This window comes from Pongo pygmaeus, chromosome 10 (genome assembly GCF_028885625.2).
Source record: "Pongo pygmaeus isolate AG05252 chromosome 10, NHGRI_mPonPyg2-v2.0_pri, whole genome shotgun sequence".
In the NCBI taxonomy this organism is placed as follows: Eukaryota; Metazoa; Chordata; class Mammalia; order Primates; family Hominidae; genus Pongo; species Pongo pygmaeus.
The window spans coordinates 47,568,789-47,673,967 of NC_072383.2; the positions used below are offsets into that span (position 1 = coordinate 47,568,789).

General features: G+C 48.4%; 4 protein-coding genes and 1 long non-coding RNA gene across 11 annotated transcripts; 3 read left to right on the plus strand and 2 right to left on the minus strand.

Moving 5' to 3' along the window:
• Positions 1-9,049: 9,049 nt before the first annotated feature.
• On the plus strand, positions 9,050-17,301 carry AQP2 (aquaporin 2). The gene is made up of 4 exons (XM_054445553.2): positions 9,050-9,521; positions 12,578-12,742; positions 13,051-13,131; positions 13,823-17,301. The coding sequence occupies exons 1-4, from the start codon at positions 9,162-9,164 to the stop codon at positions 14,030-14,032; spliced, it is 816 nt and encodes a 271-aa protein (XP_054301528.1). The 5' UTR covers positions 9,050-9,161; the 3' UTR covers positions 14,033-17,301.
• A 568-nt stretch (positions 17,302-17,869) lies between these two features.
• LOC129010910 (uncharacterized) lies at positions 17,870-21,320 on the minus strand. Its single transcript, XR_008493089.1, has 2 exons — positions 21,063-21,320; positions 17,870-18,062 (listed from the first exon to the last, which is right to left on the minus strand). It is a non-coding gene; the product is annotated as an uncharacterized LOC129010910 (long non-coding RNA).
• AQP5 (aquaporin 5) lies at positions 20,045-24,081 on the plus strand. The gene is made up of 4 exons (XM_054445554.2): positions 20,045-20,777; positions 21,888-22,052; positions 22,487-22,570; positions 23,390-24,081. Exons 1-4 carry the CDS (start codon positions 20,415-20,417, stop codon positions 23,573-23,575), a joined length of 798 nt encoding a protein of 265 aa, XP_054301529.1. The 5' UTR covers positions 20,045-20,414; the 3' UTR covers positions 23,576-24,081.
• A 7,250-nt stretch (positions 24,082-31,331) lies between these two features.
• Positions 31,332-35,550, plus strand: AQP6 (aquaporin 6). The gene is made up of 4 exons (XM_054445556.1): positions 31,332-31,960; positions 32,715-32,873; positions 33,137-33,217; positions 33,861-35,550. Exons 1-4 carry the CDS (start codon positions 31,559-31,561, stop codon positions 34,071-34,073), a joined length of 855 nt encoding a protein of 284 aa, XP_054301531.1. The 5' UTR covers positions 31,332-31,558; the 3' UTR covers positions 34,074-35,550.
• An 11,982-nt stretch (positions 35,551-47,532) lies between these two features.
• RACGAP1 (Rac GTPase activating protein 1) lies at positions 47,533-82,995 on the minus strand. 7 transcript variants are annotated; one of them, XM_054445557.2, is made up of 18 exons: positions 82,836-82,951; positions 75,964-76,037; positions 74,099-74,183; positions 64,762-64,964; positions 63,581-63,717; positions 62,566-62,635; positions 60,577-60,630; positions 59,515-59,595; positions 57,943-58,060; positions 57,468-57,598; positions 55,374-55,538; positions 52,775-52,870; positions 52,492-52,690; positions 50,894-50,999; positions 50,587-50,719; positions 50,338-50,473; positions 49,050-49,158; positions 47,533-48,713 (listed from the first exon to the last, which is right to left on the minus strand). In XM_054445557.2, exons 2-18 carry the CDS (start codon positions 75,997-75,999, stop codon positions 48,638-48,640), a joined length of 1,935 nt encoding a protein of 644 aa, XP_054301532.1. In that variant the 5' UTR covers positions 76,000-76,037; positions 82,836-82,951; the 3' UTR covers positions 47,533-48,637. The 7 variants fall into 7 exon arrangements, with proteins under 7 accessions (XP_054301532.1, XP_054301534.1, XP_054301536.1 ...); XM_054445559.2 differs by lacking the exon at positions 82,836-82,951 and adding an exon at positions 82,811-82,829 and having other exon boundaries at positions 74,099-74,187; XM_054445561.2 differs by lacking the exon at positions 75,964-76,037 and having other exon boundaries at positions 74,099-74,187; positions 82,836-82,995.
• Between the last annotated feature and the right edge of the window lie 22,184 nt (positions 82,996-105,179).

The following is a 105,179-nucleotide window of genomic DNA, read 5'->3' on the forward strand; positions in this document are numbered from 1 at the left end:
TGGTGCTCAGCACATGGCTGGTGCTCAATAAATATTTGTTGCATGAATAAATAAATACAATGAACTGCCTCAAGTGTGCTAAAATCTCAAGAAAACAGACATCCATCAAGTAGAACCAGAGGAGAATGGGCCGACTTTGTAGCCAGAGGTGCATGGTTAGACATGGTAAAGGACTTCCCAGAGCTATGGGGCCCTCAGCCCTTGGCGAAGCCTCAACTTCTATTCTTTTAACACCCACCATGCGCAGGTAATTTTACATATGTTTATACGGAAGCTCCCAGCCAGGCAGCCTAGACGGTGGAACCTGAATCCACCCCCAGGCTGCTGGTCATGCAGGTCTTGCTCCCGCCGTGGGGACAGTGGTCCCTCCATCCCAAGGCCAACGCTCAGCCCTAAGAAGGCCTGGGGTGAGGTCAGCCCCAGGGTACCCAAGGGGCCCTCAGAAGAGCCGTGGAAAATACATGGTGCGGCCAGAGGAGGAAGGAAGGATGGCAGCAGAGCGTGCAAATTGGAAGCTGATATTGAATTGCAGCAAAATGAGCAGAGGATTAAATGCCCCACCTGGACCCACCCCAGAGAATACCAAGGCTTGGGCCGGCCCTTGTGAGAAGCTGGCAGGCCCAGTCCCAGGTGGAAGCCTGGCCCCTGGCCTGATGAGCAGGGGCGATGAGACAGGGTGGGTGATCCCAGGCAGGAAGACACCACTGATTTGGCTGAGGCCCTCCTTCCTGAGCCCTCCACCCTCAGCCTGGGCATCCCACACTCATAGAACTCCTCCTGGTTCTGGGGAAGGAGCAGGATCAGAGCCAAGCTGAGACCCTATCCCAAGTTCCTGCCTTCAGAGAGTGCAGGGGAGACGGGGATAGGAACACATCCAAATGCCCAGGAATCTGAGGGGGTTGGGGGAAGGGGAAGCTGCCTTGACTGTGTAAGTCAGAGAAGGCTTCCTGGAGGAGGGCGAAGGGCGTGGGGCTGGGTTGAGATACAGGAGGATCTGGGTTTGAATTATAGTTTGGCTGCTTCCTAGCTGTTTGATCTTGGACAAAACTTTCGTTCATTCTACATTTTTTGGAGTGTCTACTCCATGCCAATCATGTGTGAAATGTTGGGATAACAAAGGCAAATTCAATCTGGCTCTCGTCCTCGGAGCTTAAGCAAATCATCCGGGGTGGCATGACCCATGCTACGATGGAGATGGAATATGGTGCTGCAGGGCGGGGCCACAGGACATGGTGGGCAGCTTAACCCCCTTGAGCCTCCCTATCCCTAATTCACGTGGTGGGGTTTGTAACCACTTCTCACTTCGTTGAGAGAAAAGGGTGAGCCTGACTCAGAGCTGTGGCAAAGGAAGGGCAGGGCAGGCTTTAAGGACAGGCACAGGGCTGTCAGAGGCTGAGGCTAGGGAGGGGCAGGAGGGGGTGTGAGGCAGGGCGGGAGAGAGCGGGGCCCTGGGCAGGTGCTGAGCCAGGTCCTGCCGGTCACCCAGTCGCTTGAGTCCATGAATGCTGGAGGCAGGCACTGGAGAGCCAGGGTGGTTCAGCCGCAGCTCCTCTGAGCAGGGAGTCAAACAGGTTTGGGTGACCCTTGTGAGCAAGGTCCCAGGGCATCGCTAATTTCCACCCCCTTCTCTGGTAATGACTCTGGTGCGGCCTGGCCCTGGCAGTCACAGCTCCTCTCTCTCCCTATAGGGCTGAAACAGACACCAGCTTTCCAGCACCAGCTGGTAAGAGCTTCTCCACTGCCCCCCAGCCCTGACAGGAGGAGTCCCACAGTGTGCATGGAAGCCCAGGGAGCTGGGGGGCTACAGAGGCACCATTGGCTCTGGGGCCTGCAGCCCAGACTGCCCTCTCCAGATGTAATGGGGCAGGAAGCCAGGGACTGGGAGGAATTCAGAGGTCAGAGGAGGAGCAGTATCGGGAGATATGCCCTCCTGCAACTCCTCCTCCCAGCTGCTCTCCCTGCCTGCTAGTACCCACAATGGCTCCCAGCTGCCTCCTATAAGGAAGCTTTATTAGCCTGCAGCCTGTACTCTTCCACACAGCAGAGCTGACAGGATCCCATCAGTCAGCTGATCCAACCCTTCCCCTGGTGCACAAACCCTTGCCAAGCTTTTCTGGCATTTTGCTCAGCCTGCTTGGACCCTCCAAGCAGGTAGGAACTCACTATTTCACAAAGCAGTGTTATTAGAAAGGTTTCCCTGACCCTAGCCCCCCACATCTAATCTTTGTCAAGTGTGGGCAGACTTGTTCCTGGCCCCCTCTCATTCCACCAATGCACACATACACATGCTCCCTCTCTCCATCCAAGCTCCAAGAATCAACCTCTCCCCTGAACCAGGTCCCTGAGGACCACCACGTGGCTGCAACACAGCGGGTGTGGGGCAGGGCGCAAGTGGGCTTAGGGGGGTATAAGGGCTGGCAGTTTGCTCATTGATTCACTCAACAAACATGTACTGAGCACCTCTAAAGGGCCAGGGCCTGTGCTAGGCACTGCGGTGCCATGGTGAGCAAATCCAGAAACGGACCCTGCCCTCTAGGAGTTCACAGTCCAGAAGAGAAGCCTGATGCTGAACAGAGAATCACATCCGTGAGCAACACAAAAGGCAAGGCAAACCCTGGGCAGATGCTCCCGGGACTGTGTGTTATGGGCCTACAGGAAGCTTTTCCCAATGAAAAAGCAATTTTTCAGCCAGAACCTCCACCAGTGTCTTTCAAACTGTGAGTGGCAACCCATTCGTGGGTCATAAAATCAATTTAGTAGTTGTGACCTGACTTACTTGTTAATGAAATAGAGAGGAATTTACAACATCACACTTAGGAAATACTGTTTTGTGAAATGTTAGTTTCAGTTATCTATCTATCTATCTATCTATCTATCTATCTATCTATCTATCTATCTGTCTGTCTGAGAGATCATGTTTATTAGTTAGGATATTAAATGTATTTCTTACTGCAGGTCTCAATCAAAAAGCTCTGAAAGCCACTGGCCTAGAGTTTGAGGAAGAGTTAGCCATGAGAAATGGTGGTGACACAGGTTCCAGAAGAAGAAACAATAGGTATCAGGCTCAGAGATGAAAGGGCTAGAAGGAGCACACGCCAAGTTCAAGGTCTGGCCTTTCTCGAGGGCAATGGGGAGCCATGGGAGGTTAGCAAGACCCCATCTTCTTCATCCCTGGGCCTCACCCCATGGGCAGGAGGGAAATGGCAGGAAGTTGTCTTTGTGTCTCCCCAGGAGCCTGGACCTGTGGCCTTCCCTGCCCCGACCTGGGCCTCAACCGTCATGACCACCTGGCCTTTGAGGTAGGGTTTGGAGGAGGAAGTCAGCCTATTATCAGGAGAAGGCTTGAATTTCTATATTCATAGCTTGTTTCTGTCACTTACTAGCCTTGTGATCATGGGCAACTTGTCTAATCTCTGTCCCTCAGTTTCCTCCTTTGTAAAACAGGTCTCATAGAACTCATCCCCAAAAGTCCTTGTGAAGATTTAGTTTGTAACCCAGATGTCTGCAGACCTCCAGTAAAAGAATATGTTTTTAGTATTAGTATGTATGTCCCAAATATTGCTTGGAATATGCTTATACTAACAAAATCATTTGTTTTTTATCTGAAATTCAAATTTACCTGGATGTCCTGTATTTTATCTGGAAACCCTACACAGAAATCAAATGGCCCACGCTGTGTCTCAGAGCTGCAAGGATCCAACGCCCTCCATCCTTCAGAAGCTGTCTGAGGCCCGGGACACGACTCCCACCCTCCTCTCCTGCCAGCCGCGGCCGGGGGCTGCTCTCTTCACTCCGTCCCGCTTCGCCCCGACTGTGGATCTACCCGCTCCCTTCTCCCTCAGTCCCCAAAGCACCAGACTCACAGGCCTGCTGTGTGACCCACTTTACCGACCTTTCGGGGAGAGTAGAGGGCATTTGTGACTCAGCTCGAGCAGGAAACACATCTCACGTCAACTGTCAGACAGCGCTGCTCCGAATCCCATCACAGTGCTCCAGCAGGGGGCGTCCTCACCGGCCGCGGCCACAGCCACGGCTCTACCCGGCCCAGCTCCCAGACACCCTCCTTCCACCTCCTCTTTTCCACCGTCCCCGCCTCCTCTTTCAAGCCAGCAACAAACAACACCCTAATCCGTGTCTTTATTATTCGAAGACCTTAAGCACTCTTTCCCACCTCGTTCCCATCTTGATTATTTCAGGGAGTGAATTAGGGATTCACCTTTACAATCAAAAAAGTTCTCTCAAAGCCAGGCTACTGGAGTTCTAATTCTGCCTTCCCACTTTTACTAGCTGTGAAATCTCGGGAAAGTTACTTAACCTCTCTCTGCCTCGTTTTCCTCATCTTTAAAAAACAGGATGATAATATTTAGCTCCTAAGATGGTTGTGAGGATTTAAGTGAGCTGATATATCCAAGAATGTCCAGAATAGTGCGTGGCAGAATGGGCATTGCATATGGGTTTAATCTTGTAACTGCCATGTTTCACCAGTTCTAAGGTGTATCTTGTTTCTCATCATAAGAGCTCTTCCGCTCGTGTGGCAGCTGGGAGTGGCCGTCATTGCCTGCGCATACCTTAAACTTGGTCAGGTGAGTTCTGTGCCTTCAGCTTAATTGCTGTTTAAAATGTCTTCAAAAAGGTTACACTGTGGTTTAGCATTTAAACACAGTTATTGTGTATGCAGAAAAGCGGGGAAACAGAAGAGTGTAGCAAGAATTTGATATTAGTGAAGCAGTTATCATTGAAGAATGACCACAATTTGATATTTTCTTGCAAAACAGCAGCCAAGTGTTTTATGAGACCTAAGAAAGGAAGAGCCCCATAAGTAAATGGAACTGTTGTGTTGTTTTATTACCGAGAAAAGGGCAAAATGATTGCTAGTCACACGTGAAGCAAGAAAACACCGGCAATAAAGCTTGCAGAATGAGTAGCTGAGGCTTGAAAATAAATGGTGGAAACAATAGTGGACAATCTTTTAAAGAATGGCACATTGCCAACGCTCCTGATGGCACAGAAGGTGATACCATGCAGAAAATCAAGGCTCTGAGTCAAAGAGGGTTTCAGGAAAATTGGACTCTAAATGTGAAGAAATCTGGGGACTATTTTAGCCAATTTGTTTTGCCTATAATTTCCTTTTATGCTTGCAAAAGAGCAATTTTGACTTTAAAGACTGATATCTAAATAAATCTAAAATATCTTTCTTGTGTGTGTGTCTGTGATACAGTGTCTCGCCCTTTCACCCAGGCTGGAGTGCGCTAGTGCAATCTCAGCTCACTGCAACTTCTGCCTCCCAGTCTCAAGCAATCATCCCACATCAGCCGGGACTACAGGTGCACACTACCATGCCTAGCTAATTTTTTGTGAGTATTTTTTGTAAAGATAGGGTTTCACCATGTTGCCAGACTGGTCTCAAACTCCTGGGCTCAAGTGATCCGCCCACCTTGGCCTCTCAAAGTGCTGGGATTACAAGCATAAACCACCAAGCCCAGCCTATAAAATACGCATAACATAAAATTTACCATCTTAACCTTTTTTTTTTTTTTTTGAGATGGATTTTCACTCTTGTTGCCCAGGCTGGAGGGCAGTGGCACGATCTCGGCTCACTGCAACCTCCACATGGATTTTCACTCTTGTTGCCCAGGCTGGAAGACAGTGGCACGATCTTGGCTCACTGCAAACTCACCTCCTGGGTTCAAGCGATTCTTCTGCCTCAGCCTCCTGAGTAGCCGGGATTACAGGCATGCGCCACCACACCCGGCTAATTTTGTATTTTTAGTAGAGATGTGGTTTCTCCATGTTGGTCAGGCTGGTCTCAAACTTCCGACCTCAGGTGATCAGCCCACCTCAGCCTCCCAAAGTGCTGGGATTACAGGCATAGCCACCGTGCCTGGCCCTCATCTTAACCATTTTTAAGTGCACAGTTCAGTGGCATTAAGCACATTCACATTGCTGTGAATTCATCAGCAATTTTTGTCATGTTCTAATTAATAGTGCATGATAGATGCATAGACTTCCTAAGACACAGCGTAGTGGCCATTGTAGAAAAAAATGCAGCCATCCCTGCAGGTGAGCAGAGCTGCCAGCCAGAAGCACAGCCAAGCCCCGCCAGCTTTGATGAGAACACCTTCTTCCTCCCTGGCATGAAGGGAAAGTCAAATGCAAACACAGGCACGAGCCGGGTCATCGTTGGCCCCTTCCCCTCCTCCCAGACTAGGGGCCAGATCAAAATGTGAGTCCTGACTACTACTGTAAGCTGTGCGGCAGGTCACACTCTCTCTGGAATTCATGTTCTTATCATGGAAACTGAAATCCACAGGCAAGATGATTTCTAAGATCCCATTAGCTTCTAAATGTATGATTGTGTAACTGAACAACCACACAACACACACACCACAAACATATGCAAATTCGGGTTGGGGCTTTGTGGGCTCCAAGGAGAAGCTGTCACACCTATCCTGGTGTATTGGGAAGCAAGAGATTTTTACCCGACTGGGTTAGGAGTGGTTCTTCCCAGAATCAAGGGTCAGTAGGCCACTCTGTCAAGATCGTGAATACCTTGACCAAAGAAGGAGAGACCAGAAAGGGTGTGTGGCCCATCCGAGAGCACACAGCAACTAAATGGTTGGGTGTGGATTTAGAAGCCACTGTCACAGCTTCAGTTCACATGAGGCCCAAGGAGAAGGTTTTCCAGGAACCCCTGAGACTCAGTCCTGAACTTGGCCAGTTGGGGTGGACAGTATATCCGAAGGTCAGGAGAAGTGATACATGAAGCCACAAAAGAAAGGAGTAGGCCAGGCGCGGTGGCTCACGTCTGTAATCCCAGCACTTTGGGAGGTCGAGGCAGGTGGATCACAAGGTCAGGAGTTCGAGACCAGCCTGGCCAATATGGTGAAACCCCATCTCTACTAAAAAAAATACAAAAATTAGCTGGGCATGACATGTGCCTGTAATCCCAGCTACTCAGGAAGCTGAGGCGAGAGAATTGCTTGAACCTGGGAGGTGGAAGTTGCAGTGAGCCGAGCCACTGCACTCCAGCAGTGGAGAAGGCACGTTCCCTGGGTGGGGGCAGAGGCACACCCAAGCCAGACCCCTCTGAGTCCTTGTCTCTTCCTATGTGCAGAGTCTGGAAGTGGGTCCCAGATGCGCTTTGTATGACAGGGGTTGGGGTCCCCCTCTCTGTCGATCTTCTCCCAGAGGACCCAGAATGCCTGAAGTTGGGAGGGATGGCTGAGGGAAGAGTGCCAGGGTGTCAGGTGTCTATGTGTCAGGCCAGGTGTTAGGCGCTGGAAATACACGGAGAACAAACCCCACAGGAATCCCTGCTCTTTTGGAGCATCACTTCTGTATGGGTAATTTTTATTCTTTCTTCCTCCCCTTCCTCTTCCCCTTTCTCTTCCTCCTCCTTCATAATAGCAGGAGTCACAAGTCCCCATATATATGTATATGATACATTCTCAGTTGCAAAATACTTTCCCGTTCATTATCTTACTGCATTCTCAAAACAACTTTATGGGGTAAGCATCCACATTCCCATTGTCCAGACAAGGAAACTGAGGCGCAGAATGTGGCTCGGTAGTATGGGGTGTGGCAGAAAGCTCCAGAAAAGGCTCCAGTCCCGGCTCAGCCACTAACCTGCTGGAGCACCCTAGATAAGTCACTCCCCTCCCTGGACCTATACTCACCCCTCCTGCCCACCCCACATCCCCATGATACAACACAAAGCGCTGCACTCCAGTCTCCAGTCTCTCCCAGATTTCTGTTCCTGGGACTGTGACTTGCCCAGGGACCTGCTGGACAGGAGCTAGGGCAGGGTGCGGAAGCCCGTCCTTCTGCCTCCACTCTGAGCCTGACCCTGCTGTGAATCCCCAGGAGAGGGAGCGAGGCTGGAGAGATTAGGGAAGGGCCAGTGAGTGGCGCTGGGGAAACTTCTAGACTTGAACGCCTCCAGGACCCCAATGGCCACAGCAGCATTGATAGCAGGAGGCAGCCCCGCCCAGATGCTGAGCTGAGTGGGCACCAAGGCCAGAGAGCTGCTTATCAGGCATCACAGCCGCCCCGAGCCTGCACAGCTCACTGCCCCACAGAAATGTCTTTCTCCTGTGGCCAGAGCGGCCCTGAGCTCCTCGGGGTTTCTAGGACCTGTCACAGCTTCTGGGACCCCAACACGTGAGTGTGCAAAGACCTGTTCTCCTCAAAGTGTAAATAATACTGTAAGTAAGGGCTGATATTCATTGACCACCTACTGTGGATGAGGCGCTGCTCTGAGCACTTGACATACATTGTTTCATTCAATCCAAACCCCAATCCACTAGGTCAGTTTTATTCTCCCCATTTTACAGAGACAGACAAGAAAGGTTAAGTCACATAGATGGAACAGGCTGATGCCAGAATGGACACCCTCAGCTTCCTCAGCCGCCCCCAGGTTGACTCCATCACCAAGGGCCAGGGTCCCAGTGCCCCCAGGCTCTAGGAGCTGCTATTTAGCTGGGGCTCCCAGGAGAAGGTGAAGCTTAATGATTTATGGGTGATTAGCTGCAAGAATGCAAGCACAGAAGACACAAACCTTTATGCCTTGGAAATTTGTCACAAGCCAACCAGTTGTTTTCCATCCCTGTGAAGCAGGAATAATTGGAGGTCTGACAGAAGAACTTCCCAGTTACCAGAAAGGGCAGCATTCATGTACTCTCTTAGTTTTGTGTGAGGTGTTGCCCCTGCCTTGGTCAACAGTTTGAGTCAGAGAGAGGGGCGCTGGGCACAATCCCCACCAGAGGTTCCCCTTCACAAGACCCTGTGGGGGCTGGGAGATGCCCTGGGGCAGCAGCCCTGGGGTAACCAAGGGAATAAACACGGAAAACCAGGGACGTCAGTCCTTATCTGGAGCTCATTAAATGGGGAACGTTAGTCAGCTGTGAAGGCCAAGATAGGGTGATAGGCATGTGGGTGGGATGGGGCATGGGGGCAGAGGCCGCCATGGAGGAGAAGAGGTATTGGCCTCAACGACTCCACCTCCCTGCCACGTGCCCAGACCCGGGATGGAAGGACCCTATAAATGCCCACAACCCAGCCTCCCCTGAGGCCTTGAGAAAGAGAGCGATAGAGAGCGAGAGAGAGTGCCCAGAGCCTCCTGGCCCTGAGACGGCTGGGCCAGCCACGCAGGGCTCTGCAGCATGTGGGAGCTCCGCTCCATAGCCTTCTCCAGGGCTGTGTTCGCAGAGTTCCTGGCCACACTCCTCTTCGTCTTCTTTGGCCTCGGCTCGGCCCTCAACTGGCCACAGGCCCTGCCCTCTGTGCTACAGATTGCCATGGCGTTTGGCTTGGGTATTGGCACCCTGGTACAGGCTCTGGGCCACATAAGCGGGGCCCACATCAACCCCGCCGTGACTGTGGCCTGCCTGGTGGGCTGCCACGTCTCCTTTCTCCGAGCCACCTTCTACGTGGCTGCCCAGCTGCTGGGGGCTGTGGCCGGAGCCGCTCTGCTCCATGAGATCACGCCAGCAGACATCCGCGGGGACCTGGCTGTCAATGCTGTGAGTAGCCACAACTTTGCCATCCACAAGGGGCAGGTCCTGGGGAATCCCTTGTAAGGGATGAGATGGGAGGGATGGGCTCTGGGTGAGGTGGGGAGAGAGATGGAGACAGAGGCAGAGAGAGAGAGAGAGAGAGAGAGAGAGAGAGAGAGAGAGAGAGAGAGGGGCTGGAGCCAGGAACACAGCCACCACAGGAGGGTCAGGATGAAAGGAGCAATGATACCAGAGCAAAGGCAGGATGCAGACAGACTGCTGGCTTCTTCCACCCTGACCGTCGTGCAGGAAGAGCCTCATCCAGGTTTCTGTTGGACTCAACGCCTACATTACAGTGAGGACAGGGCTATACCCCAGCAGGGGTTGGTGTCCCAAGCAGACATGCTTTCCAAGCTGCGGGGAGCCTTGGAGTGATCATCACAGGGTTCTCAAGAGAGAAGAGGGGCCCAGCATTTCTTCTGCTTTGAGGGTTTGCAGGCCCCATGGCAGGTGCTCCTTACAGGCCAGGCACGGATACACCACAGCTCTGCAAGCAGCAATGGGCATACTCACTTCTCCAAACCCTGAGGAGGTCCCCGGAGCCCATAAGTTGGCTGCTGATTACATGATACAGGCGCTAACTGGGCCCCGTGGGCCCTTTGGGAGCTGAGGGTGGTGCCACAGTCCCTTTCCCCATGTCCCACTCACTTCCCCTCTCAGGTCTGTGTGGGCCCTGTGAATCCAAGGGACATGAGTGTGGAGGAATGATCTGTGCCCCCAACAGATCAACTCTCACTCTGTACCCCCATCCTAAGCCAGGACAGCAAGTGCTTCTTTTGTGCCTCGGTCTCCAGTAGTTCCTGGCCTTTTCCATCCCTGGGCCACTGGACAAGAGTCCCGATGTCTTTGACGAGTACTGCACAATCTCTGTGGCCACCCCCTTCTCTGCACAAGTGGCCCTTCCTCATTTGTGGGACAGAGGTATCCCAATTAGGGAACTTCTCTGTTTTGTTTTGTTTTTGAGATGGAGTCTCACTCTGTTGCGCAGGTTGGAGTGCAATGGTACAATCTCAGCTTACTGCAACCTCCACCTCAAGCCATTCTCTTGCCTCAGCCTCCCGAGTAGCTGGGATTACATGCCTGTATTCCCACTTATTCCCTTACTACTGTATTCCCACAGTAGAATTTTTAGTATTCTACTAAAAATTTTTGTATTTTTAGTAGAGACCGGACTCACCATGTTGGTAAGGCTGGTTTCGAACTCCTAACCTCAAGTGATCCACCCGCCTCAGCCTCCCAAAGTGCTGGAATTACAGGCATGAGCCACCACACCCAGCCTCTGTTCTTTAAAGAGGAAAATATGACAAGGCTGGGGGCCAGGGGCCAAGGAAAGGCTAGGTGGGCAAGCAGAGGAGTGGGCTCATTTCCTCTGAGAACAAAATTAGTTCAGTTTGCAGCAAGAAGAGGTCCAGTTAGACTGAAAAAGGAACTTCCTGAGAGCATGACCAGGAAGTCCTTCTCTAATAGCAGGGCACTGGGAGCGAGAGGCCATGGGAAACATGCAGTCCTCCTCCTCCATCATTTCACAACTGACTGGGGCCCTCAGAAGAGAAAGGTCTGGGAGGGCTCCTCCATGCCACTTCTCAGCATTTACCACCTTGAGGACCTGGGGAGAACCCTGCCTGGATGGAATGGGGCAGTGGTGGGACCAACTTGCCCTGAGGCTAAGGAGAGCCAGATGACCCTCAAGACAATCCCACACGTCCTTTGAGGACACTGAGAGCCAGCCTGGCCACCAGGAAGTTAATCATTGACATGCACCTGCCCTGTGCCAGGCCAGCTATCATCTCATCATTGGTACAACGCTATAAGGGAAATTTTGTGGTTCCCCCTACTGTGAGTGGCAAATTCCGGCTCAACAGTCAATTGATCCAAGTCACAGAACCAATAAGTCATTTCCAGTCCTCCCACAGTCCTCCAGAATCCATTTTCTTATGCCATTTCACAGAAGGAGAAACTGAGGCCAAATTAAATAGTCCCGTGGCAAGTCAGAGGCCTCCAAAGTGTCTGCTTCCAAAGCTCTTTTCACTGTCCTCTAGAGACTCTGCATTGGACAACAACAGGAGGGATTGAGGTTAGACCCTAGAGAGACCCAAGGGTTCTGACCTGATGTCTTGGACCCAGGGGTGGGGGTTCAGGGCCTGGAGAAAGAGCGTGGGAGCTGAGAGCTGTCACTGTTCCACCCAGTGCAGTGCCCAGCCCCAGAAGGCAGGGTGTAGGGTACAGGGTGACAAAACTCAAGGAGAAATCCAGTGCTGGGTGCGGCCCAGTTATGAAATCACCTCTTTACTCAGTCCCAAGTTCTCTCCTTACCCAAGGCAGGGTCTGCTGAGACCATGGGCAGCCTACATGGGTGTGGAGGCATTGTCCAACACAGCTCCAGGGCCCTCACCCCCACCTCCATAGGATGTGCAGGGAGCAAACCAACAGGGCAAACCTGAGGCCTGAAAGGCAGTGGGGAATAGACAAGGGTTAGGGAAAGAGGTAGATGCTGGACTCATAGCGGAAAGGGGCACACTAGGACCGTCCCCCAGACCCAAGTCCCTCTACCCTGTCCCTGGGAGCCATTTGACCTCAGGAAGAAAGACCACAGGCCTCTCATTGCACCAGGGTCTGATGGTCTAGAGAGAGAGGCAGGTGTTCCTGCTAACTGGCCCAAAGCTTCCTGAGGCAGTTGAAACCTCTTCCCTTCTTGTTCTTCGGAAAACAGAAATTCCGGATCTCAGCATTCTTTTCCTCTCATACTGCAGGCTCCCAACCTCAGGCCCCAATCTAATGGGCTACAGAGTCAGTTTTGCTACCTCTGGTGGGGGGACCATGGGCATCCTGGGGGATCATGGGCTGCCTTTGGGCCAGGGCCCAGGAAGAAGGGATCAGTCATTCCAGCTAAGGTGTCTGGCAAGCCCAGGTGTTCTGGTTCCCAGCCCAGAGGCCCCCTGGTGCCTCCACTGCAGGTGGACAGGAAGATGGAGCCAGAGAGGAGAGTGTGCTCAGTATTCCCCTACCTGCCTCTTTGTCCCCAGCTCAGCAACAGCACGACGGCTGGCCAGGCGGTAACTGTGGAGCTCTTCCTGACACTGCAGCTGGTGCTCTGCATCTTTGCCTCCACCGATGAGCGCCGCGGAGAGAACCCGAGCACCCCTGCTCTCTCCATAGGCTTCTCTGTGGCCCTGGGCCACCTCCTTGGGGTAGGTCATGGCCATGGGTTCCAGCCTCCCTGGAGGAACAGACACACAGACCACTCCAGAGACAGACACAGAGACCCCAAGAGGGACACATACACAGAACTCTCAAGAGGAACAGACACCCCAGAGGTTTGACTCCCAGATACCCCAGAGGGACAGATATCACTCCAGCCCATCTGTAAATAAAACATGAAGTTAATTGTCCATCACGTGGGTTCCCTTTAGGCCGAGGTCAAGCACTGCAGCGCGGGACAAGGACTTCCTGCCCTGTCCTCACCTCCCTTCTCTGTGATGCCCTCCTCCCACTGCAGATCCATTACACCGGCTGCTCTATGAATCCTGCCCGCTCCCTGGCTCCAGCTGTCGTCACCGGCAAATTTGATGACCACTGGGTAATGGCTGAAACCCTCTGCCCTCCCCTTCCCTAGAAACCCATTTTAGAGGGAGAACAAGAGCTGGAATAGCATGGGATGGGGGCTCAGCAGCGGTACCCCAAACCCTCCACACTCCTCCTGGTCCTGGGGAGCCTTGGGTTCCACCCCTCAGATCTGATGCCAAAGACTCAGTTTCCACATCTGTGAATGAGGATGACAACAGCTTACCTCACTGGCTTCTTGGGGACAGTAAGTGAGGTTACCGGTGTAACCCAGATAATGCAGTGTCTGGCACTTAAAACTCTGTAAGTGGTAGTATTTAGCACTTATCTGGTGCTTAGTATGTGGTGAGCCTTGTTCTGAGTGCTTTGCAAACATTAACTCAGTTTTCACAACCACCCTAGGAGGTAGACATTCTTAGAGTGAAAGGCACAGAGAGGGTAAGTAACTTGTCGAAGTGCACACAGCACTTAAGTGGTGGAATCAGGATTCACACACAGGCAGTGGCTTCAGAATTCGCACCCTTAACCCCGCACTGACAATCCTTCCCCAGCAGCTGGCGTTGTCGTCGCTAATTACATAAATAAGCATTTTACTAGATTAATGGCGGGGAGGAGGGGTGCGGCCGCAGAGTGTGTCGCCGGGGCCTGTGGGCTCCGCGTGCGGGTGCAGGCGCGGGTGCCAAGCCGCCCTCTCCGCTCGCCCCCAGGTCTTCTGGATCGGACCCCTGGTGGGCGCCATCCTGGGCTCCCTCCTCTACAACTACGTGCTGTTTCCGCCAGCCAAGAGCCTGTCGGAGCGCCTGGCAGTGCTGAAGGGCCTGGAGCCGGACACCGACTGGGAGGACCGCGAGGTGCGACGGCGGCAGTCGGTGGAGCTGCACTCGCCGCAGAGCCTGCCACGGGGCACCAAGGCCTGAGGGCCGCCAGCGGCCTCTACGGCCCGACGGACGCTTGCCAGGCCCGAGGCAGAAGGGCCCACCCCGTCCCTCCTCTCCCCCAGGTCTGAAGTTGGCCCCCCAGCGCTGAGTAGCTGCTTCCTGGACGTGCGCGAGAGGCCAGTGCTGTGAGCAGGCGGGGAGGAGGCTGCCGGAGGAAGCCCTGAGCCTGGCGGGGTCCCCTGCCCTGAGGCTGTGAGCAGCCAGTGGTGGCTCCTTCAGCCTTTTGCAGGGAACTTGGAACTTAGGGGACTGAGCTGGGGAGGGAGGCAGGTGGGTGGTAAGAGGGAAACTCTGGAGAGCCTGCACCCAGGTACTGAGTGGGGAGTGTACAGACCCCTGCCTTGGGGGTTCTGGGAATGGTGCAACTGGTTTTACTAGTGTGCAGGTGTGTTCATCCTTGAGTTTTCCTTTGTCCTCACATACAGGGTTGTGCATGCCCCGAGTGTGAACAGGTTTGCCTACGTTGGTGCAAGTGTGCACGGCTGGGGACTTCTCACTTCCCCTTGCACCCCTTCCTCCCCAACCTGCAATAAATCCACTTCTCCTGCGGTGGATGAGTGTGGGTGCCAGTCATCCTCAGGAGAAGGGGAAGGGAAGGAGGCCACTTTGAGAGGGCTGAAGGGAGGGTCTTGATTTCCAGCCGCAATCTGGCTCCTCCTGGAAAATTTCCCCCACCTGCAGCGCTGGGCCCCAAGGCTTGCCAAGATTCATTGCTGGAGGTAGAGAGGTGTCAACCAGAGAACAGCTCCCCTAGAAATGGCCTCTGGAAAAAGGAAATCTTTGGTTGGCAAAGATTTCCTTTCTGTGGTGAGGGAGAACCTCTCCAAAGAGGAAGCAGGCATATGAGTGTGCACGCCTTCACATGTGTGTACGCTGTGTGTGCCCGGGACCCCCGTCTCCAGGGGTGCCCCAGACCCAGAGATTAGCCTCCCACTTCAGCAGAGAAAACAAAAGCCCTTTGTGGGACCCGGGCCTTTGTCTTGGGAGAGGGGGAGATTTGTACCTAAACACTTCTTGAAAGACACTCAGTTTCACAAGTGAGCCCTCTTGCCCAGCACACACCTATGGCTGGCTGGGCAAGGCGCTCAAGCATGCAACCATGGGCACCAGGCAACACCCCTCCATCACCCATCTCATTCTCCCCAGTCCTCAGGCAGCAGCTCCTCCGCCCCAGGAATCTCTGTTCCTTCTCTGTCTGCCTCTCCACAGCCCGTGATCCCCTGCTTCTGGCTCCTACCACTGGACAGTCATTGTGGATAGAGCAGCCTGCTGCTCTCAGGACCAGAGAAGGGAAATGACTTCTCCAGGCAGAGGCAGATCTGAGTCTAGAACCCAGGCTTCTAAATTTCTAGGCCAGTATGACTGCTCTCAAAAGAGATTAACTGGGATTAAGTGAGATGACGCATGTAAAGGTGCTGTGTAAACTGTAATTCTTAATACCATTATCACGCATTACTAGAATCATTTCATTATTTCTGCTTCCTGGGGGAAGGATGCAGAAGGAATCTGATGCTCAACATCCCTTACCTCCTTTCGTTGATGGCCAAAGCAAAGGAGAGTCCTGGGAGCTCGCAAGATCCAAGCAGAAGGAGATGGGTTTGGGGCTGGCTCCATCCTGGCCCAGCCTCTTAACCTCTTCTTACCCTGAATGTGTGCCCTATCTTTTCTCCCACCTCCTTCCTCCCACTACCCAGCCCCATCCATTCTCTCCTTCCCTCTCCAGTCTGCTGTATAAGTAACATGTGGGTCATACCTTGAACCCCCCCCACGCCCCCATGCTCTCTGTGGCCTCCATGCCTTCAAGACTTCTGTCTGTATCTATCTCACACTGCACCAAGCACCCACTGTGCACCAGGCACTAAGTCTCTAGCCTCTTTCTCCCTTCTGCTCCCATCCAAGAAAGACAGTGTATAAGGAACATCTCTGTAATTGTGTCCCCTCTCATCTATGCTCTTTCCTGTCTTCCTTGACCAAAGCTTTCTTTGAGGTCCAAAAAAGGCTGCCCTGGGCCATACATGCTATGGAGAGGACTCTCCCAAACCCTCAGTAGCTAGTGACAGCCACTTGGCCTCACTACCAGAAGAAGGATGGAGTCAGAAACCAAAGTGACCTCCAGAGCTGTCCTCCTGGAATCTGAGTGTCCTTGCTCTAGAGGTTCAAAGGCAGCAAGGCAGTGAGCTATGAGCCCAGCATGGATGTGTCTCAGGCACCTCATCCCCACCCTACCTCACCCCAACAAACTCCTCTAGAAGAAGCCAAGAATTTCTCTCTATGTCTGTTTCACTTCTTGGATTGCATCTCCCCAAAAACTAAATGTGAAATCCTTACCATTTCTAGCCTCTATTGCCCAGATTGGAGTCAGAAGTCAAAAAAGGATTCCAAGTGATGGAACTCCAGGGGTGGAGGGAAATTGGCAGTTCCTGGCATCTCTTGTGTACCAGCTGCTGTGCTGGATGCCTTGCATGCACGGGCTCATCTAATCTTCCTCAAACTTCAGATAGGTTAAGGAAGGACAAAGGCCCCCAGCCATGAAGGGTTTTGCTATTTCCAAAGCTTCCCCTTATCGTCCCCTGTGATTGTCTCCCAACCCTGTGACAAAGGTAGAGCAAATATTGTTCTTCCCATTTTACCGATTCAGAAACCAAGGCTAAGGGACTGGTCTAAAGTCTCACAGGTAGTACATAGTGAAGCCAAGACTTGAACTCAGAGCTTTTTATACAAAATCCCATGATTTTTCCACTGAGACAAATCCTAGGCTCCTGGGAGGCCCTGGCAGAAGCCAGAACACATGGCTGGGCCTTTCCAGTCCAACCCACTGTCTTGCAGTGGACGGACAGCCTTGGCGAGGGCAGCAGGGTAGAGAGGACAAAGAATGTGGGGCTGGTTTCTGCCCTTTAAGAGCACCCGGTCAGTCAGAGAACAGAGATCACACACACCAAACCAGACAGAGGCAGGGCGGCATGGAGACAGGTAGACAGACCTCCAGGTCCCCAAGCTGGGGACAAAGAAGGTTCTGAGCTGTCCCATATTCCCACTTCTTGCCAAATGACTTTGCACCTGCAAATGGTGCTTCAATGTTGTTTTGTATCTTTAAGCTGTGATGTTGTATATATACAATGCCTCCCAGCTAGACTGTAAGCCCTTTGGGGACAGGGCTGCTTCCAGTTCTTGGATGGCATTCTCCTATCTACCTTCCTTCAACTGCTCTGCATATAATAAGCACTCAATAAATGCTCATTTGCCAATAAGTACTGTTTCTTCCACAACTTGGCAGTGGTCAATAGAAATACAGTCCAAGGTACCAGAAGACAGGCGGAGCTCCCTACCATTTCTACCCCAGCCCTCAACTTCTCCCAGGGAACTCAGAAGTCCCCATATCAGGAGAGGAAGGGAAGAGCTCTCCCTAAGATATTCAAATTCCCCCTGTCACAAATGGGGAGACCCATCACTCAGCTCAGAAAGGTCCCGGGCATTCCTCTGGAGCTGCCAGGGCAGGGCCTGAGTGCTTGGGCAAAGAGAATTCCAAGACATAACAGGAGTTTATTGTGATGACTTGAGGACAGAGGGACTCTAGTGGTTAGAGAGATGGAAGAGCCTAAGACACAGGCCTAGGAAACAGAATCAGCTGCCCCGTGTGAGTAACCTTGACAGATGAAGTCTCCTTTTTTGGCCTCACCAGGCCCACTCCTGGTGACCAAGTGTGTGGCGACCTGTGATTCCCATCTCAGGTCACTGTGTGACCCTAGGCAAGTGACCTCTGAGTCTGGGTTTCTTCATGGGTAGCTTGGAATCAGATCACACAGTGGAGGCCAATTATAATCTCTAACTTTGTAGATTATATTCTGAATCTCTAAAACGGCAAGAACAAGGTCTTGGCCTTTACAGTCCCTCATTAGTTCAAATCTTCAGGTCGGAGCTTCCCCTGGCAGCCCAGCCTCTTGTGAGCACTTGTGAGTCCTTTCATTCTGAAATGCTGGAGTTTGAGACCTGTGGACTATGAAGACAGTGCCTGGGGAGAAAGGATGAGAAAGCAAGTGGAAGGGTGCGAACTGGAGGCAAGTTCAGCAGCAAAGGAGCCTGGCCCCCAATGGCCTCTGGGGTCATCAGGGTCATTGTCCAGCCCAAGTCCCAGGCCCAGAAGAAAATCCTGCATACAACTGGCATGATTGGCTGGGGACAGAGCGCTGAGACCCACGGAAGAAAGGACAGACTGACCTCCGGCCTTAAGAGGAGAGATTTGGGGGAGGAGCTGCTCCAGCAGGAAATGCCACAGCTGGGCAGGAACAATAGAGGGGTTTCTTTAGCCCTTGTTTTCTTTGGCATCTTAGCTGCCACAGAGCCCAGAGCCCGCTCCTCCAAGTCCTTAGCATTCCTGCAGGCTCCTCCCCTCAGCCCTGCCTGACAAACTGACAGGGGAGGCACCTGTTCTCTACTTCCTCTGCACCCTCCCGCTGGACTCTTCCCCCAAGCTTAGCACCACACTAAACCCTCAAGGGGCTTTTAAAATTAACAGTCACAACGTAAGGAGACTTTACTGAGCCTTATTCTGTGCCAGGCACTGTGCTAAGGGCTTCTCTAACACACATGGGGATGGGAGTCTTTAATGCAGCTCCTCTCCCGGGATCCTGGGGGTGGGTCCTCCCCCTCTAAGCCCTAGAGAGCCTTCCAGCCTCATTCTCCACATGTCCGACCTGGAGTGAGTGGGAAGAGGGAGGGGGTGGTATGCGAGGAGGCAGCAGGTCACAAAGGGGTTACAAGCTCAGAGGGAAGGGGGATGGGAACTGGAAGAAAGTGTCACCCAGACCAGGAGTAGAAGAACTTGACTTTGGGGAGACTGAAAAAGACCACATGTAAGAGAGAGAGACATGGAAAATGAGGTAGAAACAGACAGAAACAAAGAAAAGCACAAAAATTAAGAGCCAGAGGAAAGGTGAAAATAGCCAGGAGACAGAAACTGCAGGATGAGAGAAATGAATAGAGACAGAGAGATTAAGACAGCAAAAGGCAAGAAGGAAAAACAGAAAATGAGAAGGTGTGAGAGAGAGATGGAGAGGTGGAGAACAGAGAGACTGAAATGAGAAAGAGACCTCTCGGAGAGAGACCGAGAGGAAGAGGCTGGCAGAGGGAGAGGGTCAGAGACCAAAGACAGTGACAAAAAGAGAAATAGGGTTTTGCAAAGACTGACTGACAGAAACAGATTTCGAGGGGGAGAGAGACCAAGACCCAGTGAGGGTTTGAAGGAGACTTAGGGGAGGTGGAGGAAGAGAAGGAGAGTCTCAGATCCAGGGTGAGGGGCTTCTAGCAGGAAGAGGGGAGACGCCAAGACCGCGCTTGGGAGGTCAGTGGTGCGTCTCTACCCTCCCTGCTCCCCCACTCCAACTCCCAGAGTCTCAAGGCCTCGCGTCACACCCCCCTCCCGTCCCCTCGACAAGGGGAACCCCGGCCTGGGAGAGGGCGCCTTCGGGGTCCGTTGCCTAGTCCAGGTACTGCCCAGCTACCGGGCGTCGAGGATTGCGAAGCGTCGGGGCAGACTGGCACGGTGCCCACTTTTCCCAAAATGCCAGCCTTCCAAGCCCAGAAGCTCGCCCGGCCCGGGCCGGGAGCTGCCCACGTCGGACGGCCGGACCGCCCTGCAGGACCCAGCCCGGCCGCCCGCCCCCGCCGCCGGCGGTGAGGGAGGTGAGCGGCGCCGACCTGCGGGACGAGCATCACTCCGACCCAGCCGGGGGTGAGGCGGGTCAGGATGCTCCGGTCGCAGGAGGAAAAGGAGGAGCTGGACCAAAAGCCCGAAGAGAAGAAAAGGGGAAGGCCGCGCGCGGAGCGCGGTAAAGGCCGGCGGAGCTAGACGCCCCGAGGTCGGAGTGAAGCGCCGGGACCGAGCCCCGTCTCCCAGGGAGTCCGGGGCGCACGGCACCGAGGAGAGCGCGGGAGCCAACCTGGGCGCATCATGCGCAGGGCCCGGGACGCTGGGCCGGTCTACACCGCCGCCTGGGTCACGTGGCCCGGACGGGCAGGCGGCTGCCCCGGCCGGGGGGCGGGGGTCGCGCCGGGGCTGCGCTGGGCGACGGGGAGCGGCGGGTCCGCAGCGGCCTTGAGCCTCCCAACCCGCGCGCCGCGCTGGCCCCCGAGCGTAGGAGCCGCCCCCTGCCCCCCCGCGCCGGCCCCGCGCCCGGCCGCCCGCCCCCTATATAGCGCGCCCCAGCAGGGCCCGCGCCAGGCCGCCAGCCTCGGAGTGGGCGCGGGACAGTGCGCGGCGCCCCGCAGCCAGGCCCCCGCCCCCGCCGCCTCCACCTCCTCCGCCGCCTGCGACCCAACGGGCGCCCCCCGCCGCGGCAGCTGCCGCCGGGCCCCCGCGGCCACCATGAAGAAGGAGGTGTGCTCCGTGGCCTTCCTCAAGGCCGTGTTCGCCGAGTTCTTGGCCACCCTCATCTTCGTCTTCTTCGGCCTGGGCTCGGCCCTCAAGTGGCCGTCGGCGCTGCCTACCATCCTGCAGATCGCGCTGGCGTTTGGCCTGGCCATAGGCACGCTGGCCCAGGCCCTGGGACCCGTGAGCGGCGGCCACATCAACCCCGCCATCACCCTGGCCCTCTTGGTGGGCAACCAGATCTCGCTGCTCCGGGCTTTCTTCTACGTGGCGGCCCAGCTGGTGGGCGCCATTGCCGGGGCCGGCATCCTCTACGGTGTGGCACCGCTCAATGCCCGGGGCAATCTGGCCGTCAACGCGGTGAGTGCCCCGGGGGGGGGGGGTGGGAGCCTCGACCCTGGGGTGGGCTCAGGACCAGGCCTCTTACCCCACCTGGAAAAAAGGGGTGCCGCAGAGTGGGCCAGCCCACACCCTTCACCAGGAAGGCAAGAACCTCCCAAGGCCAGGAAGGCAACTCTCCAGGCTGATGTGTGCCCCCTGCCCGCCCACCTCCTCTGCCCTCCACTCATGCTGGCCCACCCTGATCTCTTCAATGCCTGCTGCCCCTCCTCTCCTGCCGGAAACTTCTGCCTCCTCCTGTCTCACCTTTGAGCTCCACCTTCCTCCTGCGCCCCTCACCTCTCCCATCTCCTCAGTGGAGCGGCTGAGTAGAACCACCAGAGAAAAGCAGGCTGTCATCCCGGCTTTGGGTGACCCTGGCCTGTCTGTGCTTCATTGTTCTCAGCCCCTCCATGGGGATGGTCGTGTCTGCCACAGCAGTTGTCAAGGGGCTCACATTTAGAAACCGTAGATAGGAACCCCCTAATGTGGGGCCAGTGCAGAGCAGTTTCTGTTGAGTATTGGTTCCCGCTTTCCCCAACCTGTGCTCCTCCCCTCAACCCTGCACCCCTGCCTCCCTCCCACCTCCCGCAGCCCCAGAGTCAGCCCCCAACCCCATGCAAACTGAGTTCATTAATCAAACACAGAGGAGGATTTGCTCGGCCATTGTCAAACTGTGAGTCAGCCGCACTGGAGAGACGGGTTTAAGGCTGGCACTGGCATGGGGCCAGGCACGGGCAGGAGGCCGGGATGGGGTGTGAGGCAGGCAAACCGGGCAGCTGCCCACAGGATGGAGGGTAAATGCCAGCTTATGGGGGCTGGGGGTTGGGCAGAGCCATTGATAGGACTGTGTCCAGGAAAAGCTACCCTGACACTCTGCCCTTTGGCCACAGGCCTGAGCTTCAAGCCTGTGCAAACTGTGAAATGTATAGTGTCTTTAACAAATGGCTTCGCTGGGGTGATGTCCACAGGGCTTGGCTTCCAGGTGCCAAGGTGCTCTAAGTGTCCCTGGAGGCCAAAAGCCCTTCTCCCCAAGCCCCTGGCTATACAGCCAGAAGGTGGCTGGGGTCCTAACCCGCTATCCCCTTGCAGCTCAACAACAACACAACGCAAGGCCAGGCCATGGTGGTGGAGCTGATTCTGACCTTCCAGCTGGCACTCTGCATCTTCGCCTCCACTGACTCCCGCCGCACCAGCCCTGTGGGCTCCCCAGCCCTGTCCATTGGCCTGTCTGTCACCCTGGGCCACCTTGTCGGAGTGAGCAGTACTAACATTGGGCTGGGGTGAGGGTGGGGCAGGCACTCAAGGCAAATAATGGAGCCCCGGAGCGGAGCCCACTTCAGATTGATGAGTCCAGCAGAGTTTAAGGCCTGGATTCAGGGCTCCTGGACTCTGGCCCTACTGGGTCCCAGAATTGATCCCCCAAAACCTCTGGGCTGAGGAAAGATGGGAGTAAGTAGGAGGTGGGATGGGACAGGAATCAAACCCAACCTCAGAGCAGAGAAGAGAGGAGGGTGTAGTTAAGGGTCCATGGTTAACCGAGCAGCTGGGATCCTTGGAGGGAGAGGTTGCCAGCCTGAGTTTGAGACCTGGCTGAGCCCCTGGACTGCAGTGTAACCTTGGGAGAGTCCAGGTTCTGTGGGAGTGGACCAGGATGTTGCCTTTCTCTCCACCGCCCTGTCTCTATCCAGATCTACTTCACTGGCTGCTCCATGAACCCAGCCCGCTCTTTTGGCCCTGCCGTGGTCATGAATCGTTTCAGCCCCGCTCACTGGGTGAGTCCGTCCCTTCCCCTGGCTCCCTGGAGATGAGGGCCTGGAGACCCAGCAGTGGCAGCTCAGAGCTCACCAGACCTGGCTTCTGTGGGCCTAGAGCTTGGGGGTGGGCCAGGGAGTGGTGGCTGAGAGAGAAAGGGACACAGTAGGGGATGGGATTCAGCCAGAGGGGCAGAGGTGGCTTTGTATGGCCTGAACCGCTGGGGACAGGGAGTATGAGTATCTGTCCGCTTATGGAAGAGGCTCTGTACTGAACCTGGAGGTGCAGAGGGGCTCTGTGTCAATTCCCTTGAGGATTTGGTGTCTGTCCCTCTGGGTGTCTGTGTGCTGGTCCTCTCTGATGTTTTATTTATCTGTCCCTGTTGAGGGGGTTGGGAGAGTCTTCCTGTGGGTCTGTCCCTGTGGACAATCTGTCTGCCCCCTCCTTTGAAAGCTCATGGTCACTCTCTCCAGGGTCTGTTTCTATCCCTATGTGGAGGGGAGAGGTGCTCTGTTCATCTGTCTCTCTGGGGACCCATGTGTCCCCTCTGAAGGTTTATTTGTTTCTCTTTCCGGTGTGGTTGGAGGGGGCCTGTCCCTCTGGGAATCTGTTTGCCTTCTTTGAGGGTCTGGGTGTCTGTGGTCCATGTCTTTGTCCCTGGGAGTGGTGTGTCAGTATATCCATCCCCGAGGTGGGAGGAAGTCTTTCTCCCTGAAGGTCTGGAAGTCTGCATGTCTGTCTCCTCTCAGGGTCCATGGGTCTGTCCTCTGTGGGGTGGGGGGCATGTGGTCTTCAAGGTCTGGGGCTCAGTGCCCTGACTCCTGCCCTGTCTCCACCAGGTTTTCTGGGTAGGGCCCATCGTGGGGGCGGTCCTGGCTGCCATCCTCTACTTCTACCTGCTCTTCCCCAACTCCCTGAGCCTGAGTGAGCGTGTGGCCATCATCAAAGGCACGTATGAGCCTGACGAGGACTGGGAGGAGCAGCGGGAAGAGCGGAAGAAGACCATGGAGCTGACCACCCACTGACCGGTGTCAGGCAGGGGCCAGCCCCTCAGCCCCTGAGCCAAGGGGGAAAAAAAGAAAAAGTACATAACACAAGCTTCCTTTTTGCACAACCGGTCCTCTTGGCTGAGGAGGAGGCGCTGGTCCCCCTGGCTGCACAGTTAGAGAGGGGAGAAGGAACCCATGATGGGACTCCTGGGGTAGGGGCCAGGGGCTGGGGTCTTCTGGGGACAGGTCTCTCTGGGACAGACCTCAGAGATTGTGAACGCAGTGCCAAGCTCACAGGCTGCAAGGGCCAGGCCAGAAAAGGGTGGGCCTGCAGCCTGCATCCCCCACCTTCCCCAGCCCTTCCTCAAGAGCTGAAGGGATCCCAGCTCCTAGGTGGGCAGAGGCAGACCCTCCCCTGAGCTCCTTAGGAAGACGACAGACTGGTTCATTGAATGCCGCCTTATTTATTTCTGGTGAGGATGCATGCGTGGGGCTGCTGGTGTTTAGAGTGGGGGCTACCCAATAAATCACTGATACTCACATTCCGCCTCTGTCTCTCCTCAGAGTGCCTTGAGACACCCTGGCCCATTGCCTCTCCTCTTTGTCATCCCACATCCTCCACCACGATCTCCACAGGGTACCAGGGGACCCCAGGACAAGTGCTCTGTGGGAAAAAAGGGAGACTGAGACCATGGGAGGCCCAGAGAATCAGAGAGATGGGAACAGAGCAGGGAGAGACTGAGAGAGAGAAGACCAAATATCAAAATAGAGCTAGAGGCCAGGAAGGAGGGGTCCTCACTGCAGTCACCCTCCACCCCTCCCCCCTCAGCCATGTCAATCAAGTCCCTACCATTTGAGGAGGGCTTGGCTGGCACTTGAGGGGAATGCCAGGGTGTGACAGGCAGGGTGGAGGAGGAGTGAGCCAACTGCAGCCCCTCAAGATGGCAAGGGGGTGACCAGCCAGGTTCCATCACAGCCCTGGGCCCCTTTCTCTGCACCTTGATGTTTCAAAAAGGTGTCCTGCTGGGAGCCTGTGCCCAGAGGGAGCAGCCCCCCCGACCTCCTCCCCAAGAAGCCACATGTGGCCCAGCCCCCTTTTCCAGGGCTTCTCTCTCATGCCTCGGCCCACCAGTGTCCCCACCGTCCTCTCCTCTGGGCCTGAGCTCTGTCCTAGCCTGCTCTTGTCCCACTGTCACTGACACTCCTTAGGTAACCTTCTTAAACTCTCAGAGCCTCCATCTCTTCCTCTGTAAAATGGGGATAAAATATCACTTTCCTCACAAGATAGTTGTGGGGACCGGATGAGGGCATGAGATGCCTGGGACCAGTCAGCTTTCTGTGAGGAAAAGGCGGGAGGTCATGCAGTGAACAGCTCCACACAGCCCAGCTTCGCAGTGAGCCCAGTCTGGAGTCAGTAACTACCCTCATTCCAATCTGGCCGCAGAACTTGGGGCAACATAAGCTCTCTGAGCTTTAAGGACCTTATCTGCAAAACAGAGGTACTTTTCCCGACCTCACGTGCTGTCGTGAAGAGAAAATGAGACCATGCCTGGAGGTAAAACGCTTGTACAAATGGTCAGGCGCCTTGGAGTGAGTGCTCAGTATAGTCGTGTGAATAGAAACCCACACGTGCCTGCCTAGTCTGGGGCCCCAGCCACATGCTTCTGCCCTCCTGGGGGTGTCTGGACCTGAGCGCCTGTCCAGCGGGGCCAGGAGACGGACTGAGAAGGGGTAGGGGAAGCTGTAGGTCTTGGCCAGCGACAGGCAGTCCCAGGGGCTGGGGTGAGGAGCGGCAGACCCCCCAGCCTTCTCCACACTTAGAGTCTAAGCATCTACAAGTGAGAGGTCAGCTACTCATGTCAGCCACTCATGTCCGCCCCATAGGCTTACAGTAAACACCACGTGGCATTGCGTGTGAGAACCCGGGGAGCCCAGGGAAGGAGCAGCCCCCCACCCACCGTGTCCCTTCCCACTTTTTCCAACCTGCCCCAGGCTGGGGGAGCCGGGCTGGAAGTGCCAGCTCTGGCCAGCAGGGGGCAACGTCGTCCACCGAATCCACAGCGTGGTGCCTCGTCGTCCACAAGTCCTGCGTCTGGGCTCTAGCCAGATGGGGGTGGAGTGGAGGACACAGGGAGTCCCTCATGCTTGAGTCCCCTGGGGCCACCTTGAGGCAGCCTATCCCAATGCACCCCCGCCCCACTATCCGGGTGGGGCGCAGAAGAGAGGGGAGCCCTTCCCCACTCAATCTCCAGGAGACTCAGGTACGGACACAGCCATGACCAGGAGGATGGGCTCTTCCTCCAGCCCAATGGGGACCACGGCAGGGTGGACAGTGGACCCTTGGGAGACAAACCCGCGGGGGCGGGCAAGGCACTAAGTCAGAGGGGGCTACCGGCCCTGAGCTTCCTGCAGGTTGCCTCGCCTGGCCCTTGAGCAAGCTTCCAGCTAGGGCTTGGGGCTGACAAGCGCCGTGGTTGGGGCGGTGTGGCCAGCAGGGGTCGCTGTGTCTGCGTGTCGGATCTTGCAGGAGCGGCAGGTCTGCGGGCTCACAAAGTCCCGTGCACACGCGCGCACACACACACTGACCCCACACAGTCCGGGGCTCGCGGCCACACACTGACCTCAGTCGTGCCCGAGGGCTGCATCTTCCGGGTGTGTGCGTCTCCTTCCCTCCGCACGTTCACTCGAATGTGCGGAGCCACATCAGCCCTCTGGCATTCGCTCACAGGGCCACCGCGGGCCCAGACCTATGAGCCTGGCTCCGCGGTTCTCAGAGGCACACCTGTGTGCTGTCCAACACAAGCACACACAGGCCCCGTCACCTCTGCTGCACCTAAAGAGGGAACCCAGGGAGAGTCAGGATTCTCCTGTGGGAGGCTCCCTTCCCCTTTCTCCCACTCTTCCTCTCCCCAGGGCCTGCCAGTTCTCATCAGCTGGGAGGTGGAAAAGGTGATATGGGGAGAGATGGAAGAGGACCGGGAGGAGAGGTGGAGAGCGGACAGAGGGGCTGGCTGTTGAGATGGGTGGACAGGAGGAAGGACATCTGGGAGGACCAGGTCTCTCCGCTCCTCTTGGCCTCAGTTTCCTCCTCCGTCATGTGTGGATGAGGACATCAGACCTCCCGACCTTTGCAGGTTTTGTGGGGATCAGTGAGATGAGGCACGGGAAGCCATCTTGAATTCCCTCCTCATCAGTTTGTGTTCTCCCTCCTTTTCTCTCCAGGTACCTTCCTCCTTCCCCTCCCCTTCGCCCCGCTTACTTTCCCCAATCTCTGATAGGACTTCAGTCAGAGCTGCATTGACAGGCAGCCCTAGGCAGCCAGATAAGGAACCTCGGCAAAAGGTTTTTGAGCATGAATGAGCTTAAAGCTTGGCACTAGAGCCCAGTGCTGGCTGGGTCTGGGCACGTGCTGGCTAGGACAGGAAGCCAGGCCTGGAGCAAGCCCTGGTCAATGCCCAGCTGGCCTCAGGAGGTGAAGGACCTTGTCCCAGGCCGGGCAGAGGTCAGGAGACTCAGCCCCGGGCTAGCTGGGGACAAGGGCTGCCGCTGCACTTAGCACTTTCAGGCTCCAGGGCCCAGGGCGGGTGCTGAGGTGCCTGTCTTGGAGCAGCCATGCAGCCCCGTCCCCACAGCTGTCTAATGGCAGGGGGCAGGGAAGTTGCAATCCTAATCATTCACATTTTCTGACTTGGAGGCCCTCTCCTAGTTATCAGCACATTTACTCCTAACTACACACAGGGAGGAGGGAATTATTAGCATCATCCCCATTGTAAAAATGAGGATCTTGAGGTTAAGCAACTGCTTAGGGTGCAATACACATGTCAGTGTTCACAGTCCTTTCACTGGCCTCATCGGCAGCTCTCAACAGGTAAGCATTGCTGCCACTTGGCGCCCATTTAACAAGGGCAGAAACTGAGGCTAGGTCAGATGAAAGGACTGGTAAGTGCCTGTCCACTGCCTGAAGTGAGAGAAGCAGACAAGTGCCCTGGAGCTACCCTGGGACAACCCCCAGCCAGGGAACCCCCTGTGCCAGGGAGGAACAGTGCCCACGCTGCCCCCACAGCCATGCCCTGTCATCCCTTGAGCATTTATTGAATGACTCCTCTATGCCAGCCAGGGATGGATGTCTGTGCTGGAACAGTGGAGGCATTGAGGAGGCAGAGGCCACAACCAGCCCCTGGCTTTGCTCAAGCCCTGCTTCTCTAAGAAGCTTGCCCTGATTCTGCCGGAGAGGGAAATGAGGGCAGGCTTCGCAGAAGAACAGCACTTGAGCAAAGTCTTGAGAGACAAAAAGGAGAGGCATCCAAACTCCACAGCAAAGGGCTCATTCTGGAGAAATATGTCTGGCCTGTTTGGAGTAAAGGGTGCAGGGTGGGCAGTGGGAAGGGAGCCTTCCTTGCATGTTAAACATGGGTATTCAGACCTGATTCTGAGGCAATGGGGAGCCATTGAAAGCTTTTGAGCAGAGGAGTAACTTGATGAGCTTTGCATTTTGGAAGGATCTCTCTGACAGTGAGTGGAGAGGAGAGTGGTGTGGAAGGGCACAACATAGTCTGAGAGCCCAGGAAGGAGGTTAATGCAGTCATCCTGGAGAGGTGATAAGGGCTGCACTGTGCCAGTGGCAAGTGGTGATGGAAAGAGGTGTCAAATATGAGAAAGAGCTACCAGGAACCTGGTACCAGGAACCTATTTGCTGTGGGCTAGGGGAAGGGGAAGCACCAGATGGTTCCTGTGTTCTGGCCTGGGCAACTGAGTGAGAGTGGGGTGAGGAGGAGCAAGCCGGAGGGTCCAGTGAGAGCTGAGTGGGTCTGGAGTTCAGGAGAAAGATCTGGGCCAGAGACAATGTTGAGAGTCGACAGTATCTGCAGGGTGTGGAAGTCACGGGTGGGAACAGGGCTGCCCAGGCACACTCATCAGGAGTGAGGGGCCATGGGCCAGGAGTAGACAAGGCCTGGGCTTAAGGATCAGCAGAAGAGGAGCCAGCCATGGAGGCCACGTGGCAGAGATGCCCTCACAGAGATGGGAGGACAGCCAGGAGATGTGCCTCAAAGGCAGGGAAAAAGAGGCATCAGGAAGGAGATGGCCGGCAGCCCATGTGCCACAGTGGGCTGGAGAGGAAATCATGCTGGCCTTTGCCAGAGCGGTTTCAGTAGCCGGGGGCCAGGGGCTGTTGTGCAGTGGATAGGTGGCTGGAACCTTGACTCCAAATCATGACCTTTCACTGCTCCGCGACCATGCAGGTACATTTATAGGGAAGAAGTCAAGAGAAGGGGAAGCCTGAAAGCCACAGGTCAGACTGGGAAAGGCCAAGAGAGGGTCCCAGTCACTCAAAGGGAGCCAGAAGTCCAAGGAGGGTCCCCTGACCCCGACTTGTACACCGGAGAAGGGCTGCCTCTACTTCAAGGGCACAGGGCAGCTGGTGAGGGCACAGGGCGGCTGCAGGTGAGTTTGGCTGGGAGGGAGGATGGGAAGAAGTCGCCTGGTAGCTTGGCTTTCTAGGTGGGGTGGGAGGCAACGGTGGGTGCTCTGCTGAGAGAAAGCCAGAGTGAGCCAAATACTTGAAGAGAGTGGGGGAGGTTTAAAGAATGCGGGGAGAGCTGTGGAAGGATTGCTGAGCAGAGCTGCGATCCCTACTGGGGCCAGAGACCATGAACTTGTCATGGCAGCAGTCTGCACGACTAGGCGAGTTTCTCCAGCAGTGCTCAGCAGCGCAGATGGGGGGCAGGAAGGCGTGGAAGAGGATGAGAACAGAGACACGCAGCAGGGACGGGGTGGAGAGGACAGGGAGCCAGGACCATGGAGCGCTGGCAAGAGGCTACTCAGGGTGAGATGCCCAGGAGTTCCCTGGAAAGGACAGGGTGAAGTCGAGACAGCAGGGAGAACAGAAGGGAATGGATGAGGGATGTTACTGGGACTCAGACAGGGACTGGGGAGGAACAGAGCCAGTGGTCCAGAGTTAAGACGTTTCTCTTGAAGATATCAGAGGGCTCAGTCCCAGGTCGGGGAAGGTATTAGGCTGAAATGCAGCAGACATAGTAATCTGCCCCGGGAAGTCAAGAAGTTTTCATTCATTCATTCATTCAACAAATATTTATTGGGCACTTACTGTGCCAATCTCTGTGCAAGACACTACATGCAGGGCTGAACAAAACTTGGTTCCTGGCCCCCAAAGGCCTCCCCGCCTTGCCTCACTGGGGAGACACATTCACACCACAACAGCACCCTGTGGTGACTGCAGTGTAGGAGAATGCCTAGGTGTGGTGGGAGCACGAAGAAGGGTCCCCACCCAGGAAAGGAGCAAGCGACGTCAAAGCTGAGCCTTTGGAATGGGAGTTACCCAAGCAAAGGGAGTGCAAGGGATCTCCAAGAAGAGGATAGAGCTTTTTCCAAGGAGAGGCCAGCAAGAGTATGCATCTGGTGAAACCAGAGGGTAACGGAGTGGGGAGAGGTGAGGAAGAGCTGCAGGGTCCCTGAAGGCAGGCACAGAGCTTTCAGAGGAATGGGAGGCTTGGAAGGGATTTTAGCAGGGGAGCAGCATGATCAGATTTGCATTTTAGCACTCAGGCTGCAGTATGGAAAATTGATTGGAACGGAGCAAGGGAGCAGACAGAGAGACTGGTTAAAGGCTGCAGGGCAGCAGGGGTGGCAAAAAGAGGGCGCAGTCAGGAGATATTTAGGATTCAAAATCAGCAGGACTTGATGTTTTTCCTGGATGGGGGAAGGAGGGAGAAAAGGGTCAAGGATGCTTCCCAGATGCCACCAGCTGAGCTGCAGAAAACAAGAGGAGAACATGGGGGTTGGGGGGGTACCAGGAGACAGGAGGATCACATCTGGAGACAGATTGCGTTTGAGGAGCCTGAGAACAACCAGGGGACATCTGTGGGCAGGTAGATATGCCAGGGATGAGGTCAGGACACCCAGCTGTGGTTAAGAGGGGAAGACTGTTATTTCAATAGCTTGGCAGACTCTTCTTAGGGAGGAACACTTTTGTTTGAGAAAATACCTTGCTATCTGCTAGGGTTAAAAGGGGAAAGCCTAGGGCATGGGTGACCGTAGGGCCAGTGCAGCCACAAAAAATGGTTAAGCTGCCTTGCGTGAGAAAGGAGTGAAATCTGTTTGGCCCCTGAGAGGAGGAGAGCAGAGAGGGAGGAGCCGAGAAGGGAGGGGAGCGCGGGGGAGGGCAGGGAGGCAGGAGGAAGTGAGTGAAGGGCCAGTGGAAATTTCCCCTGGTGGACAGCAGAGGTGCCCATGGCCTTGTGTGATCTGACGCGGTTTGAGTCGTGTGGAATAAACCCCTTCTCCACCTGCCCCTCTGCAACCCCACAGGCCGCAGTGTCCACAGTGTCCTTGGTAAAGTCGACTGTATTCACATCTGCATTCTGTGAGTGCGGGTATAGGTGGGAGTGGAGGAGAGGACTTACTTTCTGGGTTTACGGGCACGGTGTGGTGTCAGCCCATTTGGAAGCAAAGCCTAGATATGGAGGGAGCCAGATGAACAGGTCCTGGGAATGCACAGGACCCCCTGAAGCAGGCTGGGGATCTGAGTGATCTTGCTGTATCTGAGCTGACATTGGAACATGAACAGTCTGAAATCCCATGAGCCCTGCTGCCCTGCACCTGTGACCCTCAGGCTAGACCTTAGACTGTCTACAACACGAGTCAGGCCCAACCCACCCTGGAAATCGTCGTAGGAGGTTCCAGCTCAGTGCCCAGAGACAGCCCCCGCATCCCACCCCATCAGGTAAGCTCAGGCTGGAGCAGGCATGTGAGCAACACCCCTCATTCCACCCCCATACACACACATAACCCCATCTGCCTGCGCCCTGCCAGTCTGACCAGCACAGTCCTGGGGACAGGAGCGTGGTGGAGGAGCTGCAGGTGGGGGCCAGAGAAGCCTCCACAGAGAGCAAAAGCCAGGGTCAGCCAGAGACAGGACACCAGAAGAGACAGGAGATCAGAGACCAGAGGAACAGAGAAGAGGCCCCAGAGCAAAGCAAGGAACAGCCAAGGCACCAGGACATGGATGCAGTGGAGCCAGGGGGAAGTGGCTGGGCCGGCGTGTTGGCGTGCAGGCTTTGGAAAGCCATCAGCAGGGCGCTGTTTGCAGAGTTCCTGGCCACGGGGCTGTATGTGTTCTTTGGCGTGGGCTCAGTGATGCGCTGGCCCACAGCACTTCCCTCCGTGCTACAGATTGCCATCACCTTCAACCTGGTCACTGCCATGGCTGTGCAGGTCACCTGGAAGGCCAGCGGGGCCCACGCCAACCCTGCTGTGACGCTGGCCTTCCTCGTAGGCTCCCACATCTCTCTGCCCCGTGCTGTGGCATATGTGGCTGCCCAGCTGGTGGGGGCCACGGTGGGGGCTGCTCTGCTTTATGGGGTCATGCCGGGAGACATCCGAGAGACCCTTGGGATCAACGTGGTAGGTGCAGGGAGGGGCACCTGGAGGGCCAGGAGGCGGGAATGTGCACAGGTGGTGAAGGTGGAGGCCAGGACGGAGGTGAGGGAGCAAAGGAGGAAACAAGTCAGCCGCAGGCTCCACATCCTCCTGGGCTGGGTCCCAGGACCCAGAGGACTGAGACTTTGACCTCAGTCTAGGCAGAATAGAAATGGGATAGTGGCGCGAAGAACAGGTGGAGATGGAGAAGGAAGAAGCCATATAAAGGAGAAGGAATAGAAGGACCAGGCATTTAAGGGTAGACGCGGCCAAGGGAGTGTGGGGACTGTAGGCAGAGAAGGGGACCCCACGAGGACTTCATTTTTCTCCCAGGCTCCACCCACGTCCTCTGCTCTCCGATTGTTCCCAAATTCTTCCCTCCACCTCGAGGCCTGCCTCACTCGCCCCTTCTCCATTTCCTAACCATCTGTGTTCCACCTTCTTCCCCCAAATCTCCTCCTCCTGCACTTGCTGTCAGTCTCCTCTCAAGCAAGCCTCCTGAACCACTGGCCCCAACCAACCCACTGGTGGGGTGGGAGGAGCGCCACTCACTTCTGCAGGGAGCAAGGGTCCAGAGCAGATATGGACCCCTCTGCACAGACCTCCCGAAGTCCTGAAGCTGGGTGGCAGTGAGGAGTCACCCCCTTCCAGCTGAGGAGACCAGGCCCAGTGGCAGGGGTTTCTCTGTCTGTCCGTGGGCAGAGCCCGCGTCTAGTCCAGAGTAACTCCCTCTGTCCAGGTCCGGAACAGTGTCTCAACTGGCCAGGCGGTGGCAGTGGAGCTGCTTCTGACTCTGCAGCTGGTGCTCTGTGTCTTCGCTTCCACCGACAGCCGTCAGACATCGGGCTCCCCGGCCACCATGATTGGGATCTCTGTGGCACTGGGCCACCTCATTGGGGTAAGGAGCAGACGGGACACCGTGCACATGCACACACTGGGTCCGTTCCCAGGGAAACTGTGAAGCCCTGAAGGCCAGGCAGTGTCCCTCCCTGAGCCCCTCGTGCCTTGGAGCCAAAGTGGTACCTCCTGCACTCTAGGCCCAGGATATGGCACTACAGAGGCCATGGCTGGGGCTAAGACTCTGAGCCAGGACTGAGAAATGGTCCCCTCTCAGGCCTGCCTGAAACCTTCTCCCACCCTGACACTGCGCTTGCTCCCCAGATCCACTTCACTGGCTGCTCCATGAACCCAGCCCGCTCCTTCGGCCCTGCCGTTATCATTGGGAAGTTCACAGTCCACTGGGTGAGCCCCTTTGCTGGCAGCCCTGGGGAGGGGAGGGAAGGGACCCTGAGTTGCCTATAGACAGTGGGTTTCACTCGCAGCTTCCCTAAGCTCAGAAGGCCAGGATGAATGTCTTGGCTGGGACTTCCTTTCTTTTCGGCTTCAGTCGCCCGGGTTACCCAGTGGACTGGCAAGAAATGGGCCAGGGCAGGAGCTGCAGCCTTGGCCCAGACTTTTAAGTCCTGGCTGTTTCCTTATTCACTTTCTCCAGCTGGACCAATTTTCAAACTTGGATAAAGAAAAAGACAAACAGAAATAGACACACACACCAGCAGAGACAGAAACAGCAATAGCCAGGACTCATGGCTAAAATGGGGGAAGTGAGAGGAAAGAGGCGGGGGTGGGTGAGGAGACTGGCCCCAGGCCCCAGCCACAGCTGCAGAGCCTGGGCTCAGCCCCAGGGAGGGCAGGGAGAGCAAGGGGCAAGGTCCCCATACCTTGTGGGCTTGGAAAAAACGACTTGTGGTTCTCAAATTTAGCACCTTACAGACAGTTCAGGGAGACCTGGGAGATCAAGTCGGCACTAGGGAAGGAGGCAGCAGTCCCAGCGCCACCCTGTGGTCCTGGTAGCTCCTGGGTGGGGTGACGACATCCTTCTCCTCAGGTCTTCTGGGTGGGGCCCCTGATGGGAGCCCTCCTGGCCTCGCTGATCTACAACTTCGTCCTGTTCCCCGACACCAAGACCCTGGCCCAGCGGCTGGCTATCCTCACAGGCACCGCAGAGGTGGGGACAGGGGCAGGGGCGGGGGCAGGGGCGGAGCCCCCGAAGAAGGAATCCCAGCCGGGTTCGGGAGCCATGGAGATGGAGAGTGTGTGAAATAGCCTAGGCCTGGCCGCGCCCTTGGGCTTCCTGCCTTGCAGGGCCTGCCTGGAAGTTCTCCCTGGGGGTGGCGGGAGGGGGAGGCTTGACCTCTTGTCCTGACCAGGTGGGCCAGAGGGGACAAGCCCTATCCCTGGCATTACATTTCTAGGTAGAATCTGGGAGTGAATTTGTCCCATTCTCTCTCTTTAGGGCTTCCCCACCTCTCAGTGGGATAGAGCAGAGGAAGGCAGGGGATTTAGGATCGCCCTCCCCTCCTCTCACCCATTGGACCCCGTAGGAGTCCTGACCCCCAGATGCCCAAGTCTTGGGGGAGAAAGGAATGGGAGCCCAGACAGCCACTCTGCTTAGACGTGGGAGCTATAGGGACCTCAGGGAGCCCCAACTTCTTACCCACCCAGGAAACCCTTGGTCTGGAGGGGACAGACTATCTGGAGGAATCAGGCCCTGGGACAGCCTCTGAGCTCCTGGGGGGGTTTCTCTGCCCTTGGGTGTGGTTTTGGGGGGTATATTTCCTCCTTCAGACTAGGGGCTTCCTGAGGACAGAGACTGCTCTACCAATAGATCTTTGTTTGTTTGTTTGTTTTGAGACAGAATCTTGATCTGTTATCCAGGCTGGAGTGCAGTGGCATGATCTCGGCTCACTGCAACCTCTACCTCCTGGGTTCAAGGGATTCTCCTGCCTCAGCCTCCCAAGTAGCTGGGATTACAGGCGCCTGCCACCACGCCCAGCTAATTTTTTGTATTTTTAGTAGAGATGGGGTTTCACTATATTGGTCGGGCTGGTCTCAAACTCCTGACCTGAGGTGATCTGCCCACCTTGGCCTCCCAAAGTGCTGGGATTACAGGCGTGAGCCACCGCGCCCGGCCTCTCCCAATAGGTCTTTATTCCTCACTCCTCCAAATGCTCTGGAGAGGCCCCCACCCTTGAGAAGAACTGACACAGAGAAGAACATTTTCTCAGGCTCGTAGAGGGGTGGGATAGAGGAAGGGAGGTTTGAGCCAGACAGGCCTTTCCCAGGGAAGCCTCCTCCCAGGTGCTTGCCCCAGCTCCCACCCCACAGCCCACTCTCAGGCAGGAACAATCCTTAGAGGGGAAGTGCCCATCTAGCCATTGACTCATGACCTGGGTCAAAGAAGCCATCTCCAGGCTCTCTGTCAGCATTACGGGATCCCCAAAAAGCTGTTGAATAAGCCCTAAGGGTGGTAGGAACCCAGGAGGGACCCAGGAAACGAAGATTTGAGATTCAGTGCCTCTGAAAGACTACCAAAATCTAAATTGGTTTAATAGTTAAAGGCTGCTGTAGATTTATTCTGCCCACAACTTGGGGGTCCTATCTGGATCTCGGCTTCTCCAGCTGTAAAATGGACACACAATCCTCCTCCAGGGACTGCTGTGAAATCAAGAAATTGGAAAATACTTTCAGAAGTTAAAATGCTAGAAAAACAACCCCAATAAATGATGATTATTGTTGCTGTTACTGTAATTATTGGGTATGAAGACAATTGCTGCTGGTAATGAGAGGGAGGAGGGGAAAAGAGAGAGAGAAAGATGACTGAGAGGGAGGGAAGAGAGACTGGGTTTTCTCTCACATCATTGGATCTACTTAACCAAGGACCCTGTGTCCTCTTCTCCTGGGTCTGCTGACCTTGAGGCTTTGTGGGTATGAGGGGCTATGGGAGGGCCCTGGAATGAAGAGGTGAGCCAATAAAATCAGTTCTTCTCATCTCTATGACGCCCATCACCATGGTACCCTAAGATGCAGCAGCCAAATTCATATAAAAGATGGGTCCTGGCGGCCAGGCACGGTGGCTCATGCCTGTAATCCCAGCACTTTGGGAGGCTGAGGCGGGCAGATCACAAGGTCAGGAGATCGAGACCATCCTGGCCAACATGGTGAAACCCTGTCCCTACTAAAATATAAAAAATTAGCTGGGCGTGGTGGCGCGTGATTGTAGTCCCAGCTACTTGGGAGGCTGAGGCAGGGGAATCACTTGAACCCGGAAGGTAGAGGTTTCAGTGAGCCAAGATCACACCACTGCACTCCAGCCTGGTGACAGAGTAAGACTGTCTCAAAAAAAAAAAAAAAAAAAAAAAAAAAAAGATGGGTCCTGGCCTGGTGCAGTGGCTCCCACCTGTAATCCTAACACTTTGGGAGGCCAAAGTGGGAGGATAGCTTGAGGCCAGGAGTTCGAGACCAGCCTGGACAACATGGCAAAACCCTGCCTCTACAAAAAATCAAAAACTTAGCCAGGCATGATGGCTCTCACCTGTAATCACCAACATGTTGGGTGGCCCAAGCAGGAGGATTGCTTGAGGCCGGGAGTTCGAGACCATCCTGGGCAGCATAGTGAAACTTCATCTCTATTATTTAAAATGAAAAATTAATTAAATTAAAATACAAACAAAAGATAGATCCTTTTTAATGATATCTCCTGAGGGACTGGGGATGGGGGAAAGGCTGCCTAAGTCTTCCAAGGGCAGCGTGGCAGGCCCAGCCTGTGACCAGTGCAGTAGCTGAATCCCTGGTGCTCATAGCCCCAGTAGCTGTGCTCAGCGTTCTGTGATATCAGTGCAGATACTACTCACATCTCTCCAAGCTGGGCCCCACTCATCCATCTCCACAATCTCTCAGAGGCCAAGGCTGCCTGTGTCCTTTTATGAGCAGGGAGAGCTGGTTGTCTGTATGTATGCATGTATGAGAGCGTATGTGTAAACAGAGGACATGATTGACTTGCTCAAGGTCACCCGGTTCAGGAGCACGAACACTTAAGGTCTCCCCAGCTCCCAGTTTAGAATTTTCCAAAATAGAGCTCCTGGGGGGCTCATACATGCTGCAGCCCCAGGAAGGAAGGAAACAGGAACTAGAGGATTGAAGGGGATGGGGGCGTGGAGCTCCTACGGTAGGCTCTTAAGCTCCTTGACAAATGATCACTGCTTTTTGTCCCCAGAGCCAAGCACACACTGGGTGCTCAATATAAGTTTGATGAATGAATAAGGCTGGGCAGTTGGGGAGGACGGGAGGCAGTAATAGATCAAGAGGAGAAAATTTCAGGAGTTATAGCTCCAAATAAGCCAGTATGACAGCAGCTGAGAAGCCTATGCTTCCAGGCAGGGGCTAGGGAGAGGGTGCATCGCCAGATATTTGCTGTTCCACCCACAATTTCAGAGCAGGCTTCACAACGTCTGTCCCAGGAACTTACAGGCCAAAATATGAGGGGTTGCCTGAAGATAAAGCTGAGGGGCTATTTTCACTAACAGTTCTTCAAAGCAGTTCTCTGTCAGGACAGAGCAGGAGGAAATAAGGTTCCTGAGAAGTGGGGAATTAGGTTAGCCTCTGAAGAGCATCCAAGGTTAGACGTGGAAATAAGTAACCAAAGGTTCGCTTCCCCTCCTCTGGAGCCCTTTAATAGGACAGCAGGCCATCTGTTTGGATGAGGGAAGGGCTGGCCTTTGGAGAGCTGAATCTCAGTAGCTCCAGCTGGGGGAAGCAGGCTTCACTGGCATAGCCCCTGGGCCTGGGTGGGGGCAGGGAACATGGGGAGGACAGAGACCCAACCAGGCCAGCCCTTGGTGTGCATTCCCTTCCTCCTGTTTGTCAGGGAAGTTTTTAATTAATGGTGTGTAATCTGATCTGACCCTTCTCCCTGCTGAGCACTGCCTTCAATCAGTGGAGCCATCTGCAATTGCAATTCATAATTCTCCCAAAAGGGAGGGGGACTCGGGCCGGGTGCCTTGGTGATTAATACAATTAGCCTTTTATGTTGATGATTGTCTTAGCAGGAGCAGATGATGCTGTGCTGGGAGCCTGGGCGGTCGCGTACCGATTGGCTGGCGGGAAGCCCCTCTCCGCTTCCCACCCCCACTGTTCATCTTCAACCTACTACCTCCAGGTATAAAGAGGACAGGCCTCATCTGGGGCCATACTGTGCAAGGCGGAAAAGGCCAGGAAGGGGTCGGGCTCTGAGCCACATTTGGTCTCCTAGGACTGAAGGAAGAGTAGAGTCACACCACGATCTGGGCGCTTTTACATTCCAAAGAAAATCGCTTTCACCTAAAGTATTGTGCGGACCAAAGTTAAAAAAAAAACTACATAAACGTAGATCAGGAGTTGACAGAGTTTAAATATAGGCTCAGGCACTTAGCAGCTGTGTGAACTTGGGCAAGTTACTTAAGGATCCTGAGCCTCACTTTCCTCATCTGGAGGACGGAGTACAGTCAAAAGGGCGCTGGAAGAACTACATGAGATGTGTGTGTGTGTTTCACACCATGCCTGACAGGCAGTCAGATCTCAATCAGTGGTAGCTATTTTTACCACCATCATCATCGCGGTAGATTATTGCATTCTGTCTACCATAAGTTCAGCTACTTCCCCTGCAGTTTCTAATGAGGCCTGGGCTATTACTAAAGAAGGGATCACATCCTTCCCATACCCCAGGCTTAGGTTGGGCTGAGTGGGGACGGGGTAGAGAGTTTATGAGTGTATTTGGGGGAAAGGGGGGGAATCACAGAAGAGAAGTCAAGAATTAAAACATAAGAATTAAACACAAGAAAGAGGCCGGGCTTTGTGGTTCACACCTGTAATCCCAGCACTTTGGGAGGCCAAGGCGGGTGGATCACTTGAGGTCAGGAGTTTGAGACCAGCCTGGCCAACAAGGTGAAACCCCATCTCTACTAAAAATACAAAAATCAACCAGGCGTGGTGGCACATGCCTGTTGTCCCAGCTACACGGGAGGCTGAGGCAGGAGAATTGTCTGAACCTTGGAGGCAGAGGTTGCAGTGAGCTGAGATCACGCCACTGCACTCCAGCACCTGGGTGACAGAGCAAGACTCAGTCTCAAAAAAAAAAAAAAAAAAACAAGAGAGCGAGAAATAAGGGCCTTCTCCTAACGGAGAAGTGGAGCACTGAAGTGATCACACCGGGAGAGTTGGGAGACTCCGGGAACGGAGGTAAGAAGTCTGGGTGGGGTGGAAAAGAAGTGAAAAGAAGCAGAGCTTTGAAGATTTGGAATTTCACATGAAAGCTAAGTAAACAAAAAGGGAGCTGACATCAGAGCTGAGAGTTAAAGGGGTAACACAGACCAAAATCACTGTGATCGAAAATGAGGTCAAGGGATCTGAAACAAGCAGATCTGGGTTTTGATGGGAGACTCCACCAGGTCAGGGGAGGGGATCAGCTAAGTCCCTCTGGCCCCACAGTGCTGTTTTCTGTGACCCGGAGCAACCCCAGGGAGTGCAGGAAACAGGCCCGAGAAGAGAGCTTGATGCTTGATACTAAGAGGGATTTTAACTGACAGCTTAGTGCCAGGCCCTCTCAATGTCAGAGAGGAAGATGGGGATGGAAGAAGTTAAGGGCTAATCAAGATGAAGCATCCGGCCAAGCTGTGACCTCTCTGGGCAGTTGTGGCAGGGGGTCAGCATAGCCAAGATCCGTAATCACTTCTCAGGGAGAGGCAGCTACACTACAGCGCAGTCACGTATTTAGCAAAAGCTGGGGAGGCAAGGCATGGTCAGTGAATGGGGTTTATGGGAGTGGGGAGTCCAATAGCACTAATTAATAGGCTGCAGTTAATTAGCAGAAAAGGGGGAAATGAAAAACAATGTTTCAGAGCTCTGATTGAAACCCATAAAGGGGCAGCTATTGCCAGAGCTGCAGGTGGAGGAGGCCAGAGACAAAGGCAGGGACAAATAACTCCCGCTCCACCCCCATGGACAGATGAAACAAGCTCCAGCCAGGCCAGCGTGTGGCAGGCCAGGTCTCACTAACGCAGGCCTCCATAACAACTGTTTCAGTACTCACTGAGTGGTTAAGTTAAATATTAAAAGCTAAGAGAGCCAGTGCCCTTATACAAAGGCTGGAATATAACAAAAGGCCACCAAGAGTTTTGCCTAGGTTGCTAGGAATGGTGGCTCACGCCTGTAATCCCAACACTTTGGGAGGCCAAGGCGGGCGGATCACGAGGTCAGGAGATCGAGACCATCCTGGCTAACACAGTGAAACCCCATCTCTACTAAAAATACAAAAAATTAGCCAGGCATGGTGGCAAGCACCTGTAATCCCAGTTACTTTGGAGTCTGAGGCAGGAGAATCGTTTGAACCCGGGAGGCAGAGGTTGCGGTGAGCACCATTGCACTCCAGCCTGGGCAAAAAGAGCGAAACCTTGTCTCAAAAAAAAAAAAGAGTTTTGCCTAGGCCTTTCCTAGGCCTTAAAGCATGACAAAATAACGAAAGAATTATTAACAGGACCTGTTTAGGATTAAACAAGTTTATTGGGGGTCTGAAGGAACTCCCCAAACCTCCATGATTTAGCAGGAGACAAGGGTAATCACCCCATCACCTGGACCCATTTAAGTACATTTACTGAGGTTCCAGAGGAATGTCTTCAGGCCTCAGATCTTAGTTATAGATTAAAAGAAGTTATGTCTTTAGATGAATGCACGCTTACACACAGACATCTAGCTTAGAAGGTATATAAGCTCTGGAAAACTTTGTAATTTTGAGTTGGTGTGGTGATAATTTCCAGGCCTTCTCCCTGTAACTGGTTACAGAAATGAAAACTCCCTTCTTTCCCAGTTCACCTGCATCTCATTATTAGGCCATGAAAATAAGCATCCTTACCCTGAGTTTGATCCGGGAACAAGGGCCCAGCCTGTGGTGAGGGAAGAAGCCAGGACAGCAGTCAAGGGTGTCTGGTTCTGGAGCAGCAGACTGGAGGGGCTTTCTCTGGAAATACGCTCTGTCCCTCCCTTACTGCCTGGCACAGCCCGAGTCCCAGGTCTCATGTCAGGACCTTAAGGCTCTGTGAGCTCCCCCAGCACTCTGCACCACCTGTATCCCAGCACTGAACACGTGACTTCATAGTTATTTGAACATCTGCTTCTAACAGGAATATCTCCTTAAACAAAATGATATTTTTAGTCTACTTCTAATTTCAGGGCAATATGTTCCTTATCTTTACTATCTGTCCTGTGAGACAGGCTTCCTTTTTTTGTTGGTCCCCAAATCATGGCCTTTCATTTTCAAAAGAGGAAAGACCTTCCTCTGATATTCTTGATGAGTGAGGTGGTCAAAGGACTGCAACACACACTCCCAAAACCCAGCCCAAACAGAATGTCTCAAACCTCTCATCTCTCATGTGTTAAAGCAGCCTGGCATCCACCAGGATGTACTGTTATTTTGGTCAGATCATCACTGATTCACAGTGGCTTTCCCCTAACGGCTCTGGGGTCATGACTGGGTCCAATCTTGATCCTGCCCCACACATTGCTTGTCTGCTTCTTCATGCTATGTGTCTTGGACTGAGCCTTGGTTTCTCTGCTTTTCCTATACTGTAGCTTCCTTTCAGACCAGGGGGAACTTCCTGTTTTAATCTCTTTGATCACAGCAAAGTCGCTGTTTTCTTGGCCTGCACAGCTGGTCCATCCAACAGCCTGTCTCACATGAATAGCTAACACTTCCAACCCAAATAACATTGATTACAAGATGCACTACTATTTTATGAGCTACTGAGAAACATTGCATTATATTAGTAAGATGCCATTGATTATAAGATGTCCCAATTCTCAGAGATATTAACAATATTTTCCAAAGTGCATCTTTTCAATCAATGAAATGATAATTTCTTTCTTTTTTTTTTTTTTGAGATGGCATTTCACTCTTGTTGCCGAGGCTGGAGTGCAATGGCGCGATCTTGGCTCACCGCAACCTCCACCACCTGGGTTTAAGTGATTCTCCTGCCTCAGTCTCCTGAGTAGCTGGGATTATCGGCACACGCCACCATGCCCGGCTAATTTTGTATTTTTAGTAGAGACGGGGTTTCTCCATGTTGGTCAGGCTGGTCTTGAACTCCCGATCTCAGGTGATTCGCCCACCTCGGCCTCCCAAAGTGCTGGGATTACAGGTGTGAGCCACTGTGCCTGGTCTAAATCTTGGCTCTTTACATGGGGTTTTAATGAAAAGAGGAATGGAAGGCTGAAGTGGGGACCATCTTAGGTGTCTTCCTCCTCCCAGGGGGATGGATACATTGCCCCCATATGCTCTCAACTCTGCACATCTCTTGCTGTACCAGCTTTTAAGTACCCAGGCCACCCCTCACAGTGAACATCTCCTCTCCCTCAGTACCAGGGAGTCCACTGAGAGAAGCCAGCCCCCTGTCTTCACAGAGGCAAAACAAACACAAACCACACCAAGCTGGGACCACAGTTTTAAGGAGATAGAGCCTAGCACTCCAACACCATTTATCCAACCACTTCCCACCCCACTGGGTTATTTTCCCCGGAGCCTCCAGAGCAGTGTCGAGAGAAGATGCAGAGATTAGTCATTTCGTCCTAATCGGGCTAAGACAGCTCTGCTAAGCTGCCGACTGCAGGCAATTCCCGATACCGTTAAAGCAAAGCAGCTGGAAAGGGCTTAGCCCTTTAATGCCGGCAGCTGTATCTTCACAGTGCGGCTGCTCTGCTGAGGGGCTGGACTCTGTCCAGAAGCACCAGGCGTTTAGCCCCATTCAATGTATATTAACCTAGGAGGAGAGAGCAGCCAGCTCCCTGGGAGGAAGGGAGATGGTTCCTTTAAGCACCTCCACCCCCGGGCTTTGCTTCCTAATGAGAAAGAAAAATCCCAGCCCCTTTGAATCTCTCTCTACCAAAATCTGGACAAACTATCATCTCACTGGCAGAAAGAGCTTTCTCTGTGGTGGGAGCAACTCCATTTTAAAAGCTAACCTAATAACAGATCCACTTGTTAGTTTTGACAACAAAAAGACTTTAGGTCACTAACCATGGAGGCTCATTCTCCCTTGAGCTGGTTTTTTTCCTTTGAGGTCTAAAGTAGTCTTCAGATCCCAGGTATGCATATGTGTGGACACAGCACACTGACCTCCCCTTCCTGGAGAGCACTGGGCCCTAGGGTTGATGAGGGAGAATGCTGCACAGCCCTCGGAAAGCCCTGGTGCAAAGCAGGCTGTGAAGAGAGATCACTCGAAGACTCAAAGCCAGAGTGAGCATGAGACAGGGTGAGAGCTAATGCCACTCAGGGGGAAAGCCAGTAAGTTAATCCACTGACACGTTTCTAGAAGCAGGCTGATGGCTCTGGCTCCGAGACTTGCCTGTCCTTGGCTTTGAGCATCAGAGCACACAGGATGCACAGGGGTGGCCTGAAAACAGACTGCCACCAAGAGCTACCTCAAGTGCTCACGCAACTCATCTTGCTCCTTCCACACAGAAAACAGCCCTACATCACCAAGCCCAGGTCTTCCATTCTTCCAGACAACCATTAGGAAATTCTGCCCCACGTGCCGTCTCCAGCAGTTTGGGCCTCCCTGCTCTTTCCGGGTCATCTGCTGAGAATGCATAATGAGAATGCATACTACATCCACACACATAGAGTCCTCAGTGCAATCTGCAGCTCTAGGTTGGGTGTGACTTACAAAGTTCTTAGGATAATGGGGAGAACTCCAGAAATGTAAATGATCATCTCTTTCTACAGCGCTGCTCATTTTATAGTTGCTCACTTTGCAGAACAAGATCCTTCCTTGCATGGAATGTGAATAACACTGGCTCCAAGCAAAGGCCATTTACTAGTACTTAAGTACCTAATAATACACTTACAGGCCCCACAATGCTCTCTGAAGTCTGAAACAGCAAGCACCAGGGCTAACCTTCAGACTAAGCTGTAACTCCCAGATTCTAACCCCAGGTAAGCTACACATTAGTTGGTAGGAGTTTGGGCCAAATCACCTCTCTGAATTTGTTAACTGGAATAGTGTCACCTGTCCTGCCTCACCTCCGGTGGGCGAAGTGAGATTGAGTAAGATGGTAAATGAAAGCACTCTGTATATGGTAAATCACATTCAATTCCCTAGAGACTTGATGGGGACTCAGTTCCTAATTCCATCTTCAGTGATGACCAGAGAAGATTTAACTGGTGCTTTATTATAAGTCTAAATATCCATTTACATGTGTTTGAGCCTAGCACAGAGACGGTACCCAACTGTGTGAGATATGAAAGTAATGCTGCATAAAAAACAATGCAGCTAAATGAAGTCTGGCAAGAGTTATAGAGGGAGAAAGGTAGACAAAAGGAAAAATTCCTGCTTCCAACTAGGAGTCCCTGAAAAGTAGCCTCCTTTCCCATCCCACGCAATTGCAGAGGACAAAGCTCCCACATGCTACAGGGTTATTCCTGGTGATGTCAAGCTGTCTTCCACCTGACTTTGTGAACACAAACGATCAACAAATACAGCTCTGAGAACCAGTGTGTAATAAACTACCCAAGTTAGGGACCTCCTGGCCTGGTGCCTTCACTTATTTACAAAATATACCCGCTACAGGGGGCATATAAAAAAATTACCAAGTTCTTAGGTTAAGTGGCCATTCTCCAAACCCTGTTTACACTAAAAGCACAATGGCTAACATGCCCCAACTCTGCATGCTTGAAAGCTTTTTCCGTCAGTGGCTGAAACCTGAGTCATCACCCAGACTATCATCAAAGCACATTGATCAAGAACCTACTGTGTGAGCTGTGCCACCGTCACGTCTCACATCTGGGCATCCACACCAGCTCTTACCCTGCTCATGCTGAGAGCCTAAGAAAAGGTGACGCACGATTGAACCCCTTGGCATGCCAGGCATAGCAGTGGGGCCTCTAAATGCTTTTCCAAGAGGAAATCACTTACCATGTGTAATGTACGTATGTGTGTATGTATGTATCTATGTATTATTCCGTTCTCACACTGCTAATAAAGACATACCCAAGACTGGGTAATTTGTAAAGGAAAGAGGTTTAATTGACTCACGGTTCCGCATGGCTGAGGAGGACTCAGGAAACTTACAATCATGGCAGAAGGGGAAGCAAACATGTCCTTCACATGGCAGCAGCAAGAAGTGCAGAGCAAAAGGGGGAAAAGCTCCTTATAAAACCATCAGATCTTGTGAGAACTCACTATCACAAAAACACCATGAGGGTAACCGTCCCCATGATTCAATTACCTCCCACTGGGTCCCTCCCACGACATGTGGAGATTATGGGAACTACAATTCAAGATGAGATTTGGGTGGGGACACAAACCATATCAATCTATCTGAAGCTAGATAGGTGTGCAGGTAGACCCTACCATAACAAAACAAAAGCAGCAAGCCTGGTATCTTTGCTCCCTGTACTCACTCAGCTCTCCTTGTCATTTTGTGCTGCCTAATAATTTAAGCATGCAAGAACTGGCTGGGCACAGTGGCTCATGCCTGTAATCCCAGCACTTTGTTGGGAGGCTGCAGCAGGAGGATCACTTAAGTCCAGGAGTTTGAGACCAACCTGGGCAACATAGTGAGACCTTGTCTCTATAAAAAATTTAAAAATTAGCTGGGCATGGTGGGGCATGCCTGTTGTCCCAGCTACTTGGGAGGCATAAAATAAAATAAAAAGAACACAAGACCACTTTCAATGCCACAGGTTCAGTTCATAACCAAAAATGAGGACTTTTTTTCCCCTGGTAAATCAGTTGTGCACCCTAAACGTCCTCTGACCAAAACTCAGATTCCTTCTTCTATCTCTGCAAGCAATGAATTCACCTTCTTAAGGAAGGATAAGTTGTTAAACACCCAGTAATAAACTCGAATTGTTGCAGCTGAATCCAACCATGTAATGCTTGCCCAGTTAGATAAACATCAAACTAGAGTCTTACATAGATCAGGGAGAATAAAGGTAAATGTCACAACTTAAAGATTCTGTTTATTAGCAAGTGTGATAGTAAAATTAAACTGCATTAAAAGAGAGGAAGGTCAGAAAGGGTTAGGAGTAAGAGATGGACTGATGGCTACTCCAAAGCACTGGACCCCCTTCCACAGCCCTCACATTGAGGAGGTATAATTAAGAAGGCCCTGGAAAGTCAGGCTGTTCCACAGGAAGTACTGTTAAAGAAGTTGAAGGTGGGTATATATTTCCCTTTGCTATTATCAGAATTATTTTCATGGCTAAGGTCTCTTGGCCTAGCCCAAAAACTGAGCAAATGGTTGCCAACATTTGACACACAGGACCATTTCCTTTTTCGTTAATGGACCATTGGTTCCTGCATAGGGTAGCCTTGCCGTCACTAATGTTACACAATCCATTTACTTCCTCTATATTAGTGACTGAAAATGCACCTTGGGGAGATACTACAGAACAGCAAATATGGAACCAGGCCAACGCTAGGATTGCAAAGACATAAGAAAAGAGGTAGCATCTAGGGCGGTTTTAAAAAATAAGGCCTAGCAGGCGTGTGTGAAAGGGGGTATGGGACCCATCCTCTGTCAATTTGCTGAGGCAGATGGGCCCTGCTGTGAAGCTGCCCCCTCCTGGGAAAAAAGCCAGTAGGTTGCCTCCTCTCTCCACAGTTACATATTAAGCCTGCAACTGTTTACGTTCAATCTCAGATACATTCTGTTCACCAGCTTCAGAGTTCCAAGTGCAGGTGCCCTCAGTTAATCATCCCAGCTCACTCCAGAGTCACTTCCAGCAGTGAAGGATGTTCTAGGCAGTCAGCCAGCCAGAGGAAATTTTTTTTTTATCTGCACCATTCTGGTCCCTAAAGACTTGTTTAAAAAGTTGTTGTTGTTTTATTTTTTAAGTACAGTCCCACACTACGTAACGTTTTGATCAATAATGGATCCCATATACAACAGTAGTCACATAAGATTATAATAACCATAGTTTTACTGTACCCTTTCTATGTTTAGGTACAGAAATACTTACCATGCGTTACAACTGCCTACAGTGTTCAGAACAATCACATGATGTACATACAGGTTTGTACCTAGGAGCAATAGGCTATACCATATAGCCTAGGTGTGTAGTAGGCCACACCATCCAGGTTTGTTTAAGGACACTCAGTTTCACACAATGAAATCACCTAATGAAGCACCTCTCAGAATGTATCCCTGTCACTATACAACTCATGACTGTGGTTTCTTTAAACAAGACAACCCGCATAGGACAACTCTACAACTCCAGTTTGGACAAAGAGAGACTGGATGAGAAATGAAGAAACCAACTCCTGGTGGTGGTAAGCCTGGGGTGGGTCCAGAGAGTGGGAAATGGGGATGAACAACAGAGTCAAGACACTTTGAAGGAAGCAATTTTTTCTTTTTTTTTTTGTGACAGGGTCTCACACTCTGTCACCCAGGCTGGGGTGCAGTGGCACGATCTCAGCTCACTGCAACCTCCATCTCCCAGGCTCTATTTTCCCACATCAGCTTCCCAAGTAGCTGGGACCACAGGCGTGTGCCACCATGCCCAGTTAATTTTGTGTTTTTTGTAGAGACGGAGTTTGGCCATATCTCAAACTCTTGACCTCAGGTGATCCACCCATCTTGGCCTCCCAAAGTGCTGGGATTAGAGGCATAAGCCACCACGCCCAGCCCCAGAAATGATTTTCTAAAAGGCATTGAAAATTACCTTGCAAGACAAGAAAACCAGCCTCATGTTCATTTTGAAAAAGCTATTTACTTTTTTTCCAAATATTATCCCAAATAGGTGTTTTACAGATAAGGGTCAATATGAAGTCAAACATTCTACAGAAGAAAATCATTTTTACAGACATTAAGAATAATTTTAACAGAAGAAAAAGCTCACATCTATCTAGATGTGGCTATGTTCCATGGGAAAATTTCAGCATCCAAAGTGCAAACAAAAAATGACCGGCTTTTCTTACCACATAAAATATTGACAATCTTCCCTTATAGCCTACTCTTTATTGTTAGTTGGGATGCCAAAGGACGATATATTGACCTTTAGAAGTTGGGCTCCACTGGACAAGGTTGGGGGTATGGGGGTCAAGCATCAGAATGAATTCAATTTTAAAAGAAAAACTGGCTTTGACCCCAAATGAACCGAAAGTTCAGCCAGCGGCACATCAGAGATAAATACATGTTGTACTTTCACATTTACAAGGTTGTGCCACTCAACATTATTAAAGACCTAATCATCCAAATTAAAGCTATGCATACTCCCATCACTAGTTCTGTCCTCAATGCATCCCATTTTTATGAAAGCTCCATATTATAGCTCAGTTCGTAATGTGGAATGAGAACTTCTGGTTCTTAGAAGGAGGCATCCTAAATCCTCTGGTCTAATCCTTTATTTGCCCCGCCCTCCCATTTCCCACCCTGAGACAAGCTAATCTTATCAGATAGGTAGGGTTTCTGTCATTGTCTCATGGAAATAAGTTCTAAATGAAACCAGAGAAAGATCATTCTATGAGCAGCATTTGGCTTTAAGCCAAAGGAACAATAACCCCCTTCCCCAAAAAGAATCACAACCAATTCCATACTAACCCTTCTACCCCTGGAAAGATGTCTCATCTAAAAGCTCCTAACAATCACCAGCACAAAGTGCTGATATTATGTGACTTGAGGAGAAGGAAGGGGAGATATATATAGTTTTAATAAAACCCTCATGCACAATTAAACTTGAGTAAAAGCCTGGAGAATGCTAAAAGTAGTAATGAGTACAGGAGGCTGCAGAGCAGGGTACAGATGTGTCCTTTCTTATAGTCAGTCAATGCTGGGAAGTAACAGGCAGATGTGACTTCACTTGAGCATTGGAGAAGCAAAAAAGTTGCCTTGTCGTCCTAGGTTAGTGGCAGACTTGCTTTTGCTCCCAAATCTACAATAAAAAGAGAATGAACTGGAAAAGTATTCTATAAAAAATGGTTGAATAAACAACTATAATTACTTGATATAACCCATTATAAGTAGGAAACCCTAGACAACTATTTTGCAATAGTTGCTTAAGTACTCTTAGTCACCTACAACGAGAGAGGGGAAATAATAGACTTTCACAACCTTTTTAAAGAAGGAATCCTTATAGCCCCACGTTCCCTTTTAAAGTCTAGTTGCTAGCTAAAATCGAACGCAATTTTTCTTTCAATAAGCTTCAATATAATAAGAAGTCTAAGAAAGCAGTTGTTTTTTATTTCCTAAGAAGGCCAATTCTGCATACCTGGGAGTGTTCTTGGTGAGGGTGGAACGAACTCTCTGTGACAGGGAACTAGATGAAGGAGTCTTGAGAAGCTGATGTTCAGGAGTGGTCACAGGTCCTAGTAAACTCACTTCAAAGTTCAGACATATTTTTAAGAGAGATGGGAAAAAAGAAGGCATCTTTTTAGATGGCTAGTTTTAAGCTGATTACCCTCTGAAGCACTTAAGAGCTAAGGTTAGACATCTAGCAAAGTCCCAGAGATCATTTTTGTCATCATTCTGTAACACACCAGTGTATCTTTTGAACTCAATGAATAGCTGACACTTCCTGATTTAGGCCATTCTCTAACTCCACACTTCACAAATCTAACATCTAAACATCTGACTTTTAGCTATACTAGAAGAAGCAATATGCTCTCTTAGAAGGAACTTGCAATAATGAAAGAATGGGTCTCCAATGCCAGTGAGACTGGAGTGAAACCAGCCTATTCATATAAAATTGTTGGTTAGCAATATAAATTGGCAAAAGCCTATAAGACATTTAAGAAATCAAGTTGGTAAAACATATCAAGATACATAAAAATGTTCAAGCCATTTAATTCAGTGATTCCCACTCTTGGGAATTTATCATTAAGAGAAATGCTATATTGACTACAGCATTACTTGTAATTATGAAAAATTGAAAAATAATGTTAATACCTACTAGCACATTTAAGTAAATGATAAATAAGATTATATATGAGAAAAAGTTCTCACAACATGCTAAGTGAAATAAGAATGAATTATATTTAAACTATTATTATATCTTTTTTTTTTTTTTTTTTTAGACAGAGTCTCACTCTGCCACCAGGCTGGAGTGCAGTGGCGGGATCTCAGCTCACTGCAAATTCCGCCTCCTGGGTTCCAGCAATTCTTGTGCCTCAGCCACCCTGGTAGCTGGGATTACAGGCATGCACCACCACACCCAGCTAATTTTTGTATCTTTAGTAGAGATGGGGTTTCACCATGTTGGCCAGGATGGTCTCAATCCCCTGACCTTGTGATCCGCCTCAGCCTCCCTCCCAAAGTGCTGGGACTACAGGTGTGAGCCACCACGCCCAGCCTATTATATCTATATTTAAAAACCATATATCCATATGGATAAAGAAAGGAGAACATGGAAAAGCAAAAAAAAATTACGATGGTAGAATTATACAAATTTTCCTTTAATGTCAGAATTTTCAAACAGCTCTAGCAAAGGCAGGAAGAGGCCACATGACTAAAACTAAAGAGGGAGTCAAGTCCCTGAAGAAGCACATCTTGGGCCTTACCTTTAATATCTGGTGTCTGTGGTGTTGAAAAGGCATTTGAGTTTTCAATGACATGTAGGGGGTCAATGTTCTCTTGCTCCACCATCATGAACTGACTCCAATATTCCAGGGGCAAGGAAAGCAGGCGCTCAACCACCTAAAAGCCAGCAAATCTGTTAGCAAACTTCCAAAGCTCAGGGCTTCTCAACTTTCTTTCATGTTATCACATTACACAAGTTCATACACACACACACACACGCACCTACCTACCTTGGGTTGACGCTTGATGTCCTGTAACATTGTCACTGGGTCTGGATTGGGCACAGCATGGGCCACTATTGTAGGGCCAAAGACTTTAGCCAGATTGGCAACATCCATTTTAGTATGTGGACTCTGAGCCACTCTAAGCAAAAGAATATTAAATTAGAAGTCTTGCTCCTTGCTTAAATGCAGACCAAAATATAAATTCTATAATAAAACAATTCATCCCTCATACCCCCAAAAACACTCAACCCACATTATCTTCCCCTTGGAAAAAAATTCCCTAACTCCCAGAACAAGTTTCTGCTGTACTCACCTCTGCAAGTGAATCATGAGAAAAGCTAATGTGTCCCTGTTGGCCTGGGGCAGTTCACCAACAGCTTGGTACATGGCAGCTATACTGTTGTCTTCATCTGTGATTTCTGTAATCGAAAAGAAAGCACCAAGAGGCCTAGACTTCTTTCCCTTGACAGCAGGCTTCCAAGTTATCGACCACAAAGTCTCATCTATACAGTAAGCTTCTGAAACTCCTGATTAGTTCATGACTACATCAGACTCTAGTTTCATTAACAAGCAGGATACTGGCCAACAGCTCAATATTAGAAGTCAGAACTTTTAAAAAATTGGCCTTTGCAGTTAGGGAAAGCAGTTGGCAACCAATGTGCTAGGAAGACAGGCATACAATTGCAGTGACTACAATTACCAAGAAGGTATTCATTCATAAGACATATTTAAGGGCCTACGATGTGCCAGGTACAAGTGCTGAGGATAAAGCAGAAGTAAACAAAGCCCTTACCTTATGGAACCTACATTCTATTGGTAGAGCCAGTCAAAAAGCAAATACCTATCAGGTAGAGTGATACATAAATGAAGAAAACAAGGCAGGCAAGAAGCTAGAAAGAAATGAGAGCCGTTAATCTAGACAAGGTTGTCAGGAAAGGTGTTTCTGGGGACAAGTATATGAAGAGAAATATGAAAGAAATAAAGGAGCAAACCATACAGTATCTAATGTAAGAGCATTCAGGTTGAGACAACAAATGTGAAGGCCTTAAGGTAGGGAGTAAACTTGGTATATTCTAAGAATTGAAAAAGCTCCAGTCTAACTGGAGAGGAAGGAAAGAAAGAAAGAGCACTGTACACAATAACGTAATGAGAAAGGAAGAGGACAGGCAAGGGTGACACGCATACAGTTACTCATCCACCAAACTACTTGAGCACCTACTGTTTCAGGCACTGTACTAGGCAAGAGCTAATAAAAAGAGTAAGGTGGCCAGGCATGGTGGCTCATGCCTGTAATCCCAGCACTTTGGGAGGACGAGGTGGGTGGATCACCTGAGGTCAGGAGTTTGAGACCAGCCCGGCTAAGATGGTGTAACACCATTTCTACTAAAAATATGAAAAATTAGCTGGGTGTGGTGGTGGCGCACACCTGTAATCTCAGCTATTCAGGAGGCTGAGGTTGCAGTGAGCCGATAGCGCCACTGCACTCCAGCCTGGATGACAGAAAGACTCCATCTTAAAAAAAAAAAAAAAAAAAAAAAAAAAGCTGGGGCACGGTGGCTCACGCCTGTAATCGCAGCACTTTGGGAGGCCGAGGCGGGCAAATCACAGGGTCAGGAGATCGAGACCATCCTGGCTAACATGGTGAAACCCCGGCTCTACTAAAAATACAAAAAATTAGCCGGGCGTGGTGGCACATGCCTGTAATCCTAGCTACTCAGGAGGCTGAGGCAGGATTATTGCTTGAACCTGGGAGACGGAGGTTGCAGTGAGCTGAGATCGCGCCACTGACTTCAGCCTGGGTGACAGAGTGACACTCCGTCTAAAAAATAAAAAATAAATAAAACAATAAAAAGAGTAAGAAAAACTACTGCTGTGGAGGAATTCATATTCAACTATTACATCTGCCCTTACCTGCTGCTTCCATAAAGGCTTTGTTTAGGCGAAAGGTCAGAAGAGGTTCTTTGAGGTTTCGAAGAAAGTCTTTTAGAAGGCTACAGACAGCATGGATATCATCCACTTTGCTGAGGAGGGGTACAGTTTTCACTCTGAGGAATTTCTCTTTCAGCTCTTTTACTGTGCGGTCACAGCCAGAGATCCTATACAGGCCTGTCTATTATCAAGATGACATTTTTATTTAAAAACCTCCTAATTAACACAAATAACAAATTCACCATCTCCTACAGTTGACTCTTACCTCAGTCAGACCTCTTTGCTCAATCTCATTTACACAATGCACAACAATGGAGGGGATCATTGGAGAAGTCTGGGACACAAAGTCTGCCAGCATTCCCTGGAAAAAAAAGAGCTTTAAATTATTATTTATACCATGTAGATCAACAGATGAAGACCACATGCGAAGAACCACCTCCAATCTTATTCTCAAATTGGGACATCATGTCTACTTTTACGTTCCTATTCCCAAAGCATATATTAAAAGAGACTCTCAATTATTTTTCCTACCTCCACACCAGGACTGATTTATTATCATATATACCACACTTTTTTTTTCTTTTTTTTATATATCACACTGTTATGTGAACAAGGAATAAGACCACCAGCTATAACTACCTCCTTCTCATCCACTCAAGGACAGCAGAAAACAAGCAATAATGAGGTTACAGGTATAGCCTTTAATATAAAATAATTTATTACTCTGAACAGATTTTTTTTTCTAACAGAAGAAAGCTGGAATAAGAGAAAAAAATTGTGTATACTTTCATTATTCTCAGTAAAAAAAATTATTTAACACATCTTATCACAGTTGATTATGACACAAACCTACCTGTAGGGGAGAACTCCATGGTTGTATATTAGAGTACAGAACATGTGTAAAAAAAAGTACAGGCGGCCAAGCGCGGTAGCTCACGCCTGTAATCCCAGCACTGCAGGAGGCCGAGGTGGGCGGAACACCTGAGGTCAGGAGTTTGAGACCTGCCTGACTAACATGGAGAAACCCTGTCTCTACTAAAAATACAAAATTAGCCAGGCATGGTGGCACATGCCTGTAATTCCAGCTACGAGGGAGGCTGAGGCAGGAGAATCGCTTGAACCCAGGAGGCGGAGGCTGTGGTGAGCCGAGATCGTGCCATTGCACTCCAGCCTGGGCAACAAGAACAAAACTCCCTCTCAAAAAAAAAAAAAAAAGTACAGGCATGGATAAGAACTTGTAAGATCAGGGGAAAATAACATTTGATTTGCTGAAGAGTAGGTAGGAAGATAGTCATTTTGATTCTTGCTAATGTTGCTTACATAATAATTTTTTTTTTTTTTTTTTTTTTGAGATAGGGTCTTGCTCTATTCCCCAGGCTGGAGTGCAGTGGTGTGATCACAGCTCACTGCAGTTTCAACCTCCCTACCTCAAGCAATAGTCCAACCTAGCTCCTGAGGAGCTACAAACACAGGCGCACACCACTAACCTGGCTAACTTATTTATTTATTCTTTGTAGAGATGGAGTCTTGCTTTGTTGTCCAGGCTGGTCTCAAACTCTTGGGCTCAAGTGATTTTCCTGCCTCAGCCTCCCAAAGCGCTGGGATTACAGGCATGAGCTACCACGCTCAGCAATAAATAATTTCTTAATGGATTTAATCAGTTTGGATTAAACTGGTTAAATATTTGGAAATAAGCAACTTAATCTTGATACCCTATTATGAAGTATGTCTAACATAAGAGCAAGAATAGAAGATAATTTTATCACAGATAAAATTATATGATAGCTGAGATTTGCTTCCAAGTAATTCATTGGACAGAGTCAGGAGGAGGCAACGACAGTATTGGTAAATCAAGAACAGACATAAAGGCTGGGTGCCGTGGCGCACACCTAGAATCCCAACACTTTAGGAGGCCGAGGCAGGCGGATCACTTGAGGTCAGGATTTCAAGACCAGCCTGGCCAACATGGCAAAACCCTGTCTCTACTAAAAATACAAAAAAATTAGTTGAGCATGGTGGCACATGGCTGTAGTCCCAGCAACTTGGGAGGCTGAGGCATGAGAATCACTTGAGCCCAGGAGACAGAGGCTGCAGTGAGCCAAAGTTGCAACACTGCACTCCAGCCTGGATGACAGGGAAACTCTGTCTCAAAAAAAAAGAGACATTAAAAAAAGAATGGACATGGCCAGGCGCAGTGGCTCACGCCTGTAGTCTCAGCACTTTGAGAGGCTGAGGTGGGTGGATCACTTGAGGTCAGGAGCTTGAGACCACCCTGGCCAACATGATGAAACCCCATCTCTACTAAAAAATACAACCAAAAAAAAAAATTAGCCGGGCATGGTGGTGGTACATGCCTGTAATTCCAGGTACTTGGGAGGCTGAGGCAAGAAAATCGCTTGAGCCCAGCGGGGCGGAGGTTGCAGTGAGCTGAGATCATGCCAGTGCACTCCAGCCTAGGCAATAGAGCTAAAAAAAAAAAAAAAAAAAAATGGACACAAGTTAGTAATCATGGAAGTTAAGTGATAAGAACCAGGGGTTAGTTATACTAATTTCTCTAGTTTTATACATGTCTGAAATTTTTCAAAATGGGATGAAGGGGAGGAAGGAAGGAAGAAAGAAGAGGAAAGGAGAAGCAGGGAAGAGCAAGAAGGAAAAAGGGGTGGGGAAAGAAGTTTGGTTTAGAAAGGTATTAGACAGACAAACCCAAACAGGACTCTTCTACAAGTAAATATCTTACAATTCTATTCATTATTTGTGGAAAGAAATATATTTGAGATGATTAATTTTAGAACAAAAACTGACACTAAGCCTCTGAAAGGCGAATAAAGAGGCCATAAAACAATGACGGCTTGCATAAGTCATACCTCTCCAATCTTGACAGGTGTTCCTATCAGGGTAGGAATGCAGGGAAGGGGACAGCGGTCCCGACATTCTGGATGAGAGACCACACGACAGTCTCGACACTTCAGAGATAATTTGCCAAATTTTATCCGCTTTCCACATGGAACACAGGATTCAGGTTTAATAACCTGGAATAAAACAGGGCAGGAGGAACAGAGTGATATGAATTAGAAAATTATCATCATAATCAACTAACTTTTTTTTTTTTTGAGACCTAATCTCTCTGTTGCATGGCCTGGAGTCAGTGGTGTGATTTCAGCTCACTGCAACCTCTGCCTCCCAGGTTCAAGCGATTCTCCTGCCTCAGCCTCCTGAGTAACTGGGATTACAGGTGCCCACCACTACGCCCAGCTAATTTTTCATATTTTTAGTAGAGACAGGGTTTCACCATGTTGGCCAGGCTGGTCTCGAACTCCTGACCTTGTGATTCACCCACCTCGGCCTCCCAAAGTGCTGGGATTACAGGCGTGAGCCACTGGGCCTGACCTTTTTTTGTCTTTTTTTGAGACAGAGTTTCGCTCTTGTTGCCCAGGCTGGAGTGCAATGGCGTGGTAGAGGTTGGCTCACTGCAACCTCCACCTCCCGGGTTCAAGCGATTCTCCTGCCTCAGCCTCTCAAGTAGCTGGGATTACAGGCATGCACCACCACGACCGGCTAATTTTTATATTGTTAGTAGAGACGGGGTTTCTCCATGTTGGTCAGGCTGGTCTCCAAGTCCCGACCTCAGGTGATCTGCCTACCTCAGTCTCCCTAAGTGCTGGGATTACAGGCGTGAGCCACTGTGCCCAGCCATAATCAACTAACATTTATTGAGCACGTAGCATGTGCCAAAAAATTTTCTAAGCCCTTTAGACATATTTACATATGTAATTCTCACAGTAATCCCGTAAGATAGGTTTTTTTCTTCATTTTAAGATGAGGAAACAGAAGCAAAGAGAGTTTAAGTAACTTGTTTAAGGTCATCCCACTGGAAGGCAGCAGTGTGCGATAGTGGAAAGAACTTGTTTACAAAAAGCAGAAAACTTGGATGTTGGCAGGGGATGGTGGCTCACGCCTGTAATCCCAGCACTTTGGGAGGCTGAGGCGGGAGGATCACCTGAGGTCAGTAGTTTGAGACCAGCCTGGCCAACATGGTGAAACCCCATCTCTACTAAAAGTACAAAAATTGGCCGGGCATAGTGGTGGGCACCTGTAATCCCAGCTACTCGGGAGGCTGAGGCAGGAGGATCGCTTGAACCCGGGAGGCAGAGTTTGCAGTGAGCCGAAATCGCACCACTGCACTCCAGCCTGGGCAACAGAGTGAGACTCCGTCTCAAAAAAAAAAAAAAAAAAAAAAAAAAGAAAAAAGAAAACCCGGAGGTGAAATCTGTCACTTACTATCATGTGGCTCAAAAATGTCAATTAACTCCTCTAAGCCTCAGTTAATTTGCTTGGATTTTTATAAGGAAATAAAATGGTACAAAAGCAAAACATTTTGAAAATCTCAGGTGATATATTCAAGAAAAAATGTAAACATGTGTCACTAAAAAGTACTAACAATGGGCCAGGCATGGTAGCTCATGCCTGTAATCCCAGGACTTTGGGAGCTGAGGCAGGGGGAGCATTTGAGCCCAGGAGTTCGGGACCAGCCTGGGCAACATAGCAAGACCAAGTCTCTACAACAAAATTTAAAAATTAGCCAGGCTTGGTGGCACACATCTGTATCCCTACTACTCAGGAGGCTGAGGCAGGAGGATTGCTTGAGACTGGGAGGTTAAGGCTACAGTGAGCTATGATCACACCACTGCACTCCAGCCTGGGTGACAGAGTAAGACTGTCTCAAAAAAAAAAAAAACTAACAATTGCTTCAGAAAAGTTGGTCTCTTTAATTTAGTATTATTCACAGAATGGAAAGAAACTTACCTCTGTAACCAACAGTTACTTCTGGAGAGTAAAATTGGAATGAGGAAGGAAATTTGACATTTAACTTTATAACACTGAAGTATTTAACTTTATTCCTGGTATTTATTACTTTCACAATTAAAAAATTAAAACACAAACAGCAATCACAGATTTACCGTCTTAGAAACAAAGTCATGCAGGCGCATCCCTCCATTACTCTGTGGTGTGCCCACACTGTCTGTCTCCGTTCTTGGCTCCAGCTGCCTGCTGTTCAGGGTGGAGTCACTGTTCCAAGGTTGTAAAGTACCTAGAAAACAAGCAACTTTTAAGCTTTGTGTCTTAAGTATTTTGCTCCTTCTAAATTTTAGCTCCAATTTTAACTGGGAGATAAACAGTAATCTGTTATCATAGCCAAAAGTGAGTACTAATGGCTACGTAAAAAAATAGTTTCAAGAAAAACTAAAGTTATGCAAGTGGGCTAGCAATTCAAAGGTAAAGCATGACACAAGCAGTTCTCTGGTCCTCGGTATGCAGCAGTAAGAAACTACCCAATACATCCAATCCCTGCCCCAGGAGGGTTCTAAGAAACCAACTCTCCAAAATTTTACTAGTTGTTTTACACAGGCCAGTTTAGTCACAAATTCAATGGACCTGTTTTCCTTCGGCTCCTGGTCCAATACGGCACAGTCTCAATAGTGGACACAGCTTCGATGGGCCCGCCATCATTGGGAACAGTCACTGTAGTTTTTGCAACTATGGATTCATTCCCCTGCAACAAAAGCAGTAATGAGGAAACACAAACAAAGAATCTAACTTACCCTCCACTATAGGGTATTTTGGAGCAGGTAAAAAAATTCCTTAGTCTTAGTCAAGACTTAAGACCCCAGTCTGAAACTTTTTTTTTTTTGAGACAAAGTTTTTCACTCTACCACCCAGGCTGTAGTACAGTGGCATGATCTCGGCTCACTGCAACCTCCGCCTCCCAGGTTCAAGGGATTCTCCTGCCTCAGCCTCCTGAGTAGCTGGGATTACAAGCGTGTGCCACCACACCTGACTGATTTTTTTTTTTTTTTTTTTTGAGACGGAGTCTCGCTCTGTCGCCCAGGCTGGAGTACAGTGGCCCAATATCGGCTGACTGCAAGCTCCACCTCCCGGGTTCACGCCATTCTCCTGCCTCAGCCTCCCAAGTAGCTGGGACTGCAGGCATCCGCCACCACGCCCAGCTAAGTTTTTGTATTTTTAGTAGAGATGGGGTTTCACTGTGTTAGCCAGGATGGTCTCAATCTCCTGACCTCGTGATTCACCTGCCTCGGCCTCCCAAAGTGCTAGGATTACAGGCATGAGCCACTGCGCCTGGCCGACTGATTTTTGTATTTTTAGTAGAGACGAGATTTCGCCATGTTGACCAGGCTGGTCTTGAACTCCTGACCTCAGGTGATCATCCACTCGCCTAGGCCTCCAGAAGTGCAGGGATTACAGGCGTGAGCTACCGCGCCCGACCTGAAACATTCTTATGTTGAAATCTCATGTTTGGCTGGGTGCAGTGGCTCATGCCTTCAATCCCAGCATTTTGGGAGGCCAAGGTGGAAAGATCACTTGAGCCCAGCAGTTCGAGATCATCCTGCGCAGCAAGGAGAGACTCCCCCTCTACTTTAAAAAGTAAAAATAAAGAAATCTCATACTTAAGAAGGTAAACATAGGTCATGGGGGTATATATTCAAGCAACTAAGACTCACTCCGACAGTTGTTTACTTAATCAGAGTAATTCCATTCATATGGATAAGGATCCTACTGCATAGAAAAACTTTAACCAAAGGCCAGGCACGGAGGCTCACGCCTGTAATCCCAGCACTTTGGGAGGCCGAGGCGGGCGGATCACCTGGTCAGGAGTTCGAGACCAGCCTGACCAATATGATGAAACCCTGTCTCTACTAAAAATACAAAAATTAGCCAGGCGTAGTGGCATGCGCCTGTAATCCCAGCTATTTGGGAGGCTGAGACAAGAGAATCACTTGAATCTGGGAGGCAGAGGTTACATACAGTGAGCCAAGATGGTGCCATTGCACTCCAGCCTGGGCAACAAGAACAAAACTCTGTCTCAAAAAACAAACAAAAACTTTAACCAAACATCATCTCTCTCAAAACAATGCTGCAATGCTGACTCAGAGGAGTTTTAATGCTTGGGGCCAGTAATCTCTGTTACCTTGGCCTGACTATTCTTACCTGGTCTACTGTGGAGCCAATGGAACGAGTTTTCTTTACAGGTCCAGGGGGACCATCAACAAACTGTCGGCTAGTAGAGCGCTAGAAAGGAGACAAAGACCCCTAACTTTAGTGCCAAGCAGATCTGAAGCACGGAAGATAAAATTATTCCATCAGACAACTTGGATACAGGTCCTGGGGATTAGGGCTACAGTAAATAACAAACAATGTGTTCTCTCTCTCTCTCTCTCTTTGCCTATTTCCACATGAAGAATAAGCTGTTTCAAAAGAATATGTTGTACAAAAATGCTCTCAGTGCCCTAGAAAAAATGAGCAAGCTGTGGAGAAATTTAGATGACACCACCAGAAAAAGTACAGCTGTAATCCTAACTAAGGACATGAAGTCTTGGAAACATTAAGTACCCTAAACAAGCATACACAGATAGATCTCTATATATCCCATTATATGAAGCTTATATTAGAGCACAAAAGTTCCGTATAAAAATTCATATGACAATTCAAAACAAACTTAAGTTTATCCTTTTCCACTGTATGAATGAATTGAAATGCAGCCTAAACAGTGAAATGGACAGGATCCTGTCCTAAGTTACTACTTCAAAGAGTACCAGTACTGGTTGGGAGCAGTGGCTCAAGCCTGTAATCCCAGCACTTTGGGAGGCCGAGGCAGGTGGATCACCTGAGGTCAGGAGTTCCAGACCAGCCTGGCCAACATGGTGAAACCCCATTTCTACTAAAAATACAAGAATTAGCCAGGCGTGGTGGCAGGCACCTGTATCGCAGCTGCTTGGGAGGCCGATGCAGGAGAATTGCTTGAACCCAGGAGGCGGAGGTTGCAGTCAGCCGAGATCGCGCCATTGCCCTCCAGCCTGGGAAACGAGCAAAACTCTGTCTCAAGAAAAAAAAAAAAAAAAAGAATATCAATACTGTTCCCACAGCATGAATTCATTTGTAGTATGTGCTTAACAATGGCTAGAGCAACATATCAGGAATGCAATATCACGGCAAAATTTCCAAAAATATTATTACTTTATTTTAAAAAAAGACTAAACAAACCATACATACCCTCTTTTCCCTCTTCTTCAGTTTGAAAGTCTTCACCAAAGAAGAGTCCCAATCCTATTGACAATTACACTGTATTAATTTCTTTTTTTGGTTAGGCCATCCCTAAACCCTGTGCAAATAAATTTACAGAGAACTTTAAAAGCTTCTTCAGTCAGGCTACCTAATGTACAATTCAGGGAGGGTTAGAGAAGGGAAGGTCTCAAGTGTTGTAGCTATAGAGCTATAGTAAGTTAATGTGTGCTTTCTTTCAAAAATTGAAGCTATTATAATAAAATCAGGAATCAACAAAAGGTTAAAGAGGCAACAAAAGGTTAAAGAATCAAATTCTGCCGTGAGTATTTCCAGTGGCTGATCCTTTATTTCTCATTATTTTTGTAATTAGTTTTAGAACTCACAGAATGTTAGGCACTATACTGATCGTATTATATGTGATTCTTGCCCCCAAGGGATTGCCACTGTCTAATCAGATGCTCTGCATAATACTGCCACTTCACAAGTTCTACAGTTGCCGGGCGCGGTGGCTCACGCCTCTAATCCCAGCACTTTGAGAGGCCAAGGTGGGCGGATCACGAGGCAGGAGATCGAGACCATCCTGACTAACAGGGTGAAACCCCGTCTCTACTAAAAAAATACAAAAAAATTAGCCAGGCGTGGTGGCGGGCGCCTGCAGTCCCAGCTACTCAGGAGGCTGAGGCAGGAGAATGGCATAAACCCGGGAGGCGGGGCTTGCAGTGAGCTGAGATTACGCCACTGCACTCCAGACTGGGTGACAGTGAGACTCTGTCTCAAAAAAAAAAAAAAAAAAGTTCTACAGTTTAGGAACTTAGGCCCTAAAACGTGTTCACCACTGTAGAACTATTTGTCTTTTATTGTGGTCTCATTTCAATTCACCTAACTATTTGCATTCATTTTAGTAGTTACCTGTGATTTCCTCACTCCTGATCATCCCTGAAAACAGTATCTAGAAACAGTGGTATACAGCAAATAATAGCTTAGCTAAATAAATTTAACTTCCCCAAGTCATGGTCCAGTAATTTAGTTACTGGTTGTCTGATTCAGCTTCAGTTACAACAAATATTGTATCATAGGTCTAGCTCAAAAATCAACTGATAATATGATTTAGTTTTATTATATATTCCAGACCTCCACTGTATCATTCCCTATTTGAAAAAGGTGATGCCTAATATTTTTATCTACAAAATGGTCATATTTTCCCCGGTCAAACACTGAATCTGAACAGAGAACTCCTAGCCATGTAACAAGTAGTTGTCACTTGTTTTGCTATACCAGAAAACCAGTCACCAAAAACTTCCTGATTTGTTTTGTTTGCTAGTTTTCAGCTAGCAACAGCAAAGATGCACAAATCAATGAACTATATCAAAGACTGTATCAGGAGATGACCTTTTATGCAGAAGCATCACTGTAAGTTAAAAGAAGTGTACCGCCCCATAAAAGCAGGGCAACAAATAGTTTAACATATTAACCATTGTTGATGAAAGCATTATATAGTGCCTAGAAACTCTAATCACACTTTTCTGGCTGAAATCCCAGGACCTTGGTTTCGTTCTAATTGTGAAGTATGACTATGCTTTCCCCAAGAACCAAACTAATTCAGAAATAAGGCACAAGTCTATTTAAGAGCAGCAAATAAACCCTGACGACATACAGTCTTGCTAATATTTTTATTATTAGCTGGGGCTTTAATAAGTCAAAATATAATCAATTAGTACATGTGACACACAGAGATCTATTAAATGAACTCAACTTATGCCAAATTCTGAATTCTATATTCTCACTTCAGAAACTAATACATAAGCCAGTCTCTTATAGCTCATGTGGATTTATATTTTAAATTGCTAGCTCAGAATCTATAACACATCAACTAATAAAATAGTAATATAGCATGTTCAGAAGAGAAGACAGGAGAGATATTCCTGAGGAAGCAGAGGTAAGAAAAGTAGTAATTCTCAGAGATCAAATGTTTATTACCAGTGATTCATCAGTCTTGTCAAAGCTGATATCTGATAAAATGGAACCAGATTCATCAATGGTTGATAGTCTAGATCAGTGAAACAATACAATGTTAGACATAGTAGACTGTGGAATGTAAAATTCACCAACATTCAGAACAAGTCCTACTGGTCAGGTAACATCAGTTAATTTCATAGCAAAATCTTCACTATAGAGACAACTACAATCTCAAACCCTGTGGTAGGCTACTTTGTATGGTTTCCATGGAGGAGTGTGTGTGCATGAGTACAGGTGCACACAGTTGCTTTTTCAGCAAAGACCTTATAACGGCAGTTGAAAGTTAGTCAGGGTTGTGGGTACTATTCTCTACCGAGTCTGTATTACAGGCTACTCAAAATTCACAAAATCAAGGGAATTAAGTTTAATTTGATCCCAACTGTGCTGGTTTCTACAAACAAGAGTATTACCCAACACTGACTTTTTAAGAAATTAAGCCTGTACATCTTCTTAGTTATAAAGATTCCCCATAAAACAACCAGGCAACAAAACAAATAGCTGACCTTTCCCTACATATTGTACTGGGGATGTTAAATTCAAAGCCTGGTTGAGACTATTTTAAACAGTGGTGCAGTGGAACCAAAATTATTGTCTGGTCTTGGCTCACAGAGGCCTTTCTAAACCAGAAGAGCTGTAAGAACTCTCTGGAGAGTAAACACTGAAAGTATTGCTGAAATGCCACTTTCACCTTTGGGTTTCTTAGCAATGCGCAGGATTAGTTATTAATGTGCAATTTAGCACCAACATCAAAATTTTATCCATGGTGAAACAACATCCTTAGGAAAGATTTAAAAATAAAATAAAATAAACAGGGGCATCCCTGTGCCTTTATTCCCCACCTACTCTTCCCCGCAAAATCTTTTTCTGCTTTTTTCAGCACACATTCTAGAAGAAGTATATTTAAGAATTCAGATAACAAGAATATCTGACAGCTGTGTTGCTTGTGATCGGATAACAACAGATGCAGTTCCTCCACCTTTTGTTCCCAGCATTGCTGCTGGATGGTTGGCCTCTGTTGAGAAAAGCCAGAGCTGATTTTTGCTCCTCGCTTAGTTGAATGCTGCCAGATGTGTCACACATGAGCATCTCTCGAATCAGCTGAATCTGTCGTTCCTACAGACCAAAGCAGAGTAAAACATCATAACTAGCCAGGGGAGAAAACTTCACCTCAAATTTATGGGACAGGCAGACCAGAAGACATTAAAATACAGCATTATGCAAATGGGCCTTCAGGAAGGCTGCTACACCAATAGCATATTAATTCACATCAAACCCAGATTATGTCTCTGATTTCTGACTGGTAAAATGAACTACATCTAGAACAGCAAAGTTTCTGCTACAAGACTTTTGGATTAACCTGCTAATCCAAGAGGAGAATAATGCAAAATGAGAGTCCCAAAATAGATTTCACATAGCAAAAACACTTTAGTGTCATTTTATCAGGACAAATATTGGCTACTACGGATCAAAGCAGCCACCCACATCTCTAAGTAGTGGAGCAAAATGCATTAAAATGGATACAAAGCTATAATGCACTAGAACCAGACAATTTGAGTTTACTGAGGCATCTAACACTGTATATACCAAGATGGATTAGTCCCTCCCAGTAAAGGCTTTCCTTTGCACTATGACCCATCCTGGCACATCAAAATGATAGTGTTCTGTGTCAGTCACATTGCTCAACTGGTTGAATACATCTAGCCTTTTACCCTGAATTAGAGAGTGGTGATGAAAAGAAGAGTCACAGTTGTCTTGCCTGTATGTATGACAAAGTACCAGCTACTCATGTAAGGATGGATATTCCGGGTAGCACTTAAACAATGAAGGATGGCCAATATCTTGTAACAGATCAAATACGTTAGGATCTCCCTCCCTCCCTTTTCCTCTAATTCTTTAAGTTCTCATTTGAAATCTGTCTGTTAAGTAATAGTTTCAAGTCTAAATGACAAAAACATTTAAATTTCAAATGACGAAGAACAAGATTCCTAGTCTGCAATTTCAGCTCTAATCATGGGCAAGTTAGTTGTTAAAGAACAGGTCACTTTCAGTTCTTTAATGTGGAAGAAGAAACTAGGTATATTTGGCAAGTGGAAACTGTCAGACAATGCTTTCCTCCTCCCGCATCATCACTGTTCTAGCATGGAAAACAATACACACCAGCTTTTCGCAGTCAGCCTCCGCTCTCTGTCTCCTTTTGATCTCTACATCCACCTGATTACGTGCATGCTTCAGCTTAACATCCAGAGCACTTCGCTCAGTCTCTGCTTTCATCAAAAGATCCTTGTATTTCCCCAGCTCATGGTCAGTCCTCTGCCACTTTTTACGGAAATCCTCAAAGTCCTTCGCCAACTGGATAAATTCTGAGGAAAGGGGGAATCTTTAATAATTCAAGCACCAAACAGAGTATAACTGCTCTAATAAATGAGTCCTACAGTTAGCTTTATTTGAAATTCATAATTAAGGAACCAGCTGAACTATGGGCAAATCCAGCTGAAAATAACTAGGAGCAGATCCTGGATATGTTTGTCACTCCGATGAGAACTTTGTGGATAGCAATTCCTATTTCAATAGGCCACTTACTTTTGGCTTAGCCAGTGGCATCTGCTATGGAATATGTAACTCATTAGTCACCTGGCTCCAGATGTAACACTAACACTGAAAGCTCCTGAACAGAAGGCAATCAAAGGGGGATACCTTTGGGGCAGCTGTCACGCACCAGGACAGTTACAGCTATAAAACAAAAACAGCTTCCTTTACAGTCACGCATTGCTGCACCAGAGAGATGTTAAACAGCAAATTCAAATGTAACTGCTGTAATATGCTCCAGTAGATGTAGATTAATATTACAGATGTCTAGACCTACAATTCCATTTAGCTATATAATTATACAAATATTGATTTGAAAGTAAAAAGCCAATTTGCTTTTGCTGTTTAACACTGCCCTGAAGGGTATGTAAACATTCCAGTTGAAAAAAAAAAACAACAGGAAGAGAAGATCAAACTAGCTTTTGGAACATCCCTGATAGCAGAATGTGAAGTCTCTTCAAATGTCTGCAAAGAGAGCATCACTTCCAAGGCAGCATCTCAAAGGAAGAAGACAACCCTGTTGGCATTCATTCTTATCTCCTGCTATTGGCAAAGCTGTTCTTCTGCAATGTATTTGCAAAAGTGCCTTACAATTTTCTAGTTAACCTGCATCTATCTCTAAGGATCACTCTCCACCAACATCAAGGAAGAAGGTCTCAAGGTGTACATCTGCTGCTGGTCAAACTAACCCAGTTTACAACTGAAAGTAGGCCAAATTCACACACAGCTAGCAGATTCTTAGGTAGTAAGGGCACTTTTCCCCTATGAATTTAACCTAAAAGCATAGAAACAATACATAGTCCTTTTCAAACAATTTTAATCATTTGACCAAATATCAAACTTACAAATTAGGATACCAATTTGTTCCAGAGAAACCAAATCATAAGGAAACTTTAGTTTTTAGCAAACCACAAATTTCAGCAAAATAGGTTATTATGACCTAGTTATCTTAAACAATGCAAATATCAACAATTAAAAAAATTACAATTCAAATAGTTTTAAGAAATAATATGCTGGGTTAGTTAGCCTGGAACATACTACTTTTTTGTGGGTTTTTTTTTTAGCTTAAAGAAAAAAAATATATGTTTGCAAACTAAATACCGTACGCATACATACTCAAAATATTTACCAAACTGAAAAACAATTTTGAGAATAAAAAGATTTTCATCTGACCTGATTTTGCTGGTTTGTTTGTTCTTTAGGATACTCCTTTTATTAAATTACTGCTTCAGCTTAGTTTAAGTCAGACCCAAAGCAAAACATTTACATACCTGATTAATATATTACTTTTTGTGTGTGCAGGTGAGAAATGTGGGGGAAAAAAAAAAGGTATTACTTTTTTTTTTGAGACAGAGTTTCACTCTTGTTGCCCAGGCACAAGTGCAATGGCACAATCTTGGCTCACTGCAATCTCCGCCTCCCAGGTTCAAGCAATTCTCCTGCCTCAGCCTCCTGAGTAGCTGGGATTACAGGTGTGCGTCACCATGCCCAGTTAATTTTTGTATTTGTAGTAGAGATGGGGTTTCACCACATTGGCCAGGCTGGTCTCAAACTCCCAACCTCAGGTGATCCACCAGCCTTGGCCTCCAGAAGTGCTAGGATTATAGGCGTAAGCAACCACGCCTGGCCAAAAGATACTATTTTTATGTACAATTCTGCTATGAGCAAAGTTTACTAGGATTGGGTCAGAAGGCATTTTGGGCCATAGATCAGAAACAATTTTGATGTTGAAGACCAATAATCATGGCACTGTTTTGGTCAGTTGGTGAATCACAATTCAGCTTGGTACTAGCCTGTCATGAAGTGCACATTAAAAGCTTTATAAAATTCAGGCCGGGCACGGCGGCTCACGCCTGTAATCCCAGCACTTTGGGAGGCTGTGGTGGGTGGATCACTTGAGGTCAGTAGTACAAGACCAGCCTGGCCAACATGGCGAAACCCTGTCTCTACTAACACAAAAATTAGCTGGGTGTGGTGGTGTGCGCCTGTAATCCCAGCTACTCGAGGAGGCAGAGGTTGCAGTGAGCTGAGATCGTGCCACTGCACTCCAGCCTGGGCAACAGAGTGAGATGCTGTCTCAAAAAAAAAAAAAAAAAAAAAAAAAATTTATAAAATTCAAATTACAGTACCTCTTTTAAAAAGTTACATACACCCTAAACTATGAAGTGCACCTATCAAAAAGGAGGAAAGAGAAGGGAAATTTCCTCAAAACAAATTGAGGGTGATCTTTGATTTATTTAAAATTTAAAAATCAGGATTTGGTTCATAGCTCAGCAAGCAGATTTAAGTGGGTCCAGAAATCCTGATTTTTTTTTCCCGTTTACTCCCCGAGGCCTTTGAACAGGCTCTTCCATTTGCCTTCCCTACTACCCTCTCTAAGCTTCTTAAAGACAAAGACCCTATGTCTCCTTTGCTCTTTTATCTCCAGTGTTGTAACCTGCCTAGCACACAGTAGACACTTGAAATAATCTGTTGAACAAATGAATGAATGAAAAGCCGCTGTTCAAATTAAATTTACCAGCATCCAAGACCACCTTACCAGTTTAATCAAACTTACCTCCCACCACTATGCAATAAATACCCCTCTAGCTAAACCCGTCTGTCCCTGCCCCCAGAACAGAGGCATTCCTGCCTTCTCACTTGTGACCAAGCTATGCACTCCAAATGGAATGCCCTACCTACTCTTCTTTACATACCCATTTACCAAGTCCCATCTGGTCTGTGAATCTTCTCCTAATCAGTTTGCTACACATTAAATTTTTCTAGATTACCCAAAAGCATATATTTTGATACTTGTACTATCTTCTGTTTCATGAGAAAAAAATCCTGTCTCTGAAACTAAAATACCATAATCTTCTTGAAGACAGGCAATATGTCATATATACTTCAGTATTTCCTACTATGCATAGTGTAGCACAAACCTAGTATGTCACTGGCACACAATAGGCACCTGATAAATGTTAAATTATACTTATTCCTAATTTATACACCAATGATTTTTTTTAAAAAAGCTCAGGCAGCTTATGACAAACTAAAAATAGAACATAAAAACTGTGTGGACTGGAGAAAACAAGACAATAAAATACACTACTAAAGTCATCTTTTTAAAAATATTAACCTCCATTCTGATCTTCCCGTAACTTGGACTTAGCTCTCTTTTTTTTAACTTTTTTTTTTTTTTTTTTTAAGAGATGGAGTCTCACTCTGTTGCCCAGGCTGTAGTGCAATGACATGATCTTGGCTGACTGCAACCTCCACCTCCTGGGTTCAAGTGATTCTCATTCCTCAGCCTCCCAAGTAACTGGGATTACAGGTGAATGCTACCACGCCCGGCTAACTTTTTGTATTTCTAGTAGAGACAGGGTTTCACCATGTTGGTCAGACTGGTCTTGAACTCCCGACCAAGTGATCTGCCCGCCTTGGCCTCCCAAAATGCCGGGATTACAGGTGTGAGCCACTTTGCCCGGCCCAGACTTAGCTTTTTAAAAAACAATACAGGCCAGGTACAGTGGCTCATGCTTGTAATCCCAGCACTTTGGGAGGCCAGGGCAAGTGGGTCACCTGAGGTCGGGAGTTCAAGACCAGCCTGACCAACATGGAGAAACCCCAGCTTTACTAAAAATACAAAATTAGCCAGGCATGTTGGCACATGCCTGTAATTCCAGCTACTCGGGAGGCTGAGACAGGAGAATCACTTGAACTCGGGAGGTGGAGGTTGCGGTGAGACGAGATCTCGTCATTGCACTCCAGCCTGGGCAACAAAGAGCGAAAAATTCTGTCTCAAAAAAAAAAAAAAAAAAAAAATGAATACAAAAAAGAGAAAGAGGAATGAAGTTAATGGTGAAAGGCAAGAGTAAGGAGTCAAGGGATAATTGGGCATGCGGGGAATTCCTAAGGATCTAAGAAGAGTACAGGCTGGGCACAGTGGCTCACACCTGTAATCCCAGCACTCTGGGGGGGCCAAGGCAGGTGGATCACTTGAGGTCAGGAGTTCAAGACCAGCCTGGCCAACATGGTGAAACATCGCTACTAAAAATACAAAAACTAGACAGGCTTGGAAGCATGCGCCTGTAATCCCAGTTACTTGGGAGGCTGACGCAGGAGGATCACTTGAACCCAGGAGACAGAGGTTGCAGTGAGCAGAGATCACATAACTGCACTCCAGCCTGGGCGACAGAGTGAGACTGTCTCAAAAAAAAAAAAAAAAAGAAAAAAGAGGACAGACACTGGGGTGGATGCACAAAGCTGATTCTAGTGTCTAAAAAACACAGGGCCACTTTAGTTCCTCAAAAGCTAACATTTGGCCAGGCGCGGTGGCTCACACCTGTAATTCCAGCACTTTGGGAGGCTGAGGTGGGAGGACCACCTGAGCCCAGGAGTTCAAGACCAGCCTGGGAAACATGGCGAGACCTTGTCTCTACAAAAAATAGAATTAAAACAAAAGTAGTGCTTATAGTAGTTTGGGAGACAAAATAAATAATAAAAATTCAAAATAAAATAATCAAAATAAATATAAAAATTAGCCGGTGTGGGCCGGGCATGGTGGCTCACGCCTGTAAACCCAGCACTTTGGGAGGACGAGGCAGGCGGATCATGAGGTCAGGAGATCAAGACCATCCTGACTAACATGGTGAAACCCCGTCTCTACTAAAAATACAAAAATTAGCTGAGCGTGGTGGCCAGCGCCTATAGTCCCAGCTACTTGGGAGGCTGAGGCAAGAGAATGGTGTGAATCTGGGAGGCGGAGCTGGCAGTGAGCCAAGATCGTGCCACTGCACTCCAATCTGGGCGACAGAGCAAGACTCTGTCTCAAAAAAAAAAAAAAAAAAAAAAAAATTAGCTGGTGTGGTGGCATGAGCCTATAGTCCCAGCTACTCTGGAGGCTGCGGTAGGAGGATTGCTTGAGCCTAGGAGTTCAACGCTGCAGTAAGCTATGATTTCACCACTGTACTCCAGCCTGGGCAAGAGAGCGAGACCTTGTCTCCAAAAAAATAAAAACTAGGCCGAGCATGGTTGTTCACACCTGTAATCCCAGCACTTTGGGAGGCCACGGCGGGTGGATCACCTGAGGTCGGGAGTTCAGTATCAGCCTGGCCAACGTGGTGAAACCCTGTCTCTACTATAAATAAAAAAATTGCCGGGCACGGTGGCTCACGCCTGTAATCCCAGCACTCTGGGAGGCCAAGGCGGGCAGATCACGAGGTCAGGAGATGGAGACCATCCTGGCTAACATGGTGAGATCCTGTCTCTACTAAAAATATAAAAAAATTAGCCAGGCGTGGTGGCACATGCCTGTAATCCCAGCTACTCGGGAGGCTGAGGCAGGAGAATCACTTGAACCCGGAAGGCGGAGGTTGCGGTGAGCCACTATCGTGCCACTGCACTCCAGCCTGGGCAAGAAGAGTGAAACTCCATCTCAAAAAAATAAATAAATAAAAATAAAAAAATACAAATACAAATACAAAAATTAGCCAGGAATGGTGGCAGACACCTGAAATCCCAGCTACTCAGGAGGCTGAGGCAGGAAAATTGCTTGAACCTGGGAGGCAGAAGTTGTAGTGAGCCGAGATCGTACCACTGCACTCCAGCCTGGGCAACAGAGTGAGACTCTGTTTCAAAAAAATAAAAAATAAATGAGGGCTGGGCGCTGTGGCTCACGCCTGTAATCCCAGCACTTTGGGAGGCCAAGGTGGGAGGATCACTTGAGGTCGGGAGTTCAAGACCAGCCTGACCAACATGAAGAAACCCCGACTCTACTAAAAATACAAAATTAGCCAGGCGTGGTGGCGCATGCCTGTAATCCCAGCTACTCGGGAGGCTGAGGCAGGAGAATCACTTGAACCTGGGAGGCGGAGGTTGCAGTGAGCTGAGATTGCGCCATCGCACTCCAGCCTAGGCAACAAGAGTGAAACTCTTGTTTCAAAAAATAAAAATAAAAAATAAAAAAAGCCAACATTCCAAATTAGAGATCTGGAGAAGGAGGTAAAATGTACCTCTATTTTGTAATAGAAATAAATGGGAAGGTAAAAATTTGCTTATAAAATAAAATCAGGATTTCTGTAAAAATAAATATCTTGAGGGGAGATTTTTGGCATAATCATTTCCCAAAGTATTTTCACAACTAATATCTCAATTTATGCCCAAATCCTCATAGCACTCCCACAAAGAAAATAAAGATGTTTAAATTCGTATTTTATAGGTGGAAAAACAGACACAGAAATAACAGGTAAAAGCCAGCACTAGTTATCAACACTCTTAAACCACAGATTCTTCTTCCCTCTGCCCCCATATTCTATCAGCTGCCTCTTTCTACAGGTCTTATTATCACAATCTCTTCTACCCATTTCTCCCTACTTCCATCTTCACAACCACCATTCCAGTTAGGGCTGTTATTGCCTCTTTCCTGAGCTATGACAACCATGTCATTCCTAGTCAGTGTCCCAGCATCCACCTCTAATGCAGACTACACCTCTGCCAGGGTAATCTTCCCAAAGCACGGTTCTGATTATGTCATTCCCTCTTACTCCTATTTCCCTCAAGTCCCACACCCTCTTGCCTCTGCTCAGGCTGTCGCCTGATCTGAAATACCCCCTTTCATCTCTGCCTCTTGGGATTCTACCCTACAGCTAAAGCTCAGCTCAAACCCTTTCCTCCATGACACCATTTAGTCATCCCTTTCCCTCAGTTCAAAAATGCTAGAAGCCCTGATAGGTTCTCACAAAGTATTTGCTGAATGAATCTGAGTTTTAAGATCTCTTATTCCATACTCTAGTCCGCACCACACTCTGATCCATCTTCTGAGATGATGTGACCTCAAAGAGAAACCTAATTAGTATGCCATTGTGGTTACTGAGCTGGTACCAGATGACAGGGTCATGCAGCAGCTATTAGAGAGAGAAAATAGAATATTGTTTTGAAAGGCCTGTAAGTGGATAAGAGCTATTAAAAACATCAATCAATTCAAAGAAAATACTGAATGGCATAAGCAAGATACCACAGTAAGTACTATAGAAATAAAAAAAGTTGAAGACACAGTTCTTACATTACTTTAACACCAGTTAGGCTGACTTGAGAGCAACATTTACTAAATTAGGTATTAATGAAAATCTGAAATAGGAGAGGATGGTAATACAAAGAGAAGCTGGTATAGAATAATTCCCTTGGATCACATGTCAGTACCATCATCCCCATTATTCTTTCTTGCTAATTTATTTCCCAGACTGTTCCTCTCTTAGCACCTCCTTTTTCTCCCCAGCTCACCACCCCATCTCAATTCTCTTTATTATTTCTCCCTGGGAAATGAAGTCTCACTGTCACCCAGGCTGGAGTGCAGTGGCACAATCATAGTTCACTGCAGCCTCAAACTCCTGGGCTCAAGTGATCCTTCAGCCTCCTGAGTATCTGGGACCACAGGCATGTGTCACCACACCCAGCTAATTTTTTTGTTTTTGAAACAGGATCTCGCTCTGTCCCAGGCTGGAGTACAGGAGTGTGATCTCAGCTTACTGCAACCTCTGCCTCCCCAGTGATCCTCCTACCTCAGCCTCCCAGGTAGCTGGGATCACAGGAGCATGCCACCACACTGGCTGTTTTTTTGTTGTTTTTTTTTCTGTAGAGATGGGGTTTTTGTGGCGGGGTGCTCACACCTGTAATCCCAGCACTTTGGGAGGCTGTGGTGGGTGGATCACTTGAGGTCAGGAGTTCAAGACCAGCTTGGCCAACATGACAAAACCCCATCTCTACTAAAAATACAAAAATTAGCCGAGGGTGGTGGCGGACACTTAAAATCCCAGCTACTCGGGAGGCTGAGGCAGGACAATTGCTTGAGCCAGGGAGGTGGAGGTTGCAGTGAGCCAAGATCACGCCACTGCACTCCAGCCTGGGTGACAGAGTGAGATTCTGTCTCAAAAAAAAAAAAAGATAGATGGGGTTTTGCCATGTTGCCCAGGCTGGTCTCAAATTCCTGGACTCAATTGATCCACCCATCTCAGCCCCGCAAAGTGCTAAGATTACAGGCATGAGCCACTATGCCCGACCGCTAATATTTTCAGAGACAGTCTTGCTATGTTGCCCAAGCTGGTCTCAAACTCCTGGCCTCAAGTGATTCTTCTGCCTCAGCCTCCTGAGTAGCTGGGATTACAGGTGCAAGCCACCAAACCTGGCTCTCAATCCTTAATTATTTAGCATCAAATATATGAAGTAGGTGAAAGCAGATGCCTAGTATCTCCTTCAAAAAGAAATTATGGACTGGGCCTGGTGGCTCATGCCTATAATCTCAGCACTTTGGGAGGCAGAAGTAAGAGGACTGCTTGAGGCCAGGAGTTGGACACCGGCCTGGGTAAAACAGGGAGATCTTATCTCTACAAAAAATTTTTAAGGCCGGGCGCGGTGGCTCACGCCTGTAATCCCAGCACTTTGGGAGGCCGAGGCGGGCGGATCACAAGGTCAGGAGATCGAGACCGTCCTGGCTAACACAGCGAAACCCTGTCTCTACTGAAAATACAAAAAAATTAGCCAGGCGTGGCGGCGTGCATCTGTAATCCCTGCTGCTCGAGAGGCTGAGACAGGGAATCGCTTGAACCCGGGCAGCAGAGGTTGCAGTGAGCCGAGATGTCGCCACTGCACTCCAGCCTGGGTGACAGAGAAAGACTCCATCTCAAAAAAATAAATAAATAAAGATAATAAAAAAGCCTGGCTAAAACCTACTAAGAGCAGCTATAGAAAAGAATTTTAGTGACCATTTAGAATGAGTGCCCATTAGGCTTTGACCACGTAAGTGACCACTGCTTTCTTTTTAGGTAACCCAAATGAAAAACAACTTTAAGATTGGAAAATACTTCAGCTTTGTAAAAATCCCAAATTTGAAATCTGTTTTTCCTTTTGGACAGGCCAGCTCAGAATGACTTACGGAGTTCATTTCCTTCACTGAGAATCTCCGCCCGGCGCACAAGCTGCTCAAACAGATTCCGCATATTCAGCATCATAGTATCCATCTTTCTGCCAAGAAATCAAATATACATTAGGGGTCCTGCCTTCTCGCCCACAACAAAAGATTCTATAGCAATCCAGCCATCAGTGACCAACATCTGGACTCTTCCATTTATAACTACCATTATAAGAATCTCAAGTAACAACAGATGTTTTGTGTGATTCTTATTATAAAAACAAACTTGGAATGTTTAAGACTCATCTGAAAATTAGAAAACCATTTCAGACCTTTGAATATAACAGCCCCTCCAATCACTTTGGAGCAGAAAACAAATAGGAAAGAGCATGTCAGTTCATTACCAAGTGACTGACCAACAACAAAATGTGGTTCTTCAAGTCAAGCCTATTGATTAATATAATACTTTTGCCAGTTTATTCCTTGTGGGCTTTGAAGACCTACAATGTAACTTAAAATATCTATTTTTAATTTCATCTTTAGCTAATGCCCCTGCTGCAACTGCCTTTTAAAATGCAGGACATGGTCAGCACATTTCCTACCAAAAGCACAGATGACGTCACACAAGTGATTAAGTGGGAAAATCGCCAGCTCAGCAGCACCAGAATTATTTCTGTAATGCAGGGCTCTCTGCTGGGCCGCGTGCAGGAACTACGTCTAATAAATTTATACTAAGTAGAGGCAAAGGATTATGTTGTACCACATTCTGGCATCAGAGAGACAATACACCACCTTCACAGTCCGAAGGGCAAAGCAAAAATCATTTACTACTGTGTCCTGTATAGTGAATTTCAGACTTTGTACTTCCCCGCAAAGGCCTACTGATACTATAGAAAAAACAGTGTCGTTACAGGCGGTTCTATTCCAAATAGACTTTAACTGGGAACACTTTGAGGAAATAAGATCTTCACTTAACAGTCAAGAAAGAAAGACATTAACTGGATGTTATGAAAACTATCAAGGAAATGAAATAAAAAGTCAAATTTCATTAGAAATTTAATGTCCTCAGAAATACCATTAAAGGATTCTTATGTTTCTCTTAACCAATGCTTCAACATTCTAGTCCAGGTCCTTATTTCCTAAATAAAATTTTAAGAACTCTTATGAAGGGTTAGTGATTTTGCAATGTTTATAAGATTGCACCACAAGCTATGAGAGCAAGAAAAAATATATAAAAAAGCACAAAGGACAAAGAATATATGAACATAGGCTGGGCACAGCAGCTCACGCCTATAATCCCAGCACTTTGGGAGGCCAAGGTGGGCGGATCACTTGAGGTCAGTTCAAGACCAGCCTGGGCCAACATGGCAAAACCCTGTCTCTACTAAAAACACAAAAATTAGCTGTGCACAGTGATGTGCGCCTATAATTCCAGCTACTTGGGAGGCTGAGGCAGGAGGATTGCTTGAACCTGGGAGGCAGAGGTCGTAGTGAGCTAAGATGTGCCACTGCACTCCAGTCTGGGTGCCAGAGTAAGACTCTGTCTCAAAAAAATATATATATAAAGATATTTTATATTAAATGCTGCACAATTACACATTTATACCATATGATAATTGCTATAATAGAAAAAAAGTTCTCAGTTCCAAGCCTGGATGCAACATATACCTGAATCAGGGCCGGAAACCAAGATTTTCAAACGGCAAGTATCTGTTCCAAGCTACATAATCACAGCAAGCTGCTAAGCAACCAGACCAACAAATTTATTACAAAGATCTTTCTCTAAACTAAGAACAAAACTAAAAGGACAGCATTAAAACCGGCAGGAAGAGCTGTGGAATTCATGGAGATGCCATGGATTTAACAATATAATGAAATAGGCAACATACCCTAAGTGCTACAGGACAGAAACAGGGGCAGGACATTGGGTAGTCAATTCAAATGTTGATTTCCTTTGGCTCTCCTGAGGAAAAAATGGAAGACTCTAATCAGTAGTTTTAATATAAGGTATTGCAAGACTCTAATCAGTAGTTTTAATATAAGGTATTGCTTTCTATCATCTCGGCATTCACTTATATATCGTGAGACTATAAGACAGCTCAATACCACAGCAAAACTTCTATCTGTCCAAGAATTCAAAAAGGAAAATTTCATGGTGCTAGGATGTTGAAAACTGGTTGTTTAAAAAAAAGCTTTTTTGGGGGGGGTTAAGTCTTAAATTACAATATAACCTGTTCTCTTGTCCATTTTTTTTTTTTTTTTAATTTTTTGAGAGAGAGTCTTGCTCTGTCCCCCAGGCCAGAGTGCACTGGCATCACCTCAGCTGACTGCAACCTCTGCTTCCCAGGTTCAAGTGATTCTCCAGCCTCAGCCTCCTGACACTGTTCTACTCTTCCTGTTCATGTCCATCAACTACCCTACTCACTGACCTACCCTATCCCATACCCTACTGACTTCCAATTTTGATTTCCCTATTTTTATTATTCTCTCAGTTGCTCAGTTCCAAACTTCAGAATCACCTCTGGTTCCTCCCTTTCCCACAGCATAATCACTAAACCTTGTGTACTCTTCTCTCATGTATCTACCATACCCACCCCCTTATCACTTGCAGGTTGTCATCACTCGCTTCAATTGTGCCCCCTGCCTCCAGTCTTTCCCCTACTGCTTCAGGCAGTTGCCACTCAGATTCAAACTCTTTGCACTTGAATTAAACTTTACCATATGATTCTGCCCTGTGTCCCAGCTAGAATGTAAATTTGAGGGGAGAAACCTTACATGTGGCACTACTATATTACACACACAAGCATGTAGCATTTAATATGATGCTCACAAAAAAAAATTGATAAATGTTAATTCAGAGAACAAACACACACATATCTGCGACACTATGGTCAAAAGAATTTCCATTCTACCTCAACATCAACGTGTAATATAGTTTAAAGCAAAAAGAACAGTCAAAAGCGGGAGAAGGAGCAGAAGTCCTGGGACAAGATGGGTGTGGTGGTGCGTGCCTGTAGTCCCAGCTACTCAGGAGGCTGAGGTGGGAGGATCACTTGAGTCTAGGAGTTTGAGGCCACCCTGATCATCACAAGATCCCCTTCTCTTAAAATAAATAAATAAATAAAAAGGTCCTGGGACAAACCTTTAGCTCTTCTATCTACCAGTAGTATAATCTTCAGTAAATCACTTGAATTCCAAGACTCATCTATAAAGTGAAAACAATAACACTTGCTCTATTTACCTCATAGAATATTACAAAAATTTTAAAATGTATAAGTTTACAATCTCACTACCAAAATATAAGGTATCTTTTAGTTGGTATGAAGTGAGTTTCTTTTGTTTAGGTTTGGTTTTGGTCTGATAGTTGTTACTTCCATCCTAAAATAGTGATTCTCAAATCTAGGTGTTTTCCCCTCTAGGCTGTCTCCAAATAAGGATATCACTAAATTCAGAATTTTAGACCATTTTTAAAAATAATACTATACAATTAGAAAGAAAAGAATCCAGTATTTACTAGGTGCTTTGAAATGACTCGGGCACTAAACTAGACACTTCACGTATACTTTTTCTTTAAGTGAATTTGACTTTTTTTTGAGACGGTGTCTCGCTGTCACCCAGGCTGGAGTGCAGTAGCACCATCTCGGTTCACCGCAACTTCCATTTTCAGGGTTCGAGTGATTCTCCTGCCTCAGCCTCCTGAGTAGCTGGGATTACAGGTGCCCACCACCAGGCCTGGCTAATTTTTTTTTGTATTTTTAGTAGAGATGGAGTTTCACCATGTTGGCCAGGCTGGTCTCGAACTCCTGACCTCTAGCAATCTGCTTGCCTCGGCCTCCCAAAGTGCTGGGATTACAGGTGTGAGCCCCCATGCCTGGCCTCACTAACTTAATTATCTCCATTTTACAGACAATGGGCAACTAAGGCCAGAGACCTTAAATTAACTAATAAATGTCGAGCTCTCATTGAAACCCAGGTCTGAGTCCAAAATCTATATTCTCTCCAACTCAACACATTGAAGAGAGGATATGTTACAAAAATATCAATTAGACCATATATGTTGTAGACCTACTCAGAGACCTCCCCCAAACCATAATATGTCATACAAACAGCAACACATATAAAACACAAATTATAGCTGGAACCCAGACCAAGAAGAATCAAGGAAACAGCAAAATTTGACCAGGTCTAGGCTTTTAAACAAGCTGTTCTAGATGAGGTTTGCTGCTTCTGAAGAGTTATTTTTTCCTCTAACATAGATTTACTTAGGGTAATCCAAAAATGGCACTAGCAGAATATAATCCTCTTCTCTTTATATGCTAGGGCACCATATATTTTTATTAACATTCTACAGAAGTGACTCTCAGGAATTATTTATAGATGACAAAAATATCTTTCTATATCAGTACTAACTCTGATATCTCAGCCAAATTGTAACTCCAAAAGCTAAAATTTACTCACCCTATTCAACGTCAATTGAAAATGTAATTTTCCTGCTAGGTCACATTTTCACCCTCATGAATACTTGTTTATTTCCCCCCATGTATTATTTAGTCCATAGCTAGGAGATACACTAATGTGAAAGGAAACAAAAACAAAGTCATATTGTAGTACATTGCTTTTGCAGCCGTAAAACAGCTGTCACTTTCCACAACAGAGACTGCTGCCTTTCGGGAAAGCTGAAACGATCCCTGTGTGCAGCAAGAAAATCAGTTTGTGGAGCACTTTAAACCAAAAGGTGCTAGAGAATCTCAGCTGTTATTGATGGGGAGCCCCAGAGGTGGAGAAGTCACTATGTTACAGATTCCCAATCTGTGAGTATCCCTAAGGGAGCAATCTGGAAACACCATGAAAGAGTCTCAGCTGGATGTGATTGCTTTGAGCCCCCAATTTAATTTCAATCACCCAGCCAAGAGATAGATATCATCCTTCAGAATAACAGACTATCACAGATCTTACTGCAGGGTATCCTGGGAAAAGTCTCTATCCTCTTCCTCCTCCTTCAAACAACATTATTAAGAGACCTATATATCAGGTTTTTTAGATGCATCAAGGGTGTTAAATACTTTAAGACAAAGCAATGAAAGGTTGCTGGAGTTTTTCAGGAAAGTGTTTTAATGAAAAACTTTCCCACAAACATTGCTAAATCTGGAGATTTCCAAGAAATCAACAATATAGATTCCCTGCTGTCAAGGAAAACAATTCTCAAAGATAATCTCAGTACTTTAAGATCCTTTCATAGGAACACAATTGAGGACAATGTGAGGACAATTCTTTTCCTGAAATGTCCAGCTTCTGCTTCACTGTATCGGAAGTCTCTAATACAACTGGCGGACAGAAGGATTATCTTGAAACCAAATGTTCTTTATAAGCAAATCACTAGCAGAGAGTAAACAAAATGTTCTCAATCCAACATGAAGACTAAAATAAGGAAGGGAAGATTTGAATTGTGATTTCTCAGAAAGTTACTAGAAGTTCAGCATACTAAATACCTCTTTTTTTCCCTGTGAATTCTTCCTATTCTGGTCTTCCATCCTTCAACGTCTAGAATAAGTCTCACCAATTCACTGAAGCCTTCCCCAACCATTTCAGTCCAAAATTATTTCCTTTGTTATCTATAACATTCATTTAGCAGATACAAAAATACTGTTTATTATTAATTTTCTATGTTCAAAAACTTAACAGTAAAACAGGCTAGGTGCGGTGGCTCACGCCTCTAATCCCAGCACTTTGGGAGGCCGAAGCAGGATCACCTGAGGTCGGCAGTTTGAGACCAGCCTGATCAACATGGAGAAACCCTGTCTCTACTAAAAATACAAAATTAGCCAGGCGTGGTGGCACATGCCTGTAATCCCAGCTCCTTGGGAGGCTGAGGCAGGAGAATCGCTTGAACCCGGGAGGCGGAGGATGCAGTGACCCAAGATGGCACCATTGCACTCCAGCCTGGGCAACAAGAGTGAAATTCTGTCTCAAAAAAAAAAAAAAAATTAATAGCAAAACAAAAATCTCACTATCCTAAACAACTATATGTACCACCTGATCTAATCTTTGCCCATTTTACACCCTTATTTCATGGTGTTACAATCATACATTACATATAATTTTGTGTTTTGCTTCTATCATGTTTCCATTAAGTTCTAAAGAGTTGATGAACAACTGTTTAACTATTCTCTCCTTTGGACGTTTAGGTCATTTCCAGTTTTTCACTTACCTCTGCCTGGAATCTCTTGCATGGTCACTCTCTCACCTCAAATATCTTTACTCAAATGCTGCTTTCTCAGTGAGGTCTTTCCAACCATCCTATTGTAAATTGCAGCCTTTCTCTAACATTACCCTGCTTTACTTTGTTCCAAAGCACTTCTCTCCATCTAACATACTTACATATTTATTCAGTTTATTGCCTGTTTCTCCTCTAGCTTAAGTTCCGAGAAAGCAGAGATTTTTGTGTTTTCTTCCCTGATGCCTAGAACAGTACGTGACATTTGGTAAATGACTAATAAATATTTGGTGAACAAATGAATTGAACATTCCTATGGACAATATTTTTCTTCAGGTGACTGTGTTCCTTAGAATAGATTTCCAAGGCTAGGAGTGCTATATTAGGGTGTAAAAACCTTTTATGGCTCTTAATAGTGCCAAAATGTTTTCTAAAAGGGATGTACTAATGTACAGTACTCTCAACAGTGTATAGGCTCAACAGACTCACCAGTTATCTTTTTAAGTTCTGTTACCCCAAATTAACTGCACATTCTTTAGACCAAATAAGATTGTCTTCTGCTTACACTTTGCACTTAAGAAATACCTATTGAATGAAAGTAAACAGGACGGGCATGGTGGCTGACGCCTCTAATCCCATCATTTGGGAGACCAAGGCTCCCAAGGCTGATCACATGAGGCCAGGAGTTCAAGACCAGCCTGGCCAACATGGTGAAATCGTATCTCTATTAAACATAAAAAATTAGCCAGGCATGGTGGTGCACACCTATAATTCCAGCTACTCCGGAGGCTGAGGCAGAAGAATCACTTGAACCCGGGAGGCAGAGTTTGCAGTGAGCCGAGATCGCACCACTGCACTTCAGCCTGGACCACAGAGCAAGACTCCTTCTCAAAAAAAAAAAAAAAAAAGAAAAAGAGAAAGAAAAAAGTAAACTAGTACAACCTTTATGGAAAACAGTATGGAGACTTCTCAAAGAACTAAAAATGGAACTACCATTCGATCCAGCAATCCCACTAATGGGTATAAGGGTAAGAAATCAGTATATCGGCCGGGTGTGGTGGCTCACGCCTGTAATCCCAGCACTTTGGGAGGCCGAGGTGGGCAGATCAGGAGATCAAGACCATCCTGGCTAACACGGTGAAACCTCGTCTCTACTAAAAATACAAAAAATTAGCCGGGCGTGGTGGCAGGCGCCTATAGTCCCAGCTACTCGGGAGGCTGAAGCAGGAGAATGGCGTGAACCCGGGAGGCGGAGCTTGCAGTGAGCCGAGATCGCGCCACTGCACTCCAGACTCCGTCTCAAAAAAAAAAAAAAAAAAAAAAAAAAATCAGTATATCAAAAAGACCCCTGCATTGATACGTTTATCGCAGCAGAATTTACAATAGCAAAGATACGGTACCAACCTAAGTGTTCATCAACGGAGGATTGGATGAAGAAAATGTAATATATAGACAGACATACACCACAGAATACTCAGCCATAAAAAAGAATGAAATAACGTCTTTTGCAGCAACATGGATAGAACTGGAGGCCATTATCCTCAGTGAAATAACTCAGAATGTCAAATACCGCATGTTCTCACTTATAAGTGAAAGCTAATCAATGGGTACACAGACATACAGAGTGGAATAATACACACTGGAGAATACAAAAGATGGGAAGATGGAAGGGGCTGAGGGTTGAAAAACTATGTATTGGGTACAATGTTCACTATTTGAGTGATGGGGACACTAACAGCCCAGACCTCACCACGACGCGATATATGCATGTAAGAAATCTGCACTTGTACCCCCTAAATATACAAATTTTTTTTTAAAAATCCCCTCCAAAAAATAAATACCTATTGAATGATTAAGCTACAGGAAAGGCGCCTTCCCTAAACACCTACAATAACTCGGAAAGCTTATTTACCAGACACATTAGAAAGATAATGCTTTCTTAAAAAAAAAAAAAAAAAAAGGCTTATCTACCCACCTACTCCCACTTTCCTACACACACCTCTCGGCCTACGAATGAAATACTGTGAAGAGAAATGTACGTGAAAGTGTACAAGTAAGGCCTCCTTGTTACTGAGGCTAAGAATTAGGATGAGAAGGACAAGATGTCATTGCCTTGGCTTGCCTCCCTAGACACACGCGACCCACGAAGCAGAGGGGCTCCACTGCAGGCCGCCCGGGCCTCTCAAACACCAGGGCGCTTCCCTTCGAAAACGATGGGGTGTCACTCCAACCACTCTTAAACTCGTATCTCACTGAGAGACTCTTCTTTAGGATGACTCCTGCCCTGGTTCAGCCATCACCTCAAAAAGAAGCCCTCGGCTTTCCACAAAACCCGGCGCCAAGACAGAAGCCCCCAACCCTCGCAGGCCGCGTCCATTCGACCTGCCCCGACCCCCGCCCCAGAAAAGCCCGAGTGGAGAGGCTGTGGCTGCCGGCCTGTCCCGCTGCCCCGGACTCCCGCGGCGGCCACAGCTCACCACACGAACACTCTGCTTCCTATCACAATTCAGCACTAGACGCACCTGGTCTGGCACCCCCACTACTCACTTCAGTCAGCCTGGCCCCACCTGGGCCGCCCTTCACTTTGCTCCGCGCCTCACCCAACGGCAGAGCAGCGCCGCGCCGCCAGCTCCGGTTTGAAAACCTTCACCAACCAATCACAGAGAAATTTATTCCTCCCGCGCCGTCCCTCTACGGTGTGACGTACGCGTCAGGGCCACGCGGAGGTGACGGGAACGGGAATGGGCATGCGCATTCTGACAAAGCGAAGCCAAAGGTGGCCATTTTGACTAATGTCAACTTTTTTTTTTTTTTTTTTTTTTTTTTTTTTTTTTTTTTTGCGATGCCCTTTCCGGAAGTCATTCGGGATGCCATATTGACTAAGGGCAAGTGGTACTTCTTGAGTGCAAATTATTCTTGGTCTCACTGTCTGCGGGACTAGGGCCCTTGGAAACGATTAACTGAACAATGTCAGGTCTCAGTAGAATCAGAAGAATACCAGGAGTTAGAACAGCAGTTACTTTCAAATACATTCACTGAGCTATATTATCCCTTCCATTGATGTATCCATTCAGACTTATTTGACACACATTAAGTGAGCCCACATCATCACAAGCACTCCACTGGGAATCGGAAAAATAAAGATGGTATGGTCTCTACTGTCCAGTAGCTACGAATGGAGGCGATAGCTCTAGGAAACAAAAATAAATACGAAATGAAAATAAAATACTATAATTCCATTTAATAAACGTTATTTAGAACTTGGCATTGTGCTAGCACAGGAGCTTTCACGCTTTTTAAAAACTCTGGACCCACAGTGAGAAATAAATTTTACATTACAACCGGGTAATGAAAACTCTGCTCATCCTTACTACATGCAAAGTACCCAGAACTCACTACTCAACAACACATGGCTACCCGCAATTTGGAAAAATACTGGCTGGAGCATACAAGAAGCACTGTGGTTTAAAGGAAAGATCACTTACTGTCACATTGGTCCTTAATTAAAAAAAAAAAAAGAAAAGAAAGAAAGATCACAGATTTGGAGGAGGGAGATTAGGGAGATGTTGGTCAAGAGATATAAAATTTCAGTTAGAGGAAAATTTAGATCTATTGTACAACACAGTGACTGTAGTTAATAACGATGTATAATGCATTTGAAAATTGCTAAGAGTAGATCTTAAATGCTCTCACCACACACCTCAATAAAGTATGTGAGGTAATGGATATGTTAATTCGCTTGATTTAGTCATTCCACAGTGTATACATACATCAAAACATCACCATAGATATGAAAAATTGTATTTTATCAAAAAAACACATCACAAATTTTGTAACCCGAAAACTTGACTCCACTTTTATTTTAGAGACAGGGTCTTACTCTGTCACGCAGGCTGGAGTGCAGTGGCACAATTATAGCTCACTACAAATACGAACTCCTACACTCAAGGGATCCTCCCTCATACCTAGGACTACAGGCACATGCTCAAGGTAATTCCTTTGCTTGTTTGTTTATCTTTTGTAGAGAAGAGTCTCACTATGTTGTCCAGGCTAGTCTTGAACTCCTGGCCTTAGGTGATCCTCCCACCTGAGCCTCCCAAAGCACTGGGATTACAGGCACTAGCACTCCACCTGGCCTTGAACAATAGCAGGCATTCTGCTGACCCACCCATATTATCACTTTTTAATGCTTCTGTACTTCACTTCCTCCAAGTATAAAGTAGAAATAATAATCCCATCTCTATCTCACAGGTTTATTCCCAGATCAACTGAGACACAGTGTGGTACACTATCAAAGTTTATACTTGGTAAATTGTAATACAGATTATTATTAATATTATTAAGAAAGGGATGAAGAAAGAAAATATGAACTGTGCATTTGTTATCCCACTTAATCCTCCTAACAGCCTTTCAAGGTCAGAAGCATTCATTGATTGCATTAGCCTGTGCATCCTTAGATACCTATAATACAATGAAATAAGTAGTAGGACAAAGACATGTATAAAGTGCTTTAGGAGCACAGACAAGGAAGCAATTAATCGTATCTGGGGAGTGGGAGTGTTAAAAAAGCCTACAGAGACTTGATATCTGAGCTGGGTCTTGTGTGAATAGGAATTTACAGGAGAGAAGGGAGTGGGAAATTACTGGCAATAGGAAGATCATGTAACCTCTGAAGAATGAGGCAAGCGTATATTTAATAAATACACAAGGCCAGGCGCAGTGGCTCATGCCCGTCATCCCAGCACTTTGGGAAGCCGAGGAGGGTGGATCGCGAGGTCAGGAGTTCAAGACCAGCCTGGCCAACATAGTGAAACCCCGTCTCTACTAAAAATACAAAAATTAGCCAGGCGTGGTGGCAGACGCCTGTAATCCCAGCTACTCGGGAGGCTGAGGCAAGAGAATTGCTTGAACCCGGGAGGCAGAGGTTGCGGTGAGCCGAGATCATGCCACTGCACTCTAGCCAGGGCAACAGGGCGTGACGCCATCTCAAATCAATCAATCAATCAATCAATACACAAGAAAGCATTTATGAAGGTTTAGGCTGTGAAAGAACATTTACCTCAACTTTCAGGTGATGTTGGGGGTTCAGTGAGTGCGAGGCTTCTTGAGTAGCTTTGGCCTGAGAAGGAAAAGGAGAGACTGGCAAAGTAGGATGAGACCGCACTAGGAAGGGATTGGACTTGATCCTGTAACGGACTCAATGACAAGACAATGGGACTTGGACTGACTTGACTGATTTGTCTTTGGATAGAACATATGCTAAAATGGCAAGCAGGATTGTCTGGAAACGGAAAAATGTAAATGTAGACTCTCTATTTAGGCCAGTGGCAGTGGGGATGACAAGGAGGGGACAAGTGGGAAAGATATTTATGAAATCAATCAATGAAATGAAATGGACTTATTAAATGATTGGACCTCAGGGGTGAGGGAGAGAAGCAGGGGAGTGTAGAATGCCTCAGCTTTCTCTCTTTCCCTTACACCTCAATTACTGAGTGAAACTCCTAAGTACAGATCTCTTGTGTGTGCCCACTTTTCTCCTTCTCCCTGTCACTACCCTTGTCCAATTTGGTAGTCCAACCTCAGTGAAACTGTTTGCCCTCCCTTGCGTTCTTTACTCCTCAAGTGATCTTTTAAAAATGCAATTATGGCTGGGCAAGGTGGCTCACGCCTGTAATCCCAGCACTTTGGGAGGCCGAGGCCTGTGGATCTCTCGAGGTCAGGAGTTCGAGACCAGCCTGGCCAACGTGGTGAAAACCCGTCTCTACTAAAAATGCAAAAAAAATTAGTCAAGTATGCTGGCGGGTGCCTGTAATCCCAGCTACTTGGGAGGCTGAGGCAGGAGAATTGGTTGAATCTGGGAGGCAGAGGTCGCAGTGAGCTGAGATCATGCCATTGCATCCCAGCCTGGGTGACAGAGCAAGACTCTGTCTCAAAAAAATAAAAATAAAAATGCAATTATGGCCGGGCACAGTGGCTCACACTTGTAATCTCAGCACTTTGGGAGGCCAGGGCAGGCAGATCACCTGAGGTCAGGAGTTCAAGACCAGCCTGGCCAACATGGTGAAACCCTATCTCTACTAACAACACAAAAGTTAGGCCGGGCACAGTGGCTCATGCCTGTATTCCCAGCACTTTGGGAGGCCGAGGTGGGCAGATCACGAGGGCAAGAGATGGAGACCATCTTGGCCAACATGGTGAAACCCTGTCTCTACTAAAATACAAAAAATTAGCCAGGCGTGGCGGCGTGCACCTGTAGTCCCAGCTACTCGGGAGGCTGAGGCAGGAGAATGGCTTGAACCCGGGAGGCAGAGGTTGCAGTGACCCGAGATTGCGCCACTGTACTCCAGCCTGGGCGACAGAGTGAGACTCCATCTCAAAAAAAAAAAAAAAAAAAAAATTAGCTGGGCATAGTGGTCTGCACGCCTATAGTCCCAGCTACTCGGGAGGCTGAGGCAGAAAAATCACTTGAACCCGGCAGGCAGAGGTTGCAGTGAGCTGAGATCGCACCACTGCACACCAGCCTGGCGACACAGCAAGACTCCGTCTCAAAAACAAATAAACAAACAAACAAAAAACAACAGCTGGGCATGGTGGTGTGTGCTTGTAATCCCAGCTACTTGAGAGGCTGAGGCAAGAGAATCTCTTGAACCCGGGAGACAGAGGTTGCAGTGAACTGAGATTGTGCCACTGCCCTCCAGCCTGGGTGACAGTGTGAGTCTCTGTCTCAAAAAATAAAATTTAATTTAATTAAAAAAAAATTTGAGGGCCGGGCACGGTGGCTCATGCCTGTAATCCCAGCACTTTGGGAGGCTGAGGTGGGCAGATCACGAGGTCAGGAGATCGTGATCATCCTGGTTAACATGGTGAAACCCCATCTCTACTAAAAATACAAAAAATTAGCTGGGCGTGGTGGCGGGCGCCAGTAGTCCCAGCTACTCGGGAGGCTGAGGCAGGAGAACTGCTTGAACCTGGGAAGCGGAGGTTGCGGTGAGCTGAGATTGCGCCACTGCACTCCAGCCTGGGCAACAGAGCAAGACTCTGTCTCAAAAAAAAAAATTAAGTCGGGCGTGGTGGCTCATGCCTGTAATCCCAGCACTTTGGGAGGCTGAGGCGGGCGGATCACGAGGTCAGGAGATGACGAGACCATCCTGGCCAACATAGTGAAACCCCATCTCTACTAAAAATACAAAAATTAGCCGGGCATGGTGGCACATGCCTGTAATCCCAGCTACTTGGGAGGCGGAGGCAGGAGAATTCCTTGAACCAGGGAGTTGGAGGTTGCAGTGAGCCGAGATTGTGCCACAGCACTCTAGCCTGGCGACAGAGCAAGACTCCGTCTCAAAAAAAAAAAAAATTAAAAATTAAAATGCAATTCTACTACAGAAATGATAACTATGTGAAGTGATGCATAGCTTAATTAATGAGCTAGATTTGGCCAGACATGCTGTGGCTCATGCCTGTAATCCCAGTGCTTTGGGAGGCTGAGACGACAGAATCACTAGAGGCCCGGAGTTCAAGACCATCCTAGGGAATATATCGAGACCTCCTCTCTACAAAAAACTGAAAAATTAGGCTCCTGTGCCTATGGAGTAGCCATTCATTTATTCCTTTACTTTCTTAACAAACTTGCTTTCATTTAAAACAAACAAACTAGCTGAATGTAGTGGGCTTGGCAGTAGTCCAGCTACTTGCAAGCCTGAGGCAGGAAGATCACTTGAGCCCAGGGGTTCAAGGCTGCAGTGAGCTAAGATTGCACCACTGCACACTCCAGCCTGAGTGACAGAGCAAGACCTTGTCTCAAAAAAAAAAAAAAAAAAAAAAGAAGCTATATTTAATCATTCCATAATATATCTACAGGCTGGGAGCACGTGGTAGCTCACGCCTGTAATCCCAGCACTTTGGGAGGCTGAGGAGGGCGGATCACATGAGGCCAGGAGTTTGAGAACAGCCAGGCCAACATGGTGAAGCCCTGTTTCTACTAAAAATACAAAAATTAGCCGGGCATGGTGGCACCAGTCTATAATCCCAGCTACTCGGAAGGCTGAGGCAGGAGAATTGCTTGAACTCGGAAGGCAGAAGTTGCAGCAACCCGCGATCGCGCCACTGCACTCCAGACTGGGCGACAGAGTGAAACCCTGTCTCAGAAACAAAACAAAAACCATAATATATATACATTACACTTCAAAACATCATGTTGTACGTGATTAATATGTACAATTTTATGTCCTTTTTTTTTTTTTTTTTTTTTTGAGACGGAGTTTTGCTCTACCCAGGCTGGAGTGCAATGGCGTGATCTCGGCCTACTGCAAACTCCGCCTCCCAGGTTCAAGAAATTCTCCTGCCTCGGCCTCCAGAGTAGCAGGGATTACAGGCGCCCGCCACCACGCCTGGCTACCTTTTGTATTTTTAGTAGAGATGGGGTTTCACCATGTTGGCCAGGCTGGTCTCAAACTGGTGACCTCAGGTGATCCATCTGCCTTGGTCTCCCAAAGTGCTAGGATTACAGATGCCACCACGCCCAGCCAATTTTTAAAAATAAACTTGAAAAAAAATTTTTAAAGTAAAAATGTGATACTAATAATATATCTCCCTTGCTTAAAATCCTTAATGACTTCAACTTGCCTTCTAATGAAGATCAAAATTCTGCCGTGCGCGGTGGCTCACACCTGTAATCCCAACACTTTGGGAGGCTGAGGCGGGTGGATCATTTGAGGTCGGGAGTTCAAGACCAGCCTGGCCAACATGGTGAAACCCCGTCTCTACTAAAAATACAAAAAAATTAGCTGGGCATTGTGGTGTGTGCCTGTAATCCCAGCTACTCAGGAGACTGAGGCAGGAGAATTGCTTGAGCCTGGGAGGTGGAGGCTGCAGTGAGCCAAGATTGCACCACTGAACTCCAGCCTGGGCAACAGAGCAAGACTCCATCTCAAAAAAAAAAAAAAAAAAAGACCAAAATCCTTCACAAGGCCCTCCTAAGGCTGCTTTTGCTTGCCCCTCTAGCTGCACTGCCCAACCCTCGTTTGCAGTTCCTCCACACACCTGGCTACCATTTCCACCTGGGGCCTTCACCCTTCCCTGTGCCCCAGCACTCTCCCGAACTTCCAGTGCCTCTTCACCAGGATAAGTTCTACTCACCCTCTAGACAGCTTAAACTTAAACGCTGATGCCTGGGTCGTGCCTTTGTCATAAACTCCCTCAGCACTGTGTTCTCTCTCTTTCATACTCCTGATTCGTTTAGTCTTCCTGGTTCTTCCAGTCACTGTTACATGGCCTTCCACAGGTCAGCTGTGGCTTGACTCGCTCATCTATAAATGGAAATAATAATAATAATACTGCACTTTGGGAGGCCAAAGAGGGTGGATCACAAGGTCAGGAGTTCAAGACCAGCCTGGCCAACATGATGAAACCCCATCTCTACTAAAAATACAAAAATTAGCCTGGTGTGGTGGCACGTGCCTGTAGTCCCAGCTACTTGGGAGGCTGCGGCAGGAGAATTGCTTAACCTGGGAGGCAGAGGTTGCAGTGAGCCAAGATCGTGTCACAGCACTCCAGCCTGGGTGACAGAGCGAGACTTTGTCTCAAAAATTAATAAATAAATAAATTAATAATAATAATAATAATAATAATACCTATTTCCTAGGGTCGTCGAGAGGAATAAATGAGTTAGCCTTATAAAACACTTAGCACAGTTCCTGGCCCACCATAAACACTCTGCAATGCCTATTTTCCCTACTAGACTATGAACTTCTAGAGAAGAAGGGATGGTACTCCTTCCATGTACTAGTCTTGCTTTCGCAGCTCCAATAAATAGCTGTGTAATGGAGGTGAGTTAAGTTCAGTAGGATGGTGTCCCAAATAATGGATGGGGGTTGGAGACGCTGTCTCTCTTACACCTCCCTCTACCCAAAATACCACCCACCCTTCCAATTCCTCTCAGTCTTCCCTGCTGCACCCGCCCAAGCAAGAAGGCAGCAAAGGAAAAGGTGAGAGTGTGTGTATGTGTGTGTGTGTGTGTGTGTGTGTGTGTGTGTGTGTGTGTGAAGCGGGGTGGCGTGGGGGTGGGGTGCGGGGGGGCGCGGGTTCCTAACTCCTTTTCTTCCCAAACTGTAGCTTCCAGGGTAGGGAGAGATCCTGGGGCTGCACTTGTAACCGGAGAAGCTTGAGAGCTTTGAGAGCTGGTGCAAGAAAGCTTGGGTTCGATTCCCGGCTCTGCCACTTAGGAGAGGTGCACTATCCGGTTATTTAATCTCCCGTGTCCGGCGAAACCCGAGCTCTGGGTGCTTCCGAGGTGCGGGAGGGGTCAGGCTGGAACGCGCCTGTTATCCCGCGCGGGGGCGGCAAGCGGGGCCGCCCCCCTCCCACGTGCTCCCCCGCGCCTGGGCACCAATGATGGGGTTGGTGCTGACAGGTGGTTGCGGGTGACCTCCCGAGCGCGCCCGTGCCCCACCGGCCCCCACCTCCCCAGGGGCGGCCGCCTGATCCGATGTCCCGACAGGCGAACTGTCATCGTCGGTCTCTGGACGCGGGCGTCGGGGGCAGCGAGGCTCGGCCCCGTCCCTGGCTGCCACCCGTCTGGCCACAGCCCGATGCGTGTCTTCATTCTCTCGCCTTCGCTGGGTTCCGCCTCCCTTGGCCTTCTCACTTGCCCTCTGGAGGTCTGGCTCCCTACCTCCCATCCAGGATTATCTTTCCCCCTGTGAATTACACCACGAAGCTTTGAGCCTTTCTGCCTTCCAGGCTGTGCGCTAAGCCCAGGGGCGGGGGTGGGGCGATGCGGGGTGCAAGGCCAGGGCCTGCAGCGCAGAGTGCGGAGGTGGGGGCTGTGTTCTGGGGGTCCAGGGAGGGAGGGCCCACCTCTGGCTGGGACTCATGACTGTCAAAGAAGAGACCTCTGAGCTAATCTTTGAAGGATGAATAGGACCCCAACAGGGAGGAGGCTGGGGACTGAAGTAGGCAGGAAGTGCTGAGAGAAATAGGGAAGTCAGTGCAGCCTGACTGGAGTGAGAGGATCTTGGTTGGGGGGGCGGGTAAGGCTGGGAGGACTTTTTTTTTTTTTTTTTTTTTGAGACAGAGTCTCGCTCTGTTGCCCAGCCTGGAGTGCAGTGGCGCGATCTCGGCTTTCTGGAACCTCCACCTCCCAGGTTCAAGCGATTTTCCCACCTCAGCCTCCTGAGTAGCTGAGATTACAGGCGCGTGCCACCACGCCCAGCTAATTTTTGTATTTTTAGTAGAAATGGAGTTTCACCATGTTGGCCAGGCTGGTCTCAAACTCCTGACCTCAGGTGATCCTCCCATCTTGGCCTCCCAAAATGCTGGGATTACAGGCCTGAGCCACCACACCCCACAGGCTGGAAGGACTTTTGAGAGCAGAGCTGAGGTACCTTGAATGACAGGCCAGATAAATTCAGTGTAATTCCTGAGGCACTAGTGAGCCATTGAAGGTTTTCTTCCTATTTCTCTAAGAGAAACAGTAAGCATAGTGGGTAAACACACAGGCCTGGAGTTATTTTGGCCCTGGGTGAAGGTCTACTTCCACCATTTATGACCTGTGTAGTGGGCAACTTAACTTTTCTGTCCCTCCATTTCCACATCTATTAAACGGGGATGATAATAATAGTGTAAAGCACTGTTGGGAGCAATAAATGAGTGTTTGCAAAGCTCTTAGCACAGTGCCTGCCACATAGTAACTCCATGAGTATTACTTATAATTATTTTGTAGCCCTCTGTCTTCCTCTCTGTAAAAAGTAAAAAGTTCCTCTTCAAAGTTTCCCTTCTTGTTAAAAAAATAAATAATGTTAGAAATAATAGTTTATTTTAAAGACTAACTTCCCTTAAGCCTCCTTATTTTATGGTAATAACTCTTTGTTGGGCCCTATCCTATGTAGCTGTTAAACATGCTCACAGGCATATAGTACATTCTATGTCCTTGTACCTTAACCAAAATATTTGTGCTGGACATGCTCACAGGCAGGTACCAGCTCGCAGCCTATGCCCCTTCCCTGTTTGGCATAAGCAACTTCCTCTTTTCCTTTATCCTTCCATTACTTTTACCTATTTAGAAAAGTTTTAAACTGTTAGCCAATCGGGTTTTAAATTGTGCAGTCTGGCTCCAGCCAATGGAGACAAGACACAGTAGCAGGGAAAAACTGCATAAGGAATAAAAATTGCTTCCCTCTTTTGTTCAAATGTGCTCTCGCCATTGTTCCATCTGCGATGAGCACCCTTTCTGCAGAAAGTAAAAACGGCTTTGCTAAGAGAATTAAATTTATGTTTAAGTGCTGTTTCTTTGTGGCACCGGGGAACAAGCATTTTATTTCTAATTAAGCATTTACATATAACATTCTCTGTTTCTTTCCTCTTTTTTTTTTTTTTTTGATGTTCTCTCTCTCTCTCATAAAAAAAAAAAAAAAATCGAAAACAATGTTTCCCTGCCCCATGCCTAGGAATCACCCTTTCACACTCAATAAAGTGTTGAACTAAATCAAACTGTAATAGACAAAGCAAGACTCTGTTTCAAAAAATACAAAACAAAACAAACCACCCACAAAACAACAATAACAACAAAACTCTAATAGGAACAAATAGAGACAAGTCCCCCTTTAGAAACACACCTGTGTCTCTCCTGGGTGTCCAGGCTCTGGGGAGCCCTGCTTGGAGGAGGGGATATAGTTATTGACATGCCGAACTCATCTCTACTAGAGTCCAACCTCTTTGAAAACAGAGACCGCTGGGCGCGATGGCTCACACCTGTAATCCCAACACTTTATGAGGCCGAGGCAGGTGGATCACCTGAGGTCGGGAGTTTGAGACCAGCCTGATCAACATGGAGAAACCCTGTCTCTACTAAAAATACAAAATTAGCCAGGGATGGTAGCGCATGCCTGTTATCCCAGCTACTCAGGAGGCTGAGGCAGGAGAATCGCTTGAACCCAGGAGGCAGAGGTTGTGGTGAGCTGAGATTGCGCCGTTGCACTCCAGCCTGGGCAACAAGAGCAAAACTCCGTCTCAAAAAAAAATAATTAATTAAAAAACAAAAACAGAGACCATAGGCCGGGCATGGTGGCTCATGCCTGTTATCTCAGCACTTTGGGAGGCCAAGGTGGGCAGATCACCTGAGGTCAGGAGCTGGAGACCAGCCTGGCCAACATGGCAAAACCCCATCTCTACTAAAAACACAAAAATTAGCTAGGCATGGTGGCATACGCCTGTAATCCTACCCACTCGGGTGGCTGAAGCCGGAGAATCACTTGAACTTGGGCGGCGGAGGTTGCAGTGAGCCAAGTTCTCCCCACTGCACTTCAGCCTGGGTGACAGAGCAAGACTCTGTCTCAAAAAAAAAAAAAAAAAAAAAAAAGCAGAGACCGTAGCTTATTCACCCCAGCCTGTCCCCTTCCGAATAATGTGTCTGACTCACAGTAAGTCCCTGTTCTATACCAGTGCTTCTCAAACCTTAGCGTGCATCAAAATCCCCTGGAGAGCTTGGTAACATATAGATTGCTGGGACCCATCATGGAGTTCCTCATTCCATCCGTCTTCCATGGGCCCCAAGAATTTTCATTTCGAATGCATTCCTAGATGATGCTGATGTTGCAGATCTGGGAACCACATTTGGAACCACCGCTCTACAACAACATGTTGAATGGCTGTATCTGAGACGGTAAAGTAGCCTCATTGTCCCCTTCCCAAGCTCAGCTGGTCATCAGCATTGAAAATACAGGTCCAAAGCTGAGAATCATGAGGTGTAGGACTCAGAGATTTTCCAAAAATCATCTTCCCAGGTGATTCTTATGTGCAAATAGGTTTAGCATTCTACTGCCACGCACAGTCCTGTACTCTGCCCGCCTCAGCTAACTCCTGCCTCAAGCAAAGGCCACTGCTTGTCTGCACTTTATTCAGGGCACACCTTGCTGCTCTGGATTCAAGATGGCTGGAACTATAGAGGAATGGGCTGCCAAGAGTGAGAGGAAAGTAGCTGGTTCTAAAAAGCAGACCAGAGATTTACGTAAATTGTAACAAGTGCCACTTCTACTAACGGTTAACTCTGAAAGACAAGCTAGGAGCTAGTTCTCCCTAGTCTGACCTGGAGTCAAATTCAGCTCTCTTCCTCCCTATTCAACTTCCCTCCGTTTCTGTTACACTCTGCTTCTGTTACCTCCAGTGTGAAATGAGAATAACATAACCTACTTCACAGGGTTGAGCTGAAGATTAAATAAGAGGTTATGGGGCCGGGAACAGTGGCTCACGCCTATAATCCCAGCACTTTGGGAGGCTGAGGCAGGCGGATCACCTGAGGTCGGGGGTTTGAGACCAGCCTGACCAACATGGAGAAATCCTGTCTCTACTAAAAATACAAAATTAGCCAGGCATGGTAGCGCATGCCTGTAATCCCAGCTACTCAGGAGGCTGAGGCAGGAGAATCGCTTGAACCTGGGAGGCAGAGGTTGCGGTGAGCTGAGATCACGGCACTGCACTCAGGAGAATTGCTTGAGCCCGGGAGGCAGAGGTTGCAGTGAGCTGAGATTGGGCGACAGAGTGAGACTCCGTCTCAAAAAAATAAAAAATAAAAAATAGCAAAGTGACTGGGGAAAGGAACCTGGCATCCATAACCCTTTTTTCTTTTCTTTTCTTTTTTTGAGACAGAGTCTCACTCTGTCGCCCAGGCTGGAGTGCAATCTCAGCTCACTGCAACCTCCGCCTCCCGGGTTCAAGCGATTCTCTGGCCTCAGCCTACCAAGTAGCTGGGATTACAGGCGTGTGCCACCATGCCCAGCTAATTTTTGTATTTTTAGTAGAGACAGGGTTTCACCATGTTGGCCAGGCTGATCACAAACTCTTGACCCTGTGATTCGCCTGCCTCGGCCTCCCAAAGTGCTAGGATTACAGGCGTGAAGCCACCACACCCAGCCATCACTTTGCTATTTACCAAAACTTCCATACATATTTAATTGGGTTTTCACAACAGTCATGAGGAGTAAGAAAGACATTATGGTTCATTCTCATTTTACCATTGAGAAAGCTGAGTCTCAGAGAGGTTAAGTGACTTGCCTGGACGGGTGGATCACCTGAGGTCCGGAGTTTGAGACCAGCCTGACCAACATGGTGAAACTCCGTCTCTATTAAAAATACAAAATTATCTGGGCATGAGGGCGGGCACCTGTAATCCCAGCTACTCGGGAGGCTGAGGCAAGAGAATCGCTTGAACCTGGGAGGCTGAGGTTGCAGTGAGTCAAGGTCCTGCCACTGCACTCCAGCCTGGGTAACAGAGCAAGACTCTGTCTCAAAAAAAAAAAAAAAAAAAAAGAGTCATTTGATCTCTAGGCAAGTAATTTTTTTTCTTTTTCCTTTTTTCTTTTTTTTTTTTGAGACAGAGTATCACTCTGTCAACCAGGCTGGAGTCCAGTGGCACAATCTCAGCTCACTGCAATCTCTGCCTCCTGGGTTCAAGCGATTTTCCTGCCTCAGCTCCCGAGTAGCTGGGATTACAGGCGCCTGCCACTACGCCCAGCTAATTTTTTGTATTTTTAGTAGAGATGGGGTTTCACCATGTTGGCCAGGCTTGTCTCGAACTCCTAACCTTGTGATTCGCCCGCCTCGGCCTCCCAAAGTGCTGAGATTGCAGGCGTGATTCGCCCGCCTCGGCCTCCCAAAGTGCTGAGATTGCAGGCGTGAGCCACTGCACCTAGCCGAGGTTAAATGACTCTTAACCTACAGGTTAAAATGACCTGCACAGTCTGGGTATTAGGGGAAGGGGCTTTAAGCAGAGCTGGTTGCTCCTCTCCACTCATCCCTGTATTTGTTCTTTTGACATCTCCTTCCCATAAGTCATTTTTTATGGGCATATCTTACCTGAATCTGAATGGTAAGGAAATAAGGTGGGAGTTCTCTGCCCCTGTTGGAGACAGCTCTGTTCTGCTGCCCCCTCCTCCGAGCCCTGTCTGCACCTTCCTCCCTATTTAAGCCTTTGCGGTCCCTTTGACAAACATCTATCTTGAATTCAAATTCTGGCGCAACTTCTCTAGCTGTGTGAATTTTATCAGGTTCCTTCCTCTTTCTAGGCTTCATCTGTTACATAAGAAGAATATAGATCTGTAGTTCCCAAACTATAGAAACCTTGGAGTGATCATGAGAGACTCAGCCCCTGGCCTCCATAAAGACTGAGTAGCCCATCTGTGTGTAACTGACTGTGTAACTGTGTGATTGCTGGGAGACGAGATCCAAATGAGCTTTAATGATGCGATCCAGAACTGAATCACTATGTATTTTCTCGGTCAAAAGATAACAAAAGTACAACTATTGTCATATGGTCATGGTCAGGGAAATTTTTTTGGAAATAGAAAGGTTATGCTGGGTTCTGTAAGTTACCTAGAAGAATTAAAAATAAAAAATAAATAAAAAATTTAAAAGGTTGGGCCAGGCATGGTGGCTGACGCCTGTAATCCCAATGCTTTCAGAGGCTGAGGCAGGAGGATTGCTTGAGGCCAGGTGTTCCATGGCAACATAGTGAGATCCCATCACTGGAAAAAAAAAAAATTAATTATTATTATTGAGACAGAGTCTTGCTCTGTCGCCCAGGCTGGAGTGCAATGGCAGGATCTCGGCTCACTGCAGCCCCTGCCTTCCGGGTTCAAGCGATTCTCCTGCCTCAGCCTCTGAGTAGCTGGGATTACAGGCGAGTGCTACCATGCCTGGCGAATTTTGTGTTTTTAGTAGAGATGGGTTTCACCATGTTGGCCAGGCTGGTCTGGAACTCCTCAGCTCAAGCGATCTGCCCACCTCAGCCTCTCAAAGTGCTGGGATTACTGGGTGGCGTGAGTCACCGCTCCTGGCTTAAATTAAAAAAATAAAAGAATAAAAAGATTGGAAGCCCCTGGTGTAGATATCCTCTAAAGGCCTTATCAGCTGCCATCCTCCGCAGCCACCTGGGAGAAAGGACTTTGGGCCACCAGGGGGCGCGGCGCTGCAGCCCTTGTGCAACGTGGAAGCTGAGGCCCATGGTGAGCAGGCTGCTCTAAACAGAGAGAGGGGTGGGGTCAAGGTTCTGGCCCAGGCTCTATAGACCACAGTTGAGACCTGTTAGACCTAAGTACTCTGTAAGGGAGGTGTCTCTCCAGAGCTGGGGGAGGTAAGGGGCCCAGGGTGGGGTGACCTGTCCCAGGTCTGCAGCACTGGACCCACCCCTGCATGGGGGCTCCTGTGGCAGCCAGTAGCCATTCCTGTCTGGTTGGACCTTGGAGGCAGAGAAACAGAATTTCTCAAATTCCACCTCAGCTATCTTCAGACAAGAAGGGGCTGAGAGGAGGAAATGTTCCTAACAAGGCAGGATGGCTATCCCAAGTGAGTGGCTTCCCATGGACCTCGCGAGTGCAGGGAATGGATGGAGACCTGTGGAGTCAGGGAAGCCATTCTGAAAGTGGAGCTGGGGACAATCAGAGGAGAGAAGGAAGATCATGCCAGGCAGGGGGGTCTGTCTAGAAAGGTAACAATTCTGAGATCTTTGCTGACTTGCAGGGCCTGCCTTGCCCAGCAGTAGAAGGCAGCAGCTCACTGCCAGAAGGGAGGACTGGGAGGCCAGAACCCTCCTTCCACTCCCTTCCCTCCCCTGCTGAACCCTGGGCAGAGCTCCACCCAGCTCAGCCACTCCAGCCAGGACTTTCCCCCTGGGAAGGGCCAGAGAGCCTCAAAGGGACAAGGCAGCTCATACCCGCCCCTACCCACTGCCAGAGGCTGAGGCCCTCTCCACTCATAAAGCATCGGGACCCAGAAAACTTTCTGGCCCAATCCAAAGATACACTCAAAGGGATGCCCACCATGATGGGGCACAGGGACTCTACCCTACCCTGGGAGAGACAGACAGACAGACAGACAGACAGACACACACACACACACACACACACACACACACACACACACACACATGCTCAGGGCTGATTTTAGCAGAACAAATGAAGTAGAATCCAGGGCCTCTGGCCTCCCAGCTTCTCAGGCCAGAGCACTGGACTCTGCCTGCCTCACTCCTGCTCTAGAGGTGCCACCCTTCCCCTTCCCAGCCAAGCCCCACTCATCTGCTCTTCCCTTCTCATGGACCCCAGCTGGCTCTGAGCTTCTAATTCTTTCCCACAACCCCTCTGCCCTATCTGCCCCTCCACCCCTTGCCTGGGCTCTGGGCACCGTCCCTGTCCCCCAGGCCAAGTGCCTCCCAGGACTCTTCCTCCCACCCTCCCATACCTCTGATTCTCCCACAATGCCTGTCTGAGGTTTCCCAAGTGAGTGCTTCCCAGCAGAGAAGGCCAGAAGGAGAGGCAGGCAAAAGAGCAGGGCCATTCATGTTGGCAAGGCTCCCCTGGGTGGCAGAGGACAGCAGGACAGGCAGGCAGGCCAGCCACTCTGGAGAGGGTGCACACACACAACCTACCCCCCTTCTCAACAGGACAGTCTCCCAAGCTTGGAATTTTGGCTCCAGCATCCACCCCCACACACCCACACACACCCAGCTTGGTCTGTTTCTCCGGGGCCCCAGGGCCTGCTTCCTTACTGCCTACCAAGCTTTTCCCATCTGCTTTCCCAGGGAAACCCTCAGTCAGGGAACGCAGAGGAACTGACTTCCTCCAAATTCGAAGTATCTTCCAGCCTTCTAGAGACGAGGCCATATGAAACCTGGAATCGTTGCGGCTGCCCCATTTACAGCCCAACCCCTGCTCCTCCCTCCCGTCTCATTCCTCCTGTTCCTCTGTGCCTCCCTCCTGCCTCTGTGAAGCCTTCAAGGCTGGGAGGGAGGTCAGAATGGAGCCCATCCTGGCAAAATGAGAAAAGATTAGAGCAATACATTTGCTGTCAATGGCAATAAGCCTGCCTGAGCAGGGGAGGAGGAATATTTGATTTCAGACTCTCTGGGGGTCTTGATGGAAGAGCACTGGCAGCCTGCAGCCCCAGGCCTGACAGAGTGAGGAGGGCTGGTCCCAGGCCCTGCCACCTGGGGACCCTGGTGTCCCAACCCTCCCATCTCTATATCGACCCCATCCTCCGCAGTCACCAGCAGAGCCCAAGCTCCCTCCTCCTCCCCTCCCCTCCTTTCTCCCTCTCAACTGCCAAACTTGTTTCCCCGAAGCAGTTTTTCTACCCAGTGCAGGGTGATGGAGCAGAAAGAACACTGCTCTAGGGGCTGGAGAGGAGGCCCGGGTTCTAACCCCACTACCGCTTCCAAGTGCAGGGATTTCGTGCAAGTCACTGAGCCTCTCTAAGCCTTGGGGCAGTGCGGTTGAGGGAGAGAACAATGGCATTCGGCATCCCTAGACCCTAGCAGAGGCTCAGCCACTCGCTGCTTCACTGGTCTTGGGCAACATCATTTAACCTCTCTGAGCTCCGGTTTATTCATCTATAAAATGCGGGTGACACAAAATAAGGCCTGCATCCTAAGGTGATAGTGAGTATCAACAAAGCCGGAGATATGAAAGTTGTAAACAATTGTGCCAATAGCATTGTCCTGTTACAAGACAATGGGATTCCCGGTGTGTTCCCTGGCTGAAGGCTGGGCCTGGACATGGCTCCACAGAGTTCCTTCTTGTCTTAGGATCCCAGTTCTGGGCCCTGCCCTCCCGAAGTGGGGTGAGGGCACAGTCTGTCTGGGAAAGGAGATAAGGCAGTTTCTTGGACAAACAATCCTGAACTGAGAGGAGTAGCTGTCAACTCCTCAGACCAATCCAGAAAGACATTCTGGAGGGGGAGGTTTGAGAGGCAGTTGGTCAATAGTGTCTCCTTCCTAACTCCTCCTACCCTTGTCTTCCTGTGAATGGTTTCCCCCGGAGTGGTGCAGGGTGGCAGGCCTGCCTGAATACAGAATAAGACAACTTCCACCCAGCCTCCAGTGAGTGGACAAGGTGATGGAGAGGAGACGGTGGAGGGAGGCTAGGGGATGGAGTTAATATTTATTACCAGGCTGCCATGTGCCAAGCACCATGCAGATATAGGAAGTATTTTTCATATATCTGGCCCATACTACAGCCTGAGAGGTAGCTGTAGTGGATGTGGCCGTTGAATAATTGCCCGTTGTTACCAGCTGGAAGGAACCGAGACTCAGGTTGGATGGATCCCATCACTCCACACCGCCTCCCATTGGAGCAGAGGGTTGGAGGCCTCAGCCCCAGGCCTGTCTCCCCATTCCTGAGCTAAAAACTGGACAGATCTTTAAGTTGCTCTAAACCATAGTTTTCTCATCTGTTAAAGAGGATGGCACAGAGAATGCTCTGGAAAGTATAGAGTCATGCACAAACTTACAATGCATTATACCTTCATATGCTTCTTTTCTGGTTCCAACCTCATCTCTCACTGCTCTCCTGCTTGGCCTTCCCTCTGGCTAGATCTCCTCACTTCATTTTTCATATGAACCATCAGGCTGACTCATGTCTTCCCCTTCCTCCTCTGCCTATCCAGATCTCTTTGATCCCCTGGATTTGAGGTCCCCTCCTCCATGAAGCCTTCCCTCCCACTCTGACCCACAGTGGCAATAAGCATAGGCTTTCTTGACTTACCATTCACTTTTTTTTTTTTTTTTTTTTTTTTTGAGGAGGACTCTCGCTCTGTTGCCCAGGCTGGACTGCAGTGGCATGATCTCGGCTCACTGCAGCCTCTGCCTCCTGGGTTCAAGCGATTTTCCTGTCTCAGTCTTCCAAGTAGCTGGGATTACAGGGACCTGCCACCATGCCCGGCTAATTTTTTTGTATTTTTAGTAGAGACGGAGTTTCATCACGTTGTCCAGGCTGGTCTCAAACTTCTGACGTTAAGTGATCTGCCTGCCTTGGCCTCCCAAAGTGCTGGGATCATAGGCATGAGCCACTTTTTATGAATGTGTTCTAATCTCTTAACTAGACTCCCCAGCTGATTCTCTGAGGGCACAGACTATGTCTTTTGCCCCTTCATAACCCTAGGGCTTACATAAGGTCTGGGACATATTGGATACTAGGATGAATTTTGCAGCTACTGGTGATGATTGTGGTCATGATGCTCATGATAGAATCCATATTTGAGTATAAAGTAGTGATGGTGATGGCTATGATGGCAGTTTTGGTGGTGAGTTTGAGATCACGTTAGTGTTGGGAGTGGTGATGGTGATACTGATGATGTGAATTTGAAGATGACTGTGGTGATGGTGGCTGTATTAGTTACCTATTGCTGCATAACAAATTACCCCCAAAACTTAGGAGCTCAAAACAGCATACATTTACCACCTCGCAGTTTACATAGATTAGAAATTGGAGCACGGCTTAGGGCTGGTGCCTCTGGCTCAGGGGCTCTCACAAAGCTGCTACCAAGGTGTCAGCAGGGGCTGCAGCCTCATCTGTTGTGTCGACTGGAAGCAACCTTCTTCCAAGTTCACACACATGATTGTTGGCAGGATTCATTTCGTTTTAGGCTCTTGGACTTTGATGAGTGTTGGCCTGGGGTCTTCCTCAGTTCCTTGCCATGTGGGCTTCTTCGTGGGGTAGCTGACAACATGGCAGCTGGCTTTCCTCAGTGCAAGTGAGAGAGTAACCAAGACGGAAGCCACAGTGTTTTTGTAGCCCAATCGTGAAGTGATATCCCGTCACCTCTGCTGAAATCTATTCACTAGAAGTGAGTCATTAAATACAACCCACACTCAAAAGGATAGGATTGCATGAATGCCATGCAATGAAGGGCATGAATGCCAGGAGGCAGGGGTCACTGAGAGCCATCTTAGAGGCTGCCTACCACAATGGCGATGGTGGTGATGACGACAATAGAGAAGTTGGAGAGTCTACGGCCATACCACCCTGAACGCGCCCGATCTCGTCTGATCTCGGAAGCTAAGCAGGGTCGGGCCTGGTTAGTACTTGGATGGGAGAAGTTGGAGAGTGGTGATTAGATCAGGGATGCTAGGGTATTTGAGAGTGAAAGCATTGGTGGCCTATTAGAATTGAAAAGTGGTTCCCTCACACTGGATCTGAGCAGGGGCATTCAGTTGGCCCGAGCCAGATATATGAGACCCACTCTTCCCCACAATGTTCCAGCCCCATCCCAGGTCCAGGCCCACATCCATTCCCCTAGAGTCCTTGTTACCCATTGCTTTCTCTGCCAACCACTCTCACTCCAGGCTGCTCTTCCTCTTTAGACAATTAATGAGCTAAGTAATGGCCAAATGGAGAGCAATTACCTCCAGCAGTCCAAGGGGGATGGGGAAAGAGTGGTCAGAGGCCCAGGAGGGATGGAGAGGTGCTGCCAGTTTGGGGGCTGGACTGTGGTTCCTTCAACTTGGATAAAGCCATCTACCCTATTCTATACTGAACCCCATATCCTTGGTCTACCACACCGCTGTAGACACCACCCACCCCACCATCACTTTATCTTCCCTCTCTCAGTCCTTCACATAGGGTTTAGATCAGAGCTTCACTGAGCCCTTGGGAGCCCATCCACTCCAGCCCCGGCCTCCATCTCCTACCTCTAATCTCTCCCTACTTCTGATGATCTTCTATTTCTTGAAATTCCCCAACACCACTCCTGGTTTTTGTTGTTGTTGTTGTTTGTTTGTTTTTTGAGACAGTCTCACTGTGTTGCCCAGGCTGGGGCTGGAGTGCAGCAGTGTGAACTTGGCTCACTGCAACCTTCGCCTCCTGGATTCAAGCAATTCTCCTGCCTCAGCCTCCCGAGTAGCTGGGATTACAGGTACCCGCCACCATGCCCAGCTAATTTTTGTATTTTTGGTAGAGACAGGGTTTCACCATGTTAGCCAAGCTGGTCTCAAACTCCTGACCTCAAGCGATCTGCCCGCCTCAGTCTCCCAAAGTGCTGGGATTACAGGCATGAGCCATTGGGCCTGGCCCACCCTTGTTTTTGATAAGCACAGAAAGCGGTCATATTTTCTTTTCTTTTCCTTTTTTTTTTTTTAAATGGAGTTTTGCACTTCTTGCCCAGGCTGGAGTGCGGTGTTGCGATCTTGGCTTTCTGCAACCTCTGCCCCCAGGGTTCTAGCAATTCTCCTACCTCAGCCTCCTGAGTAGCTGGGATTACAGGCACCTGCCACCACGCCCAGCTAATTTTTTTGTATTTTTACTAGAGACGGGGTTTTGCCACATTGGCCAGGCTGGTCTCCAACTCCTGACCTCAGGTGATCTGCCCACCTCAGGCTCCCAAAGTGCTGGGATTACAGGCGTGAGCCACCGCACCTGGCCAGAAATTTTAAGATAAATATTATACTAGAAAAAAAATAGGTCGGGCATGACGGCTCATGCCTATAATCCCAACACTTTGAGAAGCCAAGGCAGGCAGATCACTTGAGCTCAGGAGTTCAAGACCAGCCTAGACAACATGGTGAAAGCCCGTCTCTACAAAAAATAAAAAATTAACCGGGTGTGGTGGCATGTGCTTGTAGTTCCAGCTACTCAGGAGGCTGAGGTGGAAGGATCACCTGAGCCTGGCAGGTTGAGGCTGCAGTGAACCGTGATTGTGCCTCTGCACTCCACCCTGTGTGTCAGTGTGAGATTCTATCTCACAAGAAGAAAAAAAAAAAAAGGAAGAAAGAAAGAAAAAGAAAAAAAGGAACTTCTATAATTCTGCTTCCCAGGAAAAGGGTGGAGGTTGAGCAGAAGGTGCTAGCTGCACTAGAAGGCTGAGGGCCACATGGTTAAGAGAGTAGTTTCTGTTTGCAAAGGAGAGTCAAGCCTAGTCACAATAGGGTACCTTTTTTCTGTGCATTGTAGGAACCTAGGGCCACCCCAACCTTCCTTTTCTGCACCTGGCCAGGCCCCAAGTACACGAACTTACAATTGCCAGCTTCCCCTCACACTCATCAGTGCGTCCAGTCAGCCACCATCTGCAATTCCCCCTAAGATATCCCTTTGTTTCATCAACCGCTAAGATCTGCAGCCCAGGTGTGACCCAGGAGACATCCTAACACACCCAGATGGTTCCCACCTAGTTCAGGCCTTCACCACTTCCCTCCTGGGCCTCTGTAACACACTCCTGGGCCTCTGTAACTGTTCCTTTGCCTCCCAACCTCTCAGCCTAAGGGACATTCCTCCTCTCCTGTTCTTCTCCCATGTCTTTGCTCAATCTTTCTCAGGTCCCTTTGTCTTTCAGCCTCTTAACTGTGTCCGCTTTCTGTTTACCCCTTAAATTTTGATGAAACCCCGAAGGTTTCCTCCTTGACAGCTTGTAATAGTAACATAACAAAAGCCAAAACAACTAGGACTTAATGGTGCTTATAAGGTACAAAGGACTTGACATGTGTTTTCATTTGATTCTATGAGGTAAGCTATTATCCCCCATTTAATAGAAGTCAATTTTGCCTTCACGGAGTGTCTGAAAACTGTCATTTCCTTTTTATTTCCATTGCCACTGCCCTAATTCGAGCTGTTAATACCACGTCTTAGACCCTTGCTTCAGCACCCTAGCTGACAATATTGTAGGTCTTAGCGGTTGATGAGAAGGAAGGGATGTAGTTCCAGTTAACCAATTGACCAAGGGCTTTCGACTTAAGTGAACCAGACCAGGCTCCACTGAGAACAGTGGTTACGTGGTGGGCTGTGCTGTAAAGATAAGGTACTCAAAACTAGAATTATTTGGAGAAAAGATTAGGGTCACACGCACACAAAACTAGAACCTATGATTGGTCTGAGCATAAAGAGGACAATTTCTGATGAAATAGGTGAAGAGCTGCATAATGAACTCCCTGAGAATCTCCTTGGAAGCCCCACCCTGCCAGGATTTGTGTGCCCGGTCCCAAACCATCTCCAATCAACTCCTTCTGCAGCCTCAGCCTGTTAGAGAAGGTAAACCTCTACTCCCTAGTTTAAGTCACAAAAAATCCTACCTCTGAAAAGAAAAAAGAATAAAAATAAAGAACGTAATATTAGAAATATTAAACAGAGAAATTTAAATTCG

Coding starts and splice junctions, on each gene's coding strand:
- AQP5 (XM_054445554.2), top strand. CDS start 20,415: ATGAAGAAGGAGGTGTGCTCCGTGGCCTTCCTCAAGGCCGTGTTCGCC. Junction 20,778..21,887: donor GCAATCTGGCCGTCAACGCG/GTGAGTGCCCCG, acceptor ATCCCCTTGCAG/CTCAACAACAACACAACGCA. Junction 22,571..23,389: donor GTTTCAGCCCCGCTCACTGG/GTGAGTCCGTCC, acceptor TGTCTCCACCAG/GTTTTCTGGGTAGGGCCCAT.
- AQP2 (XM_054445553.2), top strand. CDS start 9,162: ATGTGGGAGCTCCGCTCCATAGCCTTCTCCAGGGCTGTGTTCGCAGAG. Junction 12,743..13,050: donor CCCTGGGCCACCTCCTTGGG/GTAGGTCATGGC, acceptor CTCCCACTGCAG/ATCCATTACACCGGCTGCTC. Junction 13,132..13,822: donor GCAAATTTGATGACCACTGG/GTAATGGCTGAA, acceptor GCTCGCCCCCAG/GTCTTCTGGATCGGACCCCT.
- RACGAP1 (XM_054445557.2), bottom strand. CDS start 75,999: ATGTCCTGCCCCTGTTTCTGTCCTGTAGCACTTAGG. Junction 62,636..63,580: donor AGCAATGCTGGGAACAAAAG/GTGGAGGAACTG, acceptor TCACTGATCTAG/ACTATCAACCATTGATGAAT. Junction 57,599..57,942: donor CAGGAGCCGAAGGAAAACAG/GTCCATTGAATT, acceptor CTTGTTTTCTAG/GTACTTTACAACCTTGGAAC.
- AQP6 (XM_054445556.1), top strand. CDS start 31,559: ATGGATGCAGTGGAGCCAGGGGGAAGTGGCTGGGCCGGCGTGTTGGCG. Junction 31,961..32,714: donor AGACCCTTGGGATCAACGTG/GTAGGTGCAGGG, acceptor CCCTCTGTCCAG/GTCCGGAACAGTGTCTCAAC. Junction 33,218..33,860: donor GGAAGTTCACAGTCCACTGG/GTGAGCCCCTTT, acceptor CCTTCTCCTCAG/GTCTTCTGGGTGGGGCCCCT.